General features: G+C 56.8%; 5 protein-coding genes and 1 non-coding gene across 18 annotated transcripts; 3 read left to right on the forward strand and 3 right to left on the reverse strand.

Moving 5' to 3' along the window:
* The first annotated feature begins 5,427 nt into the window (after positions 1-5,427).
* Positions 5,428-15,039, forward strand: DUSP9 (dual specificity phosphatase 9). 3 transcript variants are annotated; one of them, XM_058713230.1, is made up of 4 exons: positions 5,428-5,826; positions 11,146-11,547; positions 12,822-13,271; positions 13,569-15,039. In XM_058713230.1, the coding sequence occupies exons 2-4, from the start codon at positions 11,181-11,183 to the stop codon at positions 13,892-13,894; spliced, it is 1,143 nt and encodes a 380-aa protein (XP_058569213.1). In that variant the 5' UTR covers positions 5,428-5,826; positions 11,146-11,180; the 3' UTR covers positions 13,895-15,039. The 3 variants fall into 3 exon arrangements, with proteins under 3 accessions (XP_058569213.1, XP_058569214.1, XP_058569212.1); XM_058713231.1 differs by having other exon boundaries at positions 5,428-5,816; XM_058713229.1 differs by lacking the exon at positions 5,428-5,826 and having other exon boundaries at positions 8,590-11,547.
* Positions 15,040-30,444: 15,405 nt separating this feature from the next.
* Positions 30,445-39,729, reverse strand: PNCK (pregnancy up-regulated nonubiquitous CaM kinase). Of its 9 annotated transcripts, XM_058713209.1 has the most exons (14): positions 38,629-39,729; positions 38,081-38,208; positions 35,174-35,338; positions 33,433-33,502; positions 33,084-33,215; positions 32,769-32,843; positions 32,518-32,677; positions 32,254-32,377; positions 32,002-32,077; positions 31,794-31,906; positions 31,626-31,704; positions 31,449-31,536; positions 31,160-31,304; positions 30,445-30,821 (listed from the first exon to the last, which is right to left on the reverse strand). In XM_058713209.1, the coding sequence occupies exons 4-13, from the start codon at positions 33,498-33,500 to the stop codon at positions 31,167-31,169; spliced, it is 1,053 nt and encodes a 350-aa protein (XP_058569192.1). In that variant the 5' UTR covers positions 33,501-33,502; positions 35,174-35,338; positions 38,081-38,208; positions 38,629-39,729; the 3' UTR covers positions 30,445-30,821; positions 31,160-31,166. The 9 variants fall into 9 exon arrangements, with proteins under 9 accessions (XP_058569192.1, XP_058569193.1, XP_058569187.1 ...); XM_058713210.1 differs by lacking the exons at positions 35,174-35,338; positions 38,629-39,729 and having other exon boundaries at positions 38,081-38,550; XM_058713204.1 differs by lacking the exons at positions 35,174-35,338; positions 38,081-38,208; positions 38,629-39,729 and adding an exon at positions 34,539-34,559 and having other exon boundaries at positions 30,445-30,817.
* A 3,728-nt stretch (positions 39,730-43,457) lies between these two features.
* SLC6A8 (solute carrier family 6 member 8) lies at positions 43,458-52,330 on the forward strand. 2 transcript variants are annotated; one of them, XM_058714684.1, is made up of 13 exons: positions 43,458-43,827; positions 45,505-45,636; positions 46,594-46,843; positions 47,324-47,456; positions 48,292-48,426; positions 48,513-48,616; positions 48,705-48,829; positions 49,406-49,518; positions 49,640-49,768; positions 49,854-49,956; positions 50,049-50,149; positions 50,238-50,408; positions 50,802-52,330. In XM_058714684.1, exons 1-13 carry the CDS (start codon positions 43,566-43,568, stop codon positions 50,940-50,942), a joined length of 1,899 nt encoding a protein of 632 aa, XP_058570667.1. In that variant the 5' UTR covers positions 43,458-43,565; the 3' UTR covers positions 50,943-52,330. The 2 variants fall into 2 exon arrangements, with proteins under 2 accessions (XP_058570667.1, XP_058570666.1); XM_058714683.1 differs by having other exon boundaries at positions 43,459-43,827; positions 49,640-49,777.
* A 4,000-nt stretch (positions 52,331-56,330) lies between these two features.
* On the reverse strand, positions 56,331-86,360 carry BCAP31 (B cell receptor associated protein 31). Of its 2 annotated transcripts, none has more exons than XM_058714685.1 (8): positions 86,230-86,360; positions 85,077-85,212; positions 82,978-83,078; positions 76,766-76,913; positions 59,655-59,790; positions 58,679-58,799; positions 57,780-57,880; positions 56,331-56,713 (listed from the first exon to the last, which is right to left on the reverse strand). In XM_058714685.1, exons 2-8 carry the CDS (start codon positions 85,166-85,168, stop codon positions 56,675-56,677), a joined length of 738 nt encoding a protein of 245 aa, XP_058570668.1. In that variant the 5' UTR covers positions 85,169-85,212; positions 86,230-86,360; the 3' UTR covers positions 56,331-56,674. The 2 variants fall into 2 exon arrangements, with proteins under 2 accessions (XP_058570668.1, XP_058570669.1); XM_058714686.1 differs by lacking the exon at positions 86,230-86,360 and adding an exon at positions 85,763-85,786.
* Positions 86,361-86,701: 341 nt separating this feature from the next.
* Positions 86,702-106,693, forward strand: ABCD1 (ATP binding cassette subfamily D member 1). The gene is made up of 10 exons (XM_058712406.1): positions 86,702-88,024; positions 90,708-90,888; positions 98,318-98,460; positions 98,557-98,725; positions 99,322-99,416; positions 102,188-102,333; positions 102,916-103,061; positions 104,934-105,018; positions 105,272-105,397; positions 105,526-106,693. The coding sequence occupies exons 1-10, from the start codon at positions 87,125-87,127 to the stop codon at positions 105,734-105,736; spliced, it is 2,202 nt and encodes a 733-aa protein (XP_058568389.1). The 5' UTR covers positions 86,702-87,124; the 3' UTR covers positions 105,737-106,693.
* A 4,315-nt stretch (positions 106,694-111,008) lies between these two features.
* LOC131503312 (U6 spliceosomal RNA) lies at positions 111,009-111,112 on the reverse strand. Its single transcript, XR_009257405.1, has one exon. It is a non-coding gene; the product is annotated as a U6 spliceosomal RNA (small nuclear RNA).
* Positions 111,113-116,474: the final 5,362 nt, after the last annotated feature.

The following is a 116,474-nucleotide window of genomic DNA, read 5'->3' on the forward strand; positions in this document are numbered from 1 at the left end:
CGTCATGTCTGGGAGCTGCACTCTCGGTGCCTTGTTTTTTTCTCTGAAGTAGGCTTCACAGTCAGCAGAGGCCAACACGGGGCTTGAACTGACAACTGGGAGCCGCGGTCTTGGGAAGCAAAGTGATGCCCGCCGGCCTGGAGCTCTGGGAGGTGCGGGGTGGGGGGAGCGGAAGGAGCAGCCCCACAGGCCAGAGGTCAGAGGAGAGCCAGGCCGCGGGAGTGTCTGTATTCTGAAGGCATGGACGCATGGACGTCATGGGAAGATCTTGTAGGCTGGTGAAGGGCTTGGGCAGAGGTGGGGCTGGTGCCGGGGGTGCCAGGGGCCAGCGCTGGCCGTGGGGGCACAGGGGTGGGAGCCATGGGGGAAGGGTAAGCTCGGCTAAGAAGGATACGGCATTCTGGGCACCACAGGTCCCCCTTCCTGAAGACAACTTCTGGATAATTCTATCCCTCGCAATCCACAGAGCCTGTCTGGGCAGGCCACGGTGGATGGGGCTGCCACCGGGAGCGGAGCACAAGAAGTTCGCTCTGACAATTGGGAAATCCTCCTAGGCTTATATCTTGGGGACCTGATCCTCGACACCCCCGTTCTCCTCTGTGGCTACAGAGAACAGGCAGCTCAAGCCAGGAGTGCCCCAGGGAGGCCAAGGCCGCCTTCACAGTCCCTGTGGCTCTGGCCAGCTCTGCAAAGGCGGGTCCCGAGAGCTGTCTTCCAGGTTGACGCAGCGGGTCCGGGGTTAGGCTCGTGGTTGCCGACAGCGGGCCCAGAGCAGGGGTCCACTGAAGAGACGCTTGCACTGCTGGAAGGCTCAGGCCACTGCTCCAGGTTGGTGACGGCAGAGGCAAACGGGACCCCAGAGCAGCCGGGGCTAAACCTTGACTCCCAGAGCCCCCACGGTCCCCATCCGTTCTCCCTGCGGTGGTGACACAATGCTGGCAACGGGGTAGGGAGGAGAGGGCCGGGCTGGCAGCTCGCCTCCCGCTGGGCGTCGTGGCTGAGGTCCTTCTGTGCGCCCCTGCGGGAGGCGGCCGGCACGGAGCGCAGACTCTGCGCCGCGGAGGCACACAGTGATAGACGGAGATGGCTCTGAGGATGTTACTCTAGCCTCCGCGGGCCTGCAAGGGGCTCAGGGACCCATCACCGTGCCCCACCGAGAGGGCCACCGTGCGGGGCCGGGCCGTGTGCCTGCCGGACTCTGAGCGCGAGGCCTGGGCCATCCCCTTCCCGCCTCTCCGTGGATATGAACCATCCCTCCGGCTTCCTGGCCACCGAGTCCTGGCCCTCCCCTCCCTCTCCTTCCCCCTCTCTCAGCCCAGGGACCAGCCCCGAGGGGCGGTGGTCACATGGCACCACACCTGAACGCTCTCCTCTCCGCTGGGCGCTCGCAGGATGCAAATCAGTCACCAATGTGGGAAGCAGGTACTGCGGGGTAAGAGCTGCTCTCTAAATTTAGACAGGAAAAATCCCCATAGAGCTGGCAGAAATATCCCGAGCCTTCCTTGTGGCGAACCTCTCAAGTAGGAAAGTGGGGAGGGGGCAGCGAGAGCCGGGGGGCTGTGTGCGGGGATGGGGGCAGGGCCAAGAAAGGGTGATAGAGGCAAAGGCCCTCATCTACAGGCCCGTCTTTGTCACCCTGGAGCCACAGCCTCAGGCTCTACCCTGGCGGGGCTGGCCTGGATTCAACGGTCCTACCAGGCCCTCTCCGCAGTCGGTTCTCTGCCAATTCGGACCGCGTGGACACCTCTCCAGGGTCCCTCTGCAACCAAGAGCTGCCTCCTTCCTTGCTCTAGCCGGATAGCTGGCCATATTCCGCCCCCTCCAGCCAAGAATGACTGGGACCAGACCCAAGCCCCCACGGCCCAAGCAGTCCCCTCTATGGAGGCTGCAGCCTGGATGGGGTCCTCGTCCTCGTCTCTCCACGGAGAGGAGCAGAGCAGGGCTCGGTGCCTCCTGACCCCAGAGCGGCACCTGACCCGGCCAGCGGGGTGTTCGGCCTTGGTCTGGGTGCAAGGAGCCAACAGGGCCCAGCCTGGGCCCTGCAGTGTTGAGAGGGGACGCGGGGGACACAGCGGAGAAGCAGCCAGACTTTGTTCTCAATCCCGTGACGGAAGGGGGCAGACCCCTGAGGAGCACGGTCGCAGGTGGGGACACACAGTGCCCTCACGAACTCCTTCCCCACCCCTGCAGACATTTGAGCCAGGGCAAAGGGTCAGAATGAGCAGCAGCCTGGGCCTGGCCTCACGTCCTGTTCTATATATTATCTTCTTTCCCAGGATGAGATGCTCCAACTGGAGAGGCACGTTCCGGTCAGGACGTGGAGACACGCAGCCAGAAAGGTGGGTGGGCCGCTCAGAGACCTTCCGCAGCTCAGCCGGTGGACGGGGGTCTACAGCAGGGGAGCAACTCCCTGCAGGCTCTGGGTACCCCCAATCTCCCTGGCCATTCTGGCTCCCCTCTCTTCTGCCCCATTCAGCCCTCAACTTGCCTGGGACAAGCCAGGAAGCCACCTGCTTCTGTCTCCTCCCCTTCCATAGCATGGGGGCTGGAGGGGCTGCCCGCCCTCCCTCCTCTTCCCCACTCACCTCCCTTTGCCCGTCCAGCCGATGGGTGTGGGCGTCCGGCTCTCTCACGGTAAAAGGATTATATCATCTGTAATGTATATCCAGACACGCGCACTGCTTCTCGGGAGGACAAGACAAGGAGAGGGAGCCCGCACAGCTGGCCGGAGGGGGTTTATAACCGGGTTATTGAACCTGAACCTGAGCCCTCTCAGAATGGGGGTGTTAATGGCTCCCGAGGTCACGGCCCCTCAGAAATCAATCGCTGCGCGCCTCTCCTGTCCCTCCTCTCGTGTCGCTCCCTCCTGTCACCTCAGCTGCAAGTGCAGACCCCAGGATGTGCATTTGGTTTAAAATGTCTGGACCTGGCCCTGTTGGGAGCCGCCACAGGCAGGTAGGGTGCTCCAGAACAGGGTCTAGGACGCTCCTGAAGGCATGGCAGCCGGTAGCACGACGCGCCTAGAAGATGCTGGCTACAGCACCTCACGTGGGGGGAGGGGCAGGGCGAACCGCGGCACCCAGCCGTGGAGTGACCGGAGTGACAGTGATGGTGGCCTGGGGGCTGGGAGCGGGGTGGGCGGTGTCACGGGGGCTAATGGCTTCGGGTAGCACCCCGTGGGTGCCCAAAAATAAAGCCTCAGGTGTGGTGTGCCCACGTGCCAGGGCCCCCTAGACGGGAGCAGGATCTCTGTGCCAGGCCCACGGGAGGTAGGGCCTCTCCTCAAACTTTGCTTGCCTGGAAAGCGGCCGGAATCGAGACCTGGAAAACGGGCTTAACAGGTACGGCTGTCTTCGGGAGGCCCAGAGCAGCCTCGTGCCTCGGGGTTCTGGTGGCAAAGGGGGCAGGGGTACTGAGGACAGAGAGTCTCGGGGCTGCCCGGCAACTCGGCTGAGATTCCGGTCCTGTCAGGAATGGACGGGAGTGAGCATGCGGGCTGGGTGGCTTTGGAGAGGGAGGCCCAGGTGCGTCTTCAGAACAACCTCGGTTCCAACACAATTGGCCTGGTACTCAAGTCCTCTTCTAGAAGGATTCGCATTTTATTCCTCAACAGGGTATACAGTCAGGCCTCGCTCGCTAAGTCCCCGGCCTGGCCTGGCCATTTCTGCCTTCTCCTCTTCCAGCACTGGGTGGGCCTTGTTGCCTGGAGAGCAGAGGCCCCGTGGCAGGGCTGGGGTGGGAGCTCTGCAAGGGTGGGGGACAGCAGCATTCGATCCAAATGTTCCTCCTCCAGCCTGTTGGGCCCTGAGTCACTTAAGCACGGCATGGGGGTGGGGAGGTGGGGACTGGTTATCCAACCTTTCCAGAAAGTCCTCTGAGTCAGCTCACCAAGTCTTTGCCGGGGGGCTGACTGACTGCCTTGGGCCGGGGCAGGGCCCTGGGTGGGGGGCAGGGGGGCGGCGTTGGGGGCAGGAAACAGAGCCTTATCTTTTGTGGTCTCCGTGTGTTTTCAGCACATGCGGGCTGGTCGGAGAAGCACAGGGTCGGAGCAGCAGGGCCCTTGCACAGCCTGGTTTGCTCACCTGTCAGGTGCTGTTATGGCCTTTTGGCTCCACACTGGCCCCCGGAGCCCTGACGCCGAAGGGGAGAAGAAAGTGCCAGCCTGGCTCTGGGGTTCCCTGGGCCTGCCTGCCGGATGCACCTTCCAGGAGCTACAACCTAGGAAGGCCAGGGGCCAGAGCAGGGGGTGGGCTGGGAGAGTGAGCGTCCTGCTGAGGCTGGAAGGGGTCAAAGGGCAAGGCGGGTCTGCCAGGGCGGCAGCAGCTGGGCTCTGCTCGCCCCATCTCATGGGTCCAAACTGCAGTGAGGCCAGTCCCAGAGGGCCCTGGGAGACCATGAGGTCCTCCCCTCCCCCCAGCTGTACAGATGAGGAAACTGAGGCACCAGAGACAAAGCTGCCCCTCTCCTCTCTTTTCCAGGAAATGACTCAGGGGAATTCAGCAGTGCTGCAGACAGGAGCCAGGCAGCCAGGCCTCCCTTGGCTGCCCCCTCATCCATGGAGCTGCTGGCATCCCAGCCCTGCCCGCCTCCCTCTCGATGTCGCCCCAGCCTGGCCTCGCCTCGCCTCACTCTGATCTCCCTGAGCAGAGGCACGGGAGACCCTGCCAGAAGCTGGTCTACAGCAGCCCACAGCAATCATGCCGCTTTTCAGCATCCCTTGTGCCCCATTCCAGGGGGGGCCAACTCACCCGTGACTCAGGTGGGAGCCCCTCTGTGCTCCTCCCCGCCTCCTCCTCCCCACAGCAGTGAGCGGGGCAGAGAATCCACTGAGTCTCCTTGTTCACACTCAGTTGGGGCTTCTGAACCCGGTGGGGCTCCACCGCCACGTCGCCGTGTGACACCAGGAAACCAGTGCCTCAGTTTCCCTAGCCAGATCCCCTCTGACTCCCAGACTGGCGTAAGGACAAAATGAGGTCCTCGATGGAGATGCTTATGGCCTTTGGTGCCGAAGAAAGCAAAGTGGGCCTGGTGACAAGGCCCCCTCTCAGGCCCTCCCCCAACGTCCTGGCTCCACCCCTTCCAGGCACTGAGGCTCAAACGCTATTATTATTAGCCAGAATCTGATACACGAGAATGGAAGACAGTGCGGAGGGACCTGGGAACTGGGGGCGGGGTGGGGGGGGGGGAGGATTTGCAGTAGTCAGACGGACCTCATGCCCTCTCCCGCGTGGCAGTAGGAGGTGGCCCCAGGGGCCCAGCTGTGCCCGGTCCTCCACGGGCCCCTTCGCTTGCCTCGCTGGAAGCAGAGGCGCCAGCACGGAGTCTTCGGGGCAACCCTCCCCCAGCCCAGGTCCAGCCTGGGTCGGGTCTCCCCACCCCACTCCCGCGCCCTGAGCCCGCGGACCCCATGCCGCGAGCCTCCCGCGCAGAGGGTCCGCGGCGGGCAGAGCGGACAGTCTCGCAGGTGGGAGGAAGGCGGGCGGGGGCGGGGGAGGTGGAGGGAGACGCCGGGCAGGCCGCGCGGTCCCTCCCCTCTCCTTCCCTGCGCGCCGCCGGCGACATCGCCCCTCCTGGGCAGGGGGCGGAGAAGACGGCGACGGGAAGGGAGGAGGCGGCGGCGGAGGCGGGATTTGGAGTTTCCCTCCGCAGCGGCGGCGGCGGCGGCCCCTCGGCTTCAGGCGAGGCCGCCGCCTGAGGCTCCGGTGACGCTCGGCGGCAGCGGCGGTGGCGCTTCCCGCCGCCTGGGCTTCGGAAACTTCCCGGCCGCGACGCGCGGAGCCGGCGCTGGAAGCCGAGCGGATCCGGGGTGAGCGGAGGTGAGCGGAGGTGAGCGGAGCACGCGGCTCCCCGGCACCCACCCACCCCACCCCCACCCAGCCCGGCCGCCCCCTCTGACGTGAGCTCCTCCACCCTGCACCCCAAAGTCTTGCCAAAGCGTAGCCCACGGGGCCGACGCACGCGCCCCTGTGAGACCCACTCGATCCTGTCACCGCACACCCCCCGCATCCCGCCCGTGCACCTCCCTGTCCTCTGCACGCGCGCGCATCAACCACGCACCGCAGACCTAGTCCCTGCAGTGAGCACAGCAGCAGCCCCTAGCCCACCAGCCAGCGCTGCCCCCAACTCAGGCTAGCACCCATCCCAGACCCAGTACACACCCAGGCGCGCGCGCGCGCACACACACACACACACAATCCATCCCTGCCATATCTGCACTAACATAGCTCCCCTCACGGTGCCACCACCATCTCCAACTCCCCATATGCTCATTACAGACACTCCACCCACGTTCCCAGCCCAGAGACACTGCTGCCACCCACCTACCCCTGAGTGAAGCCCCAGAACTAACTCATGCCCCAGCAGCCGGCTCCCCACACCCCACACCGGGCCCGTTCCCCAGGCACACACCCCTAGCATCCCCAGCGTGCACGCTCACACACACCCCAGCACGTACGCACGCCTGCTGGATTTACGCTCCCCGGCCCCATCGCAGATAGCCCCCCACACCCCCAGCACGTCCCCGAGGCCCTCCCACCGCCACCCCTGACACCTGGCACGCGGGCTCTAGAGGCTGCAGCAGTCTTCGCATCCCTGCCAGGTGCCTCCCTAAACAGACCTTGAGTCTCCCCAGCGACTGGCCTGGCCTCTTCCCTAAGAGATAAAGCAGGCACTTGGGGTGCAAGGTACCATACTTAGATGTGGGCTGGGGGAGGAGGAAGGGAGAGGCGGGCACCGAAATGGAGCCAGCCCAGCTGGAACCAAAGGAACGCCAGTTGCCGAACAGGCACGTAGTAGGTCGGCTCCAGGAGGACGGGAGTCCGACACAGTGTGTGTGCCTCTCCGCGTGTGCCGTGAGGGCAGGGCTGGGCGTGCATGTGTGCCTGTGAGTGTCCGTGGTGTGTGTGGGGGGGGGGGTGTGACCCGCGGGGAGAAACAGCACGACCAGCACCCCCCCAGGGCTTCCTCATGCAACAATTGGTTTCATTCATTCACGCCTTCTTTGTTAACAAGCATTTCTTCCGGGAGCGCCGGGCATACGCCAAGCCCTGCGCTGGGGGCTGGGGCCAGCTTGGGGCCCGCTCCTGCCTTGGAGGAACTCCCAGTCCAGCGAGAACACCGACCAGGAAAAGCAGAAAGCCATCCCCGGCGGAAAGTGGATTTGGTGGAAAAGACACTGGATTTGGCAGGAACGCTGTCGCTGGGAGTTGTGCTCCTCCTGGCCATGTGACTGGGCCGCGACAGCCGAAATCCTGCCATTCGGCCCGGAGAGAACCGTGCATTTCGGGGTGAGGGGTGGCGGGCGAGGCGGGGCGCCGCTCTCCAGAGGCTCCGGGAGACCAGAGGGCGCACATGGCGCGCGCGGGGCCTACGGGCCGCCGCGTCCCCGCCGCCTCCGAGGGGCACCGGCCGGGTCGGGCGGAGGCCGGGGACGCCCGGCGGGACCGGGGCGTCAGGCTCAGCTCCCACCCTGCGGCGAGCGCGCGGCCTGGCTCCACCCGCCGTGCGGGCCTCCGCGAAGCCGGGCGCACGGCGCTGCCTTCCCCAGCCCAGCACGCTCCCAGCCCGCGGGGCGGGGCCGGCGCCCAGAGCAGGTGCTACGGCGAACCCCGAGTGCGGGCGGGCCGGCCAGGGTCGCTGGGGGCGGGGCGGGGGGTGGGGGTGCTTGGCTGCGCTCAGCCCTGCAGTGCGGAGATGGCAACAGGTTCCAGTTTGTCCTGCGGCTGGCGCAGCGGGCGCTGCTGGCGCCGGGCACTGAGTACTCACTTGCGAGATTGAACACGGCCCCTCCTCCTGATCCTTTTCACCCGATGGGTGGGCTTGCCCGCAGCGGTCCAGCGCCAGGCGCGCAGGGGGAGCCCCTCGTCAGGCGCTGGGAGCCACAGGCTCCGGCACAGCCCCGCTCTGGGAGAGTTTCTTGGAGCCAAGTTTCCTCTCCCTTCACCGGTGCTGAAGTTGCCTCCCTCCCACGCCCCAGGCCGCCCCCACCCTCCTCTTCCCAGACAGGTCCCCTTGCCTCCTCCAGGGATCCCTCTCTAGAAAGCATGCCTGGGCACCTCAGGAGCTCCTACCCCTTAAGGGGCCGGCTGCCCTCTCTCCAGCCACACTGACTCCCCACGACAGGGGGGCTGGCCGCCCGGCACCCCTCCACCTCCCTGTCCAGCATTGCCACCGCCCACAACTCGGCCAAGCCAGGCACTCCAGGCGGGCACACTGCAGAAGTCCTTGGTGGTTTTAACCAGGCCTGCCCCAGAGTTCCTTCCCCAGCTGCAGCGGGCCGGAGGGAGCCCCGAGGCTTGAGGCCCAAGTCCAGGTGGCAGCCCACCTCTGCCTCTGGGAGCTAGGATGTGAGGGAAAGAACAGGACAGAAGACAGAGTCCCTGCCCTGGAGCAGGCGAGACCCCGGGGGGGGGGGGGTGGAATGCGCGTGGGTCCCGTTCTGGCCGCAGCAGCCTCCGAATCTGCAGCAGCTCCCAGGCATTGCAGCGTCAGACACCTGAGGCTTACAGCACAGACCAAGGAGGCTACAGGAAGGCTGCTCAGAGGAGGGTGCCTTGGCGGGGGGGGGGGGGGGGGGTCTGGAAAAGGAGCAGAATCTGAACAGGCTACAGAGGACGGAGGCCTGGGCTGGGGAGCAGGAGGGCACGGCCCAGCTCCCTAAGACCCCTGGATCCCTGGACTCCCAGAGGCCAGGACACCGTGGGCTGTAGCCAGAGAGGAGTCCCAGGCAGCCCCGCTGGGCCAGGGAGGGAGGAGGGAAGGAGGGGGGACAATGGCGGCCCCTTTGAGGGCCTGGCTCCCAACAACCTGTCCTGTCCCTAGTATTCCTTCCTGAGTTGTCTCATCTTCCTCTGTGGCTCTGATGAACAGAGGAGACTTCGTAGGTGGCACTGAACTTAATTATCCGAAACGTCCACCCTCCAGTGCTTTTGTGTCCTTCCCGCCTTAGTTGCACATCTTGTGGTGCCCACCCTGTGTGCATAGCTCTGTCTTCTTTTAGTTAGTTCCTTGGGATAGATTCCGAGCAGCGGCCAGAGGGTGTGGATTTCTTCCTAGCTCCGGATGCCTGTTACCAAGCTAATTTCCAGAAGGGCCATGCAGATAAGAGCAGCACTGGGTGTATTCACTTTGAGAACATTTTACCAATGTACTAGGTGGAAAGTGTTACCTTGTTTTCCACCGTCACCTTGTTTTTTGTTTTGTTTTGTTTTGTTTTGTTTTGTTTGCCTTCCCTCCATACCTGAGGTGGAAACTTCTTCCCCCAAAGGTTGCATTTCTTTCCTCGCGCGGTCTTTTCTGGTTCCTTGCACATTTATTGGAGCCTTAACCTTTTGATTAATTTGTATGAGCTTTATCTTACCTGCTGTACATTTTCCTTCAACTCTGGTGTTTGCTTTTGACGGGTTTTAAGCAGGGAAGGGACACTTATCACACCCTGCGTTATCGAGTTCAGTCTCCCTATTACTGACCTGTGCGGCTAAGTTGGGAGTGCTGAGCGAGCAGGGACCCTGTGTGTCCTGCCTGTTCGTCATCCTGTGTCCATGGAAGGTATGGAGGCCACTGGCCTCTGATGAACAAATGATGTGGAGGCAGGGAGAGAGGGCTTTGGAGGCTGTGACGGGGACCTGGTCAAGAGTTGGCCAGCGCGAGCCCTCACTGCGGGGAGCAGAGGGCAGAGTACAGGTGTAAGAGATGAATTTAAGTCGAAACTACTTGGCTCTTGACCAGGGAGGAGGCAGAGGGAGAAGCCAGGGATGATTCCTGGGACAGTGACGTGGTTAAGAGCAGAGCACCTCAGTTAGGGACTGGGGACTCAGGGCTCCTGGCTGGCTAAGGCCATGTGTGAGGGAAGCTATGGGGGGGTATGGGGGGGGGGCAGGTGCCCAGAAGCTGTCATCTGTCCTCCTAGCCCTTGGGCAGAGTTCTGGGCCAGAAGACAGCAATGGGTTTCTGGTCTGGCTTCCTCCTCCCCTCCATGATTTCAGTGGCATCCCACAGTAGCTCGAGGTGCTGGCTGTGATGAGCCCACATTAGAGAGATGGGGTCACTAAAGTCCAGTCAGTGGACGTGATGGTCCAGGGTCAACGAGTGAGTAGGGCTGGGCGGCAGCTTCTGGGGCAGGGGCACTGGGCTCTTATCCCTGTCCCTCCCCCCTACTTCCAGCTGGGCAGAAGAACTGAGGCTGGTCACCTGCTGGGCCCCTGACCTGCCCTTGGCCTCTGCCCCGGCCCGGTCCCGCTTCGGTGAGAGCCCCCGCTCAGCGCACCACTTGGGGGCCCACCCGACTGCTTCGCTGGCACCCGTTGGCTCGCCGGCCCCCCTGAGCCCGCCCCCGCTGCCCCGCCCCTCCAAACGGCAACTCCACGTCCAAAGGCAGCGGCTTCCAAGGTGGAAGCTGGGTTCCGCTGCCAGGAAGCTGCCGGTTGGAGAGCTGCGCGGGACTCAGCGTCCACGTGCGCGCCTGCTTCGCCACCCCGCCCTCTTCCCCGGAGGCCGGGCCCGGGGACGCCCTACCGGGGGAACCGAGCCCCGCGTCGCGCGCTGGCCTCGGCTCGGACGTCTGCCCGCGGCAGCCCGCCGCGCGATCACCCTCCAGGTCTCTTGCCTCCCGTTTCCTCCTCCCGGGCGCCACCGGGGCCGGGTCAGCTCCGAGGAGGCCAGCTCAGGCCCATCCCTTCGGCGCCACCTCTACTCCCCCGGCCGCCTCTGCCGGAGCACACACCCCCAAAGTCGGAAGCTTGAACTTGGGGAGCGATTGCGGGCAGGCCAAGCGAGAGCCGCGGGAAGGGGGTGTGCTGCGGTGTGGCCGTAGCCTCAGGCTGCCCCAGCGGGGCCGGCCAAGGACCCGCGGCGTTCCGAGGGCCCATCGGACACCCGGCCTTCCTCTCCTGGAGGACCTCTCCCTCCTCCCCTCCAGGAGCCGGCCGCCGCGCCAGGCGTTTTCCTCCTCCGAGGGCTCGAGGCGCCCTTCCGCGCGTCCTCGCCGAGGGAGGGGGCGTGAGAAGAGAAGCGGGCCGTGCAGGGGTGTCCCTGCGGGGCTCTCGGCGCCCGCCTTGGGCATGCGGGGTGGGCTTCACGTCTCGGCCTCTTGGCGGCCGGGCGCGGGGGACGCGAGCTCACGCCGCGCGCCTGCCCCTCTCTCCGCAGCGCCGGCGGGCGGACGGGCCGGGAGCCGCGAGCCCATGGAGGGTCTGGGCCGTTCGTGCCTGTGGCTGCGGCGGGAGCTGTCGCCCCCGCGGCCTCGGCTGCTGCTCCTCGACTGCAGAAGCCGCGAGCTGTACGAGTCGGCGCGCATCGGCGGGGCGCTGAGCGTGGCCCTGCCCGCGCTGCTGCTGCGCCGCCTGCGGCGGGGGGCCCTGTCGGTTCGCGCGCTGCTGCCCGGGCCGCCGCTGCAGCCGCCCCCGCCCGCCCCGGTGCTCCTGTACGACCAGGGCGGGGGCCGGCACCGGCGCGGGGAGGCGGACGCCGACGAGTGGGAGGCCGACTCGGTGCTCGGCACCCTGCTGCAGAAGCTGCGCGAGGAAGGCTACCTGGCATACTACCTCCAGGGTACGTGCGGGCGCTGGCGCGGGGCACCGGCCTGGGAAGGGCCCCGGGCCCCCGGGGGCTCGCAGGGCCACAGCTTCCCGGGGGGCGGGGGGGGGGGTCCTAATGCATTTGTCCCTGGGCAAGCCCAGCCTTATTTTACCTAAAGTGGAGCTGAGATCCCCTCTCCCCTGAGAAAGACCTGGGGCAAGCCCTTCGCCCTGGAGAGCCCCAGTTTCTGAGTCTGGAAAATGGGGAGAATCCGGCTGCCCTGCCCTGCCCTGCCCAGCCCTGCCTCCGGGGACGCTCAACAATAGAGTACCAAGTGCGGACTCCCAATCTCCCGGGAGGACGTCACCACCCCCACCCCACCCCCGCAGCTGCTCTGCCGCGGGCAAAGGAGGCAGGGGCACAAGAGGACAAATCCCCGCTCTGCAAAGGCTCCGGAATGGGGAAGGGGGGTGGGGGGGTGAGAGAGAGAGAGAAAAGCAGTGAAGGTAGGAGGAGGCAGAGACCTGTCCCATCATAGCCACTGGCTGGGGGACGGAAAGGGATAGGCTGATACAGGCCTGTTGGCTCCTTGAGGAGCCAAACACACACCCAGAGGCCCAGGTTCCCAGGAGCCTGCAGAGTCAGCTCCCCACTTCCCCATCAAGGCGGGTCATTGGACTGTTGTCCCTTGCTCCATTCTGAATGCACGGGGACACAGAAACCTATAAAGCGTCGGATGTCCAGGCCCCACACCTAGCCCGGGAAAATAGTTATCCATACACGAAGGAGATGCTCACTTCTTGGGACTTTGAATCGACCCAGGAGGAATGATGCGCTCGCTCTCAGGCTCCTGCCTCTTGGGGTGCTCCTGCTTGAGCTGGATGGGGGAAGCACCCAGGGACAGAACTCACATCTGAAGCTTTCCTCTTTTTAAAATTTTTAAAAGTGTTTATCTATTTTTGAGAGAGAGAGAGAGAGAGAGGCAGAGCATGAGAGGGGGAGGGGCAGAGAGAGGGAGACACAGATTCCAAAGCAGGCTCCAGGCTCCGAGCTGTCAGCACAGAGCCCGACGCAGGGCTCGAACTCACAGACTGTGAGATCATGACCAAGCCAAAGTCCTACGCTTAACCGACCGAGCCACCCAGGCGCCCCAGGTTGCTGACTGTTGAGTTCCCTTTGGGGACCTCTGCAAGCCCCCTCGGGTGTCGGAGTCGTATCCCCAGCCAGGGGTGCTTGGCTGCCCAGGTGATTGGGCAGGGGTGATTTGGCTGCCCAATCGACAGGACGGTCCTCCTCTCCCCTCCCAGGTGGCTTCAGCAGATTCCAGGCAGAGTGCCCCCACCTGTGTGAGACCAGCCTCAGCAGCCAGGGTGGCCCAAGCACAGCCCCAGTGCCCAGCCCAGTGGTGGGGCTGGGCGGCCTGTGCCTGGGCTCGGACTACTCTGATGCGGAATCCGAGCCTGACCGCGACTCCATGAGCTGTGGCCTGGATTCGGAGGGTGCCACGCCGCCCCCAGGGGGGCTGCTGCCATCCTTCCCTGTCCAGATCCTGCCCAACCTCTACCTGGGCAGTGCCCGGGATTCGGCCAACGTGGAGAGCTTGGCCAAGCTGGGCATCCGCTACATCCTCAACGTCACCCCCAACCTGCCTAACGTCTTCGAGAAGAACGGCGAGTTTCACTACAAACAGATCCCCATCTCCGACCACTGGAGCCAGAACCTGTCCCAGTTCTTTCCTGAGGCCATCGCGTTCATTGGTGAGTCTGCTCGGCCCCCCTCTGCCCCCCTGCCCCCCCAGGCCTGGGTCCTGGCCTCTCTCACTCCCCCATGAGGGCCCCATGATGCACTTGGCTGCCGTCCGCAGAGCCCAAAACCGGAGCTGCGCTTCTGGGGGCGGGCAGTGCCGGCACCAGCTCCCGGAGGCCACCAGCAAAAGCCCCTGGACTCCTCAGGCAGGACAGGGCTCCCAGGCCAAACCGGCCAGAGCCACTCGGTTCCAAGAGGGCGGAGCGGGGCCCACAGGTCACATTGACCCCCGCTCTGCCCCCATCTAGATGAGGCCTTGTCGCAGAACTGCGGGGTGCTCGTTCACTGCCTGGCAGGCGTCAGCCGCTCTGTCACCGTCACTGTGGCCTACCTCATGCAGAAGCGCCACCTCTCACTCAATGATGCCTACGACCTGGTCAAGAGGAAGAAGTCTAACATCTCACCCAACTTCAACTTCATGGGGCAGCTGCTAGACTTCGAGCGGAGCCTGCGGCTGGAGGAGAGGCGCGCCCGTGAGCGCAGCAGCGGGGGGCAGGAGTCGGCCGCCTCCGACCCACCGTCCTTCTTCACCACTCCCACCAGCGACGGTGTCTTTGAGCTGGACCCCACATAGGGCGCCGTTCCACCCCCCCCATGGGTGCCCCTGACCACCCATGTGCGGGGGTGGGGCGGGGGGGGGGAGTTGGGGGGAGGCAGAAGAGGGAGGCAGCGAGTTGGGGAGGGGGGGAGAGCATAATACCTCATGGGAGGGCTGTGGGGAAGAGGCTGGAGCCAGGAGCCCCTCCAGGGTGGCCTCGGGGAGAGACCTGTCCTACCCACTTGAACCATCCACGGGAGTCCTATTAAATGTGCCTATAAGCAGGGCCCGGGGCCACCAGCCTGACCCGCACCGCTTTCGGGGCGGAATCACGCTCCAGAACCTGCCTCTTCTGCGACTGTTACTTTTTTCTCTCGGGGGGGTAGGGCTGGGGGGATTCCCATTCCAAGGGACCATTCCAAGCGGCTGCCTGTTCCTGGGCCTTGAGCCTTCCGGTGGCTTCCCCCTTCAGAAGGGCGGGCCCCTGCGCTGGCCACCTCATGTGCTGCAGGGGCCCGCTCCCAGTCCATCCCTGTCCCCCGATGGCTGTTTACGGGGAGGGTTCACCACCAGTGTAGTCACCTCCCCGCTTCTCTGCCCAGGGTTTGGGCCTCTCGGGGCTGAGGCTTGGAGGTGCACCGGCTGCCCAGCGTCCATGCGGACAGCCCCTCTCTCGGGGCGGCTCCTTGCCGGGCGCCACAGGGGAGGGCGCTGGCCCGGGAGCTGCTGAGCGGGTTCCTGGCCACACATCTGGCGCCCTGTTTATCCACTTGACGTTTGAAAAGATGCTTTTTTTCCCTCTTCCCCCAGATGTCTTAACGGGATCACTGGAGCTCTTTGTGACTGAGGGTGGTCGAACCGCGGCCAGAGGAGATGGGGGTCTCAGAGCAAGAGCTGGGGGCGGGGAAGGGGAAGAAGAAGGCCTGAATTTTGCTGCGGCGGGCCCCACATAGGCACGGTTGGTTTGGGGGGGCGGGGAAGGGGCCAAGCAGCATATACAGAGTCATTCATTGCAGTCCACGCCCTTCGTGGGCGGCGCGCACGCGCGTCCACGTGTCAGCGCTCACACACGCACACCAGCCTGCTTACACACCCGGCCCGGCCATCTCACCCCGGGGAATCCGCACCACAGTTGCTTTCTTTAATTGTTCTCGAATAAACAGTTTATGTAAGATACTGAACAGAGAGAGCTGCTTCCAGAGCACCCCGGAGGGTTTGGGGGAAGGTGGGGAAGGAGGCGGCATAAGGGGGTGGTAGTGCCGAGCCGTGTGCTGTGCTGGTTGGGGACTTGAGCGCCACCCCACCCCCATGGCGCTATTTCCCATCCCGCGCCCACTCGGCCAGGTGACCCAACCTCCGGCCGAGCTGCCCATTCGCTCGTGACCCGTCGAGCCTCGGCTCTGGGCCACACGTGCTAGGGACTGGGACTCAGCAGCGAGCCAGAGGTGACTGCCAGTCAGAGCCGACTTCCCGGAGGCGGGGTGGGGGGGGGGGACATTAAACAACAGACCCCAATGGGGCTGGGTGTCTGGAGCTGTGGATAGGGCAAGGGGGCGTAGTGGAGACTTCGTGAACAGTGCGGACCATGTGTCCAGAGAAACCCTCCTGCACCAGAGCCCCTGAAACCGTTTGAATGAATGGCCGAGCTGCTGGGAAAATAAGACGAAGGCTCCAAGGTCAGAAACAATGAGGGTCCTTGAGTCCAGAGGGGTGAGATAGCTCCTGGGTTAGCTCCTGTCCCAGGGGCATCTACACCCAGGAAACAGGAGCCCAGGCCACCCTCCTCCTCGCACACCCTCTCTCTATGGCTATCCGGACGCCACCCATGGGAGCCAGGAGGTGATGCCTGGGCCCCCATATAAAGCCAGTACTCTTGAAGGGTAATGCTGTCAATACGTGTGCTTCGCAGGATACCAGCCCCCCAAGATGGCCACGTCCTAACTCTGGGCCCCTGCGGATATGTTACCTTACATGGCAAAAAGGACATTGCAGATGGGATTAAGCCAAGGATCTTGAGACGGGGAGGCTGTCCTGGGATGTCCGGGTGGCCCCAAATGCCATCATACGCATCTTTATAAAAGGAAGACAGATGCAGGGGAGTGACAGGAGATGCGACAGTGGAAACAGGGGTGAGAGCCAGAGAGGCTCACGGGAGAGAGGCTACATTGCTGGCCTCAAAAATGGACAAAGGGGCTGCGAGCCAAGGAATTCAGGCGGCCTGTAGAAGCTGGAAAAGGGCAAAACAACAACAGATTCTTCCCTCGAGTCTCCTGAAGGAACCCAGCCCTGCTGATAACTTGAGTTTAGCTCAGTGAGATCTACATTGGGATTTCTGACCTCCAGAACTGTAAGATAATAAAGTTTTGCTGTTTACAACCACTAAGTTTGTGGCAATTTGACACAGCAACAGCAGAAAACTACTACAATTGGTGACCAAAAAAAAAAAAAAAAAAATATATATATATATATATATATATATATATACCCCACCAAAAGAGGTGAGGATATTCGTTTATTTTGACCTTGGACCTGGGTAGAAGTGGGGGGCAGGGGACAAAGGAAATATTGCCCTTGAGAATTTAGAGCCACAAGCTGAAATTTTAATTTAAAGGATCTAGGCATAGCAATCCCTATCAAAATAACATCAAAAACAACACCAGCATTCTTCACAGAGCTAGAACAAACGATCCTAAAATTTGTATGGAACCAGAACAGACCCCGAATAACCAAAGCGATCCTGAAAAAGAAAACGAAAGCTGGAGGCATTACAATCCCGAGCGTCAAGCTGTATTACAAAGCTGTAATCATCACAACAGTATGATGCTGGCACAAAACAGACACTCATATCAATGGAACAGAATAGAGAACCCAGAAATGGACCCACAAACATATGGCCAATGAATCTTTGACAAAGCAGGAAAGAATATCCAATGGAATAAAGACAGTCTCTTCAGCAAGTGGTGCTGGGAAAACTGGACAGCGACATGCAGAAGAATGAACCTGGACCACTTTCTTACACCAGACACAAAAATAAACTCAAAATGGATGAAAGACCTAAACATAAGACAGGAAGTCATCACAATTCTTGAGGACAAAGCAGGCAAAAACCTCTTTGACCTCACCTGCAGCAACTTCATACTTGACATGTCTCCAGAGGCAAGGAAAACAAAAGCAAAAATGAACTATTGGGACCTCATCAAGATAAAAAGCTTCTTGGGGCGCCTGGGTGGCGCAGTCGGTTAAGCGTCCGACTTCAGCCAGGTCACGATCTCGCGGTCCGTGAGTTCGAGCCCCGCGTCAGGCTCTGGGCTGATGGCTCGGAGCCTGGAGCCTGTTTCCGATTCTGTGTCTCCCTCTCTCTCTGACCCTCCCCCGTTCATGCTCTGTCTCTCTCTGTCCCAAAAATAAATAAAAAACGTTGAAAAAAAAATTTAAAAAAAAAGATAAAAAGCTTCTGCACAGTGAAGGAAACAATCAGCAAAACTAAAAGGCAATCCACAGAACGGGAGAAGGTACTTGCAAATGACATATCAGATAAAGGATTACTATCCAAAATCTATAAAGAACTTAACAAACTCAACACTGGGGCACCTGAGTGGCTCAGTCGGTTGAGTGCTGACTTCAGCTCAGGTCATTATCTCATGGTTGGTGAGTTCGAGCCCCACGTCGGGCTCTGTGCTGAAGCTCAGAGCCTGGAGCCTGCTTCCGATCCTGTGTCTCCCTCTCTTTCTGCCCCTCCCCTGCTCGTGCTCTGTCTCTGTCTCTCTCTCTCTCTCAAAAATAAACATAAAAACATTTTTTAAAAACTCAACACCAAAAAAAACCCACAAATAATCCAGTGAAGAAATGGGTAGAAGATATGAATAGACGTTTTTCCAAAGAAGACATCCAGATGGCTAACAGACACATGAAAAGATGTTCAACATCACTCATCATCAGGGAAATACGAACCAAAACCACAATGAGATACCACCTGACAACTCGGGCAACAACAGATGCTGGCGAGGATGTGGAGAAAGAGGGACCCTCTTGCACTGCTGGTGGGAATGCAAACTGGTGTTACCTCTCTGGAAAACAGCATGGAGGTTCCTCAAAAAGTTAAAAATAGAACTACCCTACGACCCAGCAATTGCACTACTAGGCATTTATCTAAGGGATACAGGGGTGCTGTTTCAAAGGGGCACATGCACCCCCATGTTTATAGCAGCACCATCAACAATAGCCAAAGTATGGAAAGAGCCCAAATGTCCATCGATGGATGAATGGATAAAGAAGATGTGGCATACACACACACACAGACACACACACACACACACACACACACACACACACACACTGGAATATTACTCGGCAATCAAAAAGAACGAAATCTTGCCATTTGCAACTACGTGGATGGAACTGGAGGGTATTATGCTAAGTGAAATGAGTCAGTCAGAGAAAGACAAATATCATATGACTTCACTCATATGTGGAATTTAAGATACAAAACAGACAAATAGGGGCACCTGGGTGGCTCAATCGGTAAAGCATCCGACTCTGGGTTTCTGCTCAGGTCTTTGTGGGTTCGAGCCCCCCATGGGGCTCTGCGCTGATGGCATGGATCCTGCTTGGGATTCTCTTTCTCTCCCTTTCTCTGCACCTCCCCTGCTCTCGCTCTCTCTCTCTCAAAATAAATAAATAAACATTTAAGAAAAAAGAGATGAACGTAGGGGAAGGGAAGCAAAAACAATATAAAAAGAGGGAAGGGGACAAACCATAAGAGACTCTTAAATACAGAGAACAAACTGAGAGTGGCTGGAGGGGTTTTGGGTGGGGGGATGGGCTAGATGGGTGATGGGCATTAAGGAGGACACTTGTTGGGATGAGCAGTGGGTGTTATATGTAAGTGATGAGTCACTAAATTCTACTCCTGAAATCAGCATTACACTACATGTTAACTAACTTGGATTTAAGTTAAAAATACATTAAGTAATTAAAGGATGTAGGCATAGAGTACTTAATGCTCCAGAATTTTTTTCTCTTGGGGGGACTAAGGGGCAGTCCTCTGGTTGGGGGCACGGCTCCTGGATTTGTCTTGAAGCTGCATTTGGTTAGTTTGCACACAGATTTTACTTACATTGCAATGGCCCAATAAAAATAGCAAAGTTTTAAAAATACATTGTTCAAAAGTTCTAAAGGAAGTGGTCCAGAGGGAGTATTGCCCAAGAGCGCCTGGCAGGAGCGAACACAAATCCCCTATGCTGGGAAGCCCTCTAGGGCAGGCTGGGATGGCTAGAGAGGCTGGGCTTGGGTATTTGCCTTCTGTTAGCCTCTGGCACGACCCCAACAGCTGGCGCCATAGCTTGTCTCGAGGGCAGACCTTAGTAAGAAGGGTGTAACACAAAATCTGGTGTATTTCAAAATGTCTACTTTCCCCCTCCCAGGACCAGAAGCATGACATTTTTGTCCAGTCTCCGCTGTGGGAACCTGGTAGGACTCCCGGAGATACAATTTATAGAAGTGTGGGAGATTTGTTTGTTTTAACTCTCAGATATGTCCACACTGAGCCTGAAGCAATTCATCAATTCAAGTTCAGGTGTTCCTACCCCAGCACTCTTCTCACTCATGGGTTTTGGCTCCAAGAAGTGGTGGTTCTCCGTGTCTGTCTCTCCAGCGTTTGGAGAAATGGTTCACCCTGGGACCTCACTTCCCTGGTGGATCTAAGAAAAGTTGTTGATGTTTCCGTTTTTTTCAGCTTTTTACTTGTTAATAGCAGGGAGTGGCGACTTCCAAGCTCCTTACTTGCTGGACCAGAGGCTGGAACTCACCGGGGTCTGTTTTGATTGGCTGACTTTTATCATTATGGGTTACATCTTATGTTTTTTCTACTTGAGTCAGAAAGTCTGGTACCACAGGATCTTCACCAACTGTGGTCCCCCTTCTGGAAACAGTTGATGCATATATTTTGCCAGGTTTTCCAGTTATGTACGGTGGGAGGGTAACTCTGGACCCTCCCTCATGGCCATATCAGTATTGAATCACTTGAAGCTTTGTTAGGATAAATATGCTTGCTAAATTTTCTAGAGTAACTAATAAAAGATTATAGAGCATACTACTTCCAAACTGGTAGAGGAAAAAAATCTCAAATAGTGAGAAAAATCTGAATCCAAAAGAGGTCAAGGAGGAAAATAAAGAAAAAATAAAGAAACAGGATATTGGAATAAGTAGAAAGTATCAAATAATAGTTTAGAAATTAATCCAAACACACTGAGGAATATAGACTAAATTGTCTAGTTAAAGACGGGATTTTTAAAAATCCAGGTATAAGCCATTTATAAGAGACACATCTAAATAATAGAACCAAAAAAAAAATAAAAGATTGAAAGGGCAGGACTTCCAGCTATGGCCAAGTGATGATATCAAAAATAATCCCCAGGGGCGCCTGAGTGGCTCAGTCGGTTAAGCGTCCGACTTCAGCTCAGGTCACAATCTCATGGTTTGTGAATCCAAGCCCCGTGTTGGGCTCTGCATTGACTGCATGGAGCCTGCTTGGGATTCTCTCCTCCCTCTCTGCCCCTCCCCCACCCTCTGAATCTCTCTCTCAAAATAAATAAATAAATAAATAAGAACTTAAAAAACATAAAACGTGTGTAATGAGATGCTTTGAAGAAGAGACAAAAGGGGGCAGAATACACATTTGAAGATATAATGGTAGAAATACCCAAAATTTTATGAGAAACATCAGTCAGACCCAAGAAGTCCAATGAACACCAAGTAAGATAAACACAAACAGAGCTGGTCGTAGGCACTTCATAGTCAAAGACAAAAGCCAAAGATAATCCATCCTGAAAGCCATAAGAGAAAAAAGACCCAGGCAGAATGGAACCACAATGAAATTAGCAGTTAATTTCTCACCCAAAACAACAGAGGCCAAAAGACAGTAGAATGACATAATCAAAGAACTGGGAAAATACCCTATCAATCAAAAATTCTATATCGAGTAAAAGTTTCCTTTAAAACTTGAAGGTTAGGGGCATCTGGGTGGCTCAGTTGGTTAAGCATCCAACTTCGGCTCAGGTCATGATCTCTCAGTTCAAGGGTTCGAGCCCCGCATCGGGTTCTGTGCTGTCAGCTCGGAGCCTGGAGCCTACTTCCAATTCTGTCTCTCCCTCTCTCTCTGCCCCTCCCCTGCTCATGTTCTGTCTCTCTCAAAAATAAATAAACATTAAAAAAAATTGTTGGGGCCCCCCGGGTGGCTCAGTTGGTTACGCGACTGACCTCAGCTCAGGTCATGATCTCGAAGTTTGTGAGTTCGAGCCTCGCATCAGGCTCTGTGCTGACAGCTCAGAGCCTGGAGCCTGCTTCAGATTCTGTGTCTCCCCCCTCTCTACCCCTCCCCTGATCATGCTCTGTGTCTCTCTGTCTCTCAATAATAAATAAATGTTAAAGAAAAAATTTTTTAAAAATTGTTAAGTTGAAGGTTAAATGGGGCGCCTGACTGTCTCAGTCAGTAGAGCATATGACCTTGATCTGAGGGTTGTGAGTTCAAGCCCCACGTTGGGTGTAGAGATTACTTAAAAACAAAATCTTGAAAATAATGAAAAGTTGGAGGTTAAAAAAAGAGACATTCCCAAATATACAAAGACTGAGAAAATCCACTGCTAGTATAGTTCTTTACAGGAAATACTAAAAGAAGTCCTTCAGGCTGACACCAGTTGGTAACTTAATTCACAGGAAGAAATGAGGAGCAGTGAAAATAATTAATATGTGTGCTAATATAAAAGTCTCAATATATTTTTCCTCAATTGTTAAAGGACATAAGATTGCATAAAGAAAGCAATAAACATTGCACTGTACTGTTGGGTTTATAACCTATATATGTAATACACATAACATTAACAGCACAAAAAGGAGGGAAGGAATGCAGCTATAATTGGAGCAAAGCCTCTACTTTTTAATAAAATTGAGTATTGATACAAAGTAGATTGTGATCAGTTAAGATGCATATTATAATGCAATTGTAATTCAAAAAATGTACAGTTAGGTGAGCCTGGGTGGCTCAGTTGGTTAAGCATCCAACTCTTGACCTCAGCTCAGGTCACCATCTCACAGTTCGTGGGTTCGAGCCCCACATCAGGTTCTATGGTGCAGAGCCTGCTTGGGATTCTCTCTCTCCCTCTCTCTGTCTCTCCACTGCTCGCTCTCTCTCTCTCTCTCAAAAAATAAACTAAAAAATTCTTTAAAATATATGGTTAAAAAATCAACACAGAAAATAAAATGGTATACTAAAAAATATTTAACACAAGAGAAGGCAGTAAGAAGAGAGGAACAAAGAAGAACAGAGATATGTAGAAAACAAATAGCAAAATGGCAAATGTAAACCCAACTATATCAATCATTACATTAAATGTGCATGGTCTAAACACCCCAATCAAAAGTCAGAGATTCAAAAAAGCAAGATTCAACTAACTATACGTTATTTTAAAAAGACAAATCTTAGGGGCGCCTGGGTGGCTCAGTCGGTTGAGCGTCCGACTTCAGCCCAGGTCGTGATCTCGCGGTCCGTGAGTTCGAGCCCCGCGTCAGGCTCTGTGCTGACGGCTCAGAGCCTGGAGCCTGTTTCCGATTCTGTGTCTCCCTCTCTCTCTCCCCCTCCCCTGCTCATGCTCTGTCTCTCTCTGTCTCAAAAACAGATAAAACATTAAAAAAATAAAAAAATAAAAAAAAAATAAAAAGACAAATCTTAGATTCAAAGACGCAAATAGATTAAAAGTAAAAGGATAGAAAAAATATATCATGGGGCGCCTGGGTGGCTCAGAAGGCTGAGCATCTGACTCTTGATTTGGGCTCAGGTCATGATCTCTCAGTTCATGGGATGGAGCCCCGCGTTGGGCTCTGTGCTGACAGTGAATAGACTGCTTGGGATTCTCTCTCTCCCTCTCTCTCTCTGTCCCTCCCCCCATCTCAAAATAAGTAAATAAACTTAAAAAAAAAGAAAAGTAGATCATGCAAATAGTAACCATAAGAGAGCTGGAGTGGCTATATTAATATCGGATAAAATAGACTTTAAGACCAAAGCTATTATTAAAGAAAAAAGGGACATTCCATAGTGACAAAATGGTCAATGCATCACAAAGATATAACAATTATAAACATATACGCATCTAACAACACATAAAGCAAAAACTGACAGAAAGGAGAAAGAGACAATTCAACTATGACAGTTGGAGATTCCAATACTCTGCTTTCAATAATTGATAAAACTAAAAAGAAAATCAGCACGATGCAGAATATTTGAACAACGCTATCAGCAAATCTGATCTAGCTAAAATCTATGGAACACTCCACTCATCAAATGCATTGATTCACTCTTTTCAAATATGTACGGAACATTCTCTAGGACAGACTATAATGGAGACCATAAAATAACTTTCAACACATCTAAAAGGATTGAAATAATACAAAATATGTTCTGTGACCACAACAGAATTAAATTAGAAATCAAAAAAAGAAAGACATCTAGGAAATTCAAAAATATTTGGAAGTTGAACAAAGCACTGCTAAATAACCCCCACAAGTCAAAGAAAAAATTACAAGGGAAATTATAAAATACCTTGAACAGAATGAAAATGAAAATTCAACATATCAAAATTATGGGATACAGCTAAAGCAGTACTTAGAAGGAAGTTTATAGCTTTAAATGATTCCACCGGCAAAACAGAAATATCAAGTCAACAGCCTAGTGATCTACCTTAGTAGCCTAGAAAAAGAAAAGCAAACCAAATCTAAAGGAAGTCAACATAAGATTACTGTAGAAATGAATGAAATAGAAAACAGAAGAAAAATAGAGAAAATTGATGAAAACCAAAGTGTGTTCCTTGAAAAGATCAACTAAATTGATTTTACCTAGACTGATCAAGAAAAAAGATTACCACGATCAGTGAAAAGGGGGACATCACTACTGACCTACAGAAATTTGAAGGATTCTATAGCAACGTTTTGGCAAATGTATGGCAACAAATCAGACAATGCAGATGAAATGGACAAATTCTTAGAAAGACACAAATAACAAAAATTGACTTTAAAAAATAGAAAATCTGAATAGATATAATAAGCAAATAAATTGAATTAGTAATTTAAAATGTTTCCACAGCAGAAGACATGAACAGACACTTCTCCAAAGAAGACATCCAGATGGCCAACAGACACATGAAAAGATGCTCCACATCACTCATCATCAGGGAAATACACATCAAAACCACCAGGAGATACCACCTCACACCGGTCAGAATGGCTAAGTCAACAACATAAGAAACAACAAGTGTTGGCGAGGATGTGGAGAAAAAGGAACCCTCATGTACTTTTGGTGGGAATGCAAACTGGTGCAGCCACTGTGGAAAAGAGTATGAAGGTTCCTCAAAAAGCTACAAATAGAACTACCCTACAATCCAGTAATTGCACCACTGGATATTTATCCAAAACATACAAAAACACTAATTCAAAGGAACACTTGCACCCCTATGTTTACAGCAGCATTATTGACAATAACCAAAGTATGGAAGCAGCCCAAGTCTCCATCAATAGATAAATGGATAAAGAAGAGGTGGTATATATACACGGTGGAATATTATTCAGCCATAAAAAAGAACAAAATCTGGGGGCGCCTGGGTGGCTCAGTCAGTTAAGCGGCCAACTTTGGCTCAGGTCACGATCTCACGGTTCGTGAGTTCGAGCCCCACGTCGGGCTCTGTGCTGACCGCTCAGAGCCTGGAACCTGCCTCGGATTCTGTGTCTCCCTCCCTCTCTGCCCCTCCACTGCTCGTACTCTGTATGTGTGTGTCTCTCTCTCAAAAATAAATAAACATTAATTAAAAAAAAAAAAAGAACAAGATCTTGCCATTTGCAACTATGTGGATGGAGCTAGAGAATACAATGCTAAACACTGCTAGGAATTTACCCAAGGGGTACAGGAGTGCTGATGCGTAGGGGCACTTGTACCCCAATGTTTATAGCAGCACTTTCAACAATAGCCAAATTATGGAAAGAGCCTAAATGCCCATCAACTGACGAATGGATAAAGAAATTGTGGTTTATATACACAATGGAGTACTACGTGGCAATGAGAAAGAATGAAATATGGCCCTTTGTAGCAACGTGGATGGGACTGGAGAGGGTTATGCTGAGTGAAATAAGTCATACAGAGAAAGACAGATACCATATGTTTTCACTTTTATGTGGATCCTGAGAAACTTAACAGAAGACCATGGGGGAGGGGAAGGAAAAAAAAAAGTTACAGAGAGGGAGGGAGGCAAACAATAAGAGACTCTTAAATACTGAGAATAAACTGAGGGTTGATGGGGGTGGGGAGAGAGGGGGGAGAGGAAAAGTGGGTGATGGGCAGGGAGGAGGGCACTTGTTGGGAGGAGCACTGGGTGTTGTATGGAAACCAATTTGACAATAAATTTCATATTTCTTTTTTTATGTTTATTTACTTTTGAGAGAGAGAGAGAGACAGAGCATGAGCAGGGGAGGGGCAGAGAGAGAGGGAGACACAGAATCCGAAGCAGGCTCCAGGCTCCCAGCTGTCAGCACAGAGCCCGACGCGGGGCTTGAACTCACGAACTGCGAGATCATGACCTGAGCCCAAGTGGGACGCTTAAGCGACAGAGCCAGCCGGGCGCCCCAATAAATTTCATATTTTAAAAAAATAAAGCTGTTATACACACACCAAAAAAGAATATAACGCTAAAGTGAAATAAGTCAGGCAGAGAAAGACAAGTACCACACGATTTCAACTCATATGTGGAATTGAAGAAACAAAAACAAAACAAAACAAAAACTGAGCAAAATAAAAAGAGAGACACAAACCAAGAAACAGACGTTTAGCTATATCTGAGACTACACTGGTGGTGACCAGAGGGGAGGCAGGTGTAGGGATGGGTGAACTCGGTGATGGGGGATGAAGAAACACACTTGTGTTGAGCACTGGGTGGGATGCCGTTGTTGAATCACTGTATTGTACACCAGAAACTAATATAACGCTGTTAGCTATGCTGGAATTAAAATAACTAATGTCTCCACAAAGAAAATCCAAGCGCAGAAGACTTCATAGGTGAATGCTATCAAATAACATAACTGAACACATATGTCCACACAAAAACTTGCATAGAAACGTTCACAGCGGCACCATTCACAATCGCCAAAAGGAGAGAACAACCCAAATGTCCACGAACGGACGTGCGGATCAACAAAATGTGGCGTCTCCATATAGTGGGACATCACTCGGCTATAAAAAGCGAAGCGAAGTACTCTCGCAACGCCATGGTGTGGATGACCTCAAAAACGTTATGCTAAACATAAGGAGCCAGACACAAAGGGTCACGTATTGTACGATCGCATTTCCGTGGAATATCAGAATAGGCAAATCTGCAGAGACAGAATGTAGGTTAGTGGCTGCCGGGGGGCTTGGGGAGCAGGGGTGTTGGGGAAAATGGGGAGTGACCGCTAACAGCGACAGGGGTGTTTTGGGGGGAGGGGGGTGATGAAAATGTCGCGGAGTTAGATCGTGGTTGACGGCTGCACACGTTTGTAAATACACTAAAAACCAATACGTCGTACATTTGAAAGGGTGAATTTTATGATACGTGAATAATAGCTCACTAAAACTAAAACGAATCCTAACTCTGAAAGGAAGAGGCTTAAACAAGATATACCAGACAAAGATTAACCAAAAGGAAGTAATAGTTGCTATGTTACTATCAGGCGAAAGGACCATAGGGCAAAGCATGACAGTATTAAAGCATCAGATACTCAACTACCCTGAAACATAGAGCGATTCTAAATTCATCTGCGCTCAACGACCTAACTTAAAGGACATAAAGCAACAGTTGAAGGAACAAGGCTAAACTGAGAAGGAGCCATCGGTCCTCTACGCGGGGCGTCGTCGTGGGAGGAGGCAAGCTGGGCTCCCTGGCGTGAGGACAGCTACCAAAATCCCCAGGAGGCCTGGAGACGAGATCTGCAGGCGAGGCTTTTGTACTGATCGCCAAGGGCCAGATAGGGTTGAAGAATACTGAAAACCTCTCTTCAAGCAAAAAAAAATCTAATCCCGTCGGCGCACTGCCTCCAAGTAGCCCTCCGATGGCTCCCCAGCGCCCTCTTGAGAGAGTTCCGTCTCCAGGCCCATCTCTAGCCACTTCTCGCCACTGCCCTCAATCAACCAAACCGGGGCTACGTGCTCTCTCCGAATACTCCGCACTTAGTGTCTTGCCCACCTGGGCAAGGAGACAGGGATGGAGGCAGGATGGCCCGGACGGAGCTGAGATTAGGCGGAGAACGTGGCAGCCATGTGCCCGCGCAGCGGCTGGCAGGAGGGGCTGAGTCCCGACCGGCCCCTTCGTCTCCCGAACGGCCTGCTTCTCCCCCGGGTTCGACTCCTTCGTACTCTCCCCTCCCATCCAGTCCCCTACAAGAGGTCTCCGTCTTTCCAGTCCCACATGGCCCCCAGACAGGTGTCCCCGACACCAGTCCTGCCCCAATTCCCCGCGTACACCCTCACGCTCCCGGCGAGCCCTCCTCCCTCGCGCAGAGGCGGGCAGGAGGGCAAAGCACAAGGCCGTGTGGCCTTGGCTCAGTCACTCGGCCTCTCCGCCCGTTTCCCCACATGTAAAGTGAAGATGATACAGAGAGGTTGAGTTAATACATGAGAAGGTCTCTGAAACTGCCTGGCACACAGCAGATGCTCAATATAAAGCTGGGCCCACAGTTGCAAAGAAGGATGAGAAACAGTCTCTTTGGCACCCCTTTGGGCACCTCAGATTACCATGTCCAAAACCAGTCTCGTCTCTCCCCCAAACCCAGCCGTTCAACCCCTCTCGGCGAATGGTCCCAAACGTATGGGCCACCCCCAGCCTATAGGCTCCCCCACCCCCAGCCTATCACTGACCCCTGAAGGCCTCCCAGGTCCATCCCCACCCCCACCGGCGTCCCCACCGGGAGCGTGAACCCACAGGCTGAGCATCTCCAGAAACCCCGCCACCCACAGGTTTGCTCCAAGACAGAGTGCGCGGCCCGCCCTGTGCGCTCCGGAGCCTCTCGTTTCTGGACTGGTCCCCCCGACACCTGGGCCCCATTCCCAGCTCACAGCGCCCCACTTCTTCCAGCTGTCCAAGCTCAGCACCTGCTATCCCACCGGCGGCTCGCCACCACTCACAGACTAGGGCCCAGCCCTTACCCTGCCGGGCCTGGGCACCTGTTGCTACCCAAGGCTGAAATGCTCTCACAGAGCCCCCCAGGCTCCTCCACCCCCTCACCCCCAGTTCTTGTCTTTGGCCGCACCAGCCCCTCCTGTCTCCCAGGCGGCCAGACTCATGGCCTAGGCACCCAGGAGACCCAAAACTTTCCTCTCACAAACTGCCCCCTCGGATGGGAAGGCCTGGGGGGGTGGGGGGGGGGGGTGGGGGGATGAAAGGATGCCGCCTCTGCTTGACCTGGGGGTCCCCCTATCTCCTGGCTCCCGGATGGGCGGCGCAGCACTTCTCTCCCGAGTGAGGAGTTTCCCAGAGCCCGATTTCGGGGTGCGGGTGCGGGGTGGGGGGCACTGGAGAAGAGGAACGGTTTTGAGCAGCTGCCCCAGGTGGTGAAGAACAGGGAGGGCTGATGGACGGTTTTTCGATGTAGCCATGGCGCCGCCTGCTGTTCGGAGGCCAAATCGCACCCCGGGTCAGGACGGGCGGAGCCACAGCCCCAAGCGCAGCGATGATGTGGCCATCTCCGAAGCAGGGTGACCCCGGCAAGGCAGGCTCCGGCACTCGTGCTCGGGGCTCCCTCAGCAGCCAGCACACTACTTGCCCAGCTCAGGTCTTTCTTATCATCTGAGTAAGCCCACCCCTCCATCACAGGGCCTCCATGAGGGCAGGTGCCTCGCACGGTGGGCCGAGAGGCTGGCACAAAGTAGAGGCCGAATCAGTATCTGATGCACAAAACAAGAACAGGTAGGCGTCACGAGAGTCCAGTGTGAGGATGTCAGAGGTGGCGGGACAGGGGATGACCGGGGCCCAAACGGGAGCTAAGCGGAGGCCAGACAGCTCATTGGAGGCGAGGAGACGGAGCCGTCGAGACCTGGCCGTGGCGCTGCCTGCCTCCAGTCCCCTGGAACGTGGGCAGAAAGAGCAGGCACGGGAGGACTGGATTATGTGACCCAAAAGCCTGGAGCGAAGGATGGCCTAGAAGTGGCCATGGGGACAGGAAAGGAAGCTGCCCACCCCCGCCCCCAGACCTGCCCTGGGCTCAGGGCCCCGTGGGGACTTGCGCATGGGGCACTACAGGGCAGGAAAGGGGCTGGAGGAGAAAGCTGCAGAGGGATTTGTGTGCCTGGGAATGAGCGGGCGGGTGTGCCCACCCCGGGCGGTGCCCGTCCCCGGCTACCTGGAGGCGCCCTGCACCTGGCCATTCTTCTCCGCGGAGGCCAGGCCCCTGGCTCCAACCCCAAAGGCTGCTCCAGGCCTCCCCCCTTTCCCCCCACCGCCGAGACCCAGGCCAGCGCTGGGGTCTAACTGCCCACGGGTCTAACTGCCTCCCTTCGGGTCCTAAAGGCTGACAAAGAGAAAGGTCTTCTCGGTCAGGCTCCGCAATGGGGGCTGACAGGGAGCCGCAGAGGAGGGGTGACCGGGGCGCCCAGAACTCTGAGAGCTCTTCCCCCCGTGGAGGAAGGAAGGAGGCATGCCTAGCAGGGCCAGGAGAGGCTTGGGGTCCTGGCCAGCAGGGCGCCGGAGCCCTGGCTCACCCACAGTGGGGTTGCAAGGGTCAGGGGCCGCAGAGGACCCGCCGCACAGGCGGCGGAGGACCGGCCGCCGCCCTTCGTGCCATGTGCCACAAGCCGTAACCAACCCAGCCTCCGTGTCCTGGGCTGTCTTCCCCTCCCCGTCGCCGCCCCCAGCGCAGGGGTTCCAAAGCCACAGTACAGTACAGACGTTGAGGCCTCAGTGGCGCCCTCTCCTGGCTAAGGAGCCCCGCCTCCACCTTCTGACCCCGGGGTTCCCCAGGCTTCCGCACAAGAAGGTGCCCGCTGGAACCCCTCTCTGTCTGGCCAGGGCCGCGGAAGAGTGGGGGAAGGAAGGGAGAGGCTGGAGGCCACAGCCCAGGGCTCTGGTCGTCCTCCAGCTACAGCGGGCCTCCACTTGCCCGTGAGCCCCTCCCAGTCTGTCCTGCAGCCCACCCCCAGGGGCCCAGAGACAGCGACCCCCATTTGGCCTCCCGCCACCGCCCTCGGCTGGCAGCCCGCAAGGCCTGAGCTGCCTCCGTTTTCTCCCAAGGAGCCACAGCCGCATGCAGGCCGACTGCTGGGGTGGCGGAGCTGGCCAGCCAGGCCGCCTCTCGCCGGTGCTTTGGGGGGACCGGGACAGGAAATTCTTGAACAACTTGGGAGCTCGCCTGCCATGACGGGAGGGAGCAGAAGTTCAGGGGGCCGTGGGCGAGGTCGCGTGGCCGGGTCCCGCGGGCAGGGGGCCTGCCTCCTTGGTCTCCTTCCCACAGGTGACATCCATCCCCTCTGCCCTCGTCCCCCCATCCCTGTCCCTTACCCCTCCCTCCAGCTCACCACTGGCCCATCGCTCTGTCTGTCTTTATTGATTTGGGGAAAACTCGAGGGCCACGACACAAGCAGGACCACCACGGTCAGCAAAGCACAGAACAGCGTGCGGGAAGAGCTGCCCCCGGAAAGCCTCTTCGGCGTCTAGAGCGGGTGTGGCGGTGACAGTGGAGCGGGATCTCCGTGGACGCACCCCGCCAGCCCCCGGGCGAGGGCGGAGCTTGGGTGGCAGAGGGGGGAGACCCACTGCTGCCCCAGCGCCATGCACCACACCCACACATCTCCAACTTTCCAGCAGAGGCCAGCCCAGGGTCCTGGGGCTGGGGAAAGGGGACTGAAAGGGCCCGCCCACGGGAAGGGAGTCCAGGAGTCAGGGCACTCGGCCTCAGCATCTGCCTGGGGGCAGCGGGGAGGAGAGAGGAGCACGGGGAAGGGGGCGGTCAGGAAGCTCCCCAGCCTGCCCCCGCCCCCCCCCCCCCATCCCAGTCTCGGTTCTCAGCAGCAGTGCTCCCCGCCCCGCCCCAGGTCTTGCCATCAGGCTCCTCATGATCCCTGCAGCCACCCGCCCCCTCTGGCCTCTATCGTCTGCTTCTGCCAGAACCCCGGCTCCTTCCCTCCACCTCCACCTTCGGTCCTCAGTCCTCTGCTCTGCGAGGTGGCCACACAGAGCCTGCCCTCCTCTCAGTTCACTTGGGGGTCAGCTCCCAGTGGGTGCAGGGCCCACACCCGCACACCTGAGCGTCACCACTTTGGGGGCTGGCCAGACCCGAGGCCAGGGTGGCTGTGGCGGGCCATCCTCCGCCCTGAGGCCTCCTCGCTCTCCGGGCTCTGCCCCAGCTTGCGGATGTGACGCAGGAAGGAGGTGGCATTGAATGCTCGCTGTGGGGAGAGAGGGCCATCAGGCCATGCCCCGGCAATGGCCCCAAGACTCTGAGGGCCACAGAGGCCACTGGCAACCAAGGCTGTCCCCTGAGAGGCGGGGACAGCCTCGAGCCAGGTCCACAGGCCCCTCTCCACACTGACCTTCCAGTGAGTCCGGGCAAAATTCTTCTGGATCTGCTCACTGACTGAGCCCAGGATGTCCTTGTCAAAGGCTGCGTCCCCAGAGATCCTAGGGGGAGGCCACGGGTCAGTGGCGGGGGAGTGTCTGAGAGTGTGGGCCCTCTGGTCCCGGGAGAGCTTGGCAGGGACCCCACTCACCAAAGATGCTGTAAAGCCTGCTGGCAGGTGAACCTCTTCTGTGGGTCTCGCTCCAGAAGGTGCCGGATGAAGTCTTTGGCTGGAGTGGGGACGCCAGGTCAGCCCATCCCGTCCCTGCTGCCCTCGTCACTGCCCCCTCCCTGAGCTCGGGGCCAGCTTCACGTTCACCTGATTCTGAGATGTCATCCCAAAAGGGAGAGTCAAACTCATAGCTGGCCCTCAGGATCTGGCTGAAGAGTTCAGGGTCGCTCTCGTCGTAGAAAGGGGGGTACCCACACAGCCTGGCACCCACACATGAATCACCCAGCTGCCGGGCCCTCCCCGACCCAGCAGGAGGCAGGCAGGCAGAAGAGGAGCCTTCCCAGCGGTCACTCACAAGATGTAGGAGATGACACCCAGGGCCCACACATCCACAGCCTTCCCATAGGGTTTCTGCTCCAAGAGCTCCGGGGCTGGGGGCCAGAGACAGACAGACACGCACCCGCACGCACACGCGCCATGGCTTCAGTGCCGCCAGGCTCAGCCTGGTCGACCCCAGGGATGACCCACTGCCTACCCTTCCCCTGGCACCATGTCCCCCAGCCCCCTCATGCCCCGGTGAGTCTCAGGGCGTGCCCCCCTCACTGACCCACATATCCTGGGGTCCCGCAGGCGGTGCCCAGCACGTTGCCAGTCTGGATTTTGGAGAGGCCAAAGTCGGAGACCATGATCTTGGAGTCCTCAAAGGGTGTAGCGTAGAGGAGGTTTTCCGGCTACGACACACGGGCGCCGGAGAAAGTGCCAGGTCAGCCCTGGCACGACCCCTGGGGCTGGGCACCCTCAAGTCCCCCAGACCCTCGGTGCACAGGGATGCCGGGCGTGGCCCCAGGCGGGCAAGCAGGAGGACGGGCACCTTGAGGTCTCGGTGCACGATGCCCAAGCTGTGCAGGTAGGAGACGGCGCCCAGGACCTGGCCCACTAGGTGGCTGGCGTCCTTCTCCGTGTAGGAGCCACGCTCCATGATGCGGTCAAACAGCTCGCCCCCCGTCACCCTGAGGGCAGTGGGGACTCGGCTAATTCAGGCCAGTTGGCCCCCACTCACCACCCAGCGGCAGCCCCAGCCGCCCCCGCCCCCCCGCCCCAGCTTGCCCCTGCCCTCCTCACAGCTCCATGGCCAGGTAGAGGTGGGAAGGGCTCTCGTGGACGTCCTCCAGAGCCACAATGTTGGGGTGGCTGACCCTGCAATGGCAATAGAAAGGCCCGTATGGGCCACCGCAGCCCCCTCTGGGCCTCTCGGGGCCTCGGAGTGCTTCGTCCCGGGGCCCCAGGGAAGGCTCCCTCCCTGTTCTCTTCCTCTGGCCTCTGCCCCGCTTACCTAGCATGGGCCACCTCTGCCTGGTCCAGCAAGGCAGAGCCCCGGGGCCAGACGGTCGTGGGGATGCACTGAAGGCACAGGCCTGGCCAGGGGCGAGCACGCACCTGCGGAGCACGGCGATTTCGTTCTCCACCAGGGCCTCCTTGCCTCGAAGGGCCTTCTTGGGGATGCACTTGAGGGCGACGAGGTGTGAGGAGCCCCGCTCCTGGGCCAACACCACCTCAGAGAAGGCGCCCCTGAGGCAGAGAGGGGGAGGCAGGCAGGGAGGGGGAGAGGCGAAGAGGAGGAAAGGAGGGGGCGGGGAGGGAAAGCAGAGGTGCGGAGGGGGAAGGGCCCTCCTAGCTGAAGAAGATGGGGAGGCCCTCCCAGTCCCAGGCCACCCATCCGGCCCCCCTACACACACTCACACATTCGCTGACTGACACACACACACACACACACACACACACTCACGAGCCGAGCTTCTCCCGGATCTCATAGACGCTGCTGATGTCTTCCGTCTGTTTCTTGAGCAGCAGCATGTCTGTGGGGGGTCGGGGAGAGATGGAGAGAGGCCCCCTGCGTGAGGCCACCCTCAGTGGCAGCCCTGCTGAGAAACGCATAAATCGCCCCCAGCCCCAGGCCGGCAGCATTTCGCCCCTCCCCCACCGCCCAGGCCCGCACTCCCAGGTGGGCGACTCCCAGCGAGGCCACCGCAGACCTTCCTCCCCTCCCAGATACGAGGCCCCCATCCGGAGCCCCCACCCCACCCCGGCTCTGGCACCTCGACGGCGATCAGCGCCCAGACACCCCTTCTCTGCCTCCATACAACCATGGCAGCCGCGATCGGCCGGCTTCCAGAAGGCTCCGTGCACCCCCACCCCGTCCCCTCTGGGCCCACCCCCATCCACGGCGCCCACAGACGGCCCTCCCACACCCCCAGGCCTAGACCTGTCACCCAAGGCCCAGCGCTCACAGGCACTCGCGACTCAGGCCACCAACCCTCCCAAGATGCACCTGCGACCCCAGCGCCCAGCCGCCTGCCACGGCCACGGCCGCGGCCACCCACGCGGCCGCCCAAGTGCAGCCCGGCCCTCGGCGCCTCGGGGCGGGAGGGACTCTGCAGCCTGGGCCTCCCACGTCCCGAGCTGCGTGGGCCACGCCGGGCTTGACAGGTGTGCGCGGGGGCTGCGGCGGCCGTGGCCGGGACTCCCACGCGCCCCCGCCCGCGCGCGCCCGCGCCCGGGAGCGCCGGGTGCGGACCTGGAGCCGAAACTGCAGCGTCGCCTCGCGCAGTGGCCGCCGCGCCGAGCCCCCCGCCCGCGCCCCGCCGGACCCGCCCCCTCCGCGCGCGCCCCCGCCGGCCGCTGGCGACCGAGCGAACGTGCGGTGGCCGAGCGCTGCCGCGGCGCTGCAGGGCGCCTTGTAAGGCAATCGGCCGGCGCGCCGGCCCCCACCGCCTCCCTCCTCAGTCATTCGTGCCGGTTCCTGCCGGCTCCCGGTCCCTTGGCGGCCTGGCTGGGCCGGCCCCAGGGCCTTTGCACCACCGGCTTTTGCTGTCCGAAAGTCTCTTCACCCACATGTTGACATAGCTCGCTGCGTGCTCTCAGGTCTCTTCCCTCGCGCCAGCCCTGCCACTGCCATTTCTGCCACCCTGGCCTGAGCCACCATCCGCCCTCAATTGGAGGACAGCAACAGCCTCCCCATTGGGGTCCCTTTGTCCTCGGACCCCACCCTTCGCCCCTCCTACCCACAGTCTCTTTCCCACCCAGCAGCCAGACCATCTCCTATATCTGGAGATCGTTTCACCGGATCTCCGGACCCTTCCACAGCCCTCCAGGCCATGAGGCAAAGCACAAGTGCTTACGGTGGCCTAAGGGCTCTGCATGATCGGTCCCCCTTCCCTATCGCTGCTCTGGCCCCTTTCCACCCAGTCTCCCGCTCGCTCAACTAGCTCTAGCCAGCTCCAACCACACTGGCTTCCTAACTGGCCCTCAAACACACCACACATGCACCTGCCCCAGGGCCTTTGCACTCGCTGCCTCTCTGCCTGGAATGCTCTTCACTCAGATACCTGCTTGGCTTGCTCCCTCACTCTGTCAGTCTCAGCTCAAATTTCACCTCCTCAAACAGGCCTCCGCTGCCCACCCACCCCAGTCTCTAGAACACCACCCTGCCTGCCCTGTCTTCAGGAGATCCACCACTGCAAAATCACCTTCTCTGTCTTGTCTTCCTCATCAAAGAATCCACTCCCAGAAAGTGTCTCTGCTGAACCAGCTCGGGAAATTAGTGCAACATTCAATCCTTCGTGCAACAATTAGTTGATTCCTCCCATCCGGTCCCATCTCGGTTCTGGCACTCCTCCTAGCGGGTCCAGGCCCTGCCAGGGATGGGGGGACAGCTGTTCTGGCTGTTGACAGGAGTACATCCATACAGGTCAGTGCTGCACAGGCTTCATGGAGTCACGGGAACTGCCTGCTGAATGCATCTTCACAGGGGTGTGTCTATAGTCCTTGGCATGACACAAAGTCTCTTTTTTTTTTTTCTAAATTTTTTTAAATTTATTTTTGAGACAGAGAGAGACAGAACACGAGCAGGGAAGGGGCAGAGAGAGAGGAAGACACAGAATGTGAAGCAGGCTCCAGGCTCCGAGCTGTCAGCACAGAGCCCGACACGGGGCTCAAACTCACGATCTGCAAGATCATGACGTGAGCTGAAGTCGGATGCTTAACCGACTGAGCCACCCAGGCACCCAGTCTCTTCTTTTTTCTAAAGTTTATTTATTTTGAAAGAGAGAGAGAGTGAGCATGAGCGGGGCGGGGGGGGGGGGGGGATGGGGAGACAGAAGGCTCTGTGCTGTCAGTACAGAGCCAGACACGGGGCTTGATCTCACCAACCATGAGATCACAACCTGAGCCGAAATCCAGAGTGAGACGCTTAACCTGCTGAGCCCCCCCAGGCACCCCTGACAAAAAGCCTTTCAAGAGAGTCCATGGGGGCCAACAGAGGTTTTTCAAAATCATCTTTCCAGAACTCAGCTCCCACCTGTCTCTGTCCAAAACGTGGTAAGTCTGAGATGATCCCTCCAGTTCCTGCTCCCCAGCCCTTTCCCAATCGTCCCCCCAGTTAACTCAAGAAGGTTCCAGGGGTCTCAGCCCTCGGCAGCATGTTCATTCCTAGGAATGGAAACCGATACTGAGCCCCGTCCCACACCGACCGTATGTCCTCTTTGTTCCCGGACACCTGAACTAATAATGGACGCACTGGAGACCCATGTTACTTGCTTGTTTAATGGTTACACGTCAGCAGGTCGGATCCAGGGCTGCTGTTCTGGTCAAGCCGGAAGGAATTTTACCAGAGCCCCGTGGTCACAGATTGGAACAAGAAGTGTAATTTATATACATTTGTGTTTCAGAGAAATACAAAGCATGAGGAATAAAAGCCCGGAGAAAGACAGCACAAGGGGATGTCTCTGAGGGGCAGCGGACAAAAAGTGGAGGCAGGAAGAAAAGAACTAACTTCCAAAGGGAACATGGAAAGAGTTTGAGATGGACACTGGGATCAGTTCACCGGGTGATTTTAATGCCATTGGCCTCATGTCAAAAGTGGTATCACGGTTGTTGTGTTTTTTTTTTTAACAGTATTTACAAGACACCAGAAAACACACCCTTTGCAACTGTTTGAACATCCATTGAAATATCGTAGACGTCAACTTCAAAATGCACACGTGTGTTGAGTGGTTGGGATAAAGAGCTTTTCAAAATCCTTTCAGGGGACCCCTTAGAGAAAAATTAGCTCAGAGTTGACCACAGGCCTCAATGTAAAATACCAAACCTTTAGAAGAAAACAGAGGAGAAAAATCTGTCTTAGCGTGGGCTTGGCGATGAGTTTTTATTTATCTATCTATCTGCCTGTTTATTTACTTACTTCCTTATTCTTTTTTTTTTTTTTTAAATTTTTTTTTCCAACGTTTTTTATTTATTTTTGGGACAGAGAGAGACAGAGCATGAACGGGGGAGGGGCAGAGAGAGAGGGAGACACAGAATCGGAAACAGGCTCCAGGCTCCGAGACATCAGCCCAGAGCCTGACGCGGGGCTCGAACTCACGGACCGCGAGATCGTGACCTGGCTGAAGTCGGACGCTTAACCGACTGCGCCACCCAGGCGCCCCCCTTACTTCCTTATTCTTAAGAAGGCTCTGCGCTAGGCATGGAACCCAACGCGTGGCTTGAACTCACAACTCTGAGATCAAGACCTGAGCTGAGATCAAGAGTGAGACACTTAACCAACGAGCCACCCGGGCGCCCTGAGTTTTTAGATATAATATGGAAAGCATGGCCCGTGAAAGAAAATGTGAGAAACTGGACTGTATCGAAATTTTCAATGTTTGCTCTGCAAACAACACCGTTAGAGAAAGAGAAGAAAAGCCACAGGCTGGGGGAAATGTCTGTAACAGACAAATCTGATAAAGGACTGGTATTCAAAATAAACAAGGAGCTCTTAAAACTCAACATAAGAAAACAAACAGCTTGATTAAAAAATGGGCAAAAACAGGGGCGCCTGGGTGGCGCAGTCGGTTAAGCGTCCGACTTCAGCCAGGTCACGATCTCGCGGTCCGTGAGTTCGAGCCCCGCGTCAGGCTCTGGGCTGATGGCTCGGAGCCTGGAGCCTGTTTCCGATTCTGTGTCTCCCTCTCTCTCTGCCCCTCCCCCGTTCATGCTCTGTCTCTCTCTCTGTCCCAAAAATAAATAAAAAACGTTGAAAAAAAAAATTAAAAAAAAAAAAATGGGCAAAAACAAAGAAATGCAAACAAGTAAGCATAGGAAGAGATGCTTGAGGTCGTATGTCCACAGGGAAGTGCAAAAATATTTTTAATGTTTATTTATTTTTGAGAGAGAAAGAGTACAAGCAGGGGAGGGGCAGAGAGAGAGAGATGGGGACAGCAGAGAGCCCGATGTGGGGCTCCATCATGACCTGATGTTGACCTGAGCCCAGGTCTGACAGTTAACACTTAACCGAGCCCCGCAGGCACCTGGGAAGTGCAAATTACAAAACTAAATGTACTCTTCCCAAATGAGGGAGCAATCGTGCCTCTATTTACCTAAAGGAGTTGAAAACTTACGTCTACACAAACAGCAGCACGGAAATGTTTAGAGCAGCTTTGTTCATCATCATGCCAACAGCGGAAGCCACCCTGATGTCCTCAGGTAGGTGAATGGATAAAGTAACTGCTCGGTGAAAAAAGTCGGCCTGAAAACAGCAACATACTGTAAGATTCTCTTTATGTGACATTCCAGAAGAGGCAAAAACGGTAGAGACAGGGACCGCATCAGGGGTTGCCAAGGGTTTGAGACAGGGGAGTCCCGGGTGGCTGGGGGAAGCCTAGATGTCTAGGGCTGGGAGGCCGGACACCCTGGGGAAGTCAAGACCCAGAGAAGTGGACAGCAGAAAGAGCAAAGCTTAACATACACAAATTTTAAAATAATCCTTCAGGAAAGTGGGGGATCCCAGGAAGGAATGCAGACCGACCGAAGAATCTAGGTGGATTACAGATGTATGCAACCACCTTGCTGAACGGGATTGGGGGAAAGGGGCTGATGAAAGTCACTAGGAAGTGAGGGGATTGGACGGGGGGGGGGGGGGGGGGTGTTCACTTTAAAGTGGAGACACCTGAAGTACAGGCACGACCCCAGCCTGATGGCCGAGGCCGACATACAGCGGTGAGTCATGCTGGCAGCTCCTCATCTCTATAACCATCACCCGGTCTACTCGTGACAAAAACACCAGACAAACCAAACTGTCCAGGCGGTTAAACATGAAGAAAGTCTAAGAGGAGACGTGCCAACAAATGCAGTGTGGTCCCGGGGCAGAGCAAGGACATTAGAGGCAAGCTGAGGAAATCTGAGTTCTGACTACGGACTTGGGTTAATAACTGGTTGGTTATTGTAACAACGCGTAGGCAGGGCGCTGGGGCGCAGAGGCACCCGGTTCGAGGGCCCCAAACACACCAAGTTCAGCCCCTCCAAACTCCAAAGAGAGAAACTAGGGGTAGTGAAACAGGAAGGGGACTTATTTCGGTGAGGCCAACACCGGGAAGACCGTGAATACTTCCAGGTTTGTAGAACAAAAATGTGGGGCGGAGGGAGGTGGGTGCGTGCGCGCGTGGGCAGTGAAGGTCAAACGGATCGTGTGTTCCAGGGCGGGATCTTGCTGGCTCGGGCGGGGGCAGTCCCTCTGCTGGAGGGGGTAGCTTCGGTTCCCATCTGGGGGTGCTTTGCCAAGAGACCAGCTGGAAGGGAGAGGCCAACTGGCAAGGGTGAGGTCAAAATGGAACCGGCCGAAGCCCTCTGTCAAATACAGCACACTAATGTGCAGTCTTGCAACAGGGGGAGCTGCCCCCCCCCCCGCCCCGCGCCGCCCTGCGTAGGGGTAGGAGGCTCAGATTGCCCCTCCCTAGTCCTGGGGACCCTCCAAACCTCCAGCCCCCAGCCCCGGGGCAGCTCCCTGCCCCAGTGGTGGAAAGCACAAAGCCCTTCAAGGTGGATCCCACCCTTTGTTCCCAGCTAATTCTAATTCCAAAACTCCTTGTGCCCCTACCCTATCTCCTGGTGCCCCTGGGATAGCCAGCCGCCCCCGGGTGGGGCACCCCCCTCACCCACAGGCCCGCTCCTCAGGCCGTGGCCACCCGAGATCGGGTGGGCGGCGCAGCCCCAGCCTCTGTGGGCACCGGGTCCAATTCCCAGGCCTCCCCGGACAATGAGAGCCTTCCGCTCACACCCCCTTCCTGCCCTCCCTCCAGCTCTCTCCTCCTCCTCTCCCCCTCCCCCTCAGCTCCTCCAGCAACCCCAGCCTCACTGGGCTCTGAAAGGCAGCCCCCCCCCCCCCCCCCCCCCCCCCCGCCTTGGGCCCAGGAAACCTGTGCTTGTCACTTCGAAGCGGCCTTGGCGAGAGGCCCCCACCCACTCCCTCACGTGCTCGGGAGCCAGCCTCACGGGGGTACAGGGGCCTGGCAGGAGCCACGGAGGCTTAGACCGGGCTTGCAGGGGGGAAGGTCTCCTGGCCCTCGGCACCCCACTCACCCCCAGTGGCTCCCGCCCGCCCGGGGAGGAGAGGGGGGCAAGATATACCTTCCCCAAGCCCCGAGAACCCCCGCCCCCGCCGCCACCCCGAGGGCTGCAACTCCCTCCGCTTGTGTCCTGTTCAGATGGTCAGCACCAGCCCCAGGAACGCTGTGGCTGTCCTTGGCAGATCGGAAGCTCCCACACGCTGCTTGGGGCAGCACCACAGGAGCCAGAGTTCCGGCCTCCAGCTCCCACTCGGGGCGACTCCCGCCGATTCATCCTGGCCGGAGGCGAGGACCAGTCCATGAACTTTGCACCCCACAGATGCCCAGCTCGCCTTGGCAGTGCAGGTGCCAGCGGATGCACACCCATCTCTCTGGCCTCCCCGGGACAGGTGGCAGCCAAGCCAAGTCTGCAGGGGCAGAGGGAAGTCAGCCCAGACAGTGGGCCCGGCGTGGGGCATGGGGGCAGGCCAGCTTAGGGGGCACGCTGCTCTGCAGTGCTGGGAGCCCACATGCCAGCTCTTGCCCAATTTTGTACACCTCAGAGAGGAATCTGACTCCGTCTCCAGCACAGACAAAAGCCCAGAGAAGATCAGATGGGGAGGGACAGGGGAGATTTGTCCAGCGTGGCTGCTCCGGCTGAGAGGAGGAGGCCACTGTGGCCCGGGGCGGGAGGGGGGGGGGGCGTGGTTACCTGCTTGGGGGAGACTGGAGTGGCGGCGGGGGGGGGGGGGGGTGGGGGGGGGGAGGAAGGCGCAGCCCTGTCAAGTCTGGTCTGGGGGCCTGTTGCACACCCCCAGGTCATGGAGCGCCCCCCCAAGGAGGGTCTAGAGACACCCCCATGAAGGCTCCCCCTGGAGGGGTGCCGGCTTGGGTCCTAGAGCCCCGGAGCTCCCCCGGGCCCTTCTCAGCACTCACCTCCCCCTCCGGCCTCCCTGTGGCCCCTCTGGCCAAGCTGCCCCCTCTCCCAGCAGCCTCGGATCTCACGAATCTCACGGATCTCACGCAGGCAGCTCACTCACTGCTCAGCCACTGGCCTTTGAACCTGCCTCCCCTCCCAGGGGAGAGGAGACCCGCCCTTGGCTCCTTCAAAGGCCCTCCTCAGGTTCCCCAGGTCTTGCCGCCTTCACCCTCGGCCCTCCCTGCAGTGGCAGCCATTTCCCAAAGTGCCACCCGCTGGCCCACACCCCCTCCAGCCATTGCCTTCTCTCCCCGCCGCGCTCCTGGTACAAGCAAGATCTTAAATTCTCGAAAGGGTTGCCTGCACCCGGCCGAGTCCACGCGTCCTCACTTCCCCCTGCTTGTCAGGGCGCTGTCTGACCTCTGCCCGAAGACCATGTCCATCACGGCTACCGCCCTCCCTTCCGCGGGCACCCCCGCCCCCCCCCCACCCGCCGGGACGAGATCTGTGGTTCACTGGGCTACTCGTCTTTCCCCTCTGCCCTTGCTCCCCGGTGGCCCCCACTTCTCCACGACGCCTACATGTCACACACTTCTCGGTGGCCTCTGTCTGCAGACCAGCTTCAGTCTGACACCGGGCCAGAGAAAACTCCAGTTAGGGTCTTCCGATGAACAGAGCCGCCCTGCCACCTGGCGCATCCCCAAGCCTCACCCCGCTCCCCCCCCCCCCCCCCCCCCCCCCGTGCCCTGACCCAACCTGAGCACAGGCCACCTGGCCAGGCTTCCACAAAGCCCCCGCCCCGGAGGCTACTCCAGCCATCCTGGGAGGAGGGCCTGCCCCTCCTCACCCAGCAGGCTCAATCTGGCTCGGGCCAGAACTGCTTTTCTTCTAAAAGCCGCCGGATGGCTGAGGGTTTAGCTTAACAGGATGAGCCATCTGGGGACTGCAGCCTGGTGATCGCAGAGTCTGGGAGTGGTGGGGGGCGGGGGGCACCCTTCCCGTCCCCAGGCCGGGACAACGACCCTTTCCTTCCCCACCCCATGGCTGCTCTTCGCCCTGCAAAGTTCCCAACAGGCTGCTCGGCTGCGGGTCGGGAGGCCGCCGAACACCCTTGCTAAAGGGAGGCCTGAAGGTCCCTGGAGAGAGAAGCTGTGCAGGTGGGGGGTGCTGGGCCTCCCAGCTGAGGCCTTCGGGGGAGGGTCTGTGCACCTGACAGGCGCCAGGGGGCAGCCTTGCCCTATTCGTGCCTGAATCTCCCGCACATCTGGCACAGGTGGGGGCAGCGAGGGTCCCTGCGACCCCTCCTTGGTGACAGTGTGTTGCTTTGCCAGGCAGGCTTGTCCTCGCCCACTTAGGAGACTCAGAGAGACTTCTCACCCCAAGAGCTGGGACGCTGACCTCAAGCTTCCAGGGTTTCGACGCTGAACGCCAGGAGGAGGCAGGGCGGTGCCTCTGGTAAAGTCCCCCCCCCCCCCAGCACACCTGGAGACAGAGCCCCAGTCCAGCCTTTCCCTCGCCCACCAGCTCAGCCCCACTCCCTCCGGACGCAGAAGCAGCCGGCAGGCCTCTGGTGCGGAGCGCCAGGAAGCCCTAGGCCTTGGTACCCACCACTGGCCCAGGCCCTAGCTGGGACTCAGAGAAGGGCCAGAGGGATGGGACAGACTGGAAGGAGGTGGGGAGAAGAGGAAAGGAGGGCAAGGATGGCTGGAAGGCAGCCAGGGAAGTGGCTTTCCTAGAACCAGGAAGGGCAGGTTAGGAGGGGCGATCTGGGAGGGAGCCAGGCCCAGATAAACTCGGGGTCAGGAGCGGCTCTGTCCCTGGGAAGGACGTGCTGGTTGGCGCCCCAGGTAGCAGCCATCCTGCTTCCCGCCGGAGTGGCGTCTCCTCATCGGGAGGAGGGAAGGAGGAGGTGGGCGGAGTGACGGGGAGGGCGGGACGGCGGGGGGAGGGGGACCAGCCCGGTCGTGGGGGTGGGGCGACAGTGACATCACCGGGAGTCGGTTCTTAAGCCGCAGCCGCTCGGACCGGGAAAGAGAGGGACGGTCGGAGCGCGGTGGCGAGTCGCTGAGCCCGCCGCGGCCCCGAGAGCGGCTGGAGCCGCCGCCGCCGGGAAGGAGGGGCGAGCGCGCCTCGGCCGTCGCCGTCGCCGCCGCCGCCGCCGCCACCGCCGCCGCCGCCGCCGGAGCCGCGAGCGAGCCGGGCAGCCGCGCCGGCCCGGGCCGGGGCGGGGGGCGCGGGCCGCAGGCCCCTGCTCCGGCCGCCGCTTGCAGACCGTGGGCGCCCGATGCCGCCCGCGCCCCGCTAGGCTGAATTTCGGGCCGGGCGAGTCGCCGCCGCCACCGCCCGAGCCGCGGACAGGAGTCTCGGGAGCCACCGCCGCCGCCCGGCCGGGCCCCGCCGCCGCCCGCGCGCCCCCGGGCCCCCGACACACATGAGATTCTTCAGGCTCACTTTCAAGTGCTTCGTGGACTGCTTCTGACCGCGCCGCCCCGCCTCCCCGACCCCCGGCCCGGCCGCCCCCGGCCCCCCGGCGGGCCCGCGCCTTCGGGGCCCCCCAGCGCCACCGGCGCCCTCCGCCGCCCGTCCGCCCGCCCCCGCGAGGCGCCGCGCCCCCCCGGCCCGGCCGCGCGGCCCGCCGGGGCCATGGCGAAGAAGAGCGCCGAGAACGGCATCTACAGCGTGTCCGGCGACGAGAAGAAGGGCCCCCTGATCGCGCCCGGGCCCGACGGGGCCCCGGCCAAGGGCGACGGCCCCGCGGGCCTGGGGGCGCCCGGCGGCCGCCTGGCCGTGCCGCCGCGTGAGACCTGGACGCGCCAGATGGACTTCATCATGTCGTGCGTGGGCTTCGCCGTGGGCCTGGGCAACGTGTGGCGCTTCCCCTACCTGTGCTACAAGAACGGCGGAGGTGAGCGCCCCCGCCCCGCCGCGTCCCCGCTCCTCCTCGCCAGGGGCCCCCTCCCCCGCCCGCCCCACCGGGGCGCGGGGCCGAAGTCCGGGATAGGGGGTGCTGGAGACCGCCCCTCGCTGGCCGCTGCCGCTCGGTGGCTCAGCCCCGGCGGCCTCCACCCCCCAGCCGGTCATGTGCCTGGCAGTGTGTGGGGGGAGGGGGCCGGCGAGCCAACTGCCGAAGCCCCGGGACTGCCTCCCCCCGGACTCCTGGCGCAGGGGCCCCGGAGTGATTGGCCATGAGGTGGGAAGGCGATGCCTGCCCCTGGGGGGCTCCCAGAGGTGAGGAGCCCAGGCTGCCCCCGCCGGTCAGGCACACAAGTGGCACATTGTGCGGGGCCCCCACGTGTGCACACACGGACACACACACACACACAATGGACTACTCTGTCCCTCCCCCTGCCCTCTCCTCCCCTCCCCTCCCCTCCCTTCCCCTCTCTTCTCTTCCCCTCACTCCCCTCTCCTCCCCTCCCCTCCCCTCCCCTCCCCTCCCCTCCCCTCCCCTCTCCTCTCCCCTCCCCTCCCCTCCCCTCCAGCCTGGGCCTGGAACACTGGGTGCCTGAGCCAGGCTTGGGTAGCCTGCGGCCTGGGCCGCCTGGCGCCGCCGCTGGACACACTGCACGCATACCCCATGCCCGCCTGCCCCGGGCCCAGCTTAGCAACAGCGATAGCCACCGGGTGTCCTGTGACTGCAAAGCAGCGCTGGGGCTGGGGGAAAGCCATGGTGACTGGATGATGGGTGGGAAACTGAGGCCCAGAGTGAAGGCCTTGGCCCAAGGTCACACACAAGAAGGATGCTTGGGACCAGCAGCCGGACAAGCTGCAGCCAAGCCCGACTTCTGAGTAATGCAGAGCTGAGCTGGGGCAACAGAAGGGGGCCTGGAGAGGACAGGAGAGCAGACGGGGGGGGGGGGGGGGGAGGCTGCTGATGCCCAGCTCCCCTTACCCCCCACCTCTGGCCTGTGGTCTCTGGCCTGTTGCCTGCAGCCTCCAGAGCCAGGCTCACCAGAGTTTGTACTACCCCACCTTGACTCCGTCTTTGTTCACCGATACCTCGAGATTCCCCCCCCCACCGTGCCCCCTGGCAGAAGACTGCCACCCACCCTCTTCCCTGGACCTTCATGCTTGCAGGCCAGTGCCTGGGTGCAGGAAAACCCAGGCTTGCCCAAGCCAGACAGGCCCCCAGGCCGGAGTGCCAGCCATGGCGCACACACGCACGCACACGGACGCATCCACATGGCCTCACCGCTCTTTCCCGTGCTGCCTGGCCAACTGCGACACGAGGCTGTATGTGTCCTCCGTGCCTGTTAGGTCACCCTCGGTGACGGTGGGGCCAGAAGCCTTGTGAGCACAGGGCCCCCTACCCAAGAAACAGGGCTGTAAGCGTCGGGGGACAGCCACAGCCCTCCCGACATTCCAACCCCCTCCTCCCAGCAAGGCTGTTCACCTCGCAACTCTGAGTCAGTGGCCACCCCCTGCACTGATTCACCCACTGGGAAGTTAGGATGGGGCCGGGGAGGAGCCTGGAGCTGGCTCCTCCCTGGCCTCCCCACGGCTTCCGAAAGCTGGGCTGGCCAGCCAGGGGCTAAGGGGCCGCCCTGGGCAAGTGCCCACCCTTGTGTTCTTCCTCCCCCAGGTGTATTCCTTATCCCCTATGTCTTGATCGCCCTGGTCGGAGGAATCCCCATTTTCTTCCTGGAGATCTCACTGGGCCAGTTCATGAAGGCCGGCAGCATCAACGTCTGGAACATCTGCCCCTTGTTCAAAGGTGAGCGGCCCCAGGCCGGTCCCGTTTGCCCTCTCCCTCAGCGACCCCTCCCCTTTCCCACTGCTAGGGCAAAACTGGCACCCACTTGAGAAATCTTGTCTCATCTGAGCACCAGGCCGGGGACCCAGTGCATACCCCCCCAAGTCACGAGTGGGAAGCCGGAGGATCTGGAGACCACCCAGTGACGTTAGGCATGCGGGGAATGGGAGTCGGGGACTGGCTTCTCTACCAGGGTGAGGGCGCCCAGGCCCAGCAGAGCCGGGAACAGACCCTGCCAAGCATTCTTGGCTCACCGGGGCTGAGCAGAGGGTGCGAGAACAGGAGATGATGTCAAGGGCCAGCTCTCCCAAGGCCAGAGGGCCAGCCTAAGGAGGTGGGGCAGCAGCTATGGGAAGTTCAGGGAGGATCTGAAGGGAAGGACTATTGGCAAAAGTCACTTTAGAGCTCCTTCTGCGTGTGGGCAGTGTCCCTGTTATCTCTCAAGGCCTTAGGAGGGACCCTGGGGAGGCCAGGGCTCAGAGAGGCGAAGTGACTGGCCCCGGTTGCCCGCTGAGAGAGTGACCATCTCCCACACCACCCCAGGTCACCAGGAAGCCCCCAGCTGCTGAGTACTGGAGGCCACTGGGGGGCCAGCTGGAGGCTTGGCCCTCCATCAACCGCCACAGTGGCAGTGGGACCCAGAAGGGGACCCGTGTGAGACTAAGGAATTCACAGGAGCTGAGGCTCCGACTGCAGCAGGAGGGGAGGGTTCAAGGGAGGAACCTCGAGCCAGCCCTCTAGTGTCGGGCTACTCGGACAAGTGAGAGTCCAGGGGCTCTCTGCATCTGCCCTCCCCACCATCCTCCCACCACATCTCAGTCGTGCTCCAAAGACTTCTCTGAGCTCGGTAGGGTAGATAAGGGGGGCGGTGGGGAGCAGCCAGAGAAGAGCCCACGCAGAAACTCCTCTCCTTCCCAGGCCTGGGCTACGCCTCCATGGTGATCGTCTTCTACTGCAACACCTACTACATCATGGTGCTGGCCTGGGGCTTCTATTACCTGGTGAAGTCCTTCACCACCACGCTGCCCTGGGCCACATGTGGCCATACCTGGAACACTCCTGACTGTGTGGAGATCTTCCGCCATGAAGACTGTGCCAATGCCAGCCTGGCCAACCTCACATGTGACCAGCTTGCTGACCGCCGGTCCCCTGTCATCGAGTTCTGGGAGTGAGTCAGGCGCCTCTGGGCCAAGCCCTGCCTGTCCCTGTCTGTGGGCTCCCCATATGGCCCGGGTCTGCGTGTGCTGGGGCCCGGCCCCCTGGGAGGCGGGGGCGGGGCGGGATGCTGAGCAGGGGCCACTCCCAGGCCCTGCCTGTCCTCGGGGAGCCCCCACGCAGTCCCTACAGAAGCTGGAATGGACGGGCCTCACTCTCTCACCACTTCTCGGTCCCGGGCATCGTCAGTCCCCTTGTGCCTGCCAGCCTGGGGGAGGGGAGACCACCGAGGGCACGACCAGCCTCTGGCCAGGGGCTCCCGGGCTCCTGCCTCCCGCACTGCAACGCCTCCGGGCTGTGGGCTTGGGCCGGGTGCCCAGGTGGCCCCAGCTGGACCCGAGGGCTGCGGCACGGGGGAGTACCGCCCCGGCGACAGCTCCCAGGTCGCTTTGCCCTCTGCTGCGGCAGCCCTGACGGGCTGTCCCTCCCCCAGGAACAAAGTCTTGCGGCTCTCGGGGGGACTGGACGTGCCAGGGGCCCTCAACTGGGAGGTGACCCTGTGTCTGCTGGCCTGCTGGGTGCTGGTCTACTTCTGTGTTTGGAAGGGGGTCAAGTCAACAGGAAAGGTACAGCTGGAGGCGGGCGGGTGGGGGGAGTGATGATGGCAGGGGTGGGGGCAGCATGGCCGGTGGGGAGAAGAGGCGTCTCCACTGGGGGGGGGGGACACACCCCTTCCACGCGAGGTGACCAGGCCAGGGCCTGAGGAGGGGGCAGGTACTTGAATCCAGGCCACTGGATTTCCCACACATGCCTGCGTAGTCAGTCCTCCCCACCCTCGAAACTCCAGCCCAGACGGCTTCCGTCCTGAGGGGACAGGCCCAGGCGACAGCCAGCTGAACTTGCCTGTGTCGGGCATCCCCGCCCCAGTTTCCCTCTCTTCCTCACTCACTACTTCCTCACTCTCTGCTTTGCGGCCAGCCTGGGGGGACCCAGTCCGTGGCCGTCCCTTGCCTACCTGTCCTGCTCTGCTGAGGGTGGGAGGGAGGCAGAGGTCTTCGCGGTCACCTCGCTGTCACCTCTGTCTCCGGCCGGCCCAGTCCACTCCGGCCTGCCCAGGACCCTGCCTCTGTGCAGAGAACCACAGGAGGCATGGGACCTGCCTCCAGGCCGATGTCCTGCTCCCCACCCGGGGAAGGTCCTGCCTCCGCCCTCCCTCTACAGCTGACCTGTCCTTGCGGGGGCGGCCGATGGCCAGCTGAGCACCCCGCTTCCTTCGGGAGGAGCCCAGGCTCTGAGGAGTAGAAGGGGGGGATGCAGGCTGGCCTCCCGCTTGACCTCGGAGCGGACCGTACCACAGTGGGGGGAGTGTGGCCCGCCTGCCCCCCTGCTGAGGCTGGGGGCCCCTAAGTGGGGAGGCGGGGGCCGCAGGGCCCCTTCTGAGCAGCGCCCCCCCCCCCCCAGATCGTGTACTTCACGGCTACATTCCCCTACGTGGTCCTCGTCGTGCTGTTGGTGCGGGGAGTGCTGCTGCCCGGCGCCCTGGATGGCATCATCTACTATCTCAAGCCTGACTGGTCGAAGCTGGGGTCCCCTCAGGTGAGGGGGCAGTGGGCTGGATGGGACGAGGGGCGGGCCAGGCCGGCAGGGCCCCTCACCTCCTCCCCGCCCTGGTCTATCGCCAGGTATGGATAGATGCCGGGACCCAGATTTTCTTTTCTTACGCCATCGGCCTGGGCGCCCTCACGGCGCTGGGCAGCTACAACCGCTTCAACAACAACTGCTACAAGTAGGTGCCGCAGGCCGCCCCCCGCCCCCGCCGCGCGTCCGCGGGCAGCAGGCGGCCTGACCAGTCCCCGCGGCCCCTCTGCCCCCAGGGACGCCATCATCCTGGCCCTCATCAACAGCGGGACCAGCTTTTTCGCTGGCTTCGTGGTCTTCTCCATCCTGGGCTTCATGGCCGCAGAGCAAGGCGTGCACATCTCCAAGGTGGCGGAATCAGGTGAGGACCCCGACCCCTCCGCCCGGCCTTCCGTCCTAACAGACCCCATCCGCGAACACACGTGCACACAGACGTTCCGGGAAACGAGAGACAGATTCACTTCGCTTGTCCCGTCACTCGGGGCCGAGGGAGGCCCGGCCGAGCAGCTGCGAGGCACAGCTGTTCCGGTCGGCCCCGAGCCGGAGCCTCACGGGCCGGGCCACGGGGGGCCTCGAGCTCTCGTCCCTCCGTCCGTGCATCCCTCCCCGGGGCCGTGGGCTGAGCCCCTCACATTCAGCCGAGTGTTGCAGAGGGAGAGGAGGGGCTTTCCGGGGTGAACGGTGACCGGTGACCACAAGGGCTGCCGGCCGGCAAGACCCGGAGCCTGAGCCAGACACCCCGCTCTCGCGGGCTCGGGCCCCCCGGCAACACCTTGACTCAAGGGGAAAGGCCCCCAGCCACAGCACGCCCCGGCGTCGTCCCTCAGTTTGGAAGCTCAGGGAAGGGGAGAAGGGGAGGGCGGCGGGCAGTGACGAGGACGGAACGGAACGCGGGCGCGGGACACAGGTGTCGAGACCCTGCCGCTTCCCCCTTCAGGACCCGGCCTGGCCTTCATCGCCTACCCCCGGGCCGTCACGCTGATGCCTGTGGCCCCGCTCTGGGCTGCCCTGTTTTTCTTCATGCTGTTGCTGCTCGGCCTGGACAGCCAGGTTTGCGGGGGGGCAGGGGGGGGACAGGACGGAGGGTGCCGGGAGCGTGGGGGAGGCCCCGGGGTGAGGGGGGACGGCTGGCAGGTGGCCGCAGGGGCGTGGCCTGAGCGCCCGGCCACAGTTTGTAGGTGTGGAAGGCTTCATCACTGGCCTGCTCGACCTCCTCCCGGCCTCCTACTACTTCCGTTTCCAAAGGGAGATCTCCGTGGCCCTCTGCTGCGCCCTCTGCTTTGTCATCGACCTCTCCATGGTGACTGATGTGAGTGGGGGCGGGGTGGGGGCCGCCCCAGGCCTCCCGCTGCCTGCCACCTTCCCTGACCCGGCTCCGTCCCCAGGGCGGGATGTACGTCTTCCAGCTGTTTGACTACTACTCGGCCAGCGGCACGACCCTGCTGTGGCAGGCCTTCTGGGAGTGCGTGGTGGTCGCCTGGGTGTACGGTAGGCCCGGGCCCCGGGGCGAGCTGGGGGTGCGGGCCGGAGCAGGGGTGGTGGGGTGTCCGGCTCCAGCCCTCCCGCCTCGCTCGCCCCAGGAGCCGACCGCTTCATGGACGACGTCGCCTGCATGATCGGGTACCGCCCCTGCCCCTGGATGAAATGGTGCTGGTCCTTCTTCACCCCGCTGGTCTGCATGGTAAGGGCCGGGGGAGGCCCGAGCCGGGGGAGGGGTGCCGAGGGCCCGCCGCTGGCTGAGCGCGCGGCGGGGGGGTTCTCACCCGCAGGGCATCTTTATCTTCAACGTGGTGTACTACAAGCCGCTAGTCTACAACAACACCTACGTGTACCCGTGGTGGGGCGAGGCCATGGGCTGGGGCTTCGCGCTCTCCTCCATGCTGTGTGTGCCCCTCCACCTCCTGGGCTGCCTCCTCAGGGCCAAGGGGACCGTGGCTGAGGTCAGTCCCCTGCACCCCCTCTTCCCTGCATGACTCCCTCCTTCCCTCCCTCCCTCCCTCCAAGTGCCCCTTCTCCCACCCAGTACTAGGATGTAGCATCACGCTAGGAGTCTCTGGGCCAGAAGTCTCTGGGCCATCCTACAGGGGGGTGGACGGAAGGAACCCTGAGCCTCCAGGTCCCCAGGTCACGGCAGGGGGAGGAGAGAGAGGTCTGTCCCCAGCCCCTGCCCCGTTTCCCTAGGACAGAGTGTGGGGTGTGGTCAGTGCCTGTGGGAGGGGCCCCGGACCCCCAACCCGTGGCAGGTGGTGGGAAGTGGAGAGAGACCAAGGGGAAAAAGCGTGTGCGCCCCCTCCCCCCGCCCGGGGACTTGAACGTGTCCCTCTCTCCTGCAGCGCTGGCAGCACCTGACGCAGCCTGTCTGGGGCCTCCACCACTTGGAGTATAGAGCTCAGGACTCCGATGTCAGGGGCCTGACCACCCTGACCCCAGTGTCCGAGAGCAGCAAAGTGGTGGTGGTAGAGAGCGTCATGTGACAAGCACCCCGGCTCACATCACCAGCTCACCCTCTTGTAGCCATAGCAGCCCCTGCTTCGGCCCCCAATCCCTCCCGGGGGCTTGCCTTTCCCTGACACTTTTGGGGGCCTGCCTGGGGAGGGGGGGGAAGCACCACGAGTGCTAACTAAAATAACCTTTTTTCCATTTTTAATAAAACGCCAAAAATATCACAACCCACCAAAAATAGATGCCTCCCCACCCCCCACCCAAGCTGGTACACACGCTGCTTCCCAGGCCCTGCCCACCGCCCTCCCCCTAGTGCCCGCCGCAGATGCGCCTGCCTCTCCGGGCTCTGCCCTGCACACCCCAGGGTGGCCCCTAGAGGAGGCAGCGGCGGCTGCTTGGGGGACAGGACAGGAGAGGGGAGGAGGGAGGTGGGGGAGGGGCTGCAGAACCAGGGCGAGTATTTCAGCCGGGCTAGACCCCCTCTCCCCTCTCCCCGTCCAAATCCCTATCCTAGAAGCTTAGAGAGCCAGCCAGCAAGGGAACCTTCCGGTTCCCGCGCCAATTGCCACCAATATCAGTTGTGTGAGCTTGTGTACGAATGCATGTGTGCGTGAGTATGTAGGATAAACCTAGATCTCTTAGCAAAGGTGACTACCAGGTGTAAACTGTGCCTGTGGGCTAACGAGGCTTGTATTTTGCACATTTTATAAAAACTTGAGGAAAAGAGATTTCTGCTTGTATATTTCTAAAGAGAAAACTGCCCAGCGTCCCTCTCCTTGCCGCTCCCTGCCCCTCTCAGCACCCCTTAAGTCCTCTGCCCCAGCCAAGGAGTGTGAATTTATAGATCTAATTTTCATAGGCAAAAGCTTCAAGCTGTTGAGCGCGCGAGTCTGTCGTGTGGGTGTGCATGTGTAGCGCCTGGCCCCAGACCGGGTGGAGGAGTGCATGGCCGCGGGGGGTGGGCGTCGGGGGGCCGGAGCATCCCCGCACCCCCTCTGCCCGCGAGGCGAGGCGGCGGGGTGAGTGGAGGCGGCATCCTGACCCCTGGGGGATCTGGGGCTGCTCACCTGGAGCGCTCAGGCTCGCCCCCGCCCTGCCCCCTGGGCCAGGCGCCACTGCAGGGATCTGAGGTGGGCACCGGCCAGGGAAGGGACCCCGGGCACGGCTCCCACCTGTGAGCTTAAGGCTGATGCACTTTCCACGGCTCAAGTCTTCCATGTAGCAGCTTTAATTAACCCACGTGTGTGTCACGTCCGATTCCGAGACAGCCGAGCGGACCCTAGAAAGGCTTCCCCCACCCCGCGCCACCCCGACGTCGGTCGGAGGGGTGGGACTGGGTGAGGGCGGGGTCCGGCGGGGACATTCTTACTGTGCTAAAAAGCCACTGCAAACATAGCAATAAAACATGTCATTTTCCAAAGCCGGCTCTGGTTCCACCTCTGCTTGTCGTGAGGGGTAGTGGGGTTGGGTCAGGGGTGCTGGGGCTGCAAGCGGGGGGAGCCTTCCCACCTTGAGCTGCTTCCTCGGGCGAGTATTTGTTGTGAGGGTCTGCGCCCGGCGCTGTTCCAGGAATGGGGGTTGAGCAGGTGACAAAGCCGGGAGAAAGGGTAACTGGAGAGGAAGGCCAAGAGCAGGGAAGGTGGGTGGGAAGTGGCCAGCGCGGAGATTCTCCAAAACGGCCCAAACACACACTGCACCCAACAGAGCAGGTCACCTCCTGAGGGACAGGCAGGTGGGGCTGCTAGGAAGGAGGCTGGGGACAAGGCTGCAACAGAGCCCAGGAAGCCGGACAGGGCACGAGCAGCATACTGGGGGCCTGTCTGCAAGGCCTGCGAGGCCGTCCGCAACAGGGCTGCAGGCGGTTGGGACGCAGGGTCGAGAGGAGCCAGGGAGACGCCGTGAGCCTGAGCACGTGAGCACCGGGAAGGGCAGCACTGCCAGGCCCTCCCTGCACCCAGGGAAACGCGGGAGAGAAGGTCTGGAGGTGGCGGTGGCCACTGACTGTGGGCCTACTGTGCCAGAGATGTCGCCTCAGTGGGAGTGTCTCATCAGCAGGTGGACAAGGAATCTGCAGTTCCAGAAAGAGTCTGGACTGGAGAGAGAACATTAGAGGCTCTCAGCACACAGAGATGGGCCAGAAAGCCCTGAAGCTGCACCAGCTTGCCAAGGGCGGCCGAGAGCCGTGTAGAGGGACAAGCGACCCACGCACCGAGCCCTGGGGTCCTGGGACACCCTAGAGGTGGCAGAGAAGAGAGGGAACTGGCAGCAGAGACTGAGGAGGGGTGGCCAGGGGGGAGGGAGGGACCCCAAGCGCAGGGTGGCCTCCTGGATCAGGAGTCTCTCTCTCTCTCTCTCTCTCTCTCTCACACACACACACACACACACACACACACACACACACACACAAACACACACACACACACACACACACACACACACACACACACACCTAGGGCGGGAGGTGATCAGCTCCCCGGGGTGCTGCTGATGGTCCAGGGCGATGAGGCCCTAGAATGCTCACTTCGTGAGACAGCATCCTGGAGATCTGCACAAGACAGGGTCGGGCATACAGGGACATGCAGAAGCCTGATTGGCGTGGGATTAAGAAAGAAGGGGCAGGGGGACACCTGGGTGGCTCAGTCAGTTAAGCATCTGACTTCAGCTCAGGTCAAGACCTCACAGCTCGTGAGTTCGAGCCCCGCATCGGGCTCTGTACTGACAGCTCAGAGCCTGGAGCCTACTTCGGGTTCTGTGTCTCCCTCTCTCTGCCCTTTCTCCGCTCACGCTGTCTCCCTCTCTCTGCCTCTCCCCTGCTCACATTCTCTCTCTCTCTCACAACTAAACATTAAAAACAAAAAAAGTAAGAAGGGTGGAAGCAACAACCCAAGTGTCCCCTGACGGGAGGAAATGGATGAACAAAATGTGGCCGTTCCAGATCAGAATATTATTCAGTCTTAAAAAAGAAAAGAAAATTGGGGCGCCTGGCTGGCTCAGTCAGAACAACATGCAACTATTGATCTCGGGGTCATGAGTTCAAGTCCCACATTGGGGGTAGAGATTACTTAGATAAATAAAAACTTTAAAAAAAGATGAGAAGTCGATACCTGCTACAACATGGCTGAACCTCGAAGACCTTATGCTGAGGGAGAGAAGCCAGACACAAAGACACTGCAGGAGATGGCTTCTATGAGGTACACAGTCACGTTCACAAAGTAGGATGGTGGGTCAAGGTTGGGGAGCCTGGTGCTCACGCCAGAGGCCGGCCTGCGGAGGGGCGGCGGCCCCTCAGAGGGAAGTACCGGCTTGCTCCCCACCGCAGTCCCTCCCGGGCCGGTGCCTGCTCTTCGGCAAGGCACGGTCCCCTTACGGAGAAGGGGCTTTAGCGCTCAACTACACGGCCGGGGGGAAGGGGGCCTCTGGCTCATGATGCCGCCACCAGCCATGTTGCGGTGGTCACCGAGAACCTGGATGGGGCAGGTCCCCACGGAGCTCAGAGGGAGCACTGGCTGAGCAGGCCCGACTGCAACTCAACTCAGGCCTGTGCTGGCACGTGGAGGTGCCTGCCCGCGGGACTCGGCACGGCCCCGCGGCACGTGGGCCGTGTCCCAGGCCCTCCCACCACGCCCTGCCCTGTTGACTCCTCCATCGACAGTCTCTGGCTCCGCACCCACAGATTGGAGCCCGCAGCCTAGCGTCACCCTCAGGCCCGCTCTGCTCGCTACCCTGGGCTCACCCCAGCTCCTTACCATCTCCACTCCCCCCACCACGGCCAGGCCTCGGCCCAGGCTTCGGCACCTCTTCCCAAATGGTCTACGAGCCACCTGCCACAATGCCACCGAAGACTCAGGAAACATCGACATCATTCAAAAACAAGTCCACGGAAGTCGGGACTGCTCGGCTAGGACCCTGAGAGCAGTGGGCAGTCCCCATTTACTCCGGAGTCTGCCTCTGCAGTACAGGCTCAGGACACGGGGTCTGACAATCTAGTGGGAGGCAGGTAAGGGAAGGAATCAGCCCAGGACTGTGGTGCACCATGGCCTACCACAGCCAGAGGCAAGGGAGAGGACACCATGGGGCAAAGGGGCACACAGGCCTACTGGAGCAGAAGGCTGCTAGCAAAGTTTCCATGGTGGCCCTCCAGTCACGGCTGGTCTACCACCCCCAACACTGTCTCGTTCCCCGTCCCCCAGACAGGGTACTCTGAAAGCAGTCTGGTGCCGCTTTCGCCTCTGCCTGGTCCAGAGCCTGACACTGAGGGGGCCCGGGGGCTGCCCGAAGTTGGCCAGGGAAGAACCCACAGACACACTGCTTGGACTCTGGCCTCTAGAAGTTCGCAGGAGGGCGAGCTCAAGGGAGGGTAAAGTGGTCAGGGAACACTTCCTGGAAAAGCAGGCCTATCCCTCGGCCTCAGCACAGCAACCAGAGAGCCTCACCCATAGTCCCCGCCCCCACCCCCCATCAGACACCACCTCACTGCTCATGAGAGCATGGGGAAGGGACACTGGAGAAGGCAGCCCAGGCCCAGGCCCGGCCAGGTCAGGAGCAGCGCGAGCACCAGCTAGCCACCAGCACTAACATCTCCAGGGGTGCCCCCAGTTCCGAAAGAAAACCCCTCCAGCCTGCTCCTCCTGCCCTCCTACCATCCTCAGGGCCAGCAGAGGATGAGCACCGCATGGGAGACAGGCCATAGCCGCCCCGCCACCCGTGCCCTGGACCCTCAGGCTGCTCGAGTACCAGGCCCTGTTCAGCAGAGGGCACCTGCCGAAGCCAGTCAGGGGTGGGGGGAAACGCCAAGGTGGAGCCCACTGCGAGAGTGGGCTCTCAGAGCAGGTAAGCACACCCCACACGGGCCCAGGGTTGCAGGCAGCAGAGGGGGCACCCTCCCCACCACCTAGCTCTACCCTAGGCCAGTCATAGGTGACTGTCAAGGGCAAGTCTCCTGCCTTAGCAGGCATTAGTCAGAGGTCATCCCGCAAACCTTCAGGAGGAAGTGGGGCAGGGAGCGACTTGTGGCACTCTGCCACGTTCCGTCTGTCCTACAATGTGATGGAACAGGCTCAGAGGAGGCGGGCAAGCCTGCCACCCGGAAGCCCCACCGGTTTACTGAGCCTCTCAAGCTTCCCTGGGCCCAGTGGCCAACCCAACAGGTCAGACACGCCCCAACCGGCCATAAAATAAGGCCTGCCTGGGGAGCAGGAGGCAGAGGGACAGAGAGAGCAAGTGTGGGCCTGGGCGCAGCCTGGGAGGAGGGAGCCCTTAAGGAAGAAAATTTTTCTTCAGGAAGAAAATAACCTGAAGGCCTCCAGGACCAAAGCCTGGGGGTCTCTATCAGAGCCACCTGCTGCTACCTTCCTGGTCACTCCCATGAGGGGAGGAGGAGATGGCCTTCTGGTGGCCTCAGTCACACACATGAAGCGCGGTTGCATAACAACAACCTTTATTGCCCCCGAGAGAAAAATATACTCTGCCTGCTCCAACCACCCGCCTGCAGGACCAGAGACAAGGGGCCCCAAACAACATAAGACACAAAAGAGGCTCAACCCAGCGGGAAGCAATGCCTGCCTCGTGCCTGGCCGGCCAGGAGGTAGCAAACCCATCCTGAGCAGGCAGAACCGGGTCCCCTGTGGTATGCCGGGACAGCGTGGAACTGTAAGCTGTGCAAGGGGATGGGAAGTGGTAGGGGGCGAACTGAAGTAACCAGTGAGGCCGGGCCGCAGGCGGCAGCAGCGGGCACCGGCCAGGTGGCAGGCAGGGAGGAGCGGCCTCACTCCTCCTTCTTGTCCGTGGGACCATCTACCGCTGCCTGGAAGGGACAGAAACCACAAGGCAAGGGGTCGGCAGGGTGCACCCCTCCCCTTCACCCTCTAGGCCCCCACCCCAAAGGCCCAGCTTGCTGCCTTCTCCCCAAATGACAGGTACCAGGTGACCAAGGAACCCCACCCTTCAGTGCACTCCAAGTCCTGCCAGGGTGGGAGTGGCCCTGCTCTACCAAAAGCTGTGACCCTAATGCCAAGCAGAGGGGTGCAGCTGGAAGCCTCTGTTGTCACTCTTCTCTGAGAGGTGCTGGACTCCACACCAACACCCCGTCTCGGGCCCACGGCAGACTCGGCATTCAAGTCCCCCCCAGGTCCCAGTTCAGGTCCTTCCCAATTCTGCACGCCTTTTACAGGTCCTGCTGGTGAGCATGCCCTACACTGGGGCCATCGGTCCTCCTCTGGGGCCTTCCTCATCACCCACTGTTGCGGCCCAACTTGGACGGCCAAGCAACACGGCAAATTGTCAGAACTCAGGGGTGTTTACTTGCCCCTCACGCCCAATTTCTGGGCCACCTGAGCTCCCAGATCGGATCATCTGAGGACTCAGAGAGGACCTGGGGTGGGGGGGTAGGTGGAGGGCCCTGTACAGGAGAGCTGCCAGTCCTGGACCTTCCCGGTAGAAGACGTGAACTAGAATCAGGGGCCCCACACCACAGACCAGGCGCACAAGTAAGAGGAGCTCCTCTCAAAGGAACTGACACCAGGCACGGGGCTGGGCCGGCCACAGTGCAGAGGACCCATGGCTGAGGCCACTTTAGCAAGTGGCTGCCATCTGCCAAGCCACACCCCTCTATGCTGAAAACAGGTTCCAGCTGCTGGGCCCAGACTGGCACTGCTTGGCAGGCTCTTCTCTAGACCCAGCCTCAGCAGCAATGGAGGAAGAGGGGGGCAGCGGGAGACAGAGCAGCCAGTCTGCCACCGGGGTCTCTCAAAAGCTCTGCCGGGCAGGCTAGGCTGGGGATGGGCCTGCTCTGTGCCTGCTCAGGGCGCGGGAGGTGTGGGGGGAGGCGGGAGGTTCTGATCTGATGCAACAGAGCAGACCAGCATGCTGACCTGTAACTTCGTGTGCTCCTCCAGCAGGCGGTCATACTCCTTGGTGAGGCCCTCAGACTGCTTCCGCATGGCCAGAGCCTCATTTTCAGCTTTTTCTAGTTCTGGCGGTGACGCAGGTAAGGAGGAAAGGGAAACAGAAAGATAGGGATTAGGGAGTAAAAACCCACTTGCGGGAGACACCAGACACAGGCCGAAATCTGTCCTGAGGTTGTCTAGGAGACGGCTCCTTTCAAGAAAGCTCCCTGCCGGCTGTCATGAGAGCCCCCAAAGTTGGGGGGGGGGGTGGGATGGCCACCACGGCTGGGGGAAGCGGAGAAACACGAAGGACCCCCTAGCCCCTTTGATGGAGGGACTCCAAGCGGCTCTCAGCATGGCTGACTTCAGGGAGGCCGAGGGTGTGGGGCAAACAGTCTGAGAATGCTGAGGTGAGAGCAGGAGGCAGGGAGTAGAATCCCATCCTCAGAGCTGACGGCAAAAGGCGTGTCAGGTGGGGCCTTCAGGAAGGGAGCAGATGAGCTCACAGCAGGTTTTTCAGGAACGCTGCAAGCAGCTCTGGCATGGCTTCTTTCTATCCCCGCCCCAAGGACCCCGGGGATGCCACCGCCTGCACAGAGCACCCGTCCCCAGGCCTGGTGCTGGGTGAGGTGCTCCGGAGTCAGTCTACAAGCACCCCGGAGCTCCCCGGGCCCCCAGACGCACACTCTACCACCGAGCCCCGACAGCTGGGGCTGCGCCTGGCTGGTGGTGTTGGACAAGCAGGGTATCGCTGGTCTGTTTTCACCCAGCTCCTGAGCCCAAGCGTGCGTTTGTTGTTACCACTTTGGCAAGAGGGGGACAGCCACCACGAGTGAAAGTTCTAGACTTTCAGGGGCTGGGGGACGCCTGAGGACAACGCTCACTTTGCTTGCTGATGTCCAGCTCGTCCTTCAGTTTCTTCAGATCGGCCTTCAGGCTCCTGTTCTCTTCTTCCACCTTCTCGGCATCCCTACCATCCAACCTGACTCCGCCAGCAGCAGCTTCCTAGGAAGAACGCCAAAGGCACGGGTTACTTGGGAGGGAGGGAGGCAGGCAATCCAGCTCTGTCTTCCCCACTGAGTGGGATTCCTCAAGCTGTCCCAGGCACCTGCCCCTTCAGAAATGTCAGCACAGAACTGGGCCACTGCTTCTCCCCAGCCACCAGGCAGAGGGAAGGGCCAGCACGGCCGCCTGCTGCACTCCACAGGCCACATACCCAACCTCTCTTTCTCAGCAGCTCTGCAGAGTTTACCTCTGTCCACGGACTCAATCCGCTGTCATCTGTTTTTGCCAATCACCCCTAAGTGACCAAGGCCCTCCCCGCCTCTGCCCAGGCTCCACAGCTCGCTCCGGCCATGGAGCCCCGAACTCATCCCTGCCCACGCAATCCCATCCTGTCTACGAGCCCAAGTCCATCCTTCCGTCTCCTTCCCAGCTCCACAGACACCTCACTTCCTCAGACAAACCTTTTAAAGACTGGATGCCCCCACCCCCATCCCTGCCTTGTCCCCAGCTGATACAGTCCTCCGGAGACCACAGGCCTTACCTTGCATTCTTCTCTGTTAGCCTGCCCATGGTTCACAGCATAGGGTTCAGCTCATTAGAGAGTCAGTGTTACCAGGAAAAAGTTTGGCCCGGATATAGCACGTAGAGACAAGGGAGCAACAAGGGTGTCCCTCTCCCTGTGGAATCCCCCAGGCCCCTCCCATACACGCCCCCACTGAGAACCTTTCCCTTCTACCCAACCCCTCAGCTTTGCCAACACCAGCACTGTCACACGTTCCCCAGCCCAATAGGCCAACAGTGACACTGTGGCCCGTAAGGAATGTCACGTGACAGAGTCCAGCAGGCAGAACTCACCTTCTTCAGCTGGTCATTCTCTTCCATGTACTTCTTGGCCGCCTCACTAGCACTCTCTGCCTGTTTTTTAAAGGCTTCGTTGGAGGCCAGCAGTGTGGCCTGCTGGGAGATGAGAGTCACCAGGCGTCTCAGCAGGCTATAATTGAAAAAGAAAGGAGAAGTGAACAAAAGAAAGCAGGAAAAATGGCTGGCACGATCTTCTCTTGGTTGTTCCTGCCCCAAGCCTGCCTCCAGCCTAGACCTGTCCTCTTAGATTGCCAGGGCAGCCAAGCAAGATGCCGCCAGCCTGGATCTGGCAACACAAGGGAAAAGGTGGAGCTTGCGAGCTGTCTTCTGCCACCAGAATGATTAATACTGCCCCAAAATGGCTGCTTGAAGCTCTAAGGCCGCCCTTCAGTCCTGATGGTGTGGGAAGCAGCACAGTGACAGGGTACCTTAGGCCAGGCCTAGCTATGGCCGGAGGACCCTGAACCTGCCCCTTTCCAGGTCGGCGCTTGGGTATTCCAGAGAAGCCACAGCACCATTTTCCTTGCCGTGAAGTCAGGCTTGTCGTGATAAACGATGAGAGCAGCTAGCATCTGGGGGCATTTCCAACTCATGGGCCAAATCCTCACACCCACCTGATACTGTAGCAGAATCACTGCCCCCGTTTCATAGAGGGGAAACTGGCTAAAGCAACCACTCGACATCAAGAGCCAAAAACGGACACGGCAGAAATCCCCACTCCGGTCTCTCTGACCACAAGGTCCAAGCTTGGAACTACCACCCATTCTCCATTTGGAGGGAACTGCTCCCAAGCCAAATGAGAGAAACACAGAAAGGACTCCTGGGGCTAGGGAAGCAGAAAAGGAAGAATCAGGGCCCAGACACACACCTCAGGTCCAGACCCGCCAACGAATGGCAAATAGGTGGCAGCTGGGGGTCACGGGCTGCTGCATTTCCCCCGACGGCCACCCCTGCGCTTGCTATGTTGCCTGATGGGAGGAGAGGGGAACTGGAAAAGGCACGGCTCCAACAGTAACAAAGGAGACGGGTCCCACACACCTGGGACACAGGCCCAGGCCAGCTACAGCTACAAGGAAGGTGCTTACGGGCACCCCTGGGGAACAGGGAAAGACTCCGCTTTGTGCAGGATGTTTCCACAACAAAGTGCTTGCTCAGAAGAGACAAGACAGCCTTGGATGCCTGCTCCCAGACCATCCTTTCCAAGCACCTGCCAGCCTTCGCAGGGTTCTCGTGGATACCTGCTACTCAGATGGCCCGAAGGGATGGGGACAGAAACCACGTGGGCTGCCCTGCTGGCGCTGGCCCCCAGAAGAGTCCCTGTCATGAACAAGCACTTGGGTAAGGGGTAGGGGAGGTGGGCACACAGGGGCCCTCATATGCCCCTCGTGCTTCCTGGTTTGCAGAGAGGCTCCAGGAGCCCCTGGCAGTATGGGGAAAGCCAGGCTGCTGGTTCCTGGCAGGAAGGGAGAGTTTCCAATGACATGTGCTCTCTAAAATTAGCAGCTAGGACCTCGTGGCCCAGGGCTCAGGTTTCCCTGTCTCAGCCCCTGACTATACAGGGCTGGAGCCCTGGAAGTAGAAGGAACTCCCAAGCACCCCAGAAGCCAGAGAAAAGCAACACACCTGACTCATGTCAGCAGGGCAGAAATCACTGGAAGGACCCAGAAAGAACGGCAAGTCTGACTAAGCCCCAACCTCTTAAACCTCCCAGCAAGGAGTACTCAGGCAGCTCTGAGCAGATTCTGATGATGTGGAGGAAGCCCCTCCTCCCAGATGGACACGGCCTGGGGGGAGGGCACGTGTGCCACCTGGTGGACCCAGCAGGCAAAGATGGGGCAAGTAAGCCCAAGAGTGACACACCCCCTGTGTCACGACAAGGCCAGGCAGGGGGCTGACGTGAAAGGGACTCCAGCAGCGCTCTAAGTGACCATGGCTACCACCCCCACCCCGGTCATCCAGGGAGGCTGGGTCCAGAGTGACTGTGGTGATGACGCTAGCAACACAGCAGGAGCCCAGCTCTCCTCAGCACCCTCCCAGCATGTCCCCAGCTATGGAGAAGCAGGGTTACTAACACAGGCCAGGGAAAAACCCAGAAACTAGCACAAGAGCAGTGCAAGGAGCTTCCCGAAACCTCAACCTGCTCCAGCCCCGCCCGAGCTCACTGCCCGTAGTGAGGATCACCCCATTCGGTGCGGGACAGAAACCACCAGGGCAGGCACCCTCCAGTACCCCGCCCCAGCCCCTGATCTCTCATCCTCTGGCTCCCTGTCAGACCTGTTCCTCCAACCCTGCCCTGGTCGGTTCTGGTAATTCCTCCCTCCAGGAACCTGGCTCTCAAGGAGCTCTCCCTCCTGCTGGCCCAAGCCCCTCCTCCTCTTCTCCCTCCTTTCCTCCCTCCATTCGGCAGCCCACTAACCTAAGACCTGCCCTGGCCAACTCAGGGGCAAGACAGCTTCTGGCCTAACCACCAGATCAAAGGAGTGCCCTGGAATCCCTGGGGCGCTTATTCGTGGCACTCGGTGCAGGTGACAGGTTGCCTTCCTTGTGGGAGTCTCTCCCGCCTCGGACTCAAGCAACCCTCACCACCCACTGAACTCACCACCAACGGGGTTGATCTCACACTAAACCCCTACATCTAACTGCCTGCTAAAGGGCGGCTCCAGAGGGGCCCCGAAACATGCCCCGCTCAGCATGTCCCTGGGCGGGCCGTCCCTGCACCCCATTGTGCTGAAGGACATTGCCAATCTACCCACACTCTGCTTGCACAGCACTTTGCACCCTTCTCCTTCCACCCCCAGCCCCCACCCAGTGCCATCCACGTCACCTCCAGACAATCTCCCAGTCGTCCCCACTGCCAACGGCGATGGTCTCAATACTCCTTTCCCCGGGTGATTTTAACAGCTCCTGAGAGCCTCCTCCCTATCCACGACCATCCAACTTTGCAATCCATACCCCAGAAGCAAACTAGAGTGGTCTTTCTCCAGGACAATCTGATCATGTCACCCCTCTGCTTCAAGCCCTCTGATGCCAGACCCACCGTGGGCCCTCTCCCCTCACCACCCACGGAGGCTCTGCTCCAGTAACACCCAATGGCCGGGCATTCTTGGAACACGCCAGGTTCTCGCTCGCCTGCTCTCCATGCCACCGCACCCCAGCCTGCAGCAGCCTTTCCTCTTCTGTCTCAGAACGCCCACCGCCAAGTCACATCCAGCTCAACCACCACCTTCCCAAAAAGCCTTTCCTGACCCCCCTGGGTCTTCCTTTCCTGGTTCTCCCACAGAGCCTCTGCACACCCCCACGTGGCCGTGCTGCGTGGCCACGCTGCTGTCACTCTGTTCTCCCCCTTACCACCTCTCCAAGTCGTCATTTGTTCCCCAGGGCCCTGGCTCCCCCCCCCCGCCCAACTCCACTGTCCCTCAACCCAGCCACACTGACAAGGACACAGGCACAGAACTTGCCACTCAGTCGAGCAACAGGGTGACGGGAAACAGTGGTGGAGAGATGCCATGTAAGACCGTGCTGATGAGCAAGCCAGGCTCGTGACTGCAGTGGTAGCTAAAAGGCAGGCGGAAAAACACTCATCACCAAAGCCGGGGGGCCCAAGGCCAAGCCAAGAGCAGTGAGCCCAGGAGCCGGCCTTCTGGAAGTGCCCCCGCATACTGGGCCCGAGTTCTTGCCTCCAACCTGCCCGTCAAGATCCAGCTGCACTACTACCCCCACGGCCCTTCACGGCACACCAATGTGCTCTTTTATGAGTTCCCTCAGTGCTCTGAGTCTCCATCAGGCCCCAGACCTAGGACGGAGCAGACACGGGAGAAGAGCTCAGCTTCAGAATCTCCAAATCTCAATAGCCTAAGAGATGCCAGGCAGGACAAAACACTGATGTACTCTTTTCTGTCTCCTGCCCCTTACCCTCCATCACACACTGCTCCACTGCCCAAGAACTATGATGCAGGCACGTGACTGTTCTTAGCCATCCACGTCTGGACAACACACGAGAACCCAGGAGCCAAAGGGATTTCCCAAAGGCACAAGGCTGACAGGCCCAGCATCCGGAATAAATGCACCCAGCGACAGAGGGGAAAAGCTGGCACACAAACCTTAAGGAAATCCAGATGTCTCCTTGGCAGATAAACGTCATCCCCAAATACCTGAATTCAACTCAGCTTTCTTATAAAGTGTTTTTGGACACTGAGCAGTGCTCTCGTGCTTTTATAAAAGGTTGAGTAAACAGGGAACGCGGGAGAAACAGACTCTCTGTGTGGACACTAAAGAAACAGTGCCAACCATATCAAGTGGGGAAGACATGGTTCTTATGTGCTTTGCACCAATCCTGTGTCCCTCTTCTGGGCAAATGGGGGAGGCAGACAGGGGCTTAACAGCAAGTGGGGTACAAGCAAGGGGAGGGTCCTCCCAAGGTCCAAATGGAATATTCCATGGTTGTGGCAACCCCCCCCACCCCCACCCCCATGACCCTGTTGCTGATCCTGCCCACTTAGCATTTACCAGGCATCTCCTGGTGCTATGCCCTCGGGTGAGTTGCGTCACTGGGTCACCAGGACCCCACTATGGGGACAAGTAGGCAGGCAACTCCCCTTCACTCCGCTGCCCCTGTGCAAGTGGGCACAAGCTAGTGTCACAGTGCCACCTGTTGACTCTCCAGACTGACTGCAGCCTGGCGCCAGAAAGGAGCTCCACAGGGTGGATTCTGGGTGACCCCAGCCTGCCCACCTGTCCAGGAAAAAACATACAGGAGGAAAAGGCCATCATGGAGAGGAACCAAAAGCCAGGTGATGCCCTAGCAAAAGGCTTCGGGGAAAGTAGAATGAAAGTAACAGTGCAGAAGCGGCCCCAGGAAACTCACACCCCAAGAAGCCTGGAGTCATGAAAAGAAGGCCTAGAAAACAGCAGGAAGAGTTGACTCAAGATCCAAGGACAGTCTTTCCAGAGGGCCTACCCGAGAACACCCTTGCATACGTGCCTGACCTTCCTCTTAGCCCTCAAGCACAGAGGCTATAGAAAATGGGGAGGCGGGGCACAAGGGTCAGGGTAAATGCCAGCGCCTATAGCAACAGCCAGGTGGTGCTCGCCCACCCTGAGGCCAGTGAAGCCAGCTAGAGGGGACCCGGGTGGAAGCATGTGGCTGTCCACCCCATAGAACTAAAGAGAAGCAACGGACAGGAGCGAGCTGTGCTGCTGGGGGTGGGGGGACTATCGTGTTGCCTTCTTGCAACCAGCTATCTGATAGGTTCTGTGTAACCTGGAGAACAGAGAGCAACTGAATGAGGGCAGACGGCCAGGACTCAAACATGCCGGTGGTCCACCTGGTGACCGCAGAAGTCAAAGGAGCGGGAGGGAGGGAGCCGTCAGCCCTGGATGTGCCCAGCACGGTAGTAACTAGAGTCCAAAGGAAACAAGGCAGTGCCTCCAGCAGGCAATGTGCCGCGCTGGGAGCGTGGGAAACATGCTTGGACCAGGGCATCAAATTAAAGGATGAGAAGTGGTTTCAGCTACACAGTCCTGTGCGAAGGCCACCAGCCACATGTCCTTTTCAGTTTAAATGAATTAGAATGACATTAAATGGCCAAGTCCAGTCTTCAGTGCCACCAGCACGCTCTGGCAGCACAAGCAGTTCCACCCTGCAGACAGCTGGTAGAGGGCAGTGCAGGGAGCCCTACTGGTCCCTTTCCATCCAGAACCCTGCTCCCGGCTCCCACACACCCTCTGCCTCAGAAAGGGGCCCTCCTGGAAGGCCAGGCTTTCGATGACCTTGGAGCCCAGAAGGAGGAACCTCTGTGCACTTGGTGCTCTGCCCCAAAGAAGGAGATCATTCACCGTTTGCTTTTAGAGCACAAGAAAGGGAATTCTTCAGGCCAAATCAAGTAGCTGAGCAGACAATCTGGATTTTACAAGTCGACGCTTGTTCCGCGAGGCTTTTTCCGAGGCGTGTCAGACGGTCCTGCTGGGACAGTGTGTGAAGAAGTCCCCGTCTCCTGCTTCAGCACAGCCCCCCCACCAGACCCCCTCCTGGCCCAGCACCCGCAGGACACTGCATGCCCCTACAAGTGGGCGGAGTGGGCCTTGGAGGGGGCGCTTCCATAAGACTTCCTCGGTGTCCAGGTCTGCAGCGCTGTCCCGGTGTCCAGGTGTCCAGATCTGTTCGTACCCTCAGAAAAATGACCGCAGCCAATACAGCCACCGATAGAGCAGTGGGGCAAGAGGAACTGAGGACCAAAGCCGTGCCCGGCCTTCTGTGACAAGGCCGCCACCTAAATCACTCCATCTTTCAGCAGGCCTGAGCATCAGGATTTTAAAAATCCCTTAGTTGCCTCACCTAGATACCAATTTAAACAAACTATAAAAAACCCCAACCCCAGGGCGCCTGGGTGGCTCCGTCGCTTGAGCATCCGACTTCGGCTCAGGTCATGGTCTCAGTCTGCGAGTTCAAGCCCCGCATCGGGCTCTGTGCTGACAGCTCGGAGCCCGGAGCCTGCTTCAGATTCTGTGTCTCCCTCTCTCTCTGCCCCTCCCCTGCTCATGCTCTGTCTCAAAAATAAATAAAAACATTAAAAAATTAAAAAAAAAAAACCCAACCCCAAACCTACAAGGCAATCAAGAATACATGAATAGTCACTAACAAGATTACATGACAAAGCTGTTACCATAAAGTCCTTACTATTGCTTATGACTTTAAGTTCCGCTCTTTGCAAAGAGACAAACCTAAATTTTGCTTTGCCCATAAACATGAGATCTGGGATTTGCTTCAAAGTAATCCACGGCGAGGGGACCCTGGCAGTGGGGAGCGGCCACGAGGCACTCACTGCTGAAATCGCACTGGGGCGGGGGCACAGCCAGACTCCTAGTCCGCCTCTATAAACGGTCAAGAAAAAGAGCAGCAGCCGGTGCGGTGGCCCGGGCTGAGAGCCCCCGAGCACCACCTCACTGGGTGCCCTGAGGATGCCCTCCCCCGACCTTCTGCTCGGACTGCAGTGCCTTTCCCGCTCCACTCCACCAGCCCCGTGCCCAACCAGGGTCACGAGGTCCCTGAGGACCAAGACTGGGCCTTCTCGTTGACTCTCCACCTGGGCTTGGCACAGCCTACCGCACAGTGAGGAAAAGCCCACAAGAGTCTAGCCCTCCTCGAGGTGATGCGGAGAACAGCTACTATTTACAAAATACTCCCTACGTGCCAGAAACGAGGCTGAGAACATCTCCTGAATCCCCTCAACCCCCACCCCAAGCACACAAGGAGTACCCTCATCCTCGCTCTACAGATCCAGGGAAAGGCTCAGGGAAGTTGCTTACATGACTTACCTGAGGTCACCGAACAGCCAGGAACAGACCCAGGTTTCCAAAGCCATATCCGATTCCCAAACCCACTATGGTCACAGCAGCCTGCCTCTCAGGGCCGCCACGGGTCATTACGGGGGGAGGGGGAAGCGGCCAACGGTCAGGGCAGGGCAGCAGAGCCCAGGCCGGACGCAGGCCCCTGCCCGGCACAGGCAGGCGGCTCGGCTCCCCTCACCTTCAGCACAAGCCCCGGAAGTCACGCAGGCAGCAACTGTCCGCAGAGCTAGAGGCTGGCGGTAAGCAGGGCTGGCCTGAAGGCAAAGCAGAGCCCTTGCCCGCCTCAGAGGGTCTGGATGAATTCTACCCTGGGGGTTAGCAGGGACTCAATCAGCTTCAAACAAGCAACCCAGCCCCTAGGTCAGTGGCCATTAAGGAGAGAAACTTGGCAGAGAAGCAGAGGGGTAGCCCCATCTGGACTAAATGCAGCGACACAATCCAACCCAGAGGGGTACACAGAAGACAAGAGATCCCTGTGGACCAAATTCAGGTCGTTACACGTTGTGGGGTCCAGGGGTCCTGGGTCTGGATGGTGAGCACTACTTTGGTCCCGACCCGGACTGACATTTTAGCAAAAGCAGAGAAAAAAAAAAAAAGTGTGGCCCTCTGAACACTCAAAACAGCCCAGCAGGAGCTGCTGTGCGGCCACAGTCCCAGCGACTCCAGAGGGATGATGGCCAGCTGCCAGTCTCAAGTGGGGAAGCAAGAACCGAGGAAAGGGGTGTGAGATACCAATAGACTGGACAGAGCCTGCAATTGCCCAAATCTTTACTAAGCAGCAACGTGCACGTATCCTTGCCACAGACCAGAGGACCCAAGTGTGGTGCCGGGGCCAACAGCCATCCGCATCTTCTGGGGGTCCACGCGCTGTTTTCATAACGCCCCTGGGGTCTCTACTGCGGGAGCTCGGAGACCGGAGAGCTGGGCTTCCAATCTAGAACGCCTGCCCAGACAGTCTGCCAGGTTCAACCCGGACAGAGGTCTAAAACTGTCCTCACCTGCCCACAACGCCTTATTCAGTCCCTAGGGGTTTAAGCAGCCCGTGGTGTGCACCCAGCCCCTTGGCACAGAGCTGATCGGCCTGCAGCGGACGAGCCCAGGTTCCCGTGCCACACCTCACAGGCTGCCCGGGGCCTTGGAGGACAGCCTTCAAGGCCAGCGAACGGTGCGGAGCAGGCCTCACAGAGCAGAGTCGGGAGAGAAGCTTCAGGAAAGCATGAAGAGGCAGCAGGCGTTAGCCGGGCCATCAGGGGAGAGTGGGGAGGGGGACTTCCAAGCAGATGCCACAGAAACACTTGGGAAAGGGGAACCACAGAGCCAGCTCATGACATATAGAGGCCAAGGCAGAGACTGTAGAAGGCTGCAAAGGAGGGGTCACGTCCCGAAGGAGCTGGCTGTCAAGCCTCTACACCAAAGGTGCTGTGGAGGGACGGACTGAAAGGAGGGGGTGGTGGGATCAATCCTCCGTGTCGGGAAGATCACCTGTCTGGGGCTACGGGGGCACAAATGGCATCAGGAAGCCCAGCTGGGATGAGAGCAGTGCCGCCATGGCAGTGGTTCCAAAGATCAGGAAGGCAGGCTCGGGAGGTGGGATCCCTAGGCCACCAAAGGGGGACGGTCTCAGTTCTGTAAGGTGAAGAGTTCTGGAAGGTGGCTGTACGACAGTGTGTATGGACTCAACAGTACTGCACCGTACGCTTCAAAATGGTTCCAACGGTTAACGTTACGTGTACTTTACCAGGATTAAAAAAAAAAAACAAACCCACAGAGACAGATCACACAGGACAAGGAAAAATGGCAGAGCACCTTCAGGCTTCTGGGTTGGGACAGCAGTTCTCAACTCTGTGGCCCAGCCCAAAGAGAAAGGAGCACGAGGACCCGGGAAGGGAAGCAGCTGCCCACATCAGCGCCGCCATGCAGCAGAGAGGGGACCCATGAAGCAGAGAGGGGACGAAAGCCCAGACCCCGCTCCCACCCCCTGCAGCCCACTGCTGGAGGGAAGAGCAGGCTTGTTTAAGGATGTGATGCTTTCTTTAAGCCCAAAGCCCTTTTCCCCAATTATAAGGAGTGCTCAACCCAATTCCAGCCACCCAACGTGCTCCTGACCCTGCTCAGAGCCAGTGCCATGAGCAGCCTCTCTTCTGAGCATCGCTCTCTTCCTCCGTGGTCCCCACATCCACTAACCTGCACTGCAGTCTCTGGGTCTCTATCCTGGTCTTACCTCTCCTGGCATCTGTTTCCATTTCACTGCATCTCAATCCCAGGGAGCGGCCACCCTGCCGGCACTTCCCTCTACCCATCCGTCAACCCCTCCACGAAGCCGCCCACGGCCCATCCTGCTGACCGGCCGCCCTTTGCCTCCTTGAGCCTGGTCCTCATTCCTTCCAGCGAGCCCTGCCAGCTCCCTTCCTTCCAACACATGGGTCTTCTGGCACCGCCACTCTGCAAGCGCCCCCAGCACAACCGCCAGCCCCTCAGCCTCAGAAACCCCGCTGGCTCCTCCCCTTCTCACCTGCACCTCTCCGACCTCCCTCAGCACCCCTGCTACTGTGCCCTGCCTCAGGCCACCGGCAGCTCGCTCTCCCACAAACTCCGACTCGGTCTCCTTCCATCTGGACTCTCCCACCCACTCCAACCTTTGCACCGTTGTCAAACACGGACACGCGACTCTGGCCAAGATGCAGTGCCCTCTACCACACAGAGGTCAGGTGCAAACTCAGGAAGCAGCATTCAAAGCCCCCTACCCTAGCTCTCACCACACCTGACCCATGCACCCCACACTCAGCCGAACTTCCTCGGGTTCAGGGGCCGAGCCGGCACTTGCCAGTGCAACATGTGCAAACACGAACGAAAGAGGCAGAGGCTTCAAACAGGATCAGGAGACCCACAGCACCTGGCCTGAGGTGCGTGCAAAATGGCAACTGAGGGGTGTTTTCACGGTTTATGACCAGAAAAATGGGGGAAGATGGGCTTGATGCTCAACAGTGGATAACTGGTTAGACATGCAATAATGCTGGAGAGACAGATCAGTTGTTCTAGAACGATGCTCATGATAAACTTGGTAGAAAGAAAATGCAAGTTCCCACATGGCAGCTACTGGTTGAGCCCGCCTTTTAAAGAAAAGTTTTTTAATGTTTATTTTTGAGAGAGAGAAAGAGACAGTGTGAGCGGGGGAGGGGCAGAGAGAGAGGGAGACCCAGAATCCGAAGCAGGCTCCAGGCTCTGAGCTGGCAGTACAGAGCACGACACGGGGCTCAAACTCACAAACCGTGAGAACATGACCTGAGCCGAAGTTGGACGCTTAACCAACTGAGCCACCCAGGCACCCTAGAGCCTGCCTCTTTTTTTAAAAAAATGTTTAGAGAGAGAGAGAGAGAGAGAGAGAGAGAGAGAGAGAGAGAGAACGCACCCACATGTAAGTAAGCAGGAGAGGGGCAGAGAGACAGAGAGAACCCCAAACAGGCTCCTGTCAGCTCAGAGCCTGACGTGGGGCTCAAACTCACAAACGGTGAAATCATGACCTGAGCCAAAATTAAGTCTGATGCTCAACCAACTGAACCCTCCAGGCACCCCTGCTTGGGTGTGGTATATAGAATGCTTAGCAAGTGGTAGCTGCTATCAGGTGTAAAAAACTCTTAGGAAGATACACAGCAAAGGTATAGGTCAACGGCGGTTACGGGAATAATAACATTACAAAAAATTTATTTTATGTATTTAAAGCCTCATCTTCCTCCAAGGACTATGTGTTTACCAGATGGCAATAATCTTCAGCTGTATGAAAGGGACGGAGAGAGTCGTCAGACTCGTGAAAGCAACACTAACAAGGAGGACATGCAGGAAGGTAGATTTTAGCTTATAAACGGCACAGGAGCCTTTCTACCAAAAGCTGGGCAATAACTACTTGGGGGAAAAAACCAGCCCACCATCTGGTCTACGGTCAGAGGCGGGCTGAAAACCGACAATCTGATATTGACAGCTCCCACCAATGCAGATGAGCGGCTATCTGAGCAGAGGATCAGACTAGGTGTGAGCTTGGGCTCGGGCCACTTAGAACTTGTGCGACTCGGACCACTTGTCTCTTCACTGATAAGGCCCACAGAACAAAGCCAATTATTAAAGTTCTTCCTGGGTTTGAACGGAACCAGAACCCTAATGAGCCACACAAACAGCTCACACACAGAGGTGAGGTCACAGGGCCACACAGTCTTAGAGACAAGCCCTCATTTTAACAGATGAGAACACGGAGTGCCAAGAGGGGAGGAGCCTATCCAAAGCCACACCCTGACCTGGGGGATCCAGTCTCCTGACTTCCCAATGTTGAGTCCTTCTTCAGACGCTGCGACTCTAAGTGTGGATCTGTACAGCGTGGCACCCCAGGCACCCTCTCCAGCCATAACTCCAACAAAGAGCAGGAAGGGCTACTCATGTGCAGGCCTCCCCCAACTGCCTGTCGTCTTCTCCTTTCCGTGGCAACAACCCGGCAATGTCTCGTGGCAAGTAATGCTCACGTGTCCGCTGAGCGACGACTGTGAGTGGGAACACACAAAGCAACTGCCATAATATAACCAAACCCGACCCTGCAGAGAGAGATCTCTCTTGCTCATTCTTTTGGAGGTTTGCATACAGCTGACAGGAGTTAAGTGGTTCCTGGGCGCCACGATGAGTCAGCTGGGAGAACACGCAACTCTTGATCTTGAGGTCATGAGTTCGAGCCCCACCTTGGGTACAGAGATTACTTAAAAAGAAAAGAAAATTCTTAGGGGCGCCTGGGTGGCTCAGTCTGTTGAACGTCTAACTCTTGATTTGGGCTCAGGTCATGACCTCGTGGTTGTGATCAAGCCTAGCATCGGGCTCTGTGCTGGGTGTGGAGCCTGCTTGGAATTTTCTCCCCCCCACCCACCCATTTGTGTGTGTATGTGTGCACTCTCTCTAAAAAAATAATTTTAAAGTAAAAAAATAAAAAATGAATTTAAAAATATTGAAACAACATGCTCAGGGGGCCCACAGACAAAGACACGTAGAACAAAACAATACAAGGAGGCAGCCCTCCACGTAGGGCACACAGTAGGTGCTAACAGACGAGACAGCCGTTCTTCAAAGGGGAAAGTGCTTCAAACGTCACAGGGCAGACACAGCATGGTTTCTGAACCAAGCAGATAAACGAGGAGAGCAAGAGAGCTCTCCAAGTGTTTTAAATGCCTTCGACTGTGTCCAGACACAGAGGACTCCTATCCCAGGTAGTGAAACTGCACAACACGGCCACAACTGCCATCCGCTGGTGACCTCTGGGGTACTGCGCCTGGGTGGTTGTGCCAGAGCGGTGCCGTCCAAGCACTAATGTGCACGGGGCGGGGAGCAGCCGGGAGCTTGCTCAAGCGCAGGCCCTCACCAGAAGGCCGGGGGCAGGTCTGGGGATCTGCGTTTCCAACGAGCTCCCCCTGGGCTACAGGCGGTCAGAGCAGCGAGGCGCCAGGGGGAACAGGACACCACGGATCCATTTCCAACGACTCGAGAGAGTTCAGAGGCAAAAAGGAACACAGTGACTGGGAGGACTGACGCGGGAAAGTGGTTTCTAATACTAAATATTTCAAACCAGCTCACGTATCTGGGAGCAGGGAACTGGTTAAACGCACAATGGTCCCCTCACATGACTGACTACACGACCGTTAAAAACAAGAGAAGTCTGCATGAGTCATTTGGAAAAATCACGAAGATAGATCATTGAGTGAAAAGGGCAAGTCAGAGCAGAGCAAAAGAACCCACGGCACTCGTAAGAGAAAAGTTACACGTTACGTAAAACGCTATTTTAAAACTTTGGAAACATCCCAATTATTACCCATCTCTGGGGATGAGACAAGGCACTCCCTCCTGCGCCTGACATTTTTTTTAAAAGATTTTATTTTTAAGTAACCTCTCTACCCGACATGGGGTTTGAACTCACAATCCCAAGCAAGATCAAGAGTCACATGCTCCACCGACTGAGCCAGCCAGGCGCCCCAGGTGCCTGACACTTCTAGATTATTTGGGGGCCTTTATTTTGTGATGAACAGGTATAACTTTATAATAAAAGTAAAAAAGATGACAGTTTTGTTTTTATTGAAAGAGTTTCCTGCAAGCCACGTATACAGGTCATGTGGACGTCAAGTCTAGACAAGTCACTTCTATGGTTTATGTGCAAACAGAGAAGTTCCTCAAGGACCACAGCCACCGTAAAAGACCTCACCCCTAGATTAGGGAAGAGTATGTCTTTCTGGAAAATTTTAGAAACAATTAAACAGACTATTTGTGGGCAACTGGGGAATCCACACTGATCCCTGGGGTTACCGTTTCCTCTTCTAAGAAGCTGTACGAGACCAACCGCACATCTTTTTTAGATCAGCTACTGGACAGGGACATGGGAGGGTGCAGCAGGGGCGGTGAAGCATCTTCTAGCTACAATGGAGAGGTAGGAGGTCCGTGGCTGCCGGAACAACCATGCCCGAGAAGCTACCACAGTCTCTTGTCCGGGCTGACTCGTTTAAAAGGGAACTAGATCAAGTGTTCGGTGCTTGTAAAATGGACAGGTCACGGCAAAGTGGGGGAGATGGCTCATAGGGCAGAGAATAAGAGCAGACCGGAACGGCAGGCTCAAATTTCACTCCATCCTCCTAACTTCTGTGCATCCTTCTGGGAACAGCCTAGCATGTAAACGAGGAGTGCTCTTCTCTGAAGCCACCCCCTAAGGTTACAAAGGAAACTGCCAACTTCTCTGTATCCCGATGATGATGCTGTTACCGGACTCGGCATTTACCAAAACATCCCCAGAAGCAGACTCGAGTGTGTACTGTCCATGTCAACAAGTCAACTGCAGGAATGACGCTGGAGCACCTAGGTGCGCAGCGCTGTAGAGAGAGGGGACTGAGCCAAGCACACGCTCACTCGCCTGGCACTCTTGGCTACCCACTGCCCCTGGCCCAGCCACACTGCCCTGTCCCGGAGGGTCCCTCTGGAAGAGACTGTGAAAGCAGAACCGTCAGGAGAGTAACTTCAAAGACACAGAACGTGGAGAATAAGCACCACTCTATCCTCCACGGTGACCACCTCTGTGACCACCTCTGAATTCTAATCTCGTTAGTTTACATACGCAAATCTGCAGTTTGCCAGCGTCTAGCAAGAGGTGGGGTCCCAAATGCAACCCTCCAGGTAGCACCAGCCAACACAGGTCAACGAGGCTGGCACCTCCCTCCTGGCAGCCCCAGCCTTCACGCAGGGGGGCTAAGAGCTCCTCTTCTTCTGCCACTACCTGCCACTAGGCTGCAAGAAGCCACAACCCCAGGTCCGTAGGAGATCCTGACTGGCCCTGCCTCTGCCGCCCTTTGTGAACCTACACAGTCGTTTACAAATGTGTCCCCCACTAAAAACTCGAGTCCCAGGGCACCTGGGTGGCTCATGGGTTAAGTGTCCGACTTCAGCTCCAGTCATGATCTCACGGTTCATGGGTTCAAGCCCCGCATCGGGCTCTGTGCTGACAGCTCAGAGCCTGGAACCTGCTTTGGATTCTGTGTCTCCCTCGCTCTCTGCCCCTCCCCTGCTTGAGCTGTCTCCCTCTCAAAAACAAATAAAGAGTAAAAAAAAGTTGAAAAACAAAAACAAAACAAAAACCTCGAGTCTTGTTAGACTCGGCCCCATTAGTGAACCCATCTAGACAGCTGTGGATTCCCAGTGGCAGCTAACTTACCTGCTGTTCAAGCCCTCCCAGCTCCCATCTCTCCCAGCACCTGCTCACCGTGACAAGCCCCAAGTGTCCTCCGCAGAGAAATGCTGAGCAGGCTGAGAGTGGAGCCTGTCCCCAAATGGAGCAGGTCCCTGCAGCAGCTACTCATGGGAGTTAGGATCCCATCTGACTGCATACTGTTATGCCAGCACCCTGACCACACTTCGGCATCTGGTCCCTAGGAATCCAAAGACAGCCTGGCAAACACCGTGCTGAGAAAGTCCAGACACACTAAATGGATGGAGGGCAGCTGAGACTGACAGAACTCATGCTCTCTGAGTTCATAGTCACCAATGATCTCTCTCTCTCTTCTCTGAGAGCATACAGGCTATTACTCTTTCTAAAACACGAACTGAGATCGAAGTCAGGCCTGCACACTCTAGTCAGTTCTTCACTAGCCCTCTCCCTCGGCTGGAAACTGGGGTGTTTGTGTGGAGTCTCCCAGCACCTCTCCTACCCCATGGCTCCTCAAGGACCAGCAACTTCACCTGCAGAAGGCCTCAAAGAGCCTCTGGACGGGATTCCGTTAGTCTGAGCAGAAGTTAAGCCTCTCACCTGGGATTTCCATTCTCTCGTTCCAAGGCTTCCTTTACCCTTGGCTTTCTGCCCGCCCTTTCCTTACCTTACATAAAAAGGTCAAAGTAACTACCTTTGCCTCAGGTCTTTCTGCGTTTCACCATCCAGCTCACTGCAGGCTTTCGCCTTCCTGACGACACTTTTCTTACAGCTCTGTGTGCTCTCTTGGTGCGGTCCTTAGTTTTCTTTCTGTCCTTCCTATCTTCCACAGAAAACGTAAGCTGGCCTGGGAGTCCCTCCCCACACCCCAAGGCCTCTGTGTGCTCTTTAGACACAGTCAACTCTTCCTCCTCCCAGGGGCTCACCTACAGTTAGACTCAATCTCCCAGGACCTGCTTCCCTTTCAGTCTCAAACCACAAGATCACGCCTCTTTTTCGGAGCATCCCAAAACCCTCCAACTCCAGGGTACGTATCCTCCCAGCCTTCTCGCTGCTGGACTCTCCAGTTTGAAGACAGCATGCCTGCAGACCCCTTCAGTGATCCAACAGACCACTTGAAAAAGCTCTGCCCTTTCCAGCTCCAACCCTACCACTTTCCAACTTCGACCTGAAGTGGTTAAGGTCACCTGAACAAGGAACTTTTCTTTTGCAAACCTGAAACCCAAGCAGGTAGTCATTCTAATGCCCAGTGAAGAAGGATATCCAGCTCACTAGAGGCAGAAAAGCCCTGCTAAAGAATTCACACGCTACCCTGCTAACCTCTGGAAGCCCTTGGCCCGAGTGCAAGGTTTACTCCCAGCCAGTTAGCATGCCCAAGGGCAGCCAGGCCTTTCTGATGGGAAATCTTAAGAGCAGAAGGCAGCAAACTGGCCTCCAGACTCAAACAGGTACTTTATTATCAGTTTGGTCTTACCCAACTAGCCACCCCCTCAGCCCTGACTGAGGCACTCGGTCTCGCCAACAAAACAACAAAAAAACAAAAACCACCAGAAACACACAGGCTGCTGTGGAGCACAATATTCTCCTGTAACAGATCTACACTGGGGAAGGTGCTGGGCATAAGCATGGTCTCAGCCCCTTCCTGACATTTCTGCCCACTCTTCTCAGGTCAGGTGCCCATGCCCAAAAGGCTCCCATTCAATTAGCCCCTTTAAGTTGGCCTCCAAAGATACTCTCCCAGAGTACGACGCCTCTTCACTTACTCCAATCCATATGCAGAGAGCAAGCTGGGCATGTTTCGCCCTAAAAGAGCATGTAGCAAGTTATGGCAGAGACAGAACACAAGTCTTCTGACCTTCCAGTCACTGATCTCCCACCACCACACTGCCTCTGAAGGTCAGAAGGAAAGCTGGAGGCTCTGGGGAAATCTGGTGGCTTCCAGAACACAGACAAGGCCCCCGGTTCAAGACCAAAGACTGAAGAAGTCAAGGTCACAGGCTAGCCCAGGGCTCCCTTTCCAACCCCTAGCCCCTTGTTCCTCCTCACTCACAAGGACAGCAGCAAGGAAAAGCCAGCAATATAGAGATTCCTCTGGGCACGGAAAAGCTTCATGTGGAAGTGTTCCATGGCCCCGGGATTATTCTGCAGGTTCACCTTCTCTGTCACATCATCATACTTCCGGATCTCACGCACAGCATCTGCAGCAGAGAAGAGACGTGAGGGCATTTAACTCCTACTGACATTGGGGTGTCCAGGGGAGAGGCAGCAGGACTCAAGGTGACCTCACTTCCGTCACATCCGCCACCCCAGTTATCCCCCGTTCTACACACACCTTGGGGGACACCTTCTCAAGAGCTCTGCTCTCAGACCCATTCTCTCCTTTGGTTTTTCTCAGGTCACTCCCTGGACCCAGCCTACACAGACCACAAACCAGCTCATATCAAGGTGCTAGCCAAGTCTGAAGTGTTGCTGGCAATGGCCATGGTGCCCCCAACATGTGATTCTGCTTAGCTCAAGTCGGACTGGCCACCAGGTGCCCCGGTGATAAACCAGGGTAATCCCCCACTGAGGAGGTACCAGTGTCCTAGGAGTCAAGACCCTGAGGGCGCCTGCCTGCTAAAGACTTGGGCTTTGGGGCACATGGGGGCTCAGTCGGTTGAGCATCTGACTTCGGCTCAGGTCATGATCTCACAGTCCGTGAGTTCAAGCCCTGCGTTGGGTTCTGTGCTGACAGCTCAAGCTTGGAGCCTGCTTCGAATTCTGTGTCTCCTCTCTCTCTCTGCCCCTACCCTGCTTGTATGTGCACGTGTGCTCTCTCTCTCAAAAAATAAACATTACAAAAAAAGACTCAAGCTTTTCATTCCTAAATTTCGTAATGGGTTTTATTATATAAACAATATTACCCTAAAAATAAATATCGTTAAGATGTCTACATTACCCAAAGCGATCGGCAGATTGCATGCAATCCCTATCAAAGTACCAACAAACAGCATTTTTCACAGAACTAGTAGAACACTTCTAAAATGTGTATGGAACCACGAAAGACCTGGAATAGCCAAAGCAATCTTGAAAAAGAAAAACAAAACAGGAGGTATCACAATTCCAGATTCTAAATTATATTACAATGCAGGAGTAATTAAAACCATATGGTACTGGCATAAAAGTAGACACACAGATCAACAAAACAGAATAGAAAATCTAGGGAAAAAACCCACAGCTGTATGGCCAATCTTCCACAAAGAAGAAAAGTATATCCAATGGGAAAAACACAGTCTCTTCAACAAATGGTGTCAGGAAATTCTTCATGCAAAAGAATGAAACTGGACCACTTTCCTTCACCATACACAAAAATAAACTCAAAAATGCATTAAAGACCTAAATGTGACACCTGAATCCATAAAAATCCTTGGACAGAGCACAAGCAATAATTTCTCTGACATCAGCCACAGCAACATTTTTCTAGATATGTCTCCTGAGGCAAATAAAACAAAAGCAAAAGTAAACTATTGGGACCACAGCAAAATACAAAGCTTCTGCACAGCAAAGGAAACAATCGACAAAAACTAAAAGGCAACCTATGGAATGAGAAAAGATAAAAAAAAAAACTTCAAAAAAAACCAAAATCGGTCTTATTCTGATTACAAAATGAATGCAAGCTCATCAAAAATTCAAATACAACCTGTATACCTGAAATGTGTAAAAAGAAAGAATCCCATGACGTAATCACCTCCAGTAAGCATAATACATTGGTCATCTTACCTAAAGCAGTCACTGTCAGCCACGTTACCCTATTTCCTCTGTAACACACACCCTAATATGATATTATCCTAATTACAGCTTTATTGTCCATCTCCCCTGAATCAGACTACAAACTCCACTAAGGAAGAAATCTTTTCTTCTACATCCAGGCCCTAGCACAGCTCTGGGTGCATAGGGGCCATGCAAATAACTACTGAATCGCCAATAGCCTCTGCTCCTGGGCAGCACTGTTAGACGTAGAGTGCTCCAGTTTACAAATATACTTATATCTGTTTGCCTATTATTGTAGAAATGGAATAACCTACTGCTTTTTCCTCCCTTTCCCCTGAGACATCTTTTAAAAAGCTGGCACATAAAGATCTACCTAGAAAGGTCTGTTAACGGACACCCATGGGAGAGGAGCAAGTTAACACTATATGGACATTGTTTGGTTCTTAATGTCTGGTTTGAGACTGCTTGGGTGTTTTTTTTTTTTTCCAATTAAAAAAAATTTTTTTAACGTTTATTTTTGAGAGAGAGTGTGCAAGTGAGAGAGAGCACAAGCGGGGGAGGGGGAAAGAGAGAGGGGAAGACAGAGATCACAAGCACTGCAGCACAGAATCCAATGTGGAGCTGGAACTCACAAAACTGTGAGATCATGACCTGAGCTAAAACCAAGAGATGGATGCTTAACCAACTGAGCCACCCAGGCACCCCGAGTCTGCTGGTTTTTAAGCTGACTTCACATTATAAGAAATATGCTCTTTACTGGCATTGCACCCTTGTGCTAAATCTGGAACATGAAACAAGCATTCTCCAACACTGAGCAGGAGTTACAACCAGGACAACAACATACCTATTTGTTATGAACTGTGTGTTCCTGTTCCCCCCACCACCACCATTCCTATATAACCCCCCATTCCTATAACCCCCAATGGATTGGTATTAGGACATGGAGGCTTTGAGAAGGGTTAGGTCATGAAAGAGGGGCCCTCATGAATGAAGTTAGTGCCCTTATAAATGAGACCCCCCGAGCGCTCTCATCCTTTTTGCCATGTGAGGACAAAATGAGAAGGTTTTATGAACAAGGAACAGGGCCCTCACCAGACATCAAATCTGCCGGTACCTTGATCTTAGACTTCCAGCCTCCAGAACTGTGAAAAATACATGTCTGTTGTTTAAGCCACACAGTCTATGACGTTTTTGTTATAGCAGCCCAATCTAAGACATAAAACTTAAAATGTTCATACATACCCTTGGGGGTGCCTGGATGGCTCAGTCAGTTAAGTATCTGACTCTTGATCTCGTTTTAGGTCATGATCTCAGTTTGTGAGATCCAGCCCTGCCTCAGGCTCTGTGCTGATAGCGCAGAGCCTGCTTGGGATTCTCTCTCTCTCACACACTTTCTGCCCCTCCCCTGCTTGCAATCTCTCTCTAAATAAACTTAAAAAAATGTTCATACCCTCAGATTCACCTATTCCACCTCTATGAATTTATCCTACATGAACATTTGCATAAACGTGTAATGATACAAGCGCGACTGTAAAGAAAGAATTGAATTACAGCAAAACCATGTGTTAGAATACCACACAATCTTTAAAAAGGATGAGATTGCTGTAAAAAGATATCTAAGACAACACGGAAAACACACAACCAATCCAGAATAGCGTGTACTATAATCTGAACCCAATCCCAAGTGGTACGTAATATACGTATATATTTTTGCTGTTTATTTATCTTTGAGAGAGACAGCACTAGCTGGGGAGGGGCAGAGAGAGAGGGAGACACAGAATCCGAAGCAGGCTCCAGGCTCTGAGCTGTCAGCACAGAGCCCAATGTGCAGCTCGAACTCACGAACCGTGTGATCACGTCCTGAGCCGAAGTCAGACGCTTCACCAACTAAGCCACCCAAGACACCCCTGGTACTTGATGTTTTAACAAAGATGTCAGCATGAAAAAATGCTGTGGAGGGGCACTTGGGTGGCTCAGTCATCCAACTCTTGATTTTGGCTCAAGTCATGATCTCACAGCTCATGTGATTTAGCCCTGCATCAGGCTCTGCACTGACAGTGCAGAGCCTGCTTGGGATTCTCTCTTGCTCCTCCACCACTCATGACTAGTGCGCATGCGCGTGCTCTCTCTCTCTCAAAAATGTTTTTAAAAAACGCGGTTCAACAGCTTAGAAAAAGAGAACGAAAAATGCCTGTCGAAACATACAACAAAATACCAACAATGGTTTTCTGTGAGACATGGAATACTAGGGAAGGGGGAGAATTCCACTTTCTGGGTTAAACTTCTGGATTTTTAAGAATGTGTTATTTTGTGATTTAAATAACACACATTGGAGCTCCTGGGTGACTCAGTCGATTAAGTGTCTGACTCTTGATTTTGGCTCAGATCATGATCTCACAGTTCGTGGGACCAAGCCCCGCATCGGGCTCTGGGCTGACAGCTCAGATTTTCTCTCTCTCTCTCTCTCCCTCCCCCTCTCCCGTGCGCACTCGTGCGTTCTCTCAAAATAAACTTTTAAAACAAACACACTTTTCTACACCACCATTTGCATCCAGGAACCCCACCGCCCTAAGGACCACCATAGCCAATGGCAGGGAACAGATGGGATGGAGTGTTAGGCCACACTAGCCCAAGTCACAAAACAGAGTGCTGCCCTCCCTGTATAAGGCCCCTGGACCAGGGCAGCTGACCCTGGAAGTTCATCAAGCCCACCCCCAGCCCCAGCCCCGCCCCAGACCCCTCCCAGATAAGGCTAGAGTCCAGCCAGGGCTGAAGCTATAGCTAGTTATGCCCATCACGTTCCACTAGGATTTCCTGTTAACTGACGTTTATATTTTTAGAAGCCTCCACAGACCTCTCTACGTTACACTTCTTACCGTTAGAGTAGAAAGCAGCCAGTCATCATAGCTAGTGTCTCTCTACAACTTCCAAGCAGTTCCCTGACCTCAAAAAAGAATAGCACCTTTGCCAACTACTGGATTCTGCAAAGGGCCTCCCTGGCCCATCAGCGATGCTAGAAAAGAGAGCACTCGTGGAGCCTGGTGCAGAGGGGCAAGGCCCTAAGGGAGCACCCCAGCATAGCCCCTGCCACTCCCATTCTTGCCCCTACCCTACACCCAAAAGCAAAAGCACACACACTCGGTTCCAATCTAAAGTCCAGCTTTTTTTTAAGTTTATTTATTTTTGAGAGAGAAGAAAGAGAGAATGAATGAATCCCAAGCAGGCCCCACACTGTCAGCACTGTCACACAGAGCCCAACACGGGGCTAGAACTCATGAAGCATGAGATCGTGACCTGAGCCAAAATCCGTAGTCAAATGCTTAAAAGACTGAGCCACTCAAGCACCCCTACAGTCCAGCTTTTTAATGCGCAAAGGCTAATGCAGGTATTCCCTACCCACTCCATGCTCACAGAACACTCAGGGAAGGAACCTCGATTGGAAAGAGCTACCTCCTGGGCCCCTGCCAAGTATTTCAAGAACAGCACGGTTGCATAGGAGGGCAGCTGGTACCCACCCTACACCGCTGGGAAGGGTAGGCCGCACCTGGCCTGTTCAGAGGAAGTCCTGCCTGAACATATCCCTTCAGGCCCCAAGACATTAGGAAGGAAATGCCTAATGCTCAGCTAGTGGGTGGAACATTGTACATTCTCCCTGAACTACGGCCCCCTGCCCTTCCACCCACTACCACATTTCTGCCAGAAACTAAGGGAAAGAAGAGCGTTGTGAGTCTAAGCAGGTCACACTCTGGAAACAGGACCGCTGTCTGCAGCAGAGCCCAGCCAATGCTTTCAAGTCTAAATAGGGGGACGTACTGATCACTTACCACAGCGAAACGCACGTTTCACGGCTGGATGAGAACTATACTGATTCCTCTGGTCTCTAAACAATCACACTGCCACCACATCACAAGATGCCTGCCTTCCATCTTAACACCACAAAGCCCCAGGCCCCATCCCCGAGCATGCTCTGGAACCAGCTTATCTTTCAAGCCCTGCTGGTGTGCACCTCGATGTGTTTATAGAACTTCACGGCCAGAAGGACCCAGAGAGACCTGGCCTGACCCATCCAGAGAGATCTGGGATACACTGCCAGACCTCTCAGTCCCCGCCCCCCAAGCCACAGGACGTGGCAGCTTCCTCCCCAGCCCCACTCCCTTTTGGTAGCTCAGTTCCTTATTCACAGCCTGTCTGTGTGACTCAAGAGCAGTACTGCTTAAACCAAGGTCAACAAGGACCAGCCAATTTCTCTTGGTTTCAGTTCTGGAATGACCTCAGGAGCCGCCCCAGAAAAGTGAGGTGGCCGTCATAAAGTGCGTAAAGGCTGCTGGTCAAAATAAAGGCCCTGCTGGCAGTCAGCAGCACCCTCTTCCCAAGGGAAAGACAGAGGCACCGAAGTGGTCTCCTCTGAGAAGCTCAACCTGCAGGCTGCCCGTGGCACGGAGCCTTGCAGCAGAGGCCATGCCATGGCGAAGGGTCTGGGCAGGTGGCCGCCCTCAGCCACGGCTCACTCACCGATGACCAGCAGCACAAGGATGACAATGAGAACTACGAAGAAGGTATTGCCGTACATCACCACCAGCTCCACCAGGCGGGACTTGAAAATCTTCTGCCATCTGTGAAGACAAAAAGGCTGAAGAAACAAACACACTTGGGACTCAGGCCCCAGGAACAGAGCCAGTCCCACACTCTTCTCCAATGGCCGAGTATCTTGAAAAGACTCGGCCTTGGGGCGCCTGGGTGGCGCAGTCGGTTAAGCGTCCGACTTCAGCCAGGTCACGATCTCGCGGTCCGTGAGTTCGAGCCCCGCGTCAGGCTGTGGGCTGATGGCTCGGAGCCTGGAGCCTGCTTCCGATTCTGTGTCTCCCTCTCTCTCTGCCCCTCCCCCGTTCATGCTCTGTCTCTCTCTGTCCCAAAAATAAATAAAAAAACGTTGAAAAAAAAAATTTAAAAAAAAAAAAAAAAGAAAAGACTCGGCCTCAGTGGCCTGCAGTGCTCCAATTTAGGACATCTGTTCAAGAGCGCAAAGGGGAAAAAAAAAAGGGCCTGTGCGCGTATAAAAAAATTCTAAAAAAGCACAATCTTAAACGCTAGTCATCTCTAGGGGAAGAAACAAAATCTTTGATTACTAAGGTATAATTAACACACGACATACTACCAGTTTCAGGGGCAGGAGAAGCGAAAACTGAACCTTTTGTTGCGTTCCTCTACATGATATTCAAAACGGTGGCCACACGCACACTTCTTCAAACAGCTTCTCCACGTGACCCAAGTGCGTGCATCTAGACTCCCACCACCCTAGGTTATTGTGAAGCAGACCCAAGACCCTTCTTCATTTCCTTCCATAAGTACTTAAGGATGTAACTCTGTCACGAAAGCACCTTTGGAAATGGCTAATGCAATCACAATGCCATCGCCAGACCTCAAGAAAATTAACAAGAATCCCTCGTTATCAGAGCCAGAGTCCCAAAGTCCAATTGCTGCATTTCTTTTTAAAGCTTGGTTTGTTTGAATCTGAACTGATGAGGTTTTGACTCTGCATTTAGTTAGTATTTTCAATTTCTCCTCACCCTCTTCTGTCTTCCTTCCCAGACCACTTTTTGCAGAAACCAGGTTGGTTATCTTACAAAGCTGCCCAGGTCACAGCTCCAAAAGGGCCTCTGTCTCTGCATCTCCCCCCTGAACTGTATGAAGTGTGAAGAGACTCAGATCTGGCTTTGGCAAAAACATTTCTTAGACAAGGTTGAATACTTTTTATCCCATCAGCGGTCCGTATCTTTCAATTAAAAAGTTTTTTAAGGGGCGCCTGGGTGGCTCAGTCGGTTGAGCGTCCGACTTCAGCCCAGGTCATGATCTCGCAGTCCATGGGTTCGAGCCCCGCATCGGGCTCTGTGCTGACAGCTCGGAGCCCGGAGCCTGTTTCAGATTCTGTGTCTCCCTCTCTCTCTGACCCTCCCCTGTTCATGCTCTGTCCCTCTCTGTCTCAAAAATAAACATTAAAAAAAATTTTTTTTTAAAGTTTTTTAAAATACCTGTGAAGAATTAGCCATATTTGTAATTTTCTAATTAAAATCAGAATGTGTTCACATATTACCTGCAATTAAAAATTAATCTCCAATTAACTCCGAACAGGCCCTCCATTCTTTAAAAGGAATATGGCTTCACCTCTCACTGGCTGAGTAATGCTCATGAGGCTCCTACACAATGCCAGCGGGACTAGTGAGGAGGACAAGAGTCACCAAATCAACTACAACATGACCCCATGGTGTGTGTCTTCCAGATGCCACACTGCCATCCCCTGAACCCTTGGGGATCAAGGGAAGGCAGAGGGCAGCGTTCCCAGAAACATAACTAGAGACAGCTCTTCCTCCTTTTGGGGCATTCTGAAGGCCAGAAGGCAGGGTGCCCAAGGAGGGAATTCAGCAAGACGTGACAAAGCAAAACCGTGTAGAAGGCCGGCAATAGTTAACACAGCCCCTGCCACCCCAACCCCACACGGGTTCTACCTGCTTCCATGTGGCCCCGATGCCGGGGTCTTCCCGGCTTGCCGTACACAAGCTATGGGGCTCGGCACAGTCACCCTCTTGCTCGCCCGCTTGCTCCACGGGCCTTACCTTTTGGGAGAAATGAAGGGAATGCAGAGCAGCAGCACAGCAAAGACCTCTGCGTAGAGGAAGGTGGCGACTGCAGTCCACTGCAGACTCATCCTGTTGCTAGAAGGTTTCCAGCAGTGAGATGTGAGTTTGTTTCCTGGCAGGACAGAAAAGGGACAGAAGTCGTGAGAGCTGAGCGGCCACTCCTGACCCTCTACCCCAGCATTCCACTCGTTTTTCAAACCACTGGCTGAAACTGGGCACGACTCGGCAGGGACACTTGGCCAACGGCGCCCAAAGGCCTGACAGACTCCCGTTCGCCAGGGCGGAGGTACTTGCTGCCTCCTAGCACGCGCATTAAAAGCCACCCTTCTGGAGAATTCCTTTCCCGGTTGAGTTGGGCAAACCCCTTAGAAAGCGTTTTGAATTATGATTATGCAGATGAGACAAAATTCTCGACATCCATCGGGCCCTCTCCCTTCCCAGCCAGCCCCGGGGCGGCCGCGTCTCGGTAACGCACTTTTCCCCAGAGCCGCGGCGTCCCCGCCCCCCAGGAAAACCGGAAGACCCTTCCCTGCCGAGCCTCTGAGCCTTCCCAAACAGGGCCGAGAGAGAACCTGCAGCCTCCCTCCGGGGCGCGAGCAGGAGCTAAAAATGGCCTTCCGACGCCGCATCTGCCTCCCACGAGGTGGGAGAACTCGAGGTACCTCAGAGAGCCCCGAAGAGCGACTCCTACCGGGCGGGAGTCAGGGCCAAAAACAAACGCAGATCCCGACTAAGCGCCTCATGGCCCCGTCCAAAGAAAGTTCTAGGAAAAGCGGTCTTTTCGGAAACCGGAAGAGCCCCTCTCCTCAGCCCTGGTCGGCCCCAGCCCCCACGCGGCTCGAGACCCACCCTCCTCCGCGCGCCACGCACGCGACCCCCCGCGACGCGGCCCTAGCCCGCCACGCCCCCCACAGGCCCCACCCCGGCGGCCCCTCCCCAGGGGCTTCGCCACCGCCCCTCACCCCCGCGGCGGCCCTCAAGCCCCCGGAGCCCAACTGCAGCCGCCGCCCCGACTTCCCTCCCCAGCCCCGTCCCCGCACTCCCGGCTCGGCCGTCGGCCCCACGCCCCGCGGCGCCTCCGCACTACCCGCCACTGCCCCTCGTCGAAGGCCCGGAGGCCCACGCTCACCGAGCTTCCCACGGCCGACGCACACGCCCCGCCGCCGTCACCGAACGCTCCCACCGCAGCCCTGGCCCCGCCCCTTCCTCCGCGGCCGGAAACCGGAAGCACCCGCCGCGTCCCGCCCCGCTCCCGACCGCACCCAGGGCCCCGGCGACTCCGCCCACGGCCGGTTTTCGCCCCGCCCCCGAGCCGTGGCTCCGACGCCCAGGACTGGAGGAGAAGGGGCGCCTCGAGGCTGGGCGGTGGCGCCTCGAGAGCGCGCCGGGAGGAGGGGCGGGGCCTTGGCGGGAAAGCCAGGGGCCGCTTCTCTGGCCCGCGCGGTCCTCCCACGTCTCAGTGGTCCGGGGAAGGGGCGGGGCCCAGCCGTGGGGCGAGAACGGGGTGGGGCTCGCTGCGCCCGGGCTCCGCCTTCCGCCCCTCCTCCGCCTCCTCCCCTTCCCTCGACTCGCCCCTGGGGAGGGGTAGGGTGGGTGGGGATTCTGGGCGGGTGGCGGAGTCACTGTCGGCTTCAGCCGGGCTGCGGAGCGGACGGACGCGCCTAGTGCCCCGGGGAGGGGAGCCACCAGGAGTGGAGGTAGAGGAGGAGGTGTAGAGGAAGAGACGCCCTCTCTGCCGGGACGCCCCCCCGCCCCCCGAGGCTCTGACCCCAGGGGCTAGGGGCCTGACAAGTTTCTCCACCTTGGCTGCCTGAAGAGGCCGCTACCCTGGAGGGCCCTGAGCCCACCGCACCAGGGGCCCCAGCACCGCCCCGGTGGTCTAACGCGACAGTTTCAGGGACCACTGCAAGGTTTCCAGTGGCCTAGACCAGGAGCCCGGGGTCAGAGCAACAACCCTTCCGGCCACCTGCCTCGACTTCTGCCTCAGGCACCAGTCCCGGCCCCGTGCATCCAGCCCAGGTGACATGCCGGTACTCTCCACGCCCAGGCCCTCTCGGGTGACCACGCTGAAGCGCACAGCTCTGGTCCTGGCCCTCACCGCTTATGGAGCCCACAAAATCTACCCCCTGGTGCGGCAGTACCTAGCTGCAAGCAGGGGCCCTCAGGTACCGGCAGGGGAGTCCACGCAGGACGTCTCTGGGGCCACGGCGGCCAAGGCCAGCGTGAACAGGGTGTTCTTGCGGCGGCTCTTGGGGCTCCTGCGGCTGCTCTTCCCCAGGACCCTGTGCCGGGAAACGGGGCTGCTGGCGCTGCATTCGGCCTCCCTGGTGAGCCGGACTTTCCTGTCTGTGTATGTGGCCCGCCTGGACGGCCGGCTGGCCCGCTGCATCGTGCGCAAGGACCCACGGGCCTTCAGCTGGCAGCTCCTACAGTGGCTCCTCATCGCTCTCCCTGCCACCTTCATCAACAGTGCCATCCGGTACCTCGAGGGCCAGCTGGCCCTGTCTTTCCGCAGCCGTCTAGTGGCCCATGCCTACAGCCTCTACTTCTCCCAGCAGACTTACTACAGAGTCAGCAATATGGACGGGCGCCTTCGCAACCCTGACCAGTCCTTGACGGAGGACGTGGTGGCCTTTGCCGCTTCGGTAGCCCACCTCTACTCCAACCTCACCAAGCCACTCCTGGACGTCGCCGTGACGGCCTACACTCTGGTTCGAGCGGCCCGCTCCCGTGGGGCCGGCACCGCCTGGCCCTCGGCCATCGCCGGCCTTGTCCTGTTCCTCACAGCCAACGTGCTGCGAGCTTTCTCACCTAAGTTTGGCGAGCTGGTGGCAGAGGAGGCACGGCGGAAGGGAGAGCTGCGCTACATGCACTCTCGAGTGGTGGCCAACTCAGAGGAGATCGCCTTCTATGGGGGCCACGAGGTGGGGCAGGTTGGGGTGCTGGGCACAGAGGAAAGCTCACAGCTGGGAGGCTAGGGGGCAGGCAGCCATGGACAGTGTGGAAAGCTCGGGTCTGGCTGGGGCTCATGCCAGAGGTGTGGGTAGGTCATAGAAGACGAAGACTGGGGATGATAGGGCCTTGGGCGGCCCAGGCTTAGGCACGGAAATGGAGAAGCAGGAAGGCTGGGCCGGGGCTGCCCACATGCTCCAGGCCACTTCTGCTTCCTCTCCTCGGTGTGGTTGGCCTGGCCTAGGAGCTGTGGATCCTAGCGGTTTCAGATGGTAGAGCTCCCTGCTTGCTCCACTCCTACAGCCAGCCAGGAGGAGGCTCCCGACCCTCCGCCAGCAGGGACTGTGGGACTCGGCCTGCTGCCTGGCCCCCCCCCCCCGCCCCGCCCCGGGCCCTTTGAAGGCCGGCATCTGGCCAAGCTGGTGGGCCAGGCAGGCTGGCATTATGGGCATGACTCAGCCCAAGCGGGGGTTAACGAGCAGCACCCAGCGCGGTGGCAGCGCTGGGCACTCGGGGTCAAAGCTTCCCCCGCCTTAGCCCCCAGGCTGGCCCCGGCTACCTGCTCGGCTGCCTCCCCAGGCCCCAGGCCAGGGATGCCCGGCCCAGGCCGCCACCGCGGCGGGACGCACTTCCTGCCCGCCCGCCGGCGGCCACCCCCCCCCCCCCCCCCCCCCCGGCATGGCCGCCCTTCCGCCTGGGTCCCAGCCGGGAGCCCAGCGCTGGGAAAGGTTACTCAGGGCCAATGCTCCCTTTATCTCGCCTCGGCCCCTCCCCTTCCTCGTGCCTGGGGCTGCAGCTGCCTCCGGCCCTGCTCTCTGCTACTCTGGTTTCAGTTCCCGAGGGCTTCTCCAGGGAGGGGCACAATGGTATCCACCTCCTGAAGGCCTGTGTGTCCTTCCTAAGTGAGGTGGGCTCTTGTCCCTGGGGCTTGTCTCATTGGCTGCACGTGGGGCGGAGGCTGTGATTTTAAAAAAAAAAAAAAAAAAAGGGTTTGTCCCCGAACTCTGCAGAGGGGGCAGCCCGGGTGTAGGCCAGGCTCCAGATTAAGAGAAAATGCCTGGTCTGCAGCCACAACCCATCTCTCCCGCACGCTGGGCCGCAGGGCCTTGGCAGGCAGCCACGGCCTTGGGTAAGGCGCTTGGCACGTTACCCGCAGCTACATTGTCGGCCCCGGCTGGCACGCCTGCCAGCTCCCAGCATGAGCCTGGATCACCAGGGTGCTCCCTTCAGGAACCAGGATTGGGCTGGATGCAAAGCCAAGCGATGTGGCAGACGTGGATGGTGGGGGCAGGAGAGCCCCGGCGTGTGTCCACAGCCTACGTCTTTAAGCTGGACAGCAGTGTGGGGTGACGAGCCCTCACGGGTGGGTTGGTTGCCTTTGCTGTGCGGGCATGTGGCTCACCCCAGTCTCAGCTGCTGATGCCCCTAGGGATGCTGGCCCAGGCTGGGGCACAGGTGACTGGTCGGCTGGAGGGCAGACATCACAGTATTCTGCTCTCTTTGGGATTTCATTGAGGAGGCCGATCTAGATTTCACTCAGGAGGTGGGAGCCTGTGCACGCACACGCGTGCACAGACTCTTACTGGCTTGACAACAAGGTAAACCCCTTAGTAAGTCAAAGCATCATTTATGAGAATCTGGTTCTCTTTTAACGGCTCTGCCAGCGCGGTCCAAATTCCCCACCTTTTGCTCCCTCCAAGCTGCGCGAGCTCACGCACATCACTTTGCCACTTTGGGCTGGGGCGTCCTACGGTACAACGGACGTAAGAATACACGTTCGACAGCACGCGATGATTATCAAGTGGAGAGTCGGGTGTGAAGCACTTGGCAAAGGAAATGGTGCCAGGCTGGGCAGCTGTGGTCAGCCGGGGTGGGAGGGCAGGGCTGCCGCACACACCCCTGTACTGAGCCAAGGAATCTGCAACCTAATGGCCACCTTGCTGTGACCGGTTCCTGACACCCCTGGTTCCCCCTCCCTTCCCTCTCCTGCTCTCTTCTCCAGATCCTGCACGGTCCCCTTTCCCCAGCGGTCCCCGTCTTGAGGTAGCCGGTGGTGGCCAGTGCAGGAACGGAGAGGGCAGGGCAGGGCTGGCTTGGGAGCCCACTGCCCTGGTTTCTGTAGGAGGACACAGCAGAGGGCCCTTGTCCAGAAGAACCTCGGGCAGGTCGGGGAGGCGGGGCCTTAGTAGGTAGACGCTGTCTAAGCAAGTTCCTCAACACCAAGTACTGTCTTTTACTTTCCTGTGCTGCCCTTTGCTTAGTTCAGGGTGGCACTCGCCAGCAGTTGCCCAAAGATGTCCCAAAGCCGCGCAGGGCAAAGAGAGGGGCACAGTAAGTGTCCCAACTAGACAGGTGGAAAGAATGGGCCTCCGAAGGTGGGGGCGGCAAGTCCCTTCTCTTCCTTGCCACTGTACCCCCGTACTATGACGTCAAGCGGTCCCAAAGTTTGAAAACTGTCCCCTATAAACGTGGCCCAGTTGTAACCCCCAGCCCCTGACCTTGTCATGGCCATCAAATGGCAGGGCATGTATGAGCAGTGCTGGGAGACTTGTTGCCCCCCACGGTGGTCACGGGAAGGCCTCTCTCTCTCTCTCTCTCTCTCTCTCTCTCTCCCTCTCTCTCTCTCTCTGTCTCTCTGTCACCCCTCCCCCACAGGTGGAGCTAGCCCTGTTGCGGCACTCCTACCAGGACCTTGCTTCGCAGATTAACCTCATCCTGCTGGAACGCCTTTGGTACATCATGCTGGAACAGTTCCTCATGAAGTACGTGTGGAGCGCCTCCGGCTTACTCATGGTGGCCGTCCCCATCATCACAGCCACCGGCTACTCCGAGTCAGGTAGGAGCCAGCTCTGGGGGGCGGGGGGGGGAGGCAGGGACCCTGTCCTGTCCTCCTGGATCACTGAGTGCTAGGCTTGGAAGGACCAAGAGCTCAGCCGACCCACCCACCCCTTCTGCTAGGGCCGTGAGGCCCACCCGGCATCCTCGATGGCAACCAAGGTCCCACAGCTCCTGGCTGCCTTCTGCTCTGCGTGTGTCTCTGCTTCCCGGCATTTCACTCTCCTGGGTAGCACTCAGCTGAGCCCGGGGACTGTGAGTCAGGGACAACGCATGTCCCTTTCTCAGGCCCGTGCACCCTTGCCCACCTGGCCCTGTCCTCAGCTCACTGCAGCCTGCAAGTGCTCGGGCCTTGGGTTTCCCGTGCCTACAACTCTTGGAGGTTGCAGCAGTGGGTGTAGACCTCTGCCCTGTGGTCTGGGGTGGGGGTGGGGGACAGGAAGGCCTCCTTGCTTTTCACCTTAACTACGGGATCATCAGGATTCCCACTTTGTTCCTCTAACTGCCAGTCTTTTCGTGGTTACCGCGCATGGGAGAAGGGTAGCCTCCCCCCACCCCCGCCCCCAGCCTTTAGAACATTCTAACTCAGGGAGGGACCAGCCGCGCTGATGTTTGAGGTAGCCCTGTGTCAAGTTTGCTTTCCTGTTGTTTTTATGCTCGGCTATTGCTTTATCGGGTCGATGTGGATTTAAATTCATCCCTGTTTACCGATTTCTACGTCTTCTAAAAGTTCTTTCTGCAAGGCTTTCATCGTGGGAGCTTTGAGATTATTTTGTTGTTTCTTTCCCCCAAAGTTTGGTTGGGTGTGGGAGTCGAGGCAGACTGTTATTTTCTCTCAGCCCCTTGAGAATCTTCCATTTTCTCCATTGGAAAATCTATCAGCTTAACCGCCCCTAGAAGCCTGCATTGTCTCTCCGGTTACTTGGAAACTTCCTTCTTTGCCATCTTCCAGGTTCCCTACGAAGTGTTTACCTGTAGGTTTGTTTCTCCATACTTGTATGGCCTTTGTATGTTCACATTTTTTGATCATTCTGGAAAATTCTCAGTTGTTATCTTTCCATATGTTGCCTGGTCTCGTTCTTTTACTCTTTCCTTATGGAACTTCTGCTAGACATGCAGACCTTTGCTCTCCCCCACCTAGCACTGTGCTGAATCTGGAAGATTTCCTCTGACCTCTGTGCTCACTCACCCATCACTTCGCTTTTCAGCTGCGTCTGATTTGAAGTTTGTTTAGTATATGTTTAGTATATGTTGCCGAAGTGAGCGCTGATTTGAAGTTTTTTTAAATTTCAATGACTTTCTTTTTTTTAATAATTTTTTAAGTTTATTTATTGATTTTGAGAGAGAAAGAGAGAGAGAGAGAAAGCACACGCAGGAGGAGCAGAGAAAGAGACAGAGAGAGAGAGGGAGAAAAGAGAATCCCAAGCAGGCTTTGCACTACTTCTCACGAAACACGAGATCATGACCTGAGCTGAATGCTTAACCGACTGAACCACCCAGGCGCCCCTGAGTGACTATTTGCATAAGTTCTATTTGATTCTCTTTCACACAGAAATTTGAAAACAGAAATTTTCCTTTTTTTCTTCTTTCCCTCTTCCTTTCTTTCTTTTAGAGAGAGAGAGAGTACACATAGGCAGGCAGAGATGGGCAGAAAGAGACAGAATCTTTCTTTAAATTTTTTTAAATGTTTATATCCATTTTGGAGACAGAGACAGAGCATGAGTGGGGGAGGGGCAGAGAGAGAGGGAGACACAGAATCCGAAGCAGGTTCCAGGCTCTGAGCCATCAGCCCAGAGCCCGACGCGGGGCTCGAACCCACGAACTGTGAGATCATGACCTGAGCCGAAGTCGGACGCTCAACAAACTGAGTCACCCAGGCACCCCGAGTGAGAGAGAGAGAGGGAGAGAGAGAATCTTAAAAGAGGCTCCATGTTCAGCATGGAGCCCAACATGGGGCTCAATCCCACGACCCTGGGATCATTACCCAAGGTGAAATCAAGAAACCGACTGAGCCACCCAGGCGCGCTGAAATTTTTCTTTTCGAATATGAATTCGAAACCGTTTCTAGAAGTGTCCGATTTTCTCGTCTTTTGGACTGCTCCTTTTACGCTCCACGGTCTCTATCCAACTATTTGATTATCTGAATTCTTGGGGCTCTAACTTGTGATGTATTGTTTCCCCATGGGCTTTGCAACCAGACTTCCGTGGGAACCCCGAGTGGTCTCACTGGAGGGGTAGTTGTCCAGTGCAGTGTGTGTGTGCTTTTGTTTGGACCTGCACACCTGGCTAATTGACCATTTGGAGGCCATTTCACGTTAGCTTCTCAGCTCAGGGAGGAGGGGTTTCTGAACTTGGAGGCAGTATTAATTTGAACTGCACACACACAATTACAGATTCTTAGAAGAGACCTTTTGTTCGGTGCACCTAGAGCCCCAGCTGCACAGAAGCTTCCCTGTCTTCTCCCATCTCTGGAGATTTCACAGGAGTACCTGGCTGCTGGCCCCTCTTTGTGCTCCTGGGAATTTCTCTTGTTTTCCTTGGAGCACAGCTCTGCTTTAAAAGGTGTAATGCTGGGGCTCCTAAGTGGTTCAGTTGGTTGAGCATCCGACTCTTTTTTTTTTTTTTAAACATTTATTTATTATTGAGAGACAGAGCGTGAACAGGGGAGGGGCAGAGAGAGACACACACACACAGAATCGGAAGCAGGCTCCAGGCTCCGAGCTGTCAGCACAGAGCCCGACGAGGGGCTCGAACTCACAAACCGCGAGATCGTGACCTGAGCCGAAGTCGGACACCCAACCGACCGAGCCACCCAGGCGCCCCGAGCATCCAACTCTTGATTTCAGCTCAGGTCATGATCCCGGGGTCATGGGATCGAGCCCCACGTTGGGCTCCATGCTGAACATGGGGCCTGCTTGGGACTCTCTCTCTCTGCCCTTCTCCCCTGCTCACACTCGCTCTCTCTCTCTCTCTCTAAAAAATGAATGAATGAATGAAATAGTTCTACTTTGGGGTACCTGACTGGCTCAGTCGGTAGAGCATGCAACTCTCGATCTCAGGGTCATGAGTTCAAGCCCCACAATGGGCATGGAGCATACTTAAAATAAAGCTTTTTTTTAAATGTAAACAAATAAAATAAAAGGTGTCGTATTTTGGAGCACCTGGCTGGCTCACTCGGTGGCGTATGCGACTCTTGATTTTGGGGTTGTGTATTGGAGCCCCACGTTGGGTGTGAGTAGAGCTTACTTAAAAAAATAAATAAAATGTGGGTGCCAGGGTGGCTTAGTCGGTCAAGTGTCCAACTCTTGGTTTTGGCTGAGGTCACGATCTGACAGTGGGCTCTGCACTGGGTGCAGAGCCTGTTTGAGATTCTCTCTCCCTCTCCCTCTACCCCTCCCTCCACTTATGTTTTCTCTCTCGCTCAAAAAAAGAAATAAAATACATTTTAAAATTTCTGAACGTAAAAGGTGTCATGTGTTGTGCAGTTCCATAGTAAGAGAATTTTCAGTTATATGTAAAGAGAGGGAGGGGAGCCTGGGTGGCTCAGTCGGTTAAGTGACTGGCTCTTCATTTGAGCTCAGGTCACGATCTTGAGGTTCATGAGTTCAAGGCCCACATCAGGCTCCGAGCTGACAGTGCGGAGCCTGCTTGAGATTCTCTCTCTCTCCCTCTCTGCCCCTCCTGTGCGCGCTTGCGTTCTCTCTCAAAATAAGTAAAATAAACTTTAAAAATTTTTTAAAGAGAGAGAGAGAGGCTGACTTGTTTCAGAACCAGAAGCCTCTCTGATTCTCTCCCTATTTGTGTCTCTGCCTTGGGGCTTCTAAACGCTCCACTGTCTGTCCCCCTCTGGGTAACCCCCAAGAGGAAGGATCTATTGGAGGGGGGTTACTGCTTTCTGCCGCAAAGGCCATACGGAAAGGGCGGCCTTGATTTAGACACAGGTGCCAGACCCGGTCAGCACCCCTGGCCTGGAGCACGGGGACCCGCCCACAAGGTGACCTGTGGTTTCCATGAAGAAGCGCCTGCAGCTACTTTCCTCTATAGCTGGCCGTGGGGCCTGTCTGGTCCCGAGGCTTCTCCCTCCTGTGAAAGCCTAGGACTTTTTGGAGCCCCTGCTACACCAGGCTTTGTGAGCAATTCAAAGAAGCGTGAGCTCTTGTCCCTGGCCTCACGGCACCTGTGAAAACAAAATACTCCTGCCCCCCTGTTCCCTCTACTTCTGACTCACAGCCCCCTTGTTATTCCTCTGAAGCAATGCTTGTGCCTCAGGGCCTTTGCAGGTGACTGCTCTAATGTGCTTCCCTCTGATGACAGCACCCACCCCCCCACCGTCCTCTTCCCCTTCCCCGCCTCACTGCTGTCCTGACACTGAACGCCCTGTCTACTCTACTTCTCTATTTGCTTTATTGTCACTCTGCCACTTTAGGCTGTGTGCTCAGTGGGGGCAGGGGTTTTTGTCCGTTTTGTCCTTGCTGCGTCCCCAGTCCCCGGTGGCTAAGTGAGGGCTCTAGGTGCTTCGAGGAGGCTGAGAGCACTGGGGACCAATGGGAGGAGACAGATGCTTCCCAATTGTCAAGTGGGGAAAATTTGGATACCTTTGCCCTTCTGGCCTGGAGCTGCAAGCCTGGAGGGCCCAGAGGAGGAGTGGCCTTGCTGTGAACAGCAGCCTGTGTTCCGCTCTGGGGCCCTGGTCTTAGCTGCCTGAGTCTCTGCAGTAACCTATGGAGAGGTCGGTTAGTTCTGCCTCCAAGGAGGTGCCAGCTATTTCCAGGATGCCCCCGGCAGCTGCACACCATTTCCCTGCGTGTGCAGTCACTGCCCAGCTCTCGGGACCTGTGAGGAGGAAGGCTTATGGCCCCCCTGCCTATTGGGGGCTATGTACCCCCGGGCACGATGGGAAGTTAGGCCTGGGACCATACGCTATCAAGATTAACAGTCCCGTCCCCTGGATTCCTGGGCCAGGCCCAAGAAAAGGCAACGCAAGGCTCTCGGGCCATCCGTCCCATCCAGTTTCCACCGTGTGCTGTTCTGGAGGCCATCTGCCCTGAACCTGCCTCCCGCCCCTTCCCACCCCACCCCGGCCCATCATAACCCTAGAGTCCCCGGGCTCTTTACAGAATCTTCCTTCCCACCACTTCAGCCCGGGAGCCTCTGCTTCCCCTGGATACCCCCAGCGGGCACTGTTCACTCTCAGACTCGGCCTCCCCCCTTGCTCCCCATCACCATTTCCAGAGCATTCCTTGTGTAAAAGCCCTGCCCCCCTGAGAGCTCTAAGGATCAAGGGAGTCAAGTCCGCCGACAGGAGAGGACCAAAGTGCACAACCGTGGGCTCTAGACTGAAACAGACAAGCAAGTCAAGACAGAAACGGGCTCCTGGGGAGAAACAGAGGCATCAAGGATGGCCACGCTCACGGAGGCCAAAGAATGCAGCCTCAAGGGGAGAGATGAGGGAGAGATGGGGGGTGGTGATGGAGGTCCAAAAGGGACGCTCGTGTTGGAGAGGCCCCGGGGTACACAGCTCTGGGCGTGAGACGACGAGGTGCAGGTGTGGCCCTGAGAGGGGCTGCTGCCATCAGCGCGGGACACGGAAGGAGGGCAGTTTCGGGGGAAGGAGCGGACTGTGCCAGAGAAGGCCAAATGCCTCGTGGCTCATTTTCTCGCCCCCGTTATTGAGATGTAATTAACATACCATACAATTCAGCCTTTTAAAGGGTACAATTCAGCGGTTTTTAATATATTTGCAAAATGGTGCAACCGTCGCCACTGTCTAAGTCCAAAACGTTGTCATCGCCACAGAAACCCTGGACTCCCCATCCCTCCCCCCGCCCAGCCCCTGGCACCTACACCTCTTTCTGTTCCTGTAGATGTGCCTCTGGGGGACACTTCTCATAAACGGAATCATTCAGCATGTGGCCTTTTGTGTCTGGCCTCTTTCGCTTAGCATAGCACTTTCGAGGTTCAGCCACATTGTGGGATGAGTCAGTGCCTCACTGCCTTTCGTGACTGAATAATATTCATATCCATACATACGTACGTACGTACATACACCGCAGTTTCTTTCCTACCCCTCCGCTGATGGACATTTGGATTGTTTGCACCCTTTGGTGATTGTGAATAACGTTGCCGCAATCATTTGTATACAGGTTTCCGTGTGAACGGATACTTTTGTTTCTCCTGGATACATGCCCAGGCATGGGATTGCTGAGTTTTCCGGTAACTCTATGTTGAACTTTTTGAGGAAGCGCCGAACTGTCTTCCAGGCCGGGCCATTTTACAGCCCTCACAGCAGTGTGTGAGCCCATCTTTTCTCTTCCTCACCAACACCTGTTATCATTTCTTTCTAATTCTAGCCGTCCTAGGGCATGTGAAGTGGTATCTCACTGTGGTTTTTTTTTTTTTTTTTTTTTTTTAGTTTATTTATTTTTGAGAGAGACAGAGACAGCGTGAGCGGGGGAGGAGCAGAGAGAGGGGAAAGGAGGGAGTATCCCGAGCAGGCCCCACGCTGTCAGCACAGAGCCCAATGCAGGGCCCGAACCCACAAACCTGTGAGATCATGACTTCGGCTGAAACCAGGACGAAGCCAGCCAGGCGCCCTTAGCTGTGCTTTTGATTTCTATTTCTCTGGCGACTAATCGCGTTGAGCATCTTTTCACATGCTTATTAGCCGTTTGTAGATCAAAGAAATACAGCAGAAATGCCAATTCAGATCTTTTGCCCATTGTCTAACTGGGTTCTCTTTGTTTTTGAATTTAAAAAGTCCTTTGCAGGGGCGCCTGGGTGGCTCAGTCGGTTAAGCATCCGACTTCGGCTCAGGTCACGATCTCACAGTCCTTGGGTTCGAGCCCCGCGTCGGGCTCTGTGCTGACAGCTCAGAGCCCGGAGCCTGCTTCGGATTCTGTGTCTCCCTCGCTCTCTGCCCCTCCCCTGCTCACACTCTGTCTCTCTCAAAAATAAATACAACATTAAAAAATACATCAAAAAAAAGAAAAAGTTCTTTACATATTCTGGATATGAGACCCTTATCAGATATGTGATTTGTGAATATGTTCTCTCAGTCTATAGGTTGTCTCTGCACTTTTTTTATGTTTTTTTTTCAGTGCCCAAAAGGTTTTAATTTTGATGAAGCTCATTTATCTGTTTTCCTTTTGTTGTCTGTATTTTTGGTGTCATATTTAAGGAGCCAGACCTAATCCCAGGTCACAAAGACTTAACGCCTGCTTTTTCCTGAGAGTTTTACAGTCTCAGCACGTACGCGCAGGCCAGTGCTCCACTTTGAGTTAGTTTTTGTGTGTGGTGCAAAGCAGGGGTCATTCTCTGGCGAGTGGGTACCCACCTGTCCCGCACCGTCTGCCAGGGAGACTTGTCTTTCCCCTAGTGGGTCAGTTTTGATTCTCCACTGTCCCCTCCCTTCTTCCCACTGTGCTCCATAGACTCAGAGGCAGTGAAGAAGGCCGCCTTGGAGATGCGGGAAGGGGAGCTCGTAAGCGAACGCACAGAAGCCTTCACCATTGCCCGCAACCTCCTCACCGCTGCCGCGGATGCCATCGAGCGGATCATGTCGTCCTACAAGGAGGTACCCCCCCCATCCCAGCCGCGGGCCCCTCTCCACTGTGCCGCCCACCCCACCCCCCAGCTGGCAGGGTCTGAGCCAGCGCCACCCTCCCCACAGGTGACAGAGCTGGCTGGCTACACGGCCCGAGTACACGAGATGTTCCAGGTATTCGAAGATGTCCAACACTGCCGTTTCAAGAGGCCTGGCGAGCTGGAGAGCACTCAGGCAGGAGCCGGGGCTGTGGGGCGCTCTGGTGTCCGTGTAGAGGGGCCCCTGCAGATCCGAGGTAAGGGCACCCTCCCTGCAGACACCCCCCCACCCAGAGGGCAGCATCTTCGAGCTGCGCCCCAGGGAGGGACTTCCCCCGGACTGCTGTGGCCCCCCGCAGCCTTCTTTCCCAGAGCAGTAACCGCTGGCCAACCCCTCGCTTGCCGGCTCCTTCTCGGTGCCCTGGCTGAGATTTCTGTTATTTCTCTTTGCAAAAGAGGGGGACGTGGTCCCCGAGTAGAGGGGACCACTCCCCCGTGTGGGCAGCAAGAGAAAGTTCAAGACTACAGCAGAGACCATGATGCTGTGGAAGAGGGGCCCAAGCGTTGAAGCTGCCATTAAAATGGTAGCAAGAGCAGAGGGTTTTACGGAACAAGGCTAGACTCCGTGCCTCAGGTTCCAGAAGCCACAGAACTGACTTTGCCCCTCCCCCGCCCAGAGCTTGGCACCAGACACTGGTTGGGGGTGGACTTCCGGAAGACCCAGCATATTCCCAAGGGGGCCCCGGACCACACACTGGCATGCTGTGAGCGGGCTGGGGGGCACATGGAATCCACCAGAAGTCAGAGGGAGTGCTACTGCTCTCTCCATTCCTTTGTTGCGTTCTCTCTCCAGGCCAAGTGGTAGATGTGGAACAGGGAATTATTTGTGAGAACATCCCCATCATCACGCCCACGGGAGAGGTGGTGGTGTCCAGCCTCAACATCAGGGTAAGTCACGTGGGGGACAGGTGGGGGGATGCCTGGCCCAGAAGTGTGGGCTGGGCTGGGCTGAGCTACCCTGGGCCTGGCCTTCTGCATCTATGAGCCCCCAGTCCTTGGTGTCTGGCCTGCCGGGCCTGCCGGGCCTGTTGTCAGTCCCCGGATGTACTTAGCAGGCGGGCTAAGGTCAAGTTGAGAGGCCAGCGTGTCCCTGACTATTGGCTCTGGCGCAGTGGAGTCAGAGCTCATCAAAGCAACTAGCGACTACCAGGAGTGGCCGAGGGTCACCTGAGGGCTCCTGGCCCCATCCTTGCCACCCTCCCCGGTTCCATCCCTGAGAAGCCTGGGACTTGGGGACTCTGGCTCAAGTCCAACTATGGTAGAATAGATTGCTCCAGTGACCTGGGCTTGGGGTCCCCCCATCTGCTTCGAGAAGCCCCCAGTGCAGGTGTGTGCGGACTTCAGCCTGGCCCGCTGAGAGGGCTCTCAGCCACTACAGAGGCTGTCTGATGGCCAACATCCACCAGTCACCTTGTCCCTAGCCAGAGCTTTGGACAGGGTCAGGGAATGATAGGATGAAGGAGAGACCTGTTGGCAGGGGTGGGGGCAGGGGGTCAGGGTAAGAAGTGAGAGGGAGTCATTCATTCATTCATTCGTTCATTTTTTCATTCGTTCAACCAATATTCCCTAAGCCCTGGGCTGGGCACTGGGAACTAGAGGTAAATTGGAGGGGCCCTGCCCTCTGGGAGGACCCACTCTGGGGCCCCAAAAGTACTACAAAGGTCCCCAGTTAGCTGCCCAGGATCCCGTGCGGGCCACAGTAAGGGTAGTCCCATCCCTGTGGTGCACGGAGGTCACCTGAAGCTTCACCCAGGAGCCTCGGGACAGGTGGGCTGCATGATGAAGACCTCCCCCTAGGGCAGGCAGAAAGAAGGCCATGAAGTGGCAGGAGCACAGAGCTAAGGGACCTCGGGGCCGGGTCCCGTAGAGGCCTCGTGCACCTGGCCGCAGAGCCAGCTCGGCAGGAGCCATGGCCGGCCGGGGGTAAGTGAAAAGAGGCAAGTGCCTGGGGCTCCTTTCCTTGGCCTGCCGGGAGGGCCCTGAGAGCCAGTTGGAGGCGGACACATTTCGTCACCCCAGGCAACACAGGACCGTGGTGTGATCCCCATCGCCCCTGCCTGTGGTCACTCTTGCGGCATGGCAGGAAGCCACCGATGATTGGTTTGCCCAAGGCAAATGATTTCCAGGCAGGCCCAGTGACAGCCAAGTAGGCCAAGACTGGGGGCCCTGGCGAGCCAGGGCGCAGCTTGTTAGAGAGCATGGCCAGGCGAGAAGGGGTGACCGTGGCGGGGGGTGGGAAGAGCAGGGGTGGGTGGCTAAGCAGAAGCTGGGCTCCGGGACTAGGAGACGTTGGGGAAGAGAAGGAAGCGGTTCCCAGTCGTGATCGCCCAGGCGCAGAAGTGGGACAGGGGCGGGGAAGGGGACCAGAGAGGCAGCCTGGCGCTGGCTGGGGGCGGGGCTGGGCCGGGCCTGCCGGACTGCTGGGTGCACATTGATGGGCCCAGGCCCCGCTAGAGAGACTTTATAGTGTAACAGAGGACCACAGAGTGAGGGGCTCAAACTACAGGAGTGGATTCTGGAGGCCGGAAGTCCAGATCAGGGTGTCTGGTAGGTGAGGGAGAGTCTGTCTATCCCAGGCCATCGGCAGTGTTCCCAGCCTTGGCTTCACGTCAAACTGTGCCTTCATCTTGACGTGGTGTTCTTCCTGTGTGCACGTCTCTGCGTCCGAATGTCCCCGTGTGATAAGGATACCAGTCACGTGGGATGAGGGGCCCACCCCACTCCAGGATGACCTCATCTAAATTTAATTAATTATATTTGCAAAGACTCTGTTTCCAAATAAGGTCACATTCTGAGTGAGGTCTTGGGGAGTAGGACTCCAACATGTGCATTTGGAGGGACCCCGCTCAACCCACAACGCCGGCGCACTCAGGCCACCTAGGGACTTACGTGGGTCAGCAGGAGAGCGGTGCCACCATCAGTCACGCTCTGAGAGAGTGGAAGTTAACGTGGCCTCGGGCGGGGGGTGGGGGGGTTGTAGGTTGGGAGCTGTGCCCGGGTGCCCTGGCTTCATGCCCCGTACTCTCCCCTGCCTCCCGAGGATGGTGGTCTCCCTGCCATTTGACCCCCTCTTTCCTGCACACGCACCCCCAGGCTACCCCCCCCCCCAGCCCGCAGCAGGTGTTTCTATAAGACCAGCAGGCATCATGGAATCCGGTGACCGGGGAGCCTGAGGCCTTGACACTGAGGCCGGGGGTCACAGAGGCATCTTCCCAGCACCCTAGGACCTCCAGGGACAGTGAGAGGGCCACGGAGGCAGGAGGACTGGCCAGGCATGAGGAACAGAGTTGGGAGTTTGTACCGTCCACCTAGAACTCGAAGGAAACTGCTTTTCTCAGGACAGTCCCTCACGGGAAAGCAAGGGACAGCGACCCTACTAGGACAGCGAGCACATGGGGACTCCTAGCGAGGCGGGACGGCATGGCAGAGAGGGCGACGTGGACTTTCTGAGGCTGGCCCCATGCTCTCCGGAACATGAAAGGGGCTTAGGGGACAGGCCGGGACCCAAAACAGGCGTCAGGTTAGGGCTCTGGGCGCTGGACCTCATGCCTCGGGCCCTTGGCTGGGGGAGCCCCTGAGTGTGGGCCACGGTCAGAGGAGGGAGGGCCCCCGCGGCCCTGCCTCTGCCGGGGCCCCACGCCACGCCGCTGCCCCCACAGGTGGAAGAAGGCATGCACCTGCTCATCACGGGCCCCAACGGCTGCGGCAAGAGTTCTCTGTTCCGGATCCTCGGCGGGCTGTGGCCCGCATACGGTGGCGTGCTGTATAAGCCCCCGCCCCAGCGCATGTTCTACATCCCTCAGAGGTGAGGGGGAAGGGGGCCCGGCGCCCAGCTCTGCCCCTGCTCCCCCCTTCTGTGGGCCCCACCGCCCAGGAGCCAGCAGAGCTTGGGGCATCGGGAGAGGACGGCAACATTCTGCCCTGGAGTCCAAGGGCCACAGCGCCTCCACCCACTGCCCCGCCCTCACCTGCCCGCTGGGCGACTCCACTGCATGTGACTGTGTGCACACAGAAGGGGGGGGACCGTGTGTCTGTGCGCGAGTGGGTGTGTGTCTGTGCACGTGCACGAGCGTGCCAGATGTGTGAGCACGCACTTATGCACGCGGGGGGACTGTGCATAGCACGTGGTGCGCGTGCATGGGGGGGGCACGGTGTGAGCACTGCCCGGATCAGTTTGTGGAAGGGCCTGTGGGCTTCGAGTCAGCCCCGAGTCCAGCAGCCAGCGCCCTTGACAGGCCGTCGGTGGGGGTGGGGGCAGAGCCCACTCGGGCACAGGCTGTTGGTGGGGGGAGGGGGTGACAGGACCCACTAGGGCACAGGCCGTCAGTGGGAGGGGGCGGGGAACAGGGTTAACCCTGCCCTTAGCGGACGTGAAGCTTCCCCGCAGGCCCTACATGTCCGTGGGCTCCTTGCGAGACCAGGTGATCTACCCAGACTCTGTGGAAGACATGCGAAGGAAAGGCTATTCGGAGCAGCACCTGGAGGCCATTCTGGACATCGTGCACCTGAACCACATACTGCAGCGGGAAGGGGGTAAGGGAGGGGGTGGCCCGTCCCACCTATCAGCGCCAGGGAGTGAGCCACCTATCAATTGCCCTTTGGCCCAAGACTCAGCCCGGGGACCGGCTGCCACCCCCACCCCTGCCTCCCTCTCGCCCCTGAGGGATAAAGATAGTCCCTGCATCCGAGAGTCCAAAGTGCTAGCGCCCTGGAACGCCCCAGCTGGTGGGCGGAAGTCACGAGGGCAGCCAGGCACAGCGGGAAGCGTGCGATGGGGGTGCTCACTTTTGGCCCGGGACACCTTGTTCAGGCCATCGGGCTCAGGGGCAGGGAGGCTCCTGTGGGCCAGGCAGGGAGCCCAGGCTTTCCCTGACAGTGAAGGAAGCCTTTGGAAGACTCGAGGCAGGGAAGTGACAGGTCTAGCGAGAGGACAGAGCACGGGTGGAACGTGTGCCCAGGGTGTCCGTGCAGAGCGCCTCTAGCACAGGGAGCAGGACACAGCCAGAGGGGACGCTTGCATTCCCGTCTTGAGCCTGGGAGGCGCCATCCCCTGGGAAGCAGACAGCAGGAGTGGAGGGACAAGCTGGTAGCCCAGGGCTGCGGAGCTGCTGGAGGAAAGGGAGGTGGGGCTGGGCTCAATTTTCTTCCTGAAATCTGAGAGCCTGGGCTGCGCTTCCTGCCTCGTCACTTGGGGACAGCTTGGCCGTAAGCAGTGACCTCACCTCTCGAGACTCTTCCCCTGCAAAAGGGGACAGCTCCCTTAGCACCAGCCTGACACAAAATCTGTCTTGTAAGGACTCATAGCAGGTGTTCAGGGCACAGCAGATGATTCATGAGGCTTCTTCCCAGATGTTGTCGCCTGTGTCACAAAGGGGGCTGGAGGTGGTGGATTTGGGAGGGCGGCTCCTCCTGGGCCTACCCTGGTGGCTGTGGTCCCCCCAGGCATCATCCCCGGCTTTCCTGTGTCCTGGTCAGCCCTTTTCTGTTCCAGCGGCCCCGCGCTGGGGGTGCACCCCTCCTCCTGTCTTCTCTGGCACCCCTGAGTGCGCTGGGCCCTTGAGGCCTGCCGTCACAACCTATTAGCACTGAGTTCAGCTGTGAGCAGCAGAACCCCCTTCCCCGAATGAACTGTCGGCAAGATCGTTCACAAGTTTATCTTACCGTGACGTAAAAGTCCTGAGGAAAGCAGGCCACCACTGATGGAGGCAGCCCTGCGCTGTGAAAGGCCCCTCAGGTCGCTCAGCTATGTTAGCCTCTGCCACTGAAGCCACCCCGTGGTCCAAGATGGCTGCTCCAGCTACCACATAACATCCCAGGCCGTGGCTTGGAGAAGGGGGGGAGGGCCAAGGGCACATGCCATGTGTCTTTTAAAGAAAGTTCCAGAAGCTGCCACATGTGTAACACACTTACACGCGTCGGCCAGAAATCAGTCACGCGGTCACCCCTCACCTCCGGGCAAGCTACGGCCTCAAGGCAAGGTATGGAGTAGAGGCTTTCTTGTGGCTGGGCGTGCGCCCTGACAAAACTTCGAGTCCCGAGGGAGGACCGAGGGGAGGTAGTTGCTTCTGCTCAGACTCGCTAAGGCACTGGTGACAGGCAGTGACAAACACCCAGTCCCCGCGGGTGAGGACCCTTCAGGAGACGCTGCTGCAGTCATCCGTGGGGCTGTGCCACGACTGTCTGCACAATCCTGATCACGTCTTTTTGGGCTATTAAAGTCTTACCTCCAGGTAGGTAAGTAGGCAGGACACGCGTACCCAGTGGCCAGCCTTCTCCAAAGTCAAACGTGCCACCGTATTCCACTCTCACTAGCCTCTCCAGCCCCTCCCACGTCCCCCGGGTCTGGGCCCCTGCTGATGCCCAGCCCTTGCTGAATCCAACAGAACCCCCTTGTGCCCCGCCCAGGTTGGGAAGCCGTGTGTGACTGGAAGGATGTGCTGTCGGGGGGTGAGAAGCAGAGAATCGGGATGGCGCGCATGTTCTACCACAGGTGAGCTGGGCTGTCCGCGGCGCGTGGGCTCCCTCCCGCACCGAGCCAGCGGCAGAGCTGAAAGGGCAGCCTGGGTGATCCCAGCGCACTGGGTGGGACAGCCAGGTGCCCCGGGACCATTCGGAGGCCTCACCCCGGGCTCGGATTGGCCCCAAAAAGCAGAATCGGGGGTTTGCACTGGGGCGGGGGGGGGGGCAGGCCAAGGCTTCTGCGAAGGAGGATCCACAGCCTAGCACATTGGGCCCTGCCCCAGGCCCAAGTACGCTCTCCTGGATGAATGCACCAGCGCCGTGAGCATCGATGTGGAAGGCAAGATCTTCCAGGCGGCCAAGGACGCTGGCATTGCGCTGCTCTCCATCACCCACCGGCCCTCCCTGTGGTAGGTGCCCTCCCTTCCCGCCTGCATTCGGCACCCCCGGGGACATGGCAGTGGGGCGGGAGGAGGGTGCCAAGTGTCTCCTGCCGAACAGCCTCTGCCCCTCCGCCCCCGTCCCTCTCCCGGCCTAGGAAGTACCACACGCACTTGCTGCAGTTTGATGGGGAGGGTGGCTGGAAGTTCGAGAAGCTAGACTCCGCCGCTCGCCTGAGCCTGACTGAGGAGAAGCAGCGGCTTGAGCAGCAGCTGGCCGGCATTCCCAAGATGCAGCGGCGCCTCCAGGAGCTCTGCCAGATCCTGGGCCAGGGCTCTGGGGTCCTCCAGGGTGCCGCCTCTCCCTGAGCCCCGGGACCACGTGGAGGAAACAGCAGCACCCGGCCGCTCACCCCTCCAGCCAGCCCTGCCGCAGGCCCACCCCGCATGCCTTTCCCTCCCGGGCCTCCTGGCTGCCAGCGAAAGCACGCACCTGTCCCTGCGCCCCCTTCCCCGGGCCGGGCGGGTGATCCTTTCTTCTCTTCCAGGAGGGGGTGGGGGTGGAGGTGACACCCCCAGCTCGCACTGCCGGCCAGACTGTGCAGAGCCTGGCATTTGTGGGGCCCTGCCCTCCTGACACCGTGGTCCCCCTTATTCCCTCCTCTTCAGTCCCTCGGAGACCCCACGAGGTCCCCCCGGATGGCCCACCGAGGCTCCCATCCCACGGGATGCCCTTCCTGCCATAGGAACGGGCGAATGGGGCCCACAGCCAGAAGGGGCCCCCAGTGTGAACCCCTTCTCCCCACCAGTTGTTTCCAGGAGCCCTTGGGAGGAAGCGCACAGTATTTCTTAGCAAGCGATGACAAGAATGTGGTCCCTGTCCTCCTCGGCCCCTAGCCTTCTTTCCTTCTACAAGCTAATTTATTGGATCCCTGTTTGTAGCCATCTCGATTGCCAACATGAGCACCCTGCCAGCAGCAGAGGTGGCCCAGGCCACGGTCCTTCCGCAGGTGGCCTAGCCATTGAGCCAGCCCCCAGAGGCCCTGTGCCCCACCAGCCCACACTGCCGGCCACCTCCGGGGGGGTGGGGGTTGCAGACCAACTGAATGGGGGATGACTGCTGGGGCTGCCGGGCATGAGGGCACCTCTGTGCCCAGCTCAGTGCCAAAGAGGGGTCAGCCAGGGGAGCTGTCTCTGCAAAGCCAGCACCTACCCAAGAGGGAGACCCCACCACAGCCACCACCGCATGTGCCTTTCCAGGCCCTCAGCCCTCTGGCCGGGGAGCCTCCCTCAGTCCCTCAGTAAAAGCCTCCCACAGAAAGTGCAGTGGTGTCGCCTAGCCTCTTTGTGCGGCAGGGCTTGGGGGAGAGGCGGAGCAGGCATCAGGTCGCCTGGGCTCGAAGAATAAACTTGACCTCCACCCAAACGCACAGCTCGGCGTAGTCTCCTGGGGACATGCCCAGGAGGGAGATTTAGCAACATCTCCCAGACATAATGGCTGAGCGCCAACCGGAGTGCGGTGCAATCCCGACCTCACAGCGCTGGGGGGGAGGGGAGGGGACTGACGCCCAGTCCCTGCAAAGTGGGCAGAGGGAGGGGGCCACAGAGGAGAAAGCGTCCCGACGCTGCTGGCCTCCGGGCGGCAGGGAAAAGATGGTTCCAGACCTTCTAGGAGGAGGGAAGGCTTGTGCAAAAGCCCAGAGGTGAATCAGGAGCCAGACGGGACGTCAACGTGATGCGGAGGGCAGAGGGAGGGAGGGGCTGGGGCCACGCTGGGGAGCCTGGACTTACCTCGGAGGCTACGGCGAAGCCAGCAAAGGGTTTCCAGCAGGAAAGAGGGAGGCGGCCCGCAGCTCCGCTTATGGCAGGTGTGTGAAGGGCTGTTTGGAAGGAGGCAAGAGCGCACAGCTTGGTCCCCGTCCCCTGCGGGTAGCAAGGGAAATGGGGCTCCCATACCACCCAGCACGTCCACTCCTGGCTTAAACCCAAGCCAACTGAAAACAGATGTTCAATCAAACACTTAGATGTGAACGTTCATAGCAGTGGTGTTGATGATAATCTGCAAGCAGAAACAACCCAGAAGCCCATCAACATGAACGGACACACAGAATGCAGTCTGTCCGGGCGACGGCGGCGACTCGGCCGGAACGAGGAATGCGGTTCTGACCCCTGCCACAACAGGACCTGGAGGGCGGGGTGGAGTGAGAGCAGCCGCACACAGAAGCCCGCATGGTGCGTGATTTCACGGACGGGAAATGTCCAGAACGGGCAAATCCGCGGAGGCCGAACGCCGACGGGTGGGTGCCAGCGGCCGGGGAGGTAGGAAATGGAGGGACTGCATAAGGAACATGGGCTTTCCTTTTGGGGTGGGGTTCTGGAACTGTAGAGGTGATGGTCACTGTACCGAGTGCCCTTTAAAAGGGTGAATTGTAGGTCATGTGAATTTCACCTCAGAAAATAGATCTGTAGATAATACGTGATAGATACATTGATTGATTGATGATAGCTGGATGATGCATGATCGATAGGTAATAGAGAGATGATATATACAGAGAGATGATGGATGATAGATAAAGGTAAAAGCCCTTAAAGCACCACTTTAAGCAGCCCAGGCAAGATGTGCTGACGCTTCAGATCCTGGATATATAAGAGCGAGATTAGAAGAAAGTCAAGATGCATGGGGGTTGGGGATCAGTCTCGGGGGGAGGTAGACAGGGATAGTCAAGATGACCCTTGGGCTCTGGCTGACGTGGCCTGGTGGGTGATGGCAGCCTTCGCTGAAGGAGGGCAGGTGGCGGGTGAAGATATGAGGAGCCTGGGGAGGAGGTGCTCCTCACTATGCTTGGTAGCTCAAAGAGACAAAACTTGTGGGACTAGGGGTGCCTGGGTGGCTCAGTCCACCAAGCTCTGACTTCGGCTCAGGTCATGATCTCGCGGTTCATGGGTTCTAGCCCCACATCGGGCTCTGTGCTGTTGGCACGGAGTCTGCTTTGGATTCTCTGTCCCCCTCTCTCTGTCTCTCTCCATCTCTCTCCCTCTCTCAAAAATAAACAAACACCGGGGCGCCTGGGTGGCGCAGTCGGTTAAGCGTCCGACTTCAGCCAGGTCACAATCTCGCGGTCCGTGAGTTCGAGCCCCGCGTCGGGCTCTGGGCTGATGGCTCGGAGCCTGGAGCCTGTTTCCGATTCTGTGTCTCCCTCTCTCTCTGCCCCTCCCCCGTTCATGCTCTGTCTCTCTCTGTCCCAAAAATAAAATTTAAAAAAATGTTGAAAAAGAAAAAAAAAAAAATAAATAAACAAACATTAAAGAAAGAAAGAACTTGTAACGCTATAGGAAAAATTGAACACGCTTCATTAATGGACATCGCAAAACTAGAGACTACACATTCTTTTCAAGTTCACCTTGAACATTTACTAAAACTCATCATGTCCCAGGCCGCAAAACGAGCTGCAACAAATACTAAAAGAATTGGTATTGTACAAATGACGTTCTCAAACTGTGAGAGAATAAAATCCTAAGTCCGTAACACAACTAAGTCCTCTCATATATTTGGAAATTTTAATGTACAAATGTAAATTTTAAAATACACTTCCACCTAACTGGCGCAAGAAGAATTATAATGAAATTCTAAAAACGGAAGTGAGCAACAGCGAAAACACTACGTATGAAAACTTACGGGATGTATAGCTCGAGCAGTGCTTAGGAGGAAATGTATAGCCTTAAAGAGCTTAAGATGAGCACAACTCAGGAAGCTAGAAAAACCACGGTAGAATAAACGCTAAGAAAGCAGACCAAAGGAAATCACGGAGACAGCAGAAATTAATGAAATGGAAAAAAGAAAGATCAATAAAACGCAAAGTGTGTTCTCTGAAACTCGTAAAATAAACAAGTCTCTGGCCAGAACGGAAGGAGAGAAGTTACGAGGGAGCCTGAGCACCTGGGGAGTCCTGGCTCGACAAATCTGGTGCAAATGACACTAAGGGGATGACCAAGGTGGAAAGGAATGAACTCACCACAGAAATGGGATGGGTGCCTACCAAGGATGTTTTAGAAGCTGGAGGACAGGTGGGGGAGTAACAGGTGATTCAGGAGACCAGAGCAAAGTTTTAAAACTGCAGGAAGAGGCAGCCAGGAGCAGGGGCTGGTTTGCAGAAGACCTGGAGGCATGAGATCTCTCAGAAGAAAATATGTGTGCATGCTCGGTCAGGGGTGGGGGGGGATTGATGGAAAATCTGTATAGGAAGCTGCTTGATCTTAAACACACACACACACACACACACACATATAAAGAAGCTGCAGGGGCCTGGGTGTCTCAGTCGGTTAAGCGTCAGCCTCTCGATTTCGGCTCAGTCCTTGATCTTGTGGATGGTGAGATCGAGCCCCAAGTTGGGCTCTGCACTGACAGCGCCGGGCTTGCTTCGGATTCTCTCTCTCTCTCTCTCTCTCTCTCGATAAATAAATATTTTTTTAAAATAAAATAAGGGGCACCTGGGTGGCGCAGTCGGTTAAGCGTCCGACTTCAGCCAGGTCACGATCTCGCAGTCCGTGAGTTCGAGCCCCGCGTCAGGCTCTGGGCTGATGGCTCAGAGCCTGGAGCCTGTTTCCGATTCTGTGTCTCCCTCTCTCTCTGCCCCTCCCCCGTTCATGCTCTGTCTCTCTCTGTCCCAAAAATAAATAAAAAATGTTGAAAAAAAAATTAAAAAAAAAAAAAATAAAATAAAATAAAATAAAATAAAATAGGGGCGCCTGGGTGGCGCAGTCGGTTAAGCGTCCGACTTCAGCCAGGTCACAATCTCGCGGTCTGTGAGTTCGAGCCCCGCGTCAGGCTCTGGGCTGACGGCTCGGAGCCTGGAGCCTGTTTCCGATTCTGTGTCTCCCTCTCTCTCTGCCCCTCCCCCGTTCATGCTCTGTCTCTCTCTGTCCCAAAAATAAATAAAAAATGTTGAAAAAAAAATTTAAAATAAAATAAAATAAAGGGGCACCTGGGTGGCGCAGTCAGTTAAGCATCTGACTTTGGCTCAGGTCATGATCTCACTGTTCCAGGGTTCCAGCCCCACCTTGGGATCTCTGCTGTCAATGCAGACCCCACTTCGTATCTTTTGTCTCCCGCTCTCTCTGCCCCTCCCCTGCTCATGCTCTCTCTCCGTCTCTCTCAAGACGGAATACACACAAAATGAAATAAAATGAAATAAAATATTAAAAAAAAAAATAAAGAAACTGCTAGACGCTCACATCCTTGCCCCACCTCTTGCAGAAGACCAGACTTCACCCTTGATGTAGTTAGGACAGAAGGCCCGTGCAAATGGAAGCTAAAGTCACGGTGAAATATCCCTGTATTCCCACTGATTGGCAGAAATTAGAAAGTGTGACTGCCCTGGGCACTGGCGATGCTATGGGGCAGCAGGAACTCTTACAGTGCGGCGCGGAGCGGAGGGTGCTATGTGAAAACGATCTGTCCTTATCCAGTAGACTTAAAGATGTACATATGTATGACCTAAGGATGTCACCCTGGGCACATCCTGGAGAAGCTCTTTTACAAATAAACCAGATGGTTTACAAATAAACCATCTTATAACAAGCCAAAGCCAGAAATGAGCCAAGCGTCCAGTAGCAGGAGAATAAACACGGTATGTTAGAGTCAAAGGACAGGAAACTATTCGGCAATAAGAGTGCCATCCTTGCTCAGGGACCATGCCAATCTCTGTATCGCGCCAATTTCAGCGTATGTGCTGCCGCAGCGAGCCCTCGGCAATAAGAGTGAGGAAACCACAGCCCCGTGCAGCAGTCTGGACTCTGTCACAAGTGTGATATGGGATTAAAGCGACAAGTTACAGAAAATTGCATCTGGTACGATTCCCTTTATATAAAGTGCAGAATATACAAAACTAAATCATACTGTTTCAGCATAATTCATATTTGGGATAAGTATAAAGAAGAACAAGGAAGGGCGCCTGGGTGGCTCAGTCGGTTGAGCGTCCGACTTCGGCTCAGGTCATGATCTCACGGATCGTGAGTTCGAGCCCCACATCGGGCTCTGTGCTGGCAGCTCGGAGCCCGGAGCCTGCTTCGGATTCTGGGTCTCCCTCTCTCTGTCTCTGCCCCTCCCCCGCTCATGCTCTGTCTCTCTCTCTCTCAAAAACAAATAAACATAAAAAAAAGAAAAACATGGAGGGATTGTGGTTACCTCCATTGAGGGAGGAGGAGGGTACTTGGGGGCTTCAGAGGCTTTGGGAGTGCAGTCCTCCAGGGGATGGCGGGGATGTAGGCGTAGCGCTTTATCGTCATTCTCTACACAGTCCACAGAACTGGTGTGTTCTCTTGTGTACGTATTACGTCGCATAAGATGAAGCCTGCCATTTTTACAAGCCAAAGATAGCTGGATATTAAGCAATTCCATCTGCTTTTGCCCTACCAAATTTCGTAATAATAAAACCAAAAGACTTTATCCTAACAAATGCAAAATTGTGACGAAAGGGGCATGCTCCTAATAAAATACGTTTATCAAAAACTAAGTCGAAGTAGAAAAACTCATGCAAAAGTTCACATGGACTCTCAAGGGACCCCAAACAGCCAAAACAATTCTGAAAAAGAAGCACAAAGTTGGAGGAGTCACACTTCCTGATTTCAAAACATGCTGCAGGAAGCGAAATCGTGTGGTGTGGCATGAAGACAGACAGACAAACCGACAGGACAGAACACAGACCCCAGAATAAATCCTGACAGAGAAGGTCAGACGATCTTCGAAAGGGTGCCGAGACCACTCAGTGGGGGAAAGGATGATCTCTTCAACAGACAGAGCTGGGAAACCGGACATCCACATGCAGAAGAATGAAGTTGGACCCTTACCTTACATCGTGCACATACACCCATCCAACATGGCTTAAAGGCCTAAATGTAAGACCTAAGACTATAAAACTCCCGGGGCGCCTGGGTGGCTCAATCGGTTTAGCGTCCGACCCCTGATTTTGGCTCAGTTCGTGATCTCAGGGAGCCTGGGTGGCTCTGTCCGCTAAGTGACCCACTCTTGACTCGGCTCTTTGACTCACGATCTCACGGTCCATGGGTTTGAGCCCAGTGTCGGGCTTGGTGCTGACAGCATGGAGCCTGCTTGGGATTCTCTCTCTCCCTCTCTCTCTCTGCCCCCTCCCTGCTCTCTCTCTTTCTCTTTGCCTCTCTCTCTCTCAAAATATAATGAATAAACTTGAAAAAGAACGGAAAATATCAGGTGTTGGCAGGGATGTGAAGAAATTGGAAACGTGTGCACTGTTGGGAGTTATAAAATGGTGCAAGCGCCATGGAAAACAGTATGAAGGTTCCTGAAAAAATTTAAACTAGAACCACTACGTGATCCCGCAATCCTACTTCTGGATATATATCCAAAGGAGTTGAAAGCAGAGATTTTTGTACGTCCATGATCATGGCGGCATTATTCACAATGGCCAACCTCAGCAGCCACCAGCTGATGAACGGATGAACAAAATGCGGTCTATCCATGCAACACTACTTTCCTAAAACAGGAAGGAAATCCTGTCATAGGCTACTGCATGCATGAACCTTGAGGACATTATGCCAAGTGAAATAAGCCAGGCACAAATGACAAATACTGTATGATTCCACTTCTACAAGGAATCTAAAGGGATCAAATTCATAAAAATGGAAAATAAGATGATAGGTGCCAAGGACTGGAGAGGGGGGCAAAAGGAGAGTTGTTAATGGGTATAGAGTTTCAGCTTTGCAAGATGAAAGTTCTGGAGATCTGTTTCATAACAATGTAAGTGTACTTAACATACTGAACTGTATACCTAGAATGGTTCGGATGGTAAACTTTATGAATTTTCTATCACAATATTGACTCAAGAAAAAGCAGAAAACCTGAACAGTCCCATAATTATTAAAGAAATTGGATAGGTCGTTTAAAATGTACGGATGGGGGTGTCCAGGTGGCTCAGTTGGTTAGGCATCTGACTCTTAATGGCGGCTCATGAGAGTTCATGATCTCACTGGTTTGTGAGATCGAGCCCCAGACGGGCTCTGCACTAACAGTCCAGAGCCCGCTTAGGATTCTCTGTCTCCCTCTCTCTGCCCCTCCCCTGCCCATTCTCTCTCTCTCTCTCTCTCTCTCTCTCTCAAAAATAAACATTTCTTAAGGTTAAAATGTATGGAAAGAGGGGCAAAAGACTGCAAAAACAAGGTTTATAGATGAATTCTATCAAATCTTCAAGAAACTAATAACTCTCTCTCTCAGATCACTAGTCCCAAGGAACAGAAAAGGCAAAATGCTCTCCCAACACATTTTATGATGCTCTATATCAAAACTCAACAAGGATAATACAAGACGGAAGAAAGAAAGAAAGAAAGAAAGAAAGAAAGAAAGAAAGAAAGAAAGAAAGAAAGAAAGAGGAAGAAAGGAAAGAAGGAACACAGGCAGGAAGGGAGAGAGAGAGAAAGGGAGGAAGGAAGAAAGGCCAATCCCGAACTATATATGAAAAGAATACACCATGACAAGGTTGAGTTTAGCCCAGAAAACGTAAAAGTGGTTTAACATTAGAGAATCAATTACTGTAATTCACCATATTAACAGGCGAGAGGAAGAAACTCCTGTTACCATCTCAATACACTGAGAAAAAGCATTCGATAAGAATTGAACACATAGCAAACTAGGACCGAAAGGGAGTCTCCTTACTCTCATAAAGGCATCTAGCAAACACCGCCTGCAAACATCCTACTTAACGGTTAAACTGAGAACATTCTTTCTGCTTTGATTCCATGTTGTACTATCCAGGGAAGGAAGCGAAAGAAAAGAAACTACAGTTAAAAGGACTGGAAAATGGGAGAAGATATTTGCAAATGACATTAGATAAAGGGTTAGTCTCCAAAATCTATAAAGAACTTATCCAACTCAACATCCCCCCGCAAAAAAATAAATAAATAAATAAAAAATAATAATAATAATCGAGTGAAGAAATGGGCAGAAGACATGAATAGGCACTTTTCCAAAGAAGACATCCGGATGGCCAACAGACACATGAAAAGATGCTTGACTTCACTCATCATCAGGGAAATACGAATCAAAGCCACACTGAGATACCACTTCATGCAGGTCAGAGTGGCTAAAGTTAACAACTCAGGAAACAAGAGATGTTGGCAAGGATGTGGAGAAAGGGGAACCGTCGAGCACCGTTGGTGGGAATGAAAACTGGTACAGCCACTCTGGAAAACAGTACGGAGGCTCCTCAAAAAGTTACAAATAGAACTACCCTACGACCCAACAATTGCACCACTAGGCATTTATCCACGGGATACAGGGGTGCTGTTTCGAAGGGACACACGCACCCCCATGTTTATAGCAGCACTATCAACAATAGCCAAAGTATGGAAAGAGCCCAGATGTCCATCGACGGATGAATGGATAAAGGAGATGTGGTTCATATAGACAATGAAATGAAATGTTACTCAGCCACCAGAAAGAATGAAATCTTGCCATTTGCAATGACATGGATGGAGCTAGAGAGTATAATGTTAAGCTAAATAAGTCAGTCAGAGAAAGACAAATACCATATGATTTCACTCATATGTGCAATTTAAGAAACAAAACAGGTGAACATATGGGAAGGGAGGAAAAAAAGAGAGAGGGAAACAAACCATAAGAGACTCAACGATAGGGAACAAACTGAGGGTTGATTGCAGGGAGGGGGTGTGGGGGAGGGGAAAATGGGTGATGGGAATGACGATGGGCACTTGTTGGGATGAGCACTGGGTATTGTATGTAAGTGATGAATCATTGAGTTCTACTCCTGAAACCAACATGACACTATAGGTTAACTAACTAGAGTTCAAATTAACATTTTGAGAAAAAAAAAAAAAGGACTGCAAAAGAAGAAACAAAGTAGTCACTAGGCAGATGACATGATTGTATAAATAGAAAACAAACAGAATCCACAAAAGGATTCCAAAAAGCATTACTAGACGTAATACCAGCAGCACAATCAGAAGGTAAATTAAAAAGAAGACAGCATTTATCATGGTATGAGACATCTAACAAATGATGCGCATGTCCTTTGGGGAAATATGTATTTAAAGGACCTTATTAAATAGAGATACGCTATGTTCATAGACGGGGAAACAAAATTTTAGAGGTAGCTAGTCTCCAAAGGGTTTCAAAATGGAACAAAATCTCTATTTACCCCTTCAAAAAAATCCCAACAGAGTTTTTCCTGGAACTTGACAAACTGTTTCTTAAACTTAAAAAAAATTTTTTTTTAAATGTTTATTTTTGAGAGAGACAGAGTGCAAGCGGGGCCGGGGCAGAGAAAGAGGGAGACACAGAATCCGAAGTGGGCTCCAGGCTCCGAGCCGTCAGCCCAGAGCCCGACGCGGGGCTCGAACCCACAAACTGTGAGACCATGACCTGAGCCGAAGTCGGATGCTCAACCGACTGAGCCACCCAGACGCCCCTGTTTCTTAAACTTTTAAGGAAAACTAAAGGGTCTAGTATAGGCAAGATAATTTTGAAAGATGATGAGAAGAAGGAGCAGCCAACTGAGGGGGAGAGCGAAGGAGAAGAAAAAGGAGGAAGAGAAGAAAAAGAAGCTTTCAAGCTTTAGTAAGTTTAACAGAGGTAGATAAATCAAACCAAAAGGACAGAAGAGAGAGCCACGGCCACATAGGCTTGGGACAGTCAGTGGAGCTGGGTGGGCTGAACATGGGGGCAAGGAGGACAGCCCCCCATGTGGAAAAGGAGAAGGTACATGCAAACAAACCCATTCCGGAGGGACGGAAGGATACCTGAGTAGGAAATTATGGCGGTGGCACATGGCCTGTGACCCGGCGAGCCTCCTGCCAGCGTCTGGAGAGTCTGGCACTGGGAAAGCAGTCAGTGCCAGGACGCCGGGCATGACACCACCAGGCGCTTGGACCAGCGACGGCCGCCTCCCCACCCCTCGAGGGGACGCTGATAAATGCACCATCGGCAAGGATCAGCACAAATACATCTCCCCAGGGCCATGGTGAGGGGAAGGGGTCATCGGCAGAAGGAAGCCCACCACACGGCTCCCTTTCTAGGAGATTTCAAGCGCACAAAACCTGGAAACATCCTCCATGGTTGCCA

Source organism: Neofelis nebulosa, chromosome X, assembly GCF_028018385.1.
Source record: "Neofelis nebulosa isolate mNeoNeb1 chromosome X, mNeoNeb1.pri, whole genome shotgun sequence".
NCBI classification, from domain to species: Eukaryota; Metazoa; Chordata; class Mammalia; order Carnivora; family Felidae; genus Neofelis; species Neofelis nebulosa.

Excerpts from the sequence above, each read along its gene's own strand:
- ABCD1 (XM_058712406.1), top strand. The coding sequence starts at position 87,125 with ATGCCGGTACTCTCCACGCCCAGGCCCTCTCGGGTGACCACGCTGAAG. Across the intron at positions 98,461-98,556 it reads TCATGTCGTCCTACAAGGAG|GTGACAGAGCTGGCTGGCTA; the intron begins GTACCCCCCCCA and ends CCCTCCCCACAG. Across the intron at positions 98,726-99,321 it reads GGGGCCCCTGCAGATCCGAG|GCCAAGTGGTAGATGTGGAA; the intron begins GTAAGGGCACCC and ends TTCTCTCTCCAG.
- PNCK (XM_058713206.1), bottom strand. The coding sequence starts at position 33,785 with ATGGAGGCAGAGAAGGGGTGTCTGGGCGCTGATCGCCGTCGAG. Across the intron at positions 32,844-33,083 it reads GAAATCGCCGTGCTCCGCAG|GGTCAGCCACCCCAACATTG; the intron begins GTGCGTGCTCGC and ends TTGCCATTGCAG. Across the intron at positions 31,305-31,448 it reads TTGCCCGGACTCACTGGAAG|CGAGCATTCAATGCCACCTC; the intron begins GTCAGTGTGGAG and ends CTCTCCCCACAG.
- SLC6A8 (XM_058714683.1), top strand. The coding sequence starts at position 43,566 with ATGGCGAAGAAGAGCGCCGAGAACGGCATCTACAGCGTGTCCGGCGAC. Across the intron at positions 45,637-46,593 it reads CATCTGCCCCTTGTTCAAAG|GCCTGGGCTACGCCTCCATG; the intron begins GTGAGCGGCCCC and ends TCTCCTTCCCAG. Across the intron at positions 48,427-48,512 it reads CGAAGCTGGGGTCCCCTCAG|GTATGGATAGATGCCGGGAC; the intron begins GTGAGGGGGCAG and ends GTCTATCGCCAG.
- DUSP9 (XM_058713229.1), top strand. The coding sequence starts at position 11,058 with ATGCGGGGTGGGCTTCACGTCTCGGCCTCTTGGCGGCCGGGCGCGGGG. Across the intron at positions 11,548-12,821 it reads CCTGGCATACTACCTCCAGG|GTGGCTTCAGCAGATTCCAG; the intron begins GTACGTGCGGGC and ends CTCCCCTCCCAG. Across the intron at positions 13,272-13,568 it reads TGAGGCCATCGCGTTCATTG|ATGAGGCCTTGTCGCAGAAC; the intron begins GTGAGTCTGCTC and ends GCCCCCATCTAG.
- BCAP31 (XM_058714685.1), bottom strand. The coding sequence starts at position 85,168 with ATGAGTCTGCAGTGGACTGCAGTCGCCACCTTCCTCTACGCAGAGGTC. Across the intron at positions 59,791-76,765 it reads TTTTCCTTGCTGCTGTCCTT|CCTGCTGAGACGCCTGGTGA; the intron begins GTGAGTGAGGAG and ends TTTCAATTATAG. Across the intron at positions 56,714-57,779 it reads AGGAGCACACGAAGTTACAG|GCAGCGGTAGATGGTCCCAC; the intron begins GTCAGCATGCTG and ends TGTCCCTTCCAG.